The sequence below is a fragment of the Manihot esculenta genome, chromosome 13 (genome assembly GCF_001659605.2).
Source record: "Manihot esculenta cultivar AM560-2 chromosome 13, M.esculenta_v8, whole genome shotgun sequence".
Taxonomy (NCBI): Eukaryota; Viridiplantae; Streptophyta; class Magnoliopsida; order Malpighiales; family Euphorbiaceae; genus Manihot; species Manihot esculenta.
The window spans coordinates 36562555-36699890 of record NC_035173.2 but is presented as its reverse complement, the minus strand read 5'-3'; the positions used below and the strand labels follow the sequence as shown (position 1 = coordinate 36699890).

General features: G+C 37.5%; 21 protein-coding genes, 2 long non-coding RNA genes and 5 other non-coding genes across 40 annotated transcripts in view; 10 read left to right on the top strand and 18 right to left on the bottom strand.

The window, feature by feature from the left end:
* The window catches only part of LOC110629392 (diacylglycerol kinase 5), a 6267-nt gene extending 39 nt beyond the window's left edge, over positions 1-6228 (top strand). The window contains exons 1-13 of one of the 2 annotated variants that reach the window (XM_021776343.2): positions 1-118; positions 912-1127; positions 1194-1313; positions 1421-1549; positions 1864-1949; positions 2326-2449; positions 3212-3260; positions 3732-3814; positions 4102-4169; positions 4872-4946; positions 5065-5152; positions 5246-5362; positions 5767-6228. The exon at positions 1-118 is cut by the window's left edge and continues 39 nt beyond it. In XM_021776343.2, coding sequence (XP_021632035.1) covers positions 44-118; positions 912-1127; positions 1194-1313; positions 1421-1549; positions 1864-1949; positions 2326-2449; positions 3212-3260; positions 3732-3814; positions 4102-4169; positions 4872-4946; positions 5065-5152; positions 5246-5362; positions 5767-6090 — 1554 coding nt within the window. In that variant the 5' untranslated portion in view covers positions 1-43 and the 3' untranslated portion in view covers positions 6091-6228. Of the gene's footprint in view, positions 119-560; positions 750-911; positions 1128-1193; positions 1314-1420; positions 1550-1863; positions 1950-2325; positions 2450-3211; positions 3261-3731; positions 3815-4101; positions 4170-4871; positions 4947-5064; positions 5153-5245; positions 5363-5766 lie in introns of those variants that run through there. The other variant, XM_043949449.1, reaches the window with a different exon arrangement.
* Positions 6229-6361: 133 nt separating this feature from the next.
* On the bottom strand, positions 6362-9063 carry LOC110629393 (protein THYLAKOID FORMATION1, chloroplastic). Its single transcript, XM_021776344.2, has 5 exons — positions 8659-9063; positions 8019-8286; positions 7552-7765; positions 7001-7116; positions 6362-6711 (listed from the first exon to the last, which is right to left on the bottom strand). Exons 1-5 carry the CDS (start codon positions 8858-8860, stop codon positions 6621-6623), a joined length of 891 nt encoding a protein of 296 aa, XP_021632036.1. The 5' UTR covers positions 8861-9063; the 3' UTR covers positions 6362-6620.
* Positions 9064-12200: 3137 nt separating this feature from the next.
* LOC110629471 lies at positions 12201-12833 on the top strand. The gene has a single exon (XM_021776457.2). The coding sequence runs from the start codon at positions 12348-12350 to the stop codon at positions 12624-12626; it is 279 nt and encodes a 92-aa protein (XP_021632149.1). The 5' UTR covers positions 12201-12347; the 3' UTR covers positions 12627-12833.
* Positions 12834-38382: 25549 nt separating this feature from the next.
* On the top strand, positions 38383-39083 carry LOC122721453. The gene has a single exon (XM_043949175.1). The coding sequence runs from the start codon at positions 38638-38640 to the stop codon at positions 38923-38925; it is 288 nt and encodes a 95-aa protein (XP_043805110.1). The 5' UTR covers positions 38383-38637; the 3' UTR covers positions 38926-39083.
* On the bottom strand, positions 39023-40579 carry LOC110629057 (RING-H2 finger protein ATL3). The gene is made up of 3 exons (XM_021775904.2): positions 39999-40579; positions 39849-39922; positions 39023-39710 (listed from the first exon to the last, which is right to left on the bottom strand). Exons 1-3 carry the CDS (start codon positions 40149-40151, stop codon positions 39158-39160), a joined length of 780 nt encoding a protein of 259 aa, XP_021631596.1. The 5' UTR covers positions 40152-40579; the 3' UTR covers positions 39023-39157.
* Positions 40580-44540: 3961 nt separating this feature from the next.
* Positions 44541-50866, bottom strand: LOC110629926 (vacuolar sorting protein 18). 10 transcript variants are annotated; one of them, XR_006348222.1, is made up of 8 exons: positions 50415-50866; positions 50068-50210; positions 48806-48945; positions 47658-47738; positions 46181-46339; positions 45801-45912; positions 45137-45253; positions 44541-44950 (listed from the first exon to the last, which is right to left on the bottom strand). XR_006348222.1 is itself a non-coding variant. In XM_021777140.2 (7 exons), the coding sequence occupies exons 2-6, from the start codon at positions 50138-50140 to the stop codon at positions 45170-45172; spliced, it is 537 nt and encodes a 178-aa protein (XP_021632832.1). In that variant the 5' UTR covers positions 50141-50210; positions 50415-50866; the 3' UTR covers positions 44541-44950; positions 45137-45169. The 10 variants fall into 10 exon arrangements, 6 of the variants coding, with proteins under 6 accessions (XP_021632832.1, XP_021632834.1, XP_043805433.1 ...); XR_006348223.1 differs by having other exon boundaries at positions 45137-45229; XR_002490318.2 differs by having other exon boundaries at positions 45137-45976.
* A 117-nt stretch (positions 50867-50983) lies between these two features.
* On the top strand, positions 50984-52741 carry LOC110629925. Its single transcript, XM_021777139.2, has one exon. It carries the CDS (start codon positions 51185-51187, stop codon positions 52526-52528), a length of 1344 nt encoding a protein of 447 aa, XP_021632831.1. The 5' UTR covers positions 50984-51184; the 3' UTR covers positions 52529-52741.
* A 74-nt stretch (positions 52742-52815) lies between these two features.
* LOC110630467 (external alternative NAD(P)H-ubiquinone oxidoreductase B2, mitochondrial) lies at positions 52816-56487 on the bottom strand. Its single transcript, XM_021777978.2, has 10 exons — positions 56285-56487; positions 55809-56082; positions 55472-55678; positions 55133-55383; positions 54597-54816; positions 54395-54499; positions 53803-54066; positions 53614-53735; positions 53316-53435; positions 52816-53232 (listed from the first exon to the last, which is right to left on the bottom strand). The coding sequence occupies exons 1-10, from the start codon at positions 56371-56373 to the stop codon at positions 53145-53147; spliced, it is 1740 nt and encodes a 579-aa protein (XP_021633670.1). The 5' UTR covers positions 56374-56487; the 3' UTR covers positions 52816-53144.
* A 2541-nt stretch (positions 56488-59028) lies between these two features.
* On the bottom strand, positions 59029-65568 carry LOC110630234 (external alternative NAD(P)H-ubiquinone oxidoreductase B1, mitochondrial). Its single transcript, XM_021777624.2, has 10 exons — positions 65138-65568; positions 64206-64482; positions 63860-64066; positions 62860-63110; positions 61985-62204; positions 61688-61792; positions 60194-60457; positions 59980-60101; positions 59433-59552; positions 59029-59321 (listed from the first exon to the last, which is right to left on the bottom strand). Exons 1-10 carry the CDS (start codon positions 65227-65229, stop codon positions 59234-59236), a joined length of 1746 nt encoding a protein of 581 aa, XP_021633316.1. The 5' UTR covers positions 65230-65568; the 3' UTR covers positions 59029-59233.
* A 1892-nt stretch (positions 65569-67460) lies between these two features.
* LOC110629462 lies at positions 67461-69263 on the bottom strand. The gene is made up of 2 exons (XR_002490210.2): positions 69144-69263; positions 67461-68059 (listed from the first exon to the last, which is right to left on the bottom strand). It is a non-coding gene; the product is annotated as an uncharacterized LOC110629462 (long non-coding RNA).
* LOC122721648 lies at positions 67771-67877 on the bottom strand. Its single transcript, XR_006348352.1, has one exon. It is a non-coding gene; the product is annotated as a small nucleolar RNA snoR97 (small nucleolar RNA).
* On the bottom strand, positions 67973-68090 carry LOC122721639. Its single transcript, XR_006348343.1, has one exon. It is a non-coding gene; the product is annotated as a small nucleolar RNA Z278 (small nucleolar RNA).
* Positions 68331-68420, bottom strand: LOC122721637. Its single transcript, XR_006348341.1, has one exon. It is a non-coding gene; the product is annotated as a small nucleolar RNA Z223 (small nucleolar RNA).
* On the bottom strand, positions 68521-68607 carry LOC122721655. Its single transcript, XR_006348359.1, has one exon. It is a non-coding gene; the product is annotated as a small nucleolar RNA U36a (small nucleolar RNA).
* Positions 68936-69082, bottom strand: LOC122721659. Its single transcript, XR_006348363.1, has one exon. It is a non-coding gene; the product is annotated as a small nucleolar RNA snoR134 (small nucleolar RNA).
* Positions 69264-69776: 513 nt separating the features above from the next.
* Positions 69777-71907, top strand: LOC110630435. Its single transcript, XM_021777942.2, has 2 exons — positions 69777-70169; positions 70902-71907. The coding sequence occupies exons 1-2, from the start codon at positions 69830-69832 to the stop codon at positions 71597-71599; spliced, it is 1038 nt and encodes a 345-aa protein (XP_021633634.1). The 5' UTR covers positions 69777-69829; the 3' UTR covers positions 71600-71907.
* A 243-nt stretch (positions 71908-72150) lies between these two features.
* LOC110630434 (putative F-box/FBD/LRR-repeat protein At3g49040) lies at positions 72151-75030 on the bottom strand. The gene is made up of 3 exons (XM_021777940.2): positions 73659-75030; positions 73387-73575; positions 72151-72820 (listed from the first exon to the last, which is right to left on the bottom strand). The coding sequence occupies exons 1-3, from the start codon at positions 75021-75023 to the stop codon at positions 72635-72637; spliced, it is 1740 nt and encodes a 579-aa protein (XP_021633632.1). The 5' UTR covers positions 75024-75030; the 3' UTR covers positions 72151-72634.
* Positions 75031-77811: 2781 nt separating this feature from the next.
* Positions 77812-80056, top strand: LOC110629342. The gene is made up of 4 exons (XM_021776257.2): positions 77812-78087; positions 78661-78731; positions 79047-79133; positions 79783-80056. The coding sequence occupies exons 1-4, from the start codon at positions 77967-77969 to the stop codon at positions 79804-79806; spliced, it is 303 nt and encodes a 100-aa protein (XP_021631949.1). The 5' UTR covers positions 77812-77966; the 3' UTR covers positions 79807-80056.
* A 349-nt stretch (positions 80057-80405) lies between these two features.
* Positions 80406-83071, bottom strand: LOC110629341 (GRIP and coiled-coil domain-containing protein 2). Its single transcript, XM_021776256.2, has 2 exons — positions 82645-83071; positions 80406-82103 (listed from the first exon to the last, which is right to left on the bottom strand). The coding sequence occupies exons 1-2, from the start codon at positions 82837-82839 to the stop codon at positions 80526-80528; spliced, it is 1773 nt and encodes a 590-aa protein (XP_021631948.1). The 5' UTR covers positions 82840-83071; the 3' UTR covers positions 80406-80525.
* A 535-nt stretch (positions 83072-83606) lies between these two features.
* Positions 83607-87059, top strand: LOC110630034 (formimidoyltransferase-cyclodeaminase). 2 transcript variants are annotated; one of them, XM_021777335.2, is made up of 3 exons: positions 83607-83708; positions 85104-85512; positions 86436-87059. In XM_021777335.2, the coding sequence occupies exons 2-3, from the start codon at positions 85122-85124 to the stop codon at positions 86942-86944; spliced, it is 900 nt and encodes a 299-aa protein (XP_021633027.1). In that variant the 5' UTR covers positions 83607-83708; positions 85104-85121; the 3' UTR covers positions 86945-87059. The 2 variants fall into 2 exon arrangements, with proteins under 2 accessions (XP_021633027.1, XP_021633028.1); XM_021777336.2 differs by having other exon boundaries at positions 83622-84238; positions 85112-85512.
* Positions 87060-93106: 6047 nt separating this feature from the next.
* LOC110630033 (formimidoyltransferase-cyclodeaminase) lies at positions 93107-95612 on the top strand. Its single transcript, XM_021777334.2, has 4 exons — positions 93107-93125; positions 93459-93547; positions 94250-94658; positions 94764-95612. The coding sequence occupies exons 2-4, from the start codon at positions 93524-93526 to the stop codon at positions 95279-95281; spliced, it is 951 nt and encodes a 316-aa protein (XP_021633026.1). The 5' UTR covers positions 93107-93125; positions 93459-93523; the 3' UTR covers positions 95282-95612.
* Positions 95613-95617: 5 nt separating this feature from the next.
* LOC110630032 (beta-glucuronosyltransferase GlcAT14A) lies at positions 95618-99971 on the bottom strand. 2 transcript variants are annotated; one of them, XM_021777330.1, is made up of 4 exons: positions 98475-99971; positions 97151-97226; positions 96930-97045; positions 95618-96277 (listed from the first exon to the last, which is right to left on the bottom strand). In XM_021777330.1, the coding sequence occupies exons 1-4, from the start codon at positions 99103-99105 to the stop codon at positions 95769-95771; spliced, it is 1332 nt and encodes a 443-aa protein (XP_021633022.1). In that variant the 5' UTR covers positions 99106-99971; the 3' UTR covers positions 95618-95768. The 2 variants fall into 2 exon arrangements, with proteins under 2 accessions (XP_021633022.1, XP_021633024.1); XM_021777332.2 differs by lacking the exons at positions 96930-97045; positions 97151-97226.
* Positions 99972-103097: 3126 nt separating this feature from the next.
* Positions 103098-105292, bottom strand: LOC110630439. Its single transcript, XR_006348252.1, has 2 exons — positions 105133-105292; positions 103098-103814 (listed from the first exon to the last, which is right to left on the bottom strand). It is a non-coding gene; the product is annotated as an uncharacterized LOC110630439 (long non-coding RNA).
* A 1946-nt stretch (positions 105293-107238) lies between these two features.
* LOC110629973 (protein ULTRAPETALA 1) lies at positions 107239-111997 on the top strand. The gene is made up of 3 exons (XM_021777222.2): positions 107239-107818; positions 109168-109492; positions 111620-111997. The coding sequence occupies exons 1-3, from the start codon at positions 107617-107619 to the stop codon at positions 111792-111794; spliced, it is 702 nt and encodes a 233-aa protein (XP_021632914.1). The 5' UTR covers positions 107239-107616; the 3' UTR covers positions 111795-111997.
* Positions 111998-114091: 2094 nt separating this feature from the next.
* On the bottom strand, positions 114092-114498 carry LOC122721572. Its single transcript, XM_043949618.1, has one exon. It carries the CDS (start codon positions 114469-114471, stop codon positions 114199-114201), a length of 273 nt encoding a protein of 90 aa, XP_043805553.1. The 5' UTR covers positions 114472-114498; the 3' UTR covers positions 114092-114198.
* A 2641-nt stretch (positions 114499-117139) lies between these two features.
* Positions 117140-119718, top strand: LOC110629908 (pentatricopeptide repeat-containing protein At1g03540). The gene has a single exon (XM_021777115.2). It carries the CDS (start codon positions 117261-117263, stop codon positions 119130-119132), a length of 1872 nt encoding a protein of 623 aa, XP_021632807.1. The 5' UTR covers positions 117140-117260; the 3' UTR covers positions 119133-119718.
* Positions 119719-120162: 444 nt separating this feature from the next.
* Positions 120163-123617, bottom strand: LOC110629907 (pentatricopeptide repeat-containing protein At1g73710). The gene has a single exon (XM_021777113.2). It carries the CDS (start codon positions 123464-123466, stop codon positions 120365-120367), a length of 3102 nt encoding a protein of 1033 aa, XP_021632805.1. The 5' UTR covers positions 123467-123617; the 3' UTR covers positions 120163-120364.
* A 1499-nt stretch (positions 123618-125116) lies between these two features.
* Positions 125117-136643, bottom strand: LOC110630191 (secretory carrier-associated membrane protein 1). Its single transcript, XM_021777553.2, has 13 exons — positions 136279-136643; positions 135619-135681; positions 129351-129452; positions 129183-129245; positions 128719-128752; positions 128504-128626; positions 128099-128161; positions 127878-127971; positions 126354-126399; positions 126206-126273; positions 125831-125879; positions 125554-125619; positions 125117-125458 (listed from the first exon to the last, which is right to left on the bottom strand). Exons 1-13 carry the CDS (start codon positions 136330-136332, stop codon positions 125372-125374), a joined length of 912 nt encoding a protein of 303 aa, XP_021633245.1. The 5' UTR covers positions 136333-136643; the 3' UTR covers positions 125117-125371.
* Between the last annotated feature and the right edge of the window lie 693 nt (positions 136644-137336).

Genomic DNA, 137336 nt, shown 5'->3' with positions numbered 1-137336 from the left:
CTCTTCTTCTTCCTCCTCCAAGACCTCTCTAGAAGTTGGAAGCATGGGTAATAGTGCTCCTTCGAAAAACAAGCATCATCATCGAGAACGGAAATCATGTTGTTTCATGTCAAAGCAGGTAACCATTGTATCTCTCCTTATTCTCCTCATCACCGATTCAATTTCAATTTTGGGTTGCCGACTTTCCGTCGGTTGGATTTTATTTTTTTGCTGCTTGTTTTAATGGAGAGTTCAGTTTTCAAAAGAGTTGAAAATACCAACGACTACCATACATATCTTATATGAAACAGGGGGTTTTCTCATGCCAATTATAAGTTTAATCTTATATTACACTTATAACTTAATATTTTGTGTTTTATAAGAAAATTCGACTTTGGAGATATATTTTCTAGTGCTAGAACAGTCATCAGAATTACTTTTATGCTACACACTTGTCATTATGCTTTGTTTGGGCCTAGCAAAGCCCATGGGCTAACGTAGATAATTGATACTATAAAAATTGGCGGTTGGAATTCAACTCCCGCGAAAAGATAAAACTTCTAACAAAATGACCTTCATAATTATGCCACCGCAGCAAAACAAAATATCTAGCAAGATTCCACAGCGATGGCCATCGTGCCAGTGTGGAATCTACGTCACCACTCCCGTTTTCATTATCTGAAGTGTGAATCATACCAAGAGAATTTTTAATTTAATTTAATTTACTTATGCTTACTGAGCAAAGGCTTGCGTGATTCAGATTCACATTCGTCAGTCAACGGCCACCTTTTCTATCTCCTCCTTTTGATCCTTGAGATCCCTCCTTTTTTTTTTTCTTAAACAAAAAACTATAAGTGTATCCCTTCACTCTATCTTCTTAATCTCTTCCGTTTTTCATTTCAACGTAAATCCTCTCTTCATTGATCTTGCAGATGGAACCAGCGGCGATGGATTCTGTTTCTGAATCCAATTTGAATGAATTTCGCATCCCTTCTTTCATATTCCAGCCTGAATTGCACGTTTCTGATGATGGATCTTCATCTCCTCTTCCTGAATGTCCCGTTTTAGTCTTTATCAACTCCAAGAGTGGTGGTCAGCTGGGCGGTGATCTCCTTCTCACCTATCGTTCCCTTCTAAATGAAAAACAGGTATACGTCGCTTTGCATGTGGACTTCATTTGAGTGCGTTCTATGTTTCACTATTTTGCCTTTTAGGTGTTTGATCTGGGAGAAGAGGCACCCGATAAAGTTTTGCGAAGAATTTACCTCAATCTGGAAGTGCTAAAGTCTCGAAGTAAATTGGCCGTTGAGATTGAGCGGAGGTTAAGAATCATTGTGAGTTTTTTTGTTTTATTCCTTTTAGTTCTATGGACTTATCAATTTTATGTTGCACAATTCAAAATGCAATTTATGTAAAGTTAGTACGTACTTGGATTCCTTAGGTTGCAGGTGGTGATGGAACGGCTGGCTGGCTTCTTGGAGTTGTTTGCGATCTAAAGTTATCGCATCCACCCCCAATCGCTACAGTGCCTCTAGGAACTGGAAACAATCTTCCATTTGCCTTTGGTTGGGTGAGTTGTTGCCTCTCTTTACTGTGCTAAATTTTATTCTCTTTGTTAACTGGCAGATCTGTGTACTACTTTTGGAGTGGAAGGGATATCTTCGTTTTCAATAATTTCTGGTTCTTATGCTTATGCATGGTCATCCTAAATCTCTCTTTATGTGCATCTACGGAAATATACTATTAAATGCATTCTCCCTCTAAAATTCTCTTTTCTTGATTAATCTGCTTTATGGACCATCGATCACCACAGTTTTGGAAATGGATCATAATTAAGTAATTGTAACAAAAGTTGCTGGTAACATGCAAATCTTTGTTTTGCAGGGAAAGAAGAATCCTGGAACAGATCGTAATTCTGTGATGTCTTTCCTGGACCAAGTAAAGAAAGCTAAGGAAATGAAAATAGACAAGTTAGTCAACTTAACTTTTGTTCTCTCCCATGTTTCAGATTTGTTACATTTCCATATTAATGATCTTGAAAATTTTCTTCTCTACTTTATTATCATTTAAAAATTCTACAGTGTCACTGCTTGGCAATACTACTTCTGGTACAAGTCAACTAATTTATTTATTCTCTGTTTTTTATTTTCTGGTTCTTAAGCTAGACCAATCAAGTATATTTTATTTTCCTGAAATGTTTTTCTAGTAGACATATGATCTTTATTTCTTTGGATCTGAAGTATTCATATGGATGGTGTGATCTATTGACATATATTTTGCCTTTATTTAATTCATTTTAGTTTTGCTTTCCCTGTTTGGTTCCTCATTCTGTCTTATATGATTCAGCTGGCATATTCTCATGAGGATGAGGGCTCCCAGAAAAGGTCCCTGTGATCCCATTGCACCTCTTGAGCTACCACATTCTCTTCATGCATTTAAGCGTGTTTCTCCAACTGATGAACTCAACATGGTGAGCAAATTTTTTTTTATTTTTGTATTTTTTTTTAAACATTTGTCTTTTATGGACACTCTAGCACTTTAACTTGTTCTCTTCTTGTAGTGAACCAAGTTGGTGCTACTTTTTTGGAATATATATACTATGTAGCTGTAATTTCAAACACCCAAGATTGTCTTTGAAGCTGGTTTGAACAGAACTTTTTGCCATTAAGTTTGAACTTGTGCCTATAAGTTTGAGCTTATGCCTTTTATATTAAGTGGCGTCACTGTCTTCCCAAATTTGAGTTATCATGCATTACTGTTTAAGCCCCTTTGAACTTTTAGAAATCCTTACCTTCTTCTAAACATAAGTGAGACAACCTAAACCATAATAAAACTCTGGCAAGTGTTTCAGTTACTATATGGCTTACCAGGTGGCATAGGCACTTGCAACCTAGAAATGGCTGTTGATCTTTGTTCCATTGTTCACTGGAGGAACGTTTTGAAGTTCTTATATGCTAAATGTTATGGTTTATATGGCAAATTGTCGTTGAATTATTTGTATAATTATGCTTTTATATAAATTATTATGAATGCGAGTAAAACAAATTCTGTTTATTGCATTAGCAGGATGGACTTGTATTCATGATGGTAGTTAACTCAGTCCTGTCTAGAGGAAAATGAGAAAATCATTGCAAACCTTGTGTTTCTTAACTTTCTCTATATCACATTCTATTTAATAGGATATAATATTTCATTATGTGCTCTTACATACAATATTTTGTTTCCTTTTTAGGAAGGTTACCACACATTTCGGGGGGGATTCTGGAATTACTTCAGCATGGGTAAGAATGCTTCCCTGAACAGACCTATACAAGCATTATTTCCACCAATCAATTTGACCTTATAAAGAGTGTTTGTTTTGTGCAAATGTCTCAAACTTCAGTGTGATTAGTAATACTTCATATTTTGGAATTATAAATTTATTTTCTTTTTATATTTACCATTAGGGTAAGAATATTTGTTTGCTTGTATCCAATTACTGGATCAATTTCACCCACTTTGAGTGGATAATTGAATAATAAATTATAAATTTTAAGAGGAGTACTGATTGAAACATAAAGTTGTAGGGAACAACAAAGTTTAATTTGTCAGCCTTGTTCTGTCCTTTTTAGCTTCTACTATGAAATTGAACCATAATAGATAAATTTATTTAGTTGGATCTTCACTATCCAACTGTTTTCTTGCCTTCTAAAGTTTGATCAACTCAATAAAAATTTGTGACTTAAGAAACACGTGCATTCTGTTGTTGACAGGAATGGATGCTCAAGTATCATATGCGTTTCATTCTGAGCGGAAGTTACATCCAGAGAAATTTAAAAATCAGTTAGTTAACCAGGTATTTTGAATCTTTATGCACTAAGTGTGGGACTACTGTTTAGTTAACTGCTAGTACTAAGAGTAGCTACAAGCATTATTTTCCTGGTATATTGTTGAACATGTTTGTGGGATTACATTTAAACTTATGGTGAAACAATTTTGAACTACAATAATTTATTAATTTTGGTAAATCATGTCTGTTATCTTAGTCTTGCTTATGCATCTCTTACATTATTCACCTAAAGAAATGCTGCTAATGGCTCTTTTTTTACTAGTTTATCCCTCTTTTTTGCTCTTGCAAACCAGAGTACTTATGCAAAGCTTGGATGTACACAAGGGTGGTTTTTTGCTTCTCTTTTTCATCCTACGTCAAAGTGAGTGTAAACCTATTGCTTCATAGATTATGTAGTTACTCTGTTTTTTTTTTTTTTTTATCTTCCAATATATCTTTCTGCTATAAAGAACTTTCCATTTCGAAATTTTCATTTCATCACGAGAATCTTATTATGTTTTCTGTCTTTGCTTTGTTTGGGCAATAGTTGTTTTACTCACCTGAGTAAGAGATTGTTTAAGTACAGAAGTAGAAAGGAGACAGATAAGTAAATAATTTATAAGTTAGTTATACTTTCATGTTTCTTGCATGCTAGGTGGAATTCAATAATTCTATGAGTTCTTATACTTTTGAATTCCAGCTGGCATGCCTAGAAAACATAAAGTATAGTTAACTCATATAATTATGTACTTATCTGACTCCTTTCTTCTTCTGTACTTAACAAAAGAGTGTTTAAGGAACTTTTTAGCTCCAATGTAACTCCACGTTGAGATGAATGCTTGCTACGACTAATTTTTCCAGCATGTGTTCAATTTTTTTAGCATTTTGACATTAGACGGATTTTGCTTATATGGATTTTGGACACATACTGGTCTTTAGTACTTTGACATCAGAATGATTTTGTTTATATGGAATTTGAACACATACTATTTTTTTTCCTAGGACAAATTAATTTTCTTGTTTTTTTTTTTCTCCCTGTATATCTATGTATTATAATGATTTCCCCATTTTTGGGGTAATACAGGAACATAGCGCAGCTTGCAAAGGTTAAAGTCATGAAAAGACATGGTCAATGGCAAGATCTCCATATACCGCGCAGGTAACTTAATGGTCATATGTTGTTGTCTTAATTGGGGTTGAGCTTCTTTTTCTCTATGTTGGCTTCTGGTTAATATGTTAACCACTTCATCTTTCCCTTCCATCATTTGTTTAAACAGCATTAGATCGATAGTATGCCTTAACTTGCCCAGTTTTTCTGGTGGATTGAGTCCTTGGGGAACACCAAATAGCAAGAAACAACGTGATGTCAGTTCACTTGGTCATCTACTTTCAATTCTATACAAACTGATAACACTCAGAAAATAACTAATGAAAAAATTTCTTTGTCTGTATATACAGAGGGACTTGACTCCACCATATGTGGATGATGGACTTCTTGAGGTTGTTGGTTTTAGAGATGCTTGGCATGGGCTTGTTTTGCTGGCTCCAAATGGACATGGGACTCGTCTTGCACAAGTAAGAAATAGAACTGTGTGAATCAACATTAATGGATAATTTTGAAAGTATACCATGTAGTTTTTATCACTATTTCTCAATTGACAATTTTCATTTTCATACCCTATTGTTTAGCACCATGACATGGTCCTTGGATCTGTTAATAGAATGTTGAAGTAGCAATACAGGTTGATGCAGAAGATATTGCACGTCAGTGTTCCATTAATGAATCCAAGGACTTCGTAACGGCACTAAACCATGGAATATGATAAAAATGAAAGTTGTTCCTCGAGTTATAAATGCTATAGTACACTTCTCGAAATTGCCCCCTATTTGATGATACTAAGAGGACTCATAAATTCACTAATGTGAACTGGAAAATCAATATGTAATATCACATTATTTATGGCTTTCTTTGGCACTAGGCACACAAAATCCGTTTTGAGTTCCACAAAGGTTATGCTGACCATACATTTATGAGGATTGATGGAGAACCCTGGAAGCAACCCCTACCTGAAGAAGATGATACTGTAGTTGTGGAAATCTCTCACCTTGGCCAAGTCAATATGCTTGCAACCCACGATTGCAGGTCTAGAAGTGTTAATGATCCCTCATCACCATGCAATCATGATGATGGAGACGATGATAGTAATGAAGATGAATCTGAACATGGAGAAGAGCGGAAGAAATTTGGTGCAGCCGACACATTTAAGATCCCAGATGGGATTGATATTGCACATCTTAGTTAAACCCTTCGAGTAAATATTTCTCCCTTTGATTGGAATTTGTAATGGGAACCGGATGATATCACATGTTTCAGTAATATTTTTATTGGGACCAAAAAAATTCATCAAAATTAAATTGCAATACAATTTCTTTCTGATTTCCTTCTTTTGTATAGTGAAGGCTGAATTTGTTTCGTTTTGTTTAAATGTAAACTGCAAAAAACACTGAAATGGTCAAGAGCTCGTAGTAGAGGAAAGGACCTTAGATGGGCTAATGCACAAGCAACAGCAGATAGGAGTCAAGAAGAAAATGCTACATCTGTGGTATAACAAAAAGAAAGAAAAAGAAATATACAAACATTGGTGAAATTATAATGGTGTATATCTTGGTCACCTTATGCAGAACAAGAGACTTGAAAATGCAAGCCCCACATGCTGATAAAACACTGCAGACACCTGAGGTTCATATTTTACCTCAATAAAGACGATAAAAAAAAATTAATTAGATTCATAGGACTCGATCAGTGTTGTGGGAACCTCAACTGACTGCACCACTAGCTCACATACTGTGGTTCTCCCAGACATTTTTTGACAGCCTCATTAGCCTTTTGTGACTCTGCCCGTTCTTCTCGCTTCTTCTTCTCCCTGAAAACCAAATACATTTTCAGGAACAAGAACCATATACAAGATTAACTAAGCGAGAAGTGCTAAAAGCATCATGCTATATCCAAGAGAAACATCAATCATCACTCTCCGTTCTTGCTATGTAATTAATTTTCCCAATTAACAAGTTGCAACTTAAGCTTACAGCTGAATGCCAGACTGATGAAAGTTATTATGTTTGCAAAACCAGCTGAATTAAGTAAAATACCAAACTGTGCGATGAAGAAAAGAAACTGAATGTAAGCAAGAAGAGTTAATTTTTCCCCTTTACCTGTCCACATACTCCTTGAGCAACTCTTTCGCTTGAACCAGTTTGGAAAGGAGGTTGCGATACACATCAAGGTCCCGATCCACACTTCTTTTGTCTACTTTTAAGGCTGCACAAAGCTGTTCCATTGAAATTAAAAGAAAACTGTTTACCCATTAGTTAAAAAAACCTTTGCTTGTTATGATAATTAAAGTAGGATCCAAGGATTCCAAGCTGGTACCAACGGATAAATCCATGGCCTTCCACATACTAATTTCAAAATGAATATTAAACTACATGCAGCTTGATTATGCCATACCCAAAAATAAAAAATCCATTTTTCCATTCAGAAAGATAACAAATCATGCATCTTCTATCGCGGTGGGACATTTAACTGTAATATTTAGCACATGGAAACTAAAGTTCTAGAGGCTTAGGAAAGCTAACAGCTTATAATTATCATGGGTAACAGAACAAACAGTAAATTCTTTGTACTTTGCACAAAACTAATCTTTTAAAGCAACAGCTAGAATCAATACATTTCAATAATTACATGGAAGTAATGCAAAACAAACCTTTTCCAATATCGTTGGCTCAGTAGCATTTGAAAGCTCAAGCAGACGAAATAGGCCAATGGCAAAGAAACGGCTGTAGCTGAAACTCCCATTCCCAGCCCTTTCTGCAATGTCCTTTAGTGTCCCCTCAACTTCTCCTTCTCTGGATGAAAAGTCAACTAATGAAGTGGCAGTCTGAGATCGAGCCCACTCTTCTAGCCTTTTTGCATCAATCCTGTAGTCCAGAACATGCAAACTTATTGTACTAATGGCAAGCTTTTCCATCTAATTTATTAAAGCTTTAAGAGATTCTTTGGTGTAAATGCATTCCAAAAAATTTACGGGATTCATTTGCAATTCCTCAATATGTTTGAAACCTCAAAAAAGTTCATTTTGCCAGAATTACTTACATTTGCCTCACTGAAAACTAAAAGTTAAACTAGGGGAATGTATTAAAGTAAAGAAAAAAGTCTCCAAATAAGACAAACCTATATTGTTCGGGATCCTCCTTCAATGCGTTAATGTATGCTTGGAAAATGGCATCTCGATCTTCATCACTTGGGTATCCTTCCATTAGTTGATCATACACAGTGACAAAACCAAGGGCAAACACAGGGTCATAGCGGTAAGTCCTCTTGTACCTCATCAAATGTTGCTGAACAATCAGCTCCTGCAGAACGGTATTGTAGATACTTGGAATTGGTTTGTTGTATGCCTTCAGAAAATTGAACTTGGTCTCAGATACGGTGGGCACATCTGAAACCCAATCAATCAGGAGAACAAATCATGACTAAGAAAAGCGTATGCTACCAAACTACATCAACAAGCCTAAGATACAAAGTTAAAACAATGGAGTAGTAACTTTCTAGCTGACAGGCGGGCACCCTGTTCAGCTGCAAATTTAAGAAACTACAATTAAGTTTTATTTGTTGGCTATGACTGTGTGACTAAATCATGCAAGAATCAGCTCCTCCCACAATTTCAGATACGAATCGAAAATCTCTAATGCGATTCCTTATAAACAAGGAAACTAATAGGAGGGATAGGCCAAGCCAAAGCTGTAATCATCACAAAAAGAACAAACCCTAATTAAATTAGGATAGTGAAATACACAATTAAAGAAGTGACCTGTGGCAGTGGACATGCAATGAATAACCATGCGAGAAGTAGAATTTGAAGCTCTAACGCCCGTGTAGTGACAAGAAAAACTCGAACGGAATCTGAAAGTGTCGAAATTGGAAGCAAAAGAACGTATGGAGGAAGCAAAGGCCTTTCTATCATTAGAGGATTGGGCAATTGCAGAGAAGGAGACTGAAGTGACTGCCGCCATTTGTTCTATAGATGAGAAATGGGAAAAGGGGGAGAAAAAAAAATCTGCAGGAAAGGAAAAATTTTCTAAATCATATCGAAAAGGGAGATGAAGTCCAAGTAGAAAATTGCATTAGAATTATGGGCAATGGTGGGGGAAAGGGAGAGAAAGTGAGGTTAAGAAAGAGAGGCTTATCCGATCCGATGTATTGAATCCAAGCTGAAATTTTTAGATTTTCCTGAGGTTATGAAGATAGCCGGTAAGCTCTTGACACGTTGGCATTTGTCGTTGTTATGGTTATTTTCTCTCTCTTGTTTGTGGCTGTGGTCGAGTAGCTTCAAAGACGAAACTATGTCAGGTCTCAATTGGTCTGGCTACTGGTCCGGTTCAAATTGGTTTAGGATTGAAATCGAAATTTCAAGCAATTCATCTCAGAATTGATTTTTATTTTAGGTAAACATTAAAAATATTATAGTACATTAAAAGAGAAAATTGCAAGTGGGAGGCATAGTTATTGTGTCATATGTGGATCTTATCCAACTGAGCTTAGCTTTAACGTGTACATATTATCCATGAATTCACATGGTTATATGCCTAGTGCTCCAATGGCTACGGAATCAACGTGCTTGCAATCTTTCTTAATCTCCTTTAAGCTTCAACAATAATTTTATTATAATGGTCTTCAGGGAGACAAGCAGACATCACATATCTATTATATTCTTGCTTACACGTGTTTGTTAGCCTTAACCAAATTTCATTTGCAAGCCTCCATGCCTCTATCGACCTAGTATTCACTGGCTAGCCTTGCAAACGAAGAATTGGCATTTACAGTGAGAAAAATGGTCAATTCCTTCAATAAGAATAAAAGGGTTCTTTTGTCAAAAGCTCTAAATTGTTTATTTGCTTTACTCAGAGCCATGAGGCTTGATGTTCATCCAAGGAAATGGATTTTGCCAAGTGGTCTCACTAGATTTTCAGTCAATAAATTTGATACTAAGAAAAAAAAAACATAGACTAATAGAATCTACTTTCTCTGAACGTGGTGTTTTTCCAAAGCAGGTAACTGCACAGCAAGACCTTGCACCTTTTTTTCCCCTCTATATATAGATACACTTCTTCATCACTTGCCTCCTGCAAACTAGATCAACAAATAGTATACTGCAATGAACTTGAGATATATAAGCAAGGAATTCCTTCAACCGAGTTCCCAGAAGATGCAAGGAGTTAAAGACAGATCTTCAAAGAGCGATTCCAGGGTGAAATCCCTCCAGGAAGCTGCTACCTCCAAGCAAATGACGAGCTTTCCAGGTAACTTGAGTCTAAAAGACTTGAATAAATCTGGTAAAAACGTAGATGATTACAAGCTTAAGCAGGCAGAAGAGTCACTGCGGACTGTCATGTACTTGAGCTGTTGGGGGCCCTAACTGATGATGATGTATTATTTTAACTGTGAACTACGAGTTGTGTTTGTCTGTGCTACCTGTGGAAATTTGCAAATCATCTTATTTTTCCTTGCTTCTTTTTAGTTCAACTGTTCAACAGAGGTGTTACAAGGTAGTTCACCTTCTGCTATGGTGGTGAATGTACATAATTGTGTTCAGTAAATGGATCTATGACTGTCTCTGTCCATTGAAGAAATCTTCATCTTGGTATTTTCAGTAAATGGGGAAATGGGAAGCAATGAAATTGACCAAAAACAAAACGAAGTCGAAGCATAAACCAACAGATCACAGTGACCCGTTCATTCCATTCTGCACTGCATTTTACATCAAATTGAGATTTAAATTAGTGATGTTTGACAATGAAAAGCCTATTTTATTTGGAAGATGTTATGTTCCTTGTGAAGGATCCCAAGGGAAAAAGTAAGCTTATAAAATCACATATCAAACTGGTCAATGTATGGGATTGAAATTATCTATCAATATTATCTCCATTGGCAAAGGTACCAATTACCAAAGACATCATGTTTGATTAGGAAGTATCAGCTTCCTGTATCTGTCTCACCTCAAAATCTTTTAAAATCCCTTTAGAATTCTGATCTTTGAGCACAACTCAAACCCATCATGTTTCGAGGGATTAAACTTCTGCATAACCAAGTAATCTACAATTTGGTTTAGCTTTTGCAAGTAGGTGCTTCAAGAAATGGACTTTTATGAATAACTGAAAACTAACGACCAAGTAAACATTAGAGTATAAGTACAAATTACAGTACATCAGCTCTCCTAACACATTAGGAATCCCAGAACTTAGTAATTTACCAGAAGTTTTGAAGTACTAGTTAAATAATTTGAGGTCCCCAGCAAACTAGATGCATGATTTTCTCAGCCTTCTCAGCTTGTTTTGCCCTGCTTTTCTCGTCAATCCCAGCTTTCTTTGCTTCTGCTTCCCTTCCTGAAACCCAACTAGCCTCATATTTGTTGGCAGATTCGGGCGGCTGTTTAGGTTGAGAAGGCTTTACTGCAGCGACCATTCCTCTAGAGCTCAGGCTTAGCTTTCTCAGGTGTTGAACAGCCCTTTTGCATAACCCGCTCATGAATTATGATGACAACTACTAATATCTGATTTGCGAGATGCATCCAGGATTTAAAGCTACTTATGAAAATTCTATAGCCTTTTTTCCTTTCTTCGGGTGCCCCCTGATACAAGCTAGGATGTCGACACTTGCCACCAAGAGAAAAATAAACCCGCCCACAGGTTTTTGGCATTGAGCGAAAGTTTGAAACTTTGCTTCACTATAATAATAGCAGATATTCAAGAAAAGGACAAAGCCTGCGTCTTGATTTCTTAACCCACTGCCAATTGGCCATCCCCTTATCCTCACTCTGTATATGTATGTATATTATATTATATATAGTAATAAAATAAGTCACAGCCTTCAGGCTCCAAGGGGAAGCAAAGTCAAGTCTTGAGAGAAATTCATGGAGATATTGAGACATTGAAAGTTCAGAGGTTCTGTATATGGCACCTGCAAATCAAGAACAACCAAAGATCATAACTGTGTGTGTATATATATATATAGATTAAAAAAATATTTTAAAAAATAATTATTAAATTTAATAATTTTAATTAATTTAATGAAATTATAATTGTGTTTAAGTCAAAGAAACAAGTGGCTGAACTTCAAAGTAGAAAGAATTGGAAAAAGTGGGTTTGAGCTCCCATACCTCAGGCGTAGCTTGATTTTCATAAACAAAACCTTGTGCACTTGGGCCATCAAAACCCCATTATGCCCTTACATGGTGAATTTGACGAAGGAGTTATGTCAGGGTAGGATAGTCATTCCACTTGAAGAAAACCATTTGCTTTCCACATTCCAACAGGCCTAAAAACCACTGGCTTCTAATGGTTTCTCCAAAAACCTGAGGCAACAATCTAATCCTCCTCTATAAATATACCCACCAACAAGGAACCAAATCAATCATCAAACTGAAGCTATTTTCTTCGTTGCTCTGTGAATTGTGAGTCTTAAGCTTGTGATCTTTACTAGAAAAAGGAAGGGAATTGAAAGATGGGTTATGCAGTGAAGGCCTGGATGGTTGCAGCCAGCATTGGAGCTGTGGAGGCTTTGAAGGACCAAGGGTTTTGCAGATGGAACTACACTATAAGGTCACTTCACCAACATGCCAAGAATAACCTCAGGACAATATCTCAAGCCAACAAGATCTCTTCTTCTTCTTCTTCTTCTTCTTCTGGTGCTGTAGTCTCTGGTAAAGTGACGGAATCAAGACAGGCAGAGGAATCTTTGAGGACAATCATGTACCTGAGTTGCTGGGGTCCTAACAACTGAGCCCTAGCTTCCTCTTGCCTGTAGAGTCTTGACATGGAAAGCACTTCAAGATTTGGGTCCATGAGCACAGCTAATTCCACTGAGAAGCCATTACTACTTGAAGTGGTTAATTATATTAGGGATAATTTTTGTACATTATATATTGACAGTGTAGTGTGTTATTGTTGAGATAATTACAAGTAATGGGAAAAAATCAATATTAAAATATTTTTATATGTTTTGATTATGAAATTGTTCCAAAACAATTGAATGCCCAACTAAAATCCTAATTGAATATAAAGTTGAATCGGGTGATTTTTCTTTATGAAATAAAAAAACGATTCTAATGAGAAACTAAGATGAGCAAGTAAACACTCAAAACCTTCCGAAAATTAAAGTTTTTAATCTGCAGAGGAATCTTGAATGCTACGAGAGTTTTATCAATCCTTGTGGATATAAACCAGATGCTCTTGGTTTTGGATCCTTTGTCTTTCTTGGTAAAAGATTTTTCTCTAAGGAAACTTTTGTTTTTGTCTATATCTAATTTCCTGCTGGTGCATTTGATTCATCAGATACCTGGGCATCGTAGATAATTATAGTCAATGGTGATGTGGCAATAAAAGAAGGATGGATCTCTAAGGGCAGTCGTTGCAGTAACTTCAAAAACTTTCACTCAAAGATAGTGCAAGTCTCTAAACAATACTTGCGTCTGTCTCCGACCTGAATCCACCGCTTTGAGAAAAAATTTTTTAGGGGAAAAAAAATCGACCGTCCTCCATCTAATTTCCTGATATTGTGCATGACTAGGCTTGATTTACCCATGTTTAATATTCTTGGAGGCCAAATTCGGAGTGTTGGATAAATTAATATTTTTGGAGGCCAAATTCGGAGTGTTGGATTTAGGTTGGTTGGCTAAGGAAGGTATTTGGCTACCGGCTGCTGATCTGGTAGGCCTACGGTTGGATAAGCCAAGATGGTAAGCTTATGGGCGAAACTGGCATCGGTGTGATTTGCGGGCTGAGCGGGCTGAAGGAACATTTGATAGACAAGTGCGGGTAGAACTGCGATTTGCGGGCTGAGCGGGCTGAAGGAACATTTGATAGACAAGTGCGGGTAGAACTGCGGAGCGCTGGTTGTCCAGCGGGACGTAGGGACGCAGTGTGCGCTGAGGCAGGCTGTAACGACCCGAAAATCGGACCGCTACCGGCGCTAGGATCCGGGTCGACTTAAGGCCGCCGGGACCCGTAGCAAGCCTAACATGCATCCTGTGAACCTGTTTAATCCCATACATGATCAACAACATACATAAAAATTAAAACTTTTCTTTCCATATACATCAACCAAACTCAACCTGTGCATATACATCATACATAACATAAACATAACATTGATCCCTCAGTGGGATCTCATCAGTGCCCCCAATGGGTGGCATAGCATATGTTGAGTTGGTTTACATAAACATCATAAAAATCTCTAAGATCATGTAATAAAAGGGATAACAACCATCTATGGTCAAGCACACCTCTAACATCCATAAACATTCTTACATAACTATACTGTACTTTTACATTACAATTTGATCATGTCCATAACTAGCTATTACATAAGCATGACTTCTTTACTCTATCCGGACTCCCGCACTATACTGTACCTGCAAGCCTGGGGGTAAAGGGAGAGGGGTGAGCTAAAAGCCCAGTGAGTAGAACTATAAAACATATTAACACTATGCTTCAATGAAATGCATCATAACACAGACAATTCACATAAGGGTTGGGTGAACTTGTCACCAATTAGTCCAAGCTAACTCTGTGCCAGGCCGTAGCATGGGGTCCTGGTCTTCCTGTCATACATACATTACTTACCATTATCCCAGGGCCTCCTCTGGGCTCCTGGTCTTCGAGTCCCATTACCGTGCCAGGCCGTAGAATGGGGTCCTGGTCTTTCCTTACTCTGTGCCAGGCCGTAGAATGGGGTCCTGGTCTTCCTGTCATGGACTAATTGGGTCATCCAACATTCACCCACATCAACAACAATCGATGCAATGCGGCATATTCGTGAAACTAATGCAATCATCCTATTGCATAATCATGATGCATGAAACATGATAAAACATTTAATTTAAAAGATTAAGTTTAGTTCCACTCACCTCTGGCTGACTCTGACAACACCGAAGCAGCTGAACTCACTGCTGGGGTCCTCGGTTCCTCGGGTCCGAACCTACACAGGTGGACTTAAATGAGGGACCAAACACACCTGAACATAACTATAAACTACTCCCCAAAAACCCCCTAAAACATCATGAAACAACCATACAAAATCATGCAAAGGAGGCCTGGACAGGGCACTTTCGGCGGCAGGTTCGGCGGCCGAAAGTCCCTCCAGAGCCGAAAGTCAGGCAGGTTCGGCGGCACCTTCGGCGGCCGAAACTCCCAGACAGAGACGAAACTCAAGCATGTTCGGCGGCACTTTCGGCGGCCGAAACTGCCAGACAGAGACGAAAGTCTCCTTTCGGGGGCAAGCTTCGGCAGCCGAAAGGCTGCCTCCCCAGCCATGTTCGGCGGCCGAAAATCCTTCGGCTGCCGAACCTGGTTTCTGCCAAAGGGCAGAAACTTGGCTCCCTTTGCACATTTCGCCTCCAAACCTTTCCAACATGCATCAAACCTATTCTACAACACACAAACACAAGCATACATGTTCCTAGGGGTCTCAAACCATCATAAACCCCATCTACAACACATCAAGAATCCACATTGATCATGAACATACATTTATACCCATAAACATAACCATAACCTAAACATGCATTCTACCCCATAGATCTACTTAAAACTTACTTTAAACATGCAATGAGCTTAAGATCGGCTCTTACCTCTTGAAGATCGAGAGAGAGACGACCTAAACTCGAAGTTGGGAGAGCTTGAGTTCTTGAACCTCTAAGCTCCAAAAACCTTGCTCAAATGCTCAAATCTTCAAAATAAAGTAAAAACAAGTGAAAATCTTGAAAGATCTAGAGGAAAGACACCAAAGATGGGTGAGGGGCGGCGGAGACTCACCTTGGCCGAAAATGGGGAAAAAGCTCGCCCGTTTTCGGCTAAGGGACCCTTTTATAGTGGCTGGCCAGACCACGTTCGGGGGCCGAATGTGCCTCCGCATGCATGCCACGTTCGGCGGCCGAACTTGAGGTTCGGCGGCCGAACCTGGACTTCCCTCACTTATGCTTTCGGGGGCCTAAAGCACACCCACAACGCATGCATGTTCGGCGGCCGAACTTGAGGTTCGACGGCCGAACCTGAGTTTTCCTCCAATGCTATTTTCATGCAAAAACTCATTTTCTTTCATGCTAAAAACATAAAACACATTAAAACATTTCATAAAAATATGGTTTTACCCTACTAGAGGTTTCCGACATCCGAGATTCCACCGGACGGTAGGAATTCCGATACCGGAGTCTAGCCGGGTATTACATTCTCCCCCCCTTAAGAACATTCGTCCCCGAATGTTCCTCAACTAGCACATGCAAGGCATACAACATAAAACACATAGAGACTAACCTTAAAAGAGATGGGGATATTGCCGGAGCATAGACTCCCGTGTCTCCCAAGTGCACTTTTCCAGATTGTGGTGGTTCCAAAGGACTTTCACCATCGGGATTTCCTTGTTCCTTAGCTTTCTGATCTGGGTGTCTAGGATCCGTACCGGCTGCTCAACATAGGTGAGATCCTCTTGGATCTCCACATCAGGCTCACTAAGAACCTTGCCCGGATCTGACACAAATTTCCTCAACATTGAAACATGGAAAACCGGATGGATTCTTGCCATAGAAGCAGGCAAATCTAGCTTGTACGACACATTCCCAATCTTCTGCAAGATTTCAAAGGGTCCAATGTATCGTGGGGCTAGTTTACCTTTCTTCCCGAAGCGAACCACTCCCTTCATTGGAGACACCTTAAGCAATACCAGATCCCCCTCCTGAAACTCTACTTGCCTTCTGCGGATGTCTGCATAACTCTTCTGTCTGCTTGCAGCAGTCTTGATTCTTTCTCTGATTAAGGGTACCACCCTGCTGGTGATTTCTACTAGTTCAGGCCCTGCCAAGGCCTTTTCTCCAACTTCTTCCCAGCAAACGGGTGACCTGCACTTCCTTCCATATAAAGCTTCATATGGAGCCATCCCGATGCTAGCATGATGGCTGTTATTGTAGGCAAACTCCACCAAAGGTAGATGCTGCCTCCAAGAACCGCCAAAGTCCAGCACACACATTCTTAGCATATCTTCTATGGTCTGGATGGTCCTCTCTGACTGTCCGTCTGTCTGTGGATGGAAGGCAGTACTGAAATCCAACCTGGTACCCATGGCATCCTGCAGACTCCGCAAAAACCTGGAGGTGAACTGGGGTCCTCTATCCGACACTATAGAAACAGGAACCCCATGCAGTCTGACTATCTCATCAACGTACACCTGCGCCAACTTGTCCACAGAATAGCCACTCCTGACAGGGATGAAGTGAGCAGATTTGGTGAGTCTGTCCACAATCACCCATATGGAGTCCAATCTGTTGGACGTTGCCGGTAACCCCACTACGAAGTCCATAGCTATATTCTCCCATTTCCACTCTGGAATAGGTAGCGGGTTCAGCATTCCAGCCGGCTTCTGATGTTCCAGCTTCACCCTCTGACAAACTTCGTAGGCTGACACAAACTGTGCCACTTCTCTCTTCATGGCTGGCCACCAATAAACTTTCTTCAGATCCTGATACATTTTGGTGTCTTCGGGGTGAATGTTGTATCTTGCATTATGAGCCTCTCTCATAATGTCTCCTTTTAGCCCTATGTCATCTGGTACACATAAACGACTCCCATAGCGGAGGATCCCCTTGTTGTCGAATCTGAACTCACTGTCCTTACCTGACTGAACAGTCCTGGCAATCTTCACTAACTCTGGGTTCTCATGCTGTTTCTGAGCCACCTGCTCCAGAAACACGGGTGTCACTTTCATCTGAGCAACCAAGGCACCTGTACCAGACAACTCCAACTGTAGACCTTCCTCAATGAGCTTGTAAAACTCCTTCACCACTGGTCTCCTCTCTGCCGTGATGTGGGATAGACTGCCTAGTGACTTCCGGCTTAGGGCGTCTGCCACGACATTCGCCTTACCCGGATGATACTGAATCTTGCAATCATAGTCACTCAGCAGCTCTACCCATCTCCTCTGTCTCAAGTTCAAATCTCTTTGACTCAGGATGTACTGCAGGCTTTTATGATCTGTGAAGATCTCACATTTTACCCCATAGAGGTAGTGCCTCCACATCTTGAGTGCAAAGATTACTGCTGCCATCTCAAGGTCATGTGTGGGGTAATTCAACTCATGCTTCTTTAGCTGCCTCGAAGCATAAGCAATCACCCTCTCATTTTGCATCAGTACACAACCCAGTCCCACACGGGACGCATCACAAAAGACTGTAAAGTCCTCATCACTAGATGGCAGAGCTAAAACTGGCGCTGAAGTCAACCTCTTCTTAAGCTCTTCAAAACTCTCTTCGCACTGGTCGGTCCACACAAACTTCTGATTCTTCCTGGTCAGTCTGGTCAGAGGAGCTGCTATTTTCGAGAAGTCCTGAACGAACCTCCTGTAGTAACCTGCCAAACCCAAGAAACTCCTGATCTCCGTCACTGAAGTGGGTCTAGGCCAGTTAGCCACAGTTTCTGTCTTCTTGGGGTCCACCTCTATCCCATTCTCTGACACTACGTGCCCCAAGAACGAAATGCTCCTCAGCCAGAACTCACACTTAGAGAACTTGGCATACAAGCCATGTTCCCTTAAGGTCTGTAGAACTAACCTCAGATGATGGGCATGCTCCTCTGCATTCCTGGAATACACCAAGATATCATCTATGAAGACAATAACGAAGTTATCCAGGTACTGGCTAAACACTCTGTTCATGAGATCCATGAATGCTGCAGGGGCGTTGGTTAACCCGAACGGCATCACAAGGAACTCAAAATGCCCATATCTGGTCCTGAAAGCTGTCTTTGGCACGTCCTCATCTCTGATCCTCAGCTGGTGGTACCCAGATCTCAGATCTATTTTGGAGAAACAGCCCGCTCCTGCTAGCTGGTCGAATAGATCGTCGATCCTTGGCAAAGGGTACTTGTTCTTGGTAGTGACTTTGTTCAACTGTCTGTAGTCGATACAAAGTCTAAGGGATCCATCCTTCTTTCTGACAAATAAGACTGGAGCACCCTAGGGTGAGGTACTCGGTCGGATGAAGCCCTTGTCTACCAGCTCTTGTAACTGCTCCTTCAACTCTTTCAATTCTGCTGGCGCCATCCTGTAGGGAGGGATAGAGATCGGTCGGGTTCCAGACATCAGTTCTATCTCAAACTCTATCTCCCTAGCAGGTGGTAAACCTGGCAGCTCGTCTGGGAACACATCTAAGAACTCCATAACCACTGGCACTGAGGCGGGTTCTCTAACCTGTCTGCTAAGCTCTCTCACATGAGCCAAATACCCCTGACATCCCCTCCTGAGCAACCTACGAGCCTGAAGAGCTGATATCAGACCTCTAGGTGTACCTCTCCTGTCTCCTCTGAAGACAACCTCAGACCCATCCCGACCTCTGAACCTGACTACCTTGTCCCTACAGTCCAAGGTAGCACCATGGGTAGATAACCAGTCCATCCCTAGAATGACGTCAAAATCTGTCAAATCTAGAACCACTAGGTCGGCGGACAAGCATCTTCCCTCAACAAACACAGGACTACACTGGCAGACTGACTCTGCCACCGATGGATCACACTTGGGTCCACTGACCCAGAGAGGACACTTTAACCCAGAAGTCATCAGACCCAACCTCCCCACGGCTCTCGGAGCGATAAAAGAATGAGATGCACCAGGGTCCATCAAGGCATAAACATCTGAACAACCAATGACTAAGTTACCTGCCACCACGGTGTTAGATGCATCTGCCTCCTGCTGTGTCATTGTGAAGATCTGTGCTGGAGCTGATGGACCTTCACCTCTGAAACCCGCTGAAGAAGAGGCTGCCCCTCTCCCTCTGCCTCTGCCACTGGCCTGAGTCATGGCTGGAGCTGCTGGCTGCGCTACCCTGCCTGAGGCTGTCTGCTGGGACTGAGCCATCGGGACTGCTCTTGGACATTCTCGAGCCATATGCCCCTCCTGACCATATCTGAAACAGGCGTTCGTCCCAAACCAACATACTCCCCTGTGTGGCTTACCACACTTCGCACAAACTGCATTATCCGCACCAGAGCTTGAGCCACTTCCAAATCCCAGACTGGACTTGACTTTATTCCAGAACTTATTCTTCTTACCCTTGGGCTTACCCCATCTCTTACTGCCTGAAGCTGCTGCACTCAGGGTAGAAGGATCTAATCTTTCCCCACCCGGAGTTTTAGAACCAGAAGGCTGTGCCACTGTCTGCTTAACTGTCCCCTGAATGATGGCACTGGCCTCCATTTTCCTGGCCATATCTACTATGGCATGGAAGCTCTCCCTGTCCACTGACTGAATCAAGGAGGAATACCTGGAATGGAGTTTCATGACATACCTCCTTGACCTCTTCGAATCTGTATCCAGACTCTGCCCAGCAAAAGGCAACAGCTCCAAGAATCTGTCGGTGTACTCCTCTACACTCATTTCATCCGTCTGCCTCAACTGTTCAAACTCTATCATCTTCAGCTCCCTTGAACTATCGGGAAAAGCCCATCCTGCAAACTCGTTTGCAAACTCTTCCCAAGACATGCTGTCCACTCTCGGGTTCACATAATTCTTGAACCACTCTCATGCCTTTTTGCACTTAAGCGTGAACCCGGCCATCTGAATGGCTCTACTGTCATCAGCCCCAATCTCCTCTGTGATCACTTTAACCCTTTCAAGATACACAAATGGGTCATCCCCTTTTTCATACTGAGGAGCACCCAGTTTCATGTAATCTGTCATCCTGACCTTGCTCCCACTGGCTGAGCTAGGTCTAGAAGGTTGAGTAACTGGGGCTGCTGGTTCTGTAGGTGGTGGAGGTGGTGAAACATTTTCTGAGGTAGGGTTTGCTGGATTTGGATAGTAAGGTGGAGGTGGATACATTGGGTATTGTGAATATGGTGGGTAGTATGGTGGGTATGGCATCTGTGTGGGATAAGGGGTGAAGCTAGGGTAATCCGATGTACCTCCCATCGAATACCCGGGATGTTATGAGAAGTGTGGGTAGTGGGGTGGCTGAACAAATCCCGAGGCCTGAGTGCCTCCTTGGGACTCTCCCATACCTTCCTCTGACATGCTAACTCCCAAACTGCCATCCCTCCTATGCTCTACGTCCATATCCTCCCCCATATCTTCTGACCTTCCTCCCTGAACTGTTCCCCTCACTGATCTGCTCCTACCCAGATCCAGAGACCTTCTAGGGTCTCTTGCTGCTCTATCTCGGTTAGACCTACTAGACATTGCCCTAGGCAATGCTGGAGGACGGGCGCTCATGCCCTCATCCTCAGGTGGTACTCCAGTCAATCTTGCTGATCGACGAGTTCCTCTCATCCTGTTTTCTGAAAAACAGCACACATCACATAAACATTAGCATCATATGGTTCATGTGGGCACACATGAACCCGCATCACATACACCACATATCATAGCATATCATTAATGCACATGCATATCATCATGGCATTTCACATCATTATTCAAGACAGGACTCCACATCCTATCCTAGTGGACATGATCTTTCCTATTGTGCTTGACCTTCTATAACATCTATGAGCCCGACACTCTAGGTCCGACTGTAACGACCCGAAAATTGGACCGCTACCGGCGCTAGGATCCGGGTCGACTTAAGGCCGCCGGGACCCGTAGCAAGCCAAACATACAACCTGTAAACCTGTATAATCCCATACATGATCAACAACATACATAAAAATTTAAAACTTTTCTTTCCATACTCATCAACCAAACTCAACCTGTGCATAAACATAAACATAACTTTGATCCCTCTGTGGGATCTCATCTGTGCCCCCAATGGGTGACATAACATCTGTTGAGTTGGTTTACATAAACATCATAAAAATCTCTAAGGTCATGTATAAAAGGGATACAACAATCTATGGTCAAGCACGCACTAACATCCATAAAACTCATTACATAACTATACTGTACTTTTACATTACAATTTGATCATGTCCTTTGCTAGCTATTACATAAGCATGACTTCTTTACTCTATCCGGACTCCCGCACTATACTGTACCTGCAAGCCTGGGGGTAAAGGGAGAGGGGTGAGCTAAAAGCCCAGTGAGTAGAGCTATTAAAACACATTAACACTATGCTCTATGAAATGCATCATAACACAAACAATTCACATAAGGGTTGGGTGAACTCGTCGCCAATTAGTCCAAGTTAACTCTGTGCCAGGCCTGTAGAATGGGGTCCTGGTCTTTCCTGTCAGAACATACGTTACTTACCATTTTCCCAGGGCCTCCTCTGGCTCCTGGTCTTCAAGTCCCATAACCGTACTAGACCATAGGATGGGACCCTGGTCTTCCCTTACTCTGTGCCAGGCCTGTAGACTGGGGCCTGGTCTTTCTTACTCTGTGCCAGGCCTGTAGCATGGGGCCTGGTCTTCCTGTCATGGACTAACTGGGTCATCCGACATTCACCCACATCAACAATAATTTATGCAATGCGGCATATTCGTGAAAACTAATGCAATCATCCTATTGCATAATCATGATGCATGAAACATGGTAAAGCATTTAATTTAAAAGATTAAGTTTTAGTTCCACTCACCTCTGGCTGACTCTGACAACACCGAAGCAGCTGAACTCACTGCTGGGGTCCTCGGTTCCTCGGGTCCGAACCTACACAGGTGGACTCAAATGAGGGACCAAACATACGTAAATACAACTCTAATATACTCCCCAAAAACCCCCTAAAACATCCTGAAAATATCACATAAAAACATGCAAGAAGTGGCTGAACAGGGCACTTTCGGCGGCAGGTTCGGCGGCCGAAAGTCCCTCCAGAGCCGAAAGTCAGGCAGGTTCGGCGGCACCTTCGGCGGCCGAACCTCCCAGACAGATCCGAAAGTCTTCTTTCGGGGGCAAGCTTCGGCAGCCGAATGCTGCCTCCACAAGGGGGTTCGGCGGCCGAAACTCCCTTCGGCGGCCGAACCTGGTTTCTGCCAGAAGGGCAGAAACTTGGTTCACACGAACCTCTTGCCTCCCAAAACCTCAAATCATGCATAAATCTCAACTAAAACATGCATACAAGTTCCTAGGGGTCTCAAGCAGTCATATACCCCAACTACAACACTTCAAATACACATAATCAACACACATTGCTCAAATCATCAATATAACCCATAAACTCAACATATAACCTAACATGCATTTCTACCCATAGATCTTGCATAAAACTTATTTAAAACACATAAGGAGCTTAAGATCGGCTCTTACCTCTTGAAGATCGAGAGGGAGACGACCTAAACTTGGAGATCCACGAAAATGAGCTCCTGAGTTCCCAAAGCTCCAAAACTTGGTTTAAATGCTCAAAACTTGCAATGTGAGTTTAAAACTCAAGAAAAATGGAAGAGATTTGGAGGAAGAACACAAGAGTTGCAAAGGGAAGGTCGGAAGCTTGCTGTGGCCGAAAATGGGAGAAAACTCACCCATTTCGGCTAAGTGCCCCTTTTATAGGTGGCTGGCCAGGCCACGTTCGGGGGCCGAAAGTGCCTCCGCATTCATGCAATGTTCGGCGGCCGAACTTGACTTTCGGCGGCCGAACCTGAACTTCCCTAACTCATGCCTTCGGGGGCCTAACGTGCCTCCAAAACGCATGCATGTTCGGCGGCCGAACTTGGCTTTCGGCGGCCGAACCTGGGTTTTCCTCCAAGGACTTTTCATGCAAAAACTCATTTAATTTCATACTTAAAACCATTAAAATTCATGAAAACATTTTATAAAACATGTTTCTACCCTTCTAGAGGTCTCCGACATCCGAGATTCCACCGGACGGTAGGAATTCCGATACCGGAGTCTAGCCGGGTATTACACCGACCATATGAACCTAGGGCTCTGATACCATTCTTTAACGACCCGAAAATCGGACCGCTACCGGCGCTAGGATCCGGGTCGACTTAAGGCCGCCGGGACCCGTAGCAAGCCTAACATGCATCCTGTGAACCTGTTTAATCCCATACATGATCAACAACATACATAAAAATTAAAACTTTTCTTTCCATATACATCAACCAAACTCAACCTGTGCATATACATCATACATAACATAAACATAACATTGATCCCTCAGTGGGATCTCATCAGTGCCCCCAATGGGTGGCATAGCATATGTTGAGTTGGTTTACATAAACATCATAAAAATCTCTAAGATCATGTAATAAAAGGGATAACAACCATCTATGGTCAAGCACACCTCTAACATCCATAAACATTCTTACATAACTATACTGTACTTTTACATTACAATTTGATCATGTCCATAACTAGCTATTACATAAGCATGACTTCTTTACTCTATCCGGACTCCCGCACTATACTGTACCTGCAAGCCTGGGGGTAAAGGGAGAGGGGTGAGCTAAAAGCCCAGTGAGTAGAACTATAAAACATATTAACACTATGCTTCAATGAAATGCATCATAACACAGACAATTCACATAAGGGTTGGGTGAACTTGTCACCAATTAGTCCAAGCTAACTCTGTGCCAGGCCGTAGCATGGGGTCCTGGTCTTCCTGTCATACATACATTACTTACCATTATCCCAGGGCCTCCTCTGGGCTCCTGGTCTTCGAGTCCCATTACCGTGCCAGGCCGTAGAATGGGGTCCTGGTCTTTCCTTACTCTGTGCCAGGCCGTAGAATGGGGTCCTGGTCTTCCTGTCATGGACTAATTGGGTCATCCAACATTCACCCACATCAACAACAATCGATGCAATGCGGCATATTCGTGAAACTAATGCAATCATCCTATTGCATAATCATGATGCATGAAACATGATAAAACATTTAATTTAAAAGATTAAGTTTAGTTCCACTCACCTCTGGCTGACTCTGACAACACCGAAGCAGCTGAACTCACTGCTGGGGTCCTCGGTTCCTCGGGTCCGAACCTACACAGGTGGACTTAAATGAGGGACCAAACACACCTGAACATAACTATAAACTACTCCCCAAAAACCCCCTAAAACATCATGAAACAACCATACAAAATCATGCAAAGGAGGCCTGGACAGGGCACTTTCGGCGGCAGGTTCGGCGGCCGAAAGTCCCTCCAGAGCCGAAAGTCAGGCAGGTTCGGCGGCACCTTCGGCGGCCGAAACTCCCAGACAGAGACGAAACTCAAGCATGTTCGGCGGTACTTTCGGCGGCCGAAACTGCCAGACAGAGACGAAAGTCTCCTTTCGGGGGCAAGCTTCGGCAGCCGAAAGGCTGCCTCCCCAGCCATGTTCGGCGGCCGAAAATCCTTCGGCTGCCAAACCTGGTTTCTGCCAAAGGGCAGAAACTTGGCTCCCTTTGCACATTTCGCCTCCAAACCTTTCCAACATGCATCAAACCTATTCTACAACACACAAACACAAGCATACATGTTCCTAGGGGCCTCAAACCATCATAAACCCCATCTACAACACATCAAGAATCCACATTGATCATGAACATACATTTATACCCATAAACATAACCATAACCTAAACATGCATTCTACCCCATAGATCTACTTAAAACTTACTTTAAACATGCAATGAGCTTAAGATCGGCTCTTACCTCTTGAAGATCGAGAGAGAGACGACCTAAACTCGAAGTTGGGAGAGCTTGAGTTTTTGAACCTCCAAGCTCCAAAAACCTTGCTCAAATGCTCAAATCTTCAAAATAAAGTAAAAACAAGTGAAAACCTTGAAAGATCTAGAGGAAAGACACCAAAGATGGGTGAGGGGCGGCGGAGACTCACCTTGGCCGAAAATGGGGAAAAAGCTCGCCCATTTTCGGCTAAGGGACCCTTTTATAGTGGCTGGCCAGACCACGTTCGGGGGCCGAATGTGCCTCCGCATGCATGCCATGTTCGGCGGCCGAACTTGAGGTTCGGCGGCCGAACCTGGACTTCCCTCACTTATGCTTTCGGGGGCCTAAAGCACACCCGCAACGCATGCATGTTCGGCGGCCGAACTTGAGGTTCGGCGGCCAAACCTGAGTTTTCCTCCAATGCTATTTTCATGCAAAAACTCATTTTCTTTCATGCTAAAAACATGAAACACATTAAAACATTTCATAAAAATATGGTTTTACCCTACTAGAGGCTTCCGACATCCGAGATTCCACCGGACGGTAGGAATTCCGATACCGGAGTCTAGCCGGGTATTACACAGGCAGCATGTGGATTGCGGTAGGCCTACTGGAGAAGGCCAAGTGACTCTGCTGCAGACGGGACTGCGGGGCGCGCAGGAGGCGTGCGCGTGTTTCAGGGAGCGCTGGGAAGTACTTAGCGCAGAGCTACGAGGCGCATAGGTCATAGTCCTACAGAGCGTGACTGGCCTACAGAGTTGGTAGGCCTACGAATGAGCCAACTGGTCTTCGGCTGCAGTATGCAAGGATGAGAAACACGCCCGTACACAGTTACACGGTCAAGTGGCGCCACTATGTCGGTGATGGCCGGTGGACGCTGATTGGCCGGCAGGCCTGGCATGACTGGGACACGTGGTAGGCCTACGGATGAAACAACTGGCAGGCGAGTTGGCCAATTGTCTGGAAGCTTTCCAGTGACAGTGCAGAAGTCTCCCAGAGGCGGTGGAAGCTGGTTGGCCAACGAGAATTCTAGAAGGACCGGGGACGCGCTGAAAAGTGCCAGCAGACTCTGGTTGGCCTACGAAGATTTTAGAGGAGTCTAGTTGGCCAACGAAACTTCCAAGAAGGTCTGTGTAACGACCCGGAAACCGGACCGCTACCGGCGCTAGGATTCAGGTCGGCTTAAGGCCGCCGGAACCCGTAGCAAGCCAAACATACATCCTGTGAACCTGTTTAATCCCATACATGAACCAAAACATACATAAAAATTAAAACTTTTCTTTCATTCAAACATTTCTTTACCCAGCCTAGCCTGTGCAAGCATAACCATAACATAAACCCCTCATTGGAGTTCTCAACAAATACTCCAATGGGGTACATAACATATATCAGGCTTGGGTTACATAAACATCATAAAACATTTATCTCATGTATTCAAGGGATTACAACAGACTCTAGTCAAGCACACTATAAAACTTACATTACATTACATAACATACTTTTACATTATGAATAAACCATGTCCACAGCTATGCTATTACATAAACTTCTCTTACTCTTCTGACTTCTCTATCTACACGGTACCTGCAAGACTGGGGTTAGGGGAGAGGGGTGAGCTAAAAAGCCCAGTGAGCAAAAGTAAAAACATGATATTAATTCCTCCCTTTTTAGGTATTTTATTCTTCATTTTATTATTATTTATATTTGATTTAGTTCCACACTTTTTAGGTATATTATTATTCATTTTATTATTAACATTAAATAACATAACTTTTACTTTACATGCTTTCATGAAATGCAACACATCACATTTAATCACATAAAGGATGGTATTGTCACCATTAGTCCTCACATCTCCAAGTGCCAGGGGCGTAGAATGGGCCTCGCTGGTCTTTCTCTTACATAACATACATAACATAACATTCCAAAGTGCCAGGGGCGTAGAATGGGCCTCGCTGGTCTTTCTCTTACATAATGCCAGGGGCGTAGAATGGGCCTCACTGGTCTTCCATAACATATCATCATAACATAACATTAGAGGACTATGGATCACCCAATAACCATCCACATCAACATCAAATTATGCAATGCAACATATTCGTGAATTTCTAATGCAAACATCCTGAACATCACATGGCATTAATGATGCATGAGTATGCTATCAGATTCATTCATTTGTTCATTTATTCATTACTTAAAAACTTAGGGAATAATCCCACTCACCTGGTGACTGAAGCTTTAACGACGGACTCTGAAAGACTATCTCACAACCGGGGGTCACGGGTCCTCGGGTCCGAACCTACACAGGTGGACTCAAATGAGGCACCAAACAACAAGAACATAACTCTAAACATACCCCCAAAAACTTCCTAAAAACACCTCAAAACATCCCTAGAAAACATGCAAGAAAAGGCTGGGAAGGGCACTTTCGGCGGCACCTTCGGCGGCCGAAAGTCCCTCCAGAGCCGAAAGTCAGGCAGGTTCGGCGGCACCTTCGGCGGCCGAAACTCCCAGACAGAGACGAAACTCATGCATGTTCGGCGGCACCTTCGGCGGCCGAAAGTCTCGGACAGAGCCGAAACTCAAACTTTCGGGGGCAGGCTTCGGCAGCCTAAAGCTGCCTCCCAAGCTGGTTCGGCGGCCGAAAGTACCTTCGGCTGCCGAACCTGGTTTCTGCCAAAGGGCAGAAACTTGGTTCCTCTTGCCCAAAACAACCCCCTACACAACCAATCATGCATAAACCTATTCTACAACAAGCATACTCAAGCATACAAACTCCTAGGGGCCTCCAACAAGCTTAAACCCCAACTACAACACACAAGCAAGCCACATTGCACATAAACACACATTAAACCATGGATTTTTCATAAAAACTCATCAAGCCTACTCATGCATTTCTACCCCAAAAACTTGCATAAAACTTACTTAAAACACATATAGAACTAGAGATCGGCTCTTACCTCTTGAAGATCGAGAGAGAAACGATCCTAGCTCGAAGATGGGGAGATTCGAGTTCTTGAACCTCAAAGCTCCAAAACTTGCTTAAACTTTAAAACTCTTCAAAAACAAGATATAACTTGTTAAGATCTAAAGGATTTGAGGGAAAACACTTAAAATGACCATAGGAGGGCTAAAGCTTACCGTCGGCCAAAATGGGAGAGAAAACCTCGCCTGTTTCGGTCACGGGGTCTCTTATAGGACAGGTTCTGCCACCTTTCGGCGGCCTAACGTGCCCCCACATCTCATGCATGTTCGGCGGCCGAACATGAGGTTCGGCGGCCGAACCTTGAGTCTTTCAAACAAGGCTTTCGGAGGCCTAAAGCGCTCCCAAAACCCCACCATGTTCGGCGGCCGAACCTCACTTTCGGCGGCCGAACCTGGCAAAGCCTCCTTTGGTCTTTTTCATTCAAAAACTCAATTTCCTTTTTGTTTAAAACATAAAATACATTAAAAACATTTCATAAAACATGGTTTTACCCTTCTAGAGGTTTCCGACATCCGAGATTCCACCGGACGGTAGGAATTCCGATACCGGAGTCTAGCCGGGTATTACATTCTTCCCCCCTTAAGAACATTCGTCCCCGAATGTTCACCAAACAACACATAACACGGCAAACATATAACATACATACTAAGCACATCAACACATAGGGATCTAACCTTAAAAGAGCTGAGGGTACTGCTGGAGCATAGACTCCCGTGTCTCCCAAGTGCACTCTTCCAAGTTGTGGTGGTTCCACAGGACTTTCACCATCGGGATTTCCTTGTTTCTTAACTTTCTGATCTGCGTGTCTATGATCCGTATTGGCTGTTCGACATAGGTGAGATCCTCTTGGACCTCCACATCAGGCTCACTAAGAACCTTGCTCGGATCTGACACAAACTTCCTCAACATCGAAACATGGAAGACCGGATGGATTCTTGCCATTGAAGCAGGTAAATCTAGCTTGTACGACACATTCCCAATCTTTTGCAAGATTTCAAAGGGTCCGATGTATCGTGGGGCTAGTTTACCTTTCTTCCCGAAGCGAACCACTCCCTTCATTGGAGACACCTTAAGCAATACCAGATCCCCCTCCTGAAATTCTAACTGTCTTCTGCGGATGTCTGCATAACTCCTCTGTCTGCTTGCAGCAGTCTTGATTCTTTCTCTGATTATGGGTACCACCCTGCTGGTAATCTCTACTAGCTCAGGCCCTGCCAAGGCCTTCTCTCCAACTTCCTCCCAGCAAACAGGTGATCTGCACTTCCTTCCGTACAAAGCCTCATATGGAGCCATCCCGATGCTAGCATGATGGCTGTTATTGTAGGCAAACTCCACCAAAGGTAGATGCTGCCTCCAAGAACCGCCAAAGTCCAGCACACACATTCTGAGCATATCCTCGATAGTCTGGATGGTCCTTTCTGACTGTCCATCAGTCTGGGGGTGAAAGGCAGTGCTGAAATCCAATCTAGTACCCATGGCGTTCTGCAGACTCCGCCAAAACCTGGAGGTGAACTGGGGCCCTCTATCTGACACTATCGAAACGGGAACCCCATGCAGCCTGACGATCTCGTCCACATACACCTGCGCCAACTTGTCCACAGAATAGCCGCTCCTGACAGGAATGAAGTGAGCAGATTTGGTGAGTCTGTCCACAATCACCCATATGGAGTCCACTCTGTTGGACGCCGCCGGTAACCCTACTACGAAGTCCATAGCTATATTTTCCCATTTCCATTCTGGAATAGGTAGCGGGTTAAGCATTCCAGCCGGCTTCTGATGTTCCAGCTTCACCCTCTGACACACTTCGCAGGCTGACACGAACTGTGCCACTTCTTTCTTCATTGCTGGCCACCAATAAACTTTCTTTAAATCTTGATACATCTTGGTGGCTCCGGGGTGAATGCTGTATCTTGCATTATGAGCCTCTCTCATAATGTCTCCTTTTAGCCCTATGTCGTCTGGTACACATAATCGACTCCCATAGCGGAGGATCCCTTTACTGTCGAATCTGAACTCACTATCATTGCCTGACTGAACAGTCCTGGCAATCTTTACTAACTCGGGGTCCTCATGCTGTTTCTGAGCAACTTGCTCAAGGAACACGGGTGTCACTTTCATCTGAGCCAACAAGGCACCTGTACCCGACAACTCTAACTGCAGCCCTTCTTCGATGAGCTTGTAGAACTCCTTTACTACTGGTCTTCGTTCTGCCGTGATGTGGGATAGACTGCCGAGTGATTTCCGGCTTAAGGCATCAGCTACTACATTAGCCTTACCCGGATGATACTGGATTTTGCAATCGTAGTCACTGAGCAGTTCTACCCATCTTCTCTGTCTCAAATTCAAATCTCTTTGACTCAGGATGTGCTGCAGGCTCTTATGATCTGTAAAGATCTCACATTTTACCCCATAGAGGTAGTGCCTCCACATCTTGAGTGCAAAGATTACCGCTGCCATCTCAAGGTCATGTGTGGGGTAATTCAACTCATGCTTCTTCAGCTGCCTAGAAGCATAAGCAATCACCCTCTCATTCTGCATCAGTACACAACCCAGTCCCACACGGGATGCATCACAAAAGACTGTAAAGTCCTCATCACCAGATGGCAGAGCTAAAACTGGTGCTGAAGTCAACCTCTTCTTAAGCTCTTCAAAACTCTCTTCGCACTGGTCGGTCCACAGAAATTTCTGATTCTTCCTGGTTAACCTGGTCAGAGGAGCTGCTATCTTTGAGAAGTCCTGAACGAACCTCCTGTAGTAACCAGCCAAACCCAAGAAACTTCTAATCTCTGTCACTGAAGTGGGTCTAGGCCAGTTAGCCACAGTTTCTGTCTTCTTGGGGTCCACCTCAATACCATTCTCTGACACTACATGCCCCAAGAACGAAATACTCCTCAGCCAGAACTCACATTTAGAGAACTTGGCATACAAGCCATGTTCCCTCAAAGTCTGCAAGACCAACCGCAGATGATGGGCATGCTCTTCTGCATTCCTGGAATACACTAAGATATCATCTATGAAGACAATAACGAAGTGATCCAGGTATTGGCTAAATACTCTGTTCATGAGATCCATGAATGCTGCAGGGGCGTTTGTTAACCCGAACGGCATCACTAGGAACTCATAGTGCCCATATCTGGTTCTGAAAGCTGTCTTTGGCACGTCTTCATCTCTTATCCTCAGCTGATGATACCCAGATCTCAGATCTATTTTGGAGAAACAACCTGCTCCTGCTAGCTGGTCGAATAGATCATCGATCCTAGGCAACGGGTACTTGTTCTTGGTAGTGACCTTGTTCAACTGTCTGTAGTCGATACAAAGTCTAAGGGATCCATCCTTCTTTTTCACGAACAACACTGGAGCACCCCAGGGTGAGGTACTCGGTCGGATGAAACCCTTATCTACCAGCTCCTGCAACTGTTCTTTAAGCTCTTTCAGCTCTGCTGGCGCCATCCTGTAGGGAGGAATAGAGATCGGTCTGGTTCCTGGCATCAATTCTATCTCGAACTCTATCTCCCTAGGAGGCGGTAAACCTGGCAGTTCGTCTGGGAAGACATCTAAGAACTCTCTAACCACAGGCACCGAGGCGGGCTCTCTGACATCTCTATCTAGCTCTCTCACATGAGCTAGGTAACCCTGACAACCCCTCCTGAGCAGCCTACGAGCCTGTAGGGCTGATATCAAACCTCTAGGTGTACTCCCCCTGTCTCCTCTAAAGACAACCTCTGACCCATTCTGACATCTGAACTTAACTACCTTGTCTCTGCAATCCAAGGTAGCACCATGGGTAGATAGCCAATCCATCCCTAGAATGACGTCAAAATCTGTCAAGTCTAGAACCACTAGGTCGGCGGATAGGCATCTTCCCTCTATGAAAACTGGACTGTACTGGCAGACTGACTCTGCCACTGACGGGTCACACTTGGGTCCACTGACCCATAGGGGACACTCTAACCCAGAGACCATCAAACCCAACCTCTCGACCGCTCTCGGAGAAACAAAAGAATGGGATGCACCCGGGTCCATTAAGGCATAAGCATCTGAACAACCAATGATGATATTACCTGACACCACGGTGTTGGATGCGTTTGCCTCCTGCTGTGTCATAGTGAAGATCCGTGCTGGAGCTGACGGACCTTCCCCTCTGTAAGCTGATGAAGAAGAGGCTGACCCTCTCCCTCGGCCTCTGCCACTGGCCTGTGTCGCGGCTGAAGCTGCTGGCTGTGCCACACTACCCGAAGTAGTCTGCTGGGGCCGTGCCATAGGAACTGCTCTAGGACACTCCATGGACATGTGTCCCTCCTGCCCACACCTGTAGCAGGCTGTTGTCCCAAAACGGCATACCCCTCTGTGTAGCTTACCACACCGTGCACACACTGCATTATCAGCACCAGAGCTTGAGCCACTTCCTAGTCCCAGACCTGATTTGATCTTGCTCCAGAACTTACTCTTCTTTGGTTTCTTAGTGGTACTGCTCCACTTCTTACTAGCTGAACTCAAGGATGAAGGATCTATCCTTCCCCCACCTGGGGTCTTAGAACCTGAAGGCTGTGTCACTGACTGCTTAACAGTCCCCTCGATGATTGCACTAGCCTCCATTCTCCTGGCCATGTCTACAATGGCATGGAAACTTTCTCTATCAGCTGACTGAACCAAGGAGGAATACCTGGAATGGAGCCTCATGATATACCTCCTCGACTTCTTCGAATCTGTGTCCAGATGTTGCCCAGCAAACGGCAACAACTCTAAGAATCTATCGGTGTACTCATCGACACCCATTTCATCTGTCTGCTTCAGCTGTTCAAACTCAATCATCTTCAGTTCCCTGGAACTGTCAGGGAAAGCCCATCCTGCGAACTCATTCGCAAACTCCTCCCATGAAAGACTGTCCACCCTTGGTTTCACATAGCCCTTGAACCACTCACGGGCCTTTTTGCATTTCAGGGTGAAACCAGCCATCTGAATGGCTCTGCTGTCATCAGCACCTATCTCATCTGTAATTGTTTTGACCTTCTCCAGGTACACAAACGGATCATCACCTGTATCAAACTGGGGAGCACCCAACTTCATGTAGTCGGTCATCTTGGCCTTGCTCCCTCTAGATGAGGTAGGTTGAGGTCTTTGGGTTTCTGGAACTGTGGGTTCTGCTGGTGGTGGTGGTGCGACATCCCCTGGGATAGGGTTTGCTGTGCCTGGATGGAAGGATGGAGGTGGGTACATAGGGTACTGTGGATACTGTGGGTAGAAAGGTGGGTATGGCATGTGAGAAGGGTAAGGATTAAAACTGGGGTAATCCGATGTACTTTCCATCGAATACCCGGGGTATGGTGAAAAAGGTGGGTACTGGGGTGGTGGAACAAACCCCGAGGCCTGAGTGCCTCCCTGTGACTCACCCATGCCCTCTTCTGGCATGTTTACACCAAGGTTACCGTCCCTCCTCTGCTCCACATCCATCTCTTCTTCCCCATCAACTGACATTCTTTCTTGCACTGTACCCCTTACTGATCTGCTTCTACCCAGATCCAAGGACCTTCTAGGGTCCCTCACTGCTCTGTCCCTGTTGGACCTGCTTGACATCGCCCTTGGCAATGCTGGAGGACGGGCGCTCGTGCCCTCATCCTCCGGTGGTACTCTAGTCAATCTAGCTGATCGACGAGTTCCTCGCATTCTGTTTACTGAAAAACAGCACAGATAACAAAACATTAGCATCAAATGGTTCATGTGGAAACACATGAACCCTCATCACATACATATCACATAAACATATCTCATGGCATATCATACTTTCATGCAAGACAGGACTCGACATCCTATCCTAGTGGACATGATTTCCTATTGTGCTTGACCTTTCTATCACATCTATGAGCCCGACACTCTAGGTCCGACCATATGAACCTAGGGCTCTGATACCATTCTGTAACGACCCGGAAACCGGACCGCTACCGGCGCTAGGATTCAGGTCGGCTTAAGGCCGCCGGAACCCGTAGCAAGCCAAACATACATCCTGTGAACCTGTTTAATCCCATACATGAACCAAAACATACATAAAAATTAAAACTTTTCTTTCATTCAAACATTTCTTTACCCAGCCTAGCCTGTGCAAGCATAACCATAACATAAACCCCTCATTGGAGTTCTCAACAAATACTCCAATGGGGTACATAACATATATCAGGCTTGGGTTACATAAACATCATAAAACATTTATCTCATGTATTCAAGGGATTACAACAGACTCTAGTCAAGCACACTATAAAACTTACATTACATTACATAACATACTTTTACATTATGAATAAACCATGTCCACAGCTATGCTATTACATAAACTTCTCTTACTCTTCTGACTTCTCTATCTACACGGTACCTGCAAGACTGGGGTTAGGGGAGAGGGGTGAGCTAAAAAGCCCAGTGAGCAAAAGTAAAAACATGATATTAATTCCTCCCTTTTTAGGTATTTTATTCTTCATTTTATTATTATTTATATTTGATTTAGTTCCACACTTTTTAGGTATATTATTATTCATTTTATTATTAACATTAAATAACATAACTTTTACTTTACATGCTTTCATGAAATGCAACACATCACATTTAATCACATAAAGGATGGTATTGTCACCATTAGTCCTCACATCTCCAAGTGCCAGGGGCGTAGAATGGGCCTCGCTGGTCTTTCTCTTACATAACATACATAACATAACATTCCAAAGTGCCAGGGGCGTAGAATGGGCCTCGCTGGTCTTTCTCTTACATAATGCCAGGGGCGTAGAATGGGCCTCACTGGTCTTCCATAACATATCATCATAACATAACATTAGAGGACTATGGATCACCCAATAACCATCCACATCAACATCAAATTATGCAATGCAACATATTCGTGAATTTCTAATGCAAACATCCTGAACATCACATGGCATTAATGATGCATGAGTATGCTATCAGATTCATTCATTTGTTCATTTATTCATTACTTAAAAACTTAGGGAATAATCCCACTCACCTGGTGACTGAAGCTTTAACGACGGACTCTGAAAGACTATCTCACAACCGGGGGTCACGGGTCCTCGGGTCCGAACCTACACAGGTGGACTCAAATGAGGCACCAAACAACAAGAACATAACTCTAAACATACCCCCAAAAACTTCCTAAAAACACCTCAAAACATCCCTAGAAAACATGCAAGAAAAGGCTGGGAAGGGCACTTTCGGCGGCACCTTCGGCGGCCGAAAGTCCCTCCAGAGCCGAAAGTCAGGCAGGTTCGGCGGCACCTTCGGCGGCCGAAACTCCCAGACAGAGACGAAACTCATGCATGTTCGGCGGCACCTTCGGCGGCCGAAAGTCTCGGACAGAGCCGAAACTCAAACTTTCGGGGGCAGGCTTCGGCAGCCTAAAGCTGCCTCCCAAGCTGGTTCGGCGGCCGAAAGTACCTTCGGCTGCCGAACCTGGTTTCTGCCAAAGGGCAGAAACTTGGTTCCTCTTGCCCAAAACAACCCCCTACACAACCAATCATGCATAAACCTATTCTACAACAAGCATACTCAAGCATACAAACTCCTAGGGGCCTCCAACAAGCTTAAACCCCAACTACAACACACAAGCAAGCCACATTGCACATAAACACACATTAAACCATGGATTTTTCATAAAAACTCATCAAGCCTACTCATGCATTTCTACCCCAAAAACTTGCATAAAACTTACTTAAAACACATATAGAACTAGAGATCGGCTCTTACCTCTTGAAGATCGAGAGAGAAACGATCCTAGCTCGAAGATGGGGAGATTCGAGTTCTTGAACCTCAAAGCTCCAAAACTTGCTTAAACTTTAAAACTCTTCAAAAACAAGATATAACTTGTTAAGATCTAAAGGATTTGAGGGAAAACACTTAAAATGACCATAGGAGGGCTAAAGCTTACCGTCGGCCGAAATGGGAGAGAAAACCTCGCCTGTTTCGGTCACGGGGTCTCTTATAGGACAGGTTCTGCCACCTTTCGGCGGCCTAACGTGCCCCCACATCTCATGCATGTTCGGCGGCCGAACATGAGGTTCGGCGGCCGAACCTTGAGTCTTTCAAACAAGGCTTTCGGAGGCCTAAAGCGCTCCCAAAACCCCACCATGTTCGGCGGCCGAACCTCACTTTCGGCGGCCGAACCTGGCAAAGCCTCCTTTGGTCTTTTTCATTCAAAAACTCAATTTCCTTTTTGTTTAAAACATAAAATACATTAAAAACATTTCATAAAACATGGTTTTACCCTTCTAGAGGTTTCCGACATCCGAGATTCCACCGGACGGTAGGAATTCCGATACCGGAGTCTAGCCGGGTATTACAGTCTGGCTGGCCTATGAAGGATTCAGAGGAGTCCGGTTGGCCTACAAAAAATCTGGAACAAGTTGGAGTCTGTTAGAATGGGCCAGAAGCTTTTAAAGACCTGCAGGGCAGCAGGTCCTCTCTAGGCAGGATGGATCCCACGAACTAGTTGGCCAACAAAATCCAGAATTCTCAGGGGTGTGAAATTACGGTTTAATCCCTAAATATTCTGGAAGGAGAATTCTGGCCACAAATTGGAGAAGCCTTTCTCACCACATGTTGAGAAGGTGGAGTTGCCTATAAATAAGTGATCTCTTGCAGACAGAAGAAGCCCCCTCCCAATTTTGAAGTCTCCCTTCCCTGTTTTGAGAGTCTCTCAGCAGAAAGAAGTGCACAGTAGCTATTCTGCCAGCTAGGGAGCAGAATGTTGCTGGCCAGCCAAGTGGGGAACATCAGTGGCTGGCCAGCCAGCCAAGCAGTAGGCAACAACAATCTAAGTGGGCAGTAGCCACTCCAACAGTAGAGAGTGGTGAGCTACCTATGTACCCCTTTTGTACATGTTGAACTTGAATTGTAATTGTCTTATTGTTTGAGGGAATGAAACTCTTGATTTTCCTTCCATTTTGTGTTTATGTTGTCATTGTTTTGCCACAAATGTTAGACTTTCGCTGTGCCATTCCGAGGACTAAATGTACAGTCCGATATGGAACTGCCAATGGGGTGAAGGACCGATTTAGTCTTGAGGAAGGTTAAGTACCACACGGGTTTTTGGAGATGAGCATAATTTCTAACCCATTGGCAAGAGACATGTAGGGCTGAGCAGTATTCGGTTCAAACCGAAAAAACCGACCGAACCAAATTAATTTTAAAATTCGGTTCGGTTTTTTATTCAATTCGGTTCAGTTTGGCTTTTAATTTTAAAAATTTTGGTTATTTCGGTTCGGTTCGGTTCGGTTTTTAATTTTAAAAATTTTGGTTATTTCGGTTCGGTTCGGTTTTATCAGAAAAAATCGAAAAAACTGAACCGAACTGATTAGTGATATTAATATATTATTTAAATTATATTAAAATTAAAATATTTTAATTAAATTTTAAAATATTAAAAATAAAGTGTAGAAAATAAAAAAATTATTAAAAATTGAAACTGATCAAACTGAATCAGATCGATTCGGTTCCTGACCAAAATCAATTCGCTTTGATTTTTATAAATACTAAAATTTTAATTTTTAATTTATTTAATTCGGTTTGATTTTGAATCGAACCGACCAAATGCTACATGACAATATGCTTGATTTATCTGTTAACATCCGTGACATTAAAAACATAAAAAAAATGGGTTAACATATATGCCTAAAAGAAAACACAAACATTTGGAAATTTGACTAGGATCTTATGGGTTCAAATCCAAAATCAAGATCTATTGGATTTTAGATTGAGATCTTTCTTTTGAAAAAAATATATTTGGCCTTTAAATTCACTCAAAATTTAAATTTAAAATAAAATAGTAAAAAATTGATCAATTTTAATAAAAATCCAACATGAATGAATTGGATGTATAAAGGAAAGGAAGGAAGGCACATGACGGTTTTCTCTGCTCGTCCAAACAAAACAAGGGCGTTTTCCACTCCCATTCTGCTCTCGCGTACTTTGGGCTTTGATTGGACTTTAATATTTACCAAAACCGTGTGCCCATTTGGATTTCTCAATGCATTCACCTTCCCACGCCACTCCCTTCCAAATTTAATACCACAGCCCCAAAACCATCTACGCCTGGTTCTGGCCTCTGGTTTTCCCAAAACTTTTGGCACCCTTTTCTCATATATAAGCCACTACCCCTGCCCATCTGCTTCATCAAACCATCAATTCTTGATATCTTACGTCTTACATTTCTTCTACTATCAACACTCTCCCTTTTGTTTCTCCATTTCTCTTGCAAAATGCGGTCAGCAAGCAAAGCTTGGATGGTAGCAGCGAGCATTGGAGCGGTGGAGGCACTCAAAGACCAAGGCTTTTGTAGGTGGAACAATGCAATAAGGTCTATTCAACAACATGCCAAGAACCATTTCAGGTCAATCTCTCTGGCCAACAACCTCTCTTCCTCTTCTTCTTCTTCTTCTTCTTCTTCTTCTTCCAGGGGTTCAAGCAAACTCCAGGAAGACAGGGCAAAGCAGTCAGAGGAGTCCCTTAGGAAAGTCATGTACTTGAGTTGTTGGGGTCCCAACTGAGGATTCTTTCTTCTATTTTTAATCAAGTTGGAATAGATTTAGAAAATTCATCTAGCTTGTAATTATAATTGATTTTGTCAAATTTCAAGACCAACACTTCTGGATTAATCTTCTATGTACATGTCATTTCCTTTTTATTTTTCATTATCTTTCTTGGACTTCTGGATCCATGTGGAATTGCCATACAAAGAAGAAAAGCAAAGCTTGAGAAATACTGTCAAGGGACATTTAATTACATGATTCCCATTGATCTTAAGATTGAAATCAGATCCACTGGAGATAGATTATTGGGTGGTAAAATAGGGATGTTGTTGTTGTTGTTTGAGGGTCCTGCAGTGCTTCCTCTAATTGGGTCACAGAGTGTAAATCTGCAAACTGGGCACTGCCCATGGCTTTTCACCCATGGCACAATACATTCCTCATGAAACATATGGTTGCATGGGGTTACCATCACCATCTCTTTAGGCTCAAAATCTTCCAAGCAAACTGCACACCTCTTTCCATCCTCTTCTTTCTCCCTTTCCCTCTCGTTCAGAATCTTTGCAGCTTCATCTCTGTAATACAAGCACAGTCTGCTCGAAATTCTCTTGGGGACAGGATTATAGATTTCTTTCTTCAACTTCTTTAATGCTTTCATTTGCTCATCTTGGGTCAATCGGGAGTCTGCTTGTGTGGAACTAGACCCTTGAGAATACCTTTGCTCCATTAGTCCTGGAGGAGACTCCCTTCCAAGGCCATTGTTGAGGAGAAGAAATGGCCTAAGCGAATGTTCTTGCATAGGAAAACTGCAATTTATTCCATTGACATCAAGAGCTAGTTAGAGAGATTGAAAAAACATTTATATATTTCCATAGATCGCCTATGCAAATGATAAGGAGATTATCCAATAAAAAAGAAAAAAGGATGGGAAAAAAAGAAGGTACCCAAGTAAACGGAAAGGGATCAGTGTATCCTCTGCTGGTGGCCATGGATCATAAGGAACACCTCTGCTTCCATCCTAATACAACAAATCAAGTCTTACGGTTCACCGGCTTTTTCTTTGTTGTGAAAGTTTCATGGGTTCGGATACTTACCGGAGAGACCTGGGGAGGAGGGAGCCTAGGAAGCATTGGAAATGATGAGGGGTAACTCCAGTCAGGGTTGTTAGGAGCATGGAAACCATATTCACGTCCAGTTCTCCGATCCCCTGTTGGGGGTGGGTTGAAATTGTTGTAGCTCCTACTCATGGTAATTTCAGGCTGCTGATAGTTGCAAAATTTTCAGTTCTCATTGCTAAAATATTGGCAGCTCATTGTGTTAAGAGGTTTCCTTCTGCTCTTTAGCTATTTATTCCTTTATTTTGTTGAAAATTTTGCATGCGAATATATCCCTTTTTTTTTGCATGTAAAATCGTATTCTTCCACCATTGAAGAGATGCTTGTCTGGTGGCAGAGAATGACCATTGCAAGGGAGAGAGAGAGATTAAAGAATCTGGCAAAAATGATGTAAGAAAAGAATCTCATTCTATTTATTTGGTCTGCAGCATTTCAGTTTGGAAGTCTTGAAGAATCCATGAATGTGTATTTAAGGGATATATTCTGCTGGTAGATTAATTTATACATAGCCAAGGTGGGCTGGTTGCTGCTCATGGACGACCCACATATCTGCCCATGTCCTCTGCACAACTTGGGCCAAGTCGGCCTGTATAAAAGAAATAGAAAAAAAGAAAAGTTTATTCCATAAATATTGAAATATATATACTAGAAGAAGAGGTTTGGAGTGAGGTTATTATAGATGCAAGTGATTTCAATTTCCACACTAGAAGAAGAGTTGAAATAGAAAAACTAGGTGTTGATTGGGATATAGATTAGAATCCTAATTTAGATTTGGGTTGAATTTTTAAAAGGATTAAATCTTGATGAAGTATTTTATTTAGAATGATAGTGATGGTTATGTGTGGCATTCATCATTTAAACTATCCTTTAAATATATGAATTATGAAATGTAATGTTGATTTGGTCCCATAAGAATATTATATTAAAGATTGCAGATTTTGGCACTGTATATCTTTTGATTAGGTTAGATTTTTATGCTCCATTAGTTCTAGTGGAGGGATCATATAATCAGATAGACATAGTCAGATTTTCAGATTATTTTTGAAATTGGGAGATAAGAGGGGCAAGGTTACAATTGAGAGCCATGTGTACAAGAAGAGGCATCAAATGAGAGCAGAGCAATCATGAAGGATGCATAAAATCATATTTTTAGGAAAATAAAATTACTTAATTTTGAATTAAGAGTCGCAAATTAACAATATATTAAAATATCTAATTTAAAACTTGTAAAATGAATGTGATTTTGAGCTAGTTAATTGTGTATGGTATCATTAAAAAAGTATATTGTCTGTCAGCTAATATAAACAAAATTATAAAGAATTAAATTTATATTTGCTATTAGTTTATAGTATGTAAAGTATAAAATTAAATTCTTTTATGCAATTCGACTTGAAGATTAAAATTAAAATGATGGAAAAAGAAAAAATAAAAAGAGGAAAAAGTGAGCCAACTTACACGTCATGCCCAATAGCCAACTCATAGACTATAAGCAAAGCCAATTAAAGTAGAGCCTCATCATAACACGTGTATCCACCTGGACATCCTACCTTAGGAAAAGACAAAATTACCCCATGTGAATGGCATTACAGGACAAAAATATATTACCTAGAAGAAGGAAAAAAGAGACATAAGTGGTGGACCCAGTTATTAGCGCAAATTTAAAGCAAAAGGACAGAGCTGCTTCCTCACCATTGGCCAGCGGCAGATGAGTCATTATCATCCCTTGGATAAGTTCGCCATCTGTTTCCTTGTTACCTCAGTGCCAGAAATTGAGATACTCACGAATTATCGTGACTTTACATTACCCGCGATATTTAACAGCTCTATTTACATTACTAGTACTAGATGTAGACCCCGCTAGGGTTGGTTCAGCTCTTAACTGGTTTGGTTGGGACTAACCTGAGTTAAACCTATTGGTCCAAGTCAATGGTTTGAAGGCTTCAGCAACTGAAAGCTACACCTAAATAAATTACCACATCGAGCTTGATTAATTAATTCTATTATAACAAATTTAAATAATAAAATGATTCAGTTTATAATAAATTTATGTTTATGAAATAACATATGTTTATAATAAATTAATATTTTTTTTAATATTATTGATTTCAATGAAATTTAAATTCATAATATTCAAATATAACCCACAATTGTAATATATTCAAGTTTGATTCATAATTTCGTTATACAGTTGAGTATAAAATATTATCATTATAATATTTATAATTTTAATATTATATTTTAAATCCATTTCAAAAAAATTATATTTTAAATAAATATAATTTTAAATATTTTATAAAAAATATAAAATATTATTATTATATATAAAATTAAAAAAACTTATTTAATTTTTAAATATTACTATTATTAATAAGTCGGTTACTATTATTAACAAGTCGGTTGATCAATTTTAAAAAATTTATTAAAATATTTTTTTTATTTTTTATTTATTTTTATCATTAAAAATATAATAAAAAATAAATTTATTTTTTATTTTTATTTTATTTAAAGGAGGAAAAAAATGGCTGTTTTATTTATAGAGAAGAAAAATTTATCAACTGACTCATTAATAATTGAAAGAAAAGAAAGAGATGAAAGAATAATTATTTCATGGACAAACAGGAAAAATAAAAGTATTTTAATAGATTTTTAAAATTATAAAAAATAAATTATTAATAATTGTAATACTAAAAAAAAATTTAATAAGAGAGTTTATTAAAAGAAAATTTAAATATTAAAAAATTTCTTTTTTATTTTTATTTATTTTTAATATAATAGAAAACGAAAAGATTATTTTATTGATAAAAAAATTATTTTAATAAAATTTTAAAAATAGAAGAATTAATTTGTTAATGATCATAATATTTAAAAATTAAATAATAAATATTTTTAAAATTAATGAATGTAAATACATTTAAATAATAATAAACATTTTAATGAATTTTTTTCAATGACCTTATCCCTTATTTTATGAGAAGAGATAAGGTCATTGAAATTGAATGTGGGCTTTGCTTATCTTTTCCTTCTAAATTTGTTTTGAAAACGTAGAAACTAATTTTAATTTTCAAAAATTAAAAGTTAAATCTTCATGAATTTAAGTATATTTAAATAATAATAAACAATGTAAATATTTTTAAAATAAATCTAAAAATTAATTTTATTAATTAAATCTCAAGTATACCTATGATATTGTTTGAGGTAGCTTATCCATTATTTTATGAGAAGAGATAAGGTCATTAAAATTGGATGTGGGCTTTGCATGTCTTTTCCTTCTAAATTTCTCAACTTCAACATCATGATAGGTACACAACCTATTAATTCGATAAGAGATAATAATTTATTCGTGTTTTTTTTAATAAAATCATTATCAAATTCTTTTAAAAATTAAATTAATTATAGTCATAAATGTTGTATACCATATAATATAATTTTTAGTATACCAATAGAATACCAAAATGATTTTTAAAAAATTATATAAATTAATACAATATTAGCTTTTGAGTCATTAGCGATATCTCACGAGAAGTCCATTTCTCTCGAGAGATTCCTGATTAGATCACTTCTGAAAACAATCAATAAATCCAAAGATCGAGAAAAGGCCCTCCTCAATTATCATCCCAAAACCACTTGTTGTTTCCTGTTTCCTGTTTTATAAAACCGCTGTTCCCTTCTATAAGAGAACCCTCTTCTCTTTCTCCCGATACCCAATAGCAAGTTACTCTCTATCATCGGAAAATGAGTTACCTGAATCGTGTTTGCATGGCAGCCAGTGTGGCCGTTGTTCAAGGCCATCCAGACCAAGGCCCTAAATGGAGATCCAGCTTGAAGTCTCTGCAGCACGGCAAGAGCAGGCTGTTCTCCACCGGAGCATTGTCGGAGCTCCGGCCACTTGCTGGAGCAGTTGGATCAGAACGCGACGGAGTTCCCGGAAGTCCTCGATTGGACGAAGGAGTAAGGGAAAAAGATGAGTCTTTCCGACAAGTGATGTACCTAAATTGCTGGGGCCAGGGGTGAGCTCAGTCTCAGTCCCGGCATGTGCTCGGATCTTAAGAATTGCACACAGTTGAAAGAGTTTGACTCGGATGCGGGTTGTGAATCGGAGGGAGGTTGCATCGGCGTTGACCGAGTGAGCAGACGAGTTGGGATTTGCAATTGCAAACGCTCGCTTCTTTTGTAAAAAGGGAAAAATGTAAATTTTGTACAGGAGATTGAAAAGGAATGAAGAACGGTTGTGAAAGCTTTGCTCTTGCATATTAAGCTCAAAATTTAACCAATATCAAGCTATTGAAATTATTAAATATTTCTGTGTTGATCACACGATTATTTTCATTTCTGATATGGGGTTGGTCCCAAAGAGAATTGAATCGCAAAACCAGCTATTTTTTCTGCAGGGGGGGGGCAAATACCGTTATGCTGGAACTGAAATTTGTAGTTTTTTTTTTTCTTCCAAATGTCAGTGTGTCCCAGTCCGCATAGCTGATGAAATAGCTTACCTTGACGCAGAAGCTTCTGGGATTTTACCCAAGTGATAAAAGTTCATATATTTGCTTGTGCTTTCAGAAATCTTGAACAATCAGAAGGGATAAATCATGATTATTGAGAACTAATGGTGCTGCCTAAGAAGAACTTAAAAGGTTTACAAGGAAATGGGGATGCTCTCCTTCATAACCCAATTCAAAACGAGACGGTGAGAGAGCCACATTACAGGCATCGAAGCTCCCCACACGCACACTGGCTTTTGAAATCACACACAGGTAATATTATTACACCTATAAATAGGGCGTCCTCTGGTTTCCCAGGTTATGTGGTTTTATCCCATGAACCTACCAACCGTGCTTCCCCAGGGAGAGTAGTGGCAAGGAGAACATTTTGATCATCAACTCACCGTGAAATGGGCAATTGCTGGCTATTTGCATCATCAACTGTGAGCCGAGCTGCAAATTCCAACGGGATTTAAAATACACACCAGAGAAGAGATGAGGCTCAGACAAACTACAAAAGACGTAATAAACTGCCACTGTAGTTAATGTACAGCAATGCAGGAAATTTTTTCCTCGAGTTATAACAAACTACTCCATATTACCATAATAGATTTTGCTTCAGAAGAACATAGAACTGACCTTATCTACAGGGGTTTTGCTAGCAATGGAATCTTACGTTATTCCACCATTCAAGTCTTTCCTAGTTCCCTCACCCAGTAAAGTAAGTTGCTTCTGCAGATCCAGTATATAATCAGCCTGCATCATCCATTCAAATACCCGAAGGAAGAAAATTTGATTGGTGGTAAGAGTTTCCAGAATTGGAGTTCATTCTAAAAGATGGCGCAGAGATATGTTTCATTGATATAAAGCAGAGTAAGAAGCTGTGCAGGATAGTTTTATGATAAGCTAAATACAAAACCCAACTCAGTTAGAGATGACAATAAAAAAAACTTAAACAAAAGTCATCGTAAATCTTAGGCCACGCAAATGTGCTTGTACTAAGCTTGCAGTTCAATTTATTGTTTCATTATTTAGTTATGCCCTTCATGGGATTTCTTATGGTGCATATACCAGAAGATTGCAGAACATGAGAGCATAGTCGTACAATAATTGAAGTACAATGTTGACTGCAGCAGGCTGCTGCATATTTCATGCTGTTTTTTTCTCATAAAGAATTGCAGAAATTAGTCAGTTCAAATATGAACTGTACTTGGTTGGGCCAATAAACTGTATTTAGTTTTGCTCAACAATTATTGCCCAATTACATATTCGAATCCCGTAGAGCTGAAGAAATTTGTCTTAGATGTTTGGGCCCCGAACTATCATAGGCATACTGTTTTTGTTTTTCATCCATCTTCACAGAAAAGCAATGTTATTGAACTTCACCATACTGGCAGTTTGTCAGAAAAATCTCTCTGGAAGTCACATTTCCAAGTGTCAGATTCTGAATTTGCAAGTGTCATGGATACTATATGTTGCCTTCTCAGATTAAATAAAAGACAGCTTAGTTAACAAATCTTTATAACAAGATGACAAAACTATTTCAACAAGTTGGGTGTTTATTTTGACTCTCAAACTGGATCAGTCCAAGAAATGTAAACTAAACTGGAAAAAGCCATTTCAGCCAGAGTGTTTTCACATGCATAGTTAATATAGTGCCGTGCAAGAAATAGCACAAATTACCTGAGTTTTGTTGGTATGACTTGTCAAATGGGCAATCAAGCATTGTTCATGGAAGGCATGCCACATGGAAATACATAGAAGGGAGCCCATTGGTCCTCTTAAGTACAGGCATGAGATGTGGTAGTCCATACCCACAATTAAGATTTTGCACTTACAAACCTGAGATTGAAAATTAGAAAGCATAGTGCTTTATTTCAAAACTTGAGAAAAGCAAGTTGAAATATAAATGATGTCATCTAAAAGAGACCACATTATAAAATAAGTGCATTATGTCACACCCCCACAGTTTTCCCCGGAAATATCCATATTCTTTTGGAAGGAGTTGGCGCTAATCTTGGTGCCGAGTAGGCGGCATAAGGATGGGCTAAGTCATCTCGGAGAAACTAGCTATCGAGTGATATTTTGATAGGCCTACGGAGTATTAACGGGAGCCAACAGGCCTACGGGTGAATTTGAGAGATGGTAGGATGACTGAGACTTTTAGCAATTGACGCTGGTGAGGCAACCTGCTGAGCAAGCGAGCGAAGTCTGCGAGGAAACACTCGGAACTTCGGCAGAGCTAGGTGGGGCCAGAGGATGCCCGGATGGTCGCAAGGCTAGTAAAAGCCCAGATGCTCGGGAGGGCTGGTGAATGCCCAGGAGCTCGGAAGGGCCGGTGAACACCCAGACACTTGGAAGGGCTGGTGAACGCCCCTAAACTCGGAAGGCTAGAAACACTCGGAAACCCTCCAGGATGGTACTGTCGCCCGAGTCTTTGAGAGCAAACTTAGCCAAGCGTTGGATGAGTATTTTGGTCGGGCTGGTCTGCGGAGCGCACGAGAGGAAAGCAAATCAGCGCGCGGCTAGCCCGAGTAAAAGCTGGACTTTGCGAGGATTATCTAGAAGCTGTTGGGGGAGTCTAGCGCCAAAGCTGGAGGTGCGAAAGCAGCTTCTGGAGGAGAAGTTTGGTGGGGACCACAGCTTTCCAGAGTTGTCTCATATTTCATATGGCTTCTATTTCTTTGTATTTTTCTATTATTTTAGGAGATTCTAGAACTTCTCTATACAAACCATAAAAACCTATCTTATATTCATTTGTATAGTTAGAGACAAAGGATAGAATAGAGAGCTAGCCAATACTCTTGTAAAGTACTCTTGTAAATCATTTCGTTGTCATTAATACAAGACACTTCTGCCTTCCATATTTCTTAGTTCTGTTATTTCTCTCAATTCTCTCCATCTTTAGCTTCCGCTAGTAATTGCTTTTGGATAGTTATGTGTGTTGAACTATTGGGCGAGGCTGACTTGATTCGAGGGATTGTACTGAGTGCCGCATGGTTCCACAGCATTCTGGGGCTGTTAGTGTGACCAACAGTTAAGGACCGTGACAAGTATGATGGATATGCGATATGAATAGTTTAGACTTCCAGAGAATTAGAGGGAGCAATTCCAAAGGCAAAATAATTCCATTACAAATGTGCAGATAAAGAAAGAAAACCTTGTCCAAGTATAGTTCAGTTGCCCACACTGAAGTCACTGTTGACTGGCACTTATCATCCTTTGCAAGATTATCTAGTTTCTGCAATAGGAAAGTTCTCAAAGCATTCTGCAGGTAAGCAAAGTGAGCCACATGCAAGCTAGAAATGTGCACACGAGTATATGCAAATTCCAACCAAAAGCATTTCAGTTAATATACATCTATGCATATCTCAATCCCCCTTCCCAAACACTCCCATAGATTATGGTCATCAATTTATAATGAGAATTAAGATTACAAAAGTTTAACATGCATCAACCTTTTGTCAACTTCTAATATATATTACAAGAGTTTTCAATAGCTAACCAAAGTTAAAACCCAAAAACAAACAGATAATTTTGTTTATGATTTGTAAAAATGCATAACAATTTGAAAAGAAAAAGAAAACTAGGGGACTATTAAACAAAACATGAATAATGCTGCACTTACCTGTTCACTTGCACTAATAAACTTCAAATGATTTCCTTAAATGATAATATATAATGATACCAAATTGAGGATGTCGACATGCAAAAGTGAGGAAAAGGAGAGGATTGAGTTTAGCATGTATACCAGAAGAAAACCATGTATTCGGAGATAATTCATCAAGTTACAAGCACAAAAATTCAAAGATGACATATAAACACATCAAAATACGATGACATAATGGAAAAAAGATGTGAAGAACTAAAATTAAGAAACTAGGAACTACTTTTGCATAGAAAGATGCTGCTCTCAAACAAAATCCCTGGAGTAACACAATTCCAGAAACAAGAAAAGTTCTGGAAAGCTTCTTCTAATAGATGTCTGAACTTTATGCAGGCATGCTTTTGAAAATTTTTTGTTAAGAAACTAATGAAGCTTTAGTCAACGTTAAAAATAAAACAGCCTGTAATTTTCTTTCCATGAGGTTCTCTTCAAGTCACCTGCGACAAATATATTTAGTATCCCTGTAGTGGGTCACATCAATTTGCTAAAGCTGCAGCATATTCCTTTATGTTTAGATACACCTTCCTTCTCATTAATAGACATCTATATTATTTCTCAATTCAGAAACATGAAAAAAAATTAAATTCTCTTCCAACAAGAAAACAAAAACAGAAAAGATGAAGTTACCATTAGATACAAACCTGAAATGTAGAATTTTGATCGTATGCATAGAACAAGCCAGCTGTGGCATCAGCACATAATCCAATAATATCTCTTGAAACTGATTCAGATATTTGATCCAACTGAAGTTCCTGTATAATTTGCTCACTAATGTCACAACCTATAAAAAAAATACAAAAGAAATTTACAGAAAGACAGCGAAATTGCTAATACAGAAAATCCAGGGGAAAGTATAAGCCAATTGGAACCATGACTATCAAATAATAAACAATCAAATAAAATTCCTTCTCTGCAGGCCTAAAGTAGAGAAACAAAATTGGCATCATCGAGGATAAAAGATCATAAATGATCTTACAATACAACTTTGTTTCCAATAAGAAGCAAGAAATGACATTCAGGAACTGCCATAGAAAACAGTTCAACTGCATCAGCACCTTCGCATAGTTTTTAGTAGTCCAGAAGACCCTTGTTCCCAACAAAATTTTCATCTCCATTTGGGATAATTACTGAAGAATTTTCCCATAAACAATTGTAACAGAAGATTTTATAACAAAATTACATTTGACACTGAGGACTGAATTAAAACAGTGAAGGAAAGAAAAGTTGAAACTTAAAGGAATCTGAAGAACAAATGATTATGTGGATATAAAGGAAGAAATGAGTCAATATGTCATCCCTTACCTATGCTGTGCTCCAAAATTTAGGCCAACATAGTAGTTACCTGCCCCAGAAAGCCATGCAAAAAGCACAGCTCTTCTTTGCTTTATAAAGAAATGTGGTTCACTGAAAGTTCATCAAAATGGCAGGAAATTTCCAATAAACAGATGTCAGAAATTTCACGAGAAACTAGAAAATAATTTCCAGCCACCTTCTAACCACAGCTTACTTATTAAATAAATTAGTCCCTTTATAACCCAGCTTCTCTAAGTCTAAGCTTCCTTTTCAGATAGCTTGCAGCCATTTTAATGTGAAGAAAAACACTTGCCTATTTGGTATTTCACCAGGCAGTTTCATAAAACACACTGCAGGATCTAAATAACCGGCAAAGGCCATCCAGGTATGCAAAGCAACATAAGTAGCATTATGACAACCATTATAAAAAAAAAAGGGGATTAAAAATTTTAAACAAGTAAAATTTGATCCGTTGAAATTGGGTATTGGAGAATGCTGTAAACTTTGAAGGCATGGAGAATTCTGTTCAAACCTACGTAATTAGCTGTTTCAACAGGTTAATTTCAGTTCAAAGCCTCAGTATATGTACAGGTATTAGAAAGAAACATACCTCTAGATTCCAATTCCAGTAAATGAATCAAGTCGTGTAGGAGTAACAACCACCAAATGCTATCTTGTTGCATTGCTCAAGTACATCTTCACGCATAATAACAACTTCTTAGTTTGAGTTGCACAATTTCATCCAAGAGGCAACTGTCCAGAAGCAACCAGATTATTTATTTTTATCAAAAAGAAGCAACTATTTTAATTTGAAAATAAGGGAAAGAAAAATTTTTAATCTTCAACTTTTCTATATTATCTATAATAATGAGAATCAGGCACTAATCCATGAAATTCACTAGCCAAGAGCCCAAACCAATCAGATACAATGCACAAGAAACATACTACAAATTTTACCTTTACGAAGTAGAATTTTGGGTTGCCTCCTAAATGCAGTATGAAATATATAATGATGAAAAGGAAGAAGCAGCAGCATCCAGAAATTCAATTAATTGAAAACTTCATATACTTCTCCCTCTTATCCTCCTCATCAACAGAAATCGCATGAAGTTGGCCGTCGTCTCTGCCTAGAATAAACTCTTTCGGTGGAAGCTGCATTAAAGCAGATAATTAAACCATAAGCAAATCAATGCCTCCAATCTTTTCAGCTACCGAAAAGAATCGCCCCATCGGAGTTGAGCAGATCGCCGGGAAAGTGGGCAAAGGCGTAACACAGAGTTACTAGTGTGGCGTTACGATGTCGTTTTTCTCTGTGATCTGGGATTAAAACGCACCGTTTCCAACTCCACCTAGACGCTCCAAATGGACCCTAAGCAAGACATTTTTCCTTTAACCAAAGAAACTTTAAATCAAATCGGAGCGTCTATAGAAGCCGTTTGTCATCCAACGGCTTATATTTCAGCACCATCCCCCTTCCCTTCTCCAACGTTAAATCTCCAATATTCTCCATTCGCCTCCCCCTCCAACGGTCAAAAATCTTCAAACACGAATTTCCCTCATTAAAGACATAATCTTTCTCTCTCTCCCTCAATCAGTCTTTATACATTTCCCTATCTGTGATTTGGTGATCTCTCAACAAAAACCCTTCAAGATCAACTCACAATATAAGCACAGGAAGAAAAAACCAATCTTGATCACTGTCAAGAAACACCACTTTCGAAAAAGTAATGAGTATTCTTCACTACCCTGATGAGATTAATGCACCAGAGCTACAGGTGTGGAATAATGCGGCATTTGACAATGGCGAATCAGAGGACTCGCTGCGGATCAAATCTTCTTGGTGGACTCAATCTCTTGAATCCAGTTGCAGCAAGGAGAATCTGAGCCCTGTTTTAGAGAAATCCCCTGTTTCTCTCAGATCTTCGGTATCTTCAATGCCCGTCAAGCCCCTTAACGCCAACAGCCTCATTGCTAACGCGCAAGGGAATCCGTTGAAGCTTGTTTCGAAACCGGGTTCGGTGTCCAAGAATGTGATTCTGGAAGAAGAGAAAAATCGTGATGAGAGAAAGATAGACAAGGAGATAGAAGATATCGAGAAGGAAATTAACCGCTTATCGTCAAGACTCGAAGCGCTTAGGCTGGAAAAGGCGGAGAGGAGTCTGAAAATAGAAAGGAGAGGTAGAATTGTGCCGGCAAAATTCATGGAGCCAAAACAGACGGTCAAAATTGAAGAGCCATTGATTTCTAGTTCGAAAACAACAAAGATTAATCGAAGAGGAGTCAGCTTGGGGCCATCGGAGATATTTTCTGGAGCTAAGTCTCGGTTATTGGGTAAGCAAGAAATAACCCCTGTTCCTACACAGAATCGCAGGAAATCTTGTTTCTGGAAGCTTGAAGAGACCCCCGAGTTGAAAGCAACTAAAGAAAGAGGAAAGAGTTTAAGTCCAAGATCGCGCAAAACTGTTTCCAAGATTCAAGCTCCGAAGATGGCTGCTACTACAGTAGGATCTAAAAAGTTAGCGAAGAAAGAAGATGGTTTTCTTGCATTAATCCAGCCAAAGACATTGTTCAAAGATGGAGAAAAATCAGCGACAAATAAGAAGCCAGTGAAACCCGGAAGGGTTGTGCCAAGTAGGTATAATCAATTTGTCACTAATCTCTCTAATGGGAGTTTAACTTCAAGTGAGGTTCGAAAAAGGTCTCTTCCTGAAAGTGATAAGGAAGATGGCAACAAAAAGCGTGCTTCTCGAGGCAGTGGCGTGAATCAGAGAATCGACAGTATCAAACTGAAGAAGAAGTGGGAGATACCGAGAGAAGTAGTGATGTTCAAAAGCGAAGTTGTGGTGGAGGAATCAGTGCCATCTTTTGCGGTGATGGGCGATGTTTTGCCGAAGATAAAGACTTCCCGATGTGTGAATGAGACTCCAAGGGACTCGGGAGCTGCAAAAAGGGTGGCTGATTTGGTTGGGAAGAAATCGTTCTTTTGCACTGATGAAGAGGAAACAGCAGGGGACTCTGTTTGTCAGGCTCTGAGCTTTGAAGAAGAGGATATGAAGTTTAGTCCACCTTGAATTGCTTTACTGATTAATATTGAAAAGCCATAATTCTTGTTATGGGCTTGCTTGTCTAAATGGGTTATAAGTTTTCTTTCCCCCAAGTTATTTGATTTCTGCTATGCAATAATGGGATAAGCTTGTCTCTTGCTTTTGTTGATGATAACTATGTTTCAACCTTCATGCCTATGTGCTGTTAAATATTGCAATGATATCATATTCTGCGTTCAATTTTTGTGGTTTCGAGTTTTTTTTGTGGAGCTTGCTTCTATAAATCTTTAACAGAAATTAATTGGTGGGTTCTGTTAAAAGCTACATTCATCAAAAGAGAATATTAAAAACAGTAAAGCAATGCTATATTTGATAGATTCCTCAATTCTAAGCATATTCTAAACAAGGATGAAGTTTTAAAAAAAATGTTACGAGAGATGGTGACATAAGAATAAGAAAAGGCTTGTCTTGAAAAGAATTCAGTGCCCTTGAAAAGAATAATATCAAGGTTAGAAATTCATGGGAATGATCTTGTTGAAACTGCAGCCAATGCAGAACGGAATAAATAAAGAATGCAAAGGGAATTTAGAGCATTAAAGTAAAGAAGGAATTAAATCTTCCATGATTTGCTCCCAGCCTCCCCTCAGATTTTGCTAGAGTCCCTTCCAAATGTGAACCTTCTGAACCAGTCAGTTATCACCAATATCCTTGTTCGCCAGCTTACTAGCTTACTGCAAGTTCAAGTGAAACATCAGATGATCACATTAAACAATCCTATAGACCTGTAAATTGAAAATCTGAGCATGAGTGTCACCTTGCATAAACTGAGTACCAGAGCCACTGAGTGCTTTGACCAATGGAAACCCAATCTCCTGGAAGTTGAGCTGCAGTTTGCTCTCCTCCCAGCGGAGCAAATTGTCCGAAGTGTTTATACCTTACATTAAATAATCAACAGATGAATCAGTGGTTCCATGTTTACCAGTTCAGCAACTTTGCATTTATAACTGACTGGCAGGTGACTGAAGCATCAGGAAAAAGCATCTGCAAATAAAGCTGGTCCTTGGAGGGCCATTGCATATGATTTGTCAGATAGTTGGAAGAACATTTTGTACCTGAAGGGACGAAATCGATGGCGGCCTGTTCCCCTGAATCTGATAGGACCTTCGGGACTCTCTTCACATTGCTCCATGCGATTGAAACAATTTGCAAGGTATTCACCTTGTTGAGCAGCAACCTATATAAACCAGAATAAAAACCAGTACAGGTTGAAAGGTGTCAAAGAAAGAAACAATTAATTTCACCTGAGCTGTTGCAGGAAGATTTTTCATTTGAGAGTCCACTTCAGATAGAGCCTTCTTAAACATTTCAATGTCTATCTTTTTTTTGTCATTCCCTTGAGCACCCTTCAGCAAGTCATTAAAATTTTTCAGTTTCTTCCTTTTCAAATAAATATTCACTTGGGGGTACCTCTCACAGATGTGCTCAACAACTTCTTTAAAATCGTGCACATCTAAAACACCGCTATTGTTCTTGTCTGCCTTACTAAATATTGCTGCAATATCTTCCTGATAAAGAATAGGCAAGACAAATACAAACAATCTTATTAGCAGGGACACTGTGATTGCATATTGATTATGCACCCTCCCAAGAAATATAGTGTGCCATAGTCATATCTGTGATTGGCGTTACAAGGATCAAGAATATGAACATTACCATTCAGGCAATTACATTCAATTATCAAGTTCTTTCCAGTAAAAAATCATTCATAATTGCAGTTCACTAGGTAAGAAAGCTATCTTTTGGAGGAAATATGACAAGACATGCGAATCATTATGCCACAAGCTAAACAATAACAATGGTTTATTAGATGTAAATGACTCATTTTTCACATACCAATATGCTCCGTTGAACTATTGTGGCACAGTCACCAAGAGCATATATATCATCACATCCTTCAACCCTCAGCCATTCATCAGTTGCTAAAACACGCCTGTTGCCCTGAGCTTAAATGTAGATGAATCGTCAATTTAAATACTTACATGCTAATCCATGATTAGTAAGATTTTGGAACTGAAGCACAAATGCTAATACAAACCTGACCAACTTGCTTCATAAATTCCCTAATGACAGGACGAGTAGCAACACCAGTTGACCAAAGAACCATTCCACATGGTATAGAACTAGTTTGGCCAGTTTTTCCATCTTTGGTAGAAATCTCCTTCTCAGAAACTTTTATGACCATTGACCCTGTCTTTACATCAATACCATCTCTAGAGAACTTCTCTGTGGCAAACTTGGTGATTCTTGCATCAAACCTGCAAGAACAAGCAATTGTAAGCCCCCTGTTATGAGCGAGTTGTCTAAGCAGTTCAGCACACTCCTCAGTCACAGCTTTTACTTGGACATGGTAAAGGGTACATTACGAATTCACAAATGGGGCTCGATATAAATAATTTACGTGAGGCAACATTGAGAAAGCAATGTAAAAACGTGATTACTATTTTAATGATTTCTAACATAAGAGGCAAAAAAAAAAAAAAGATTCCTCATAACAAGTAGCAGCACAGAAAGAAGAACAATCACACGTTGGAGCCTGAAAAGCTAATTTCTAAAAGAAGCCATCTGTCTTACATGTTCAAAATGTGATCACCTGCCTCAATAAGTGTAATTTTTAGATAGTCTTTGAGAGAAGGGTATAGCCGAGCTAAATCTTCAACTGCGAAGTCATGAAGCTCTGCAGCATATTCAACACCCGTTGGACCTCCACCAACGACTACAAAGTGCATGATCCGTTTCTTCTCTTCGTCACTTATAGTGGGAAGACTTGCCCGCTCATAGCAATCTATTATGGACCTACGGATCTTCTGAGCATCTTCAATTTCCTGCATGATTAATTCAGCAGCTTTACTATTGGCATAACCTTCAGAACTTAATCATTTCACTCAACAAGCAACATCATTATTGAGGTACCTTCAAGAAGTAGGCATATTCCAGAACACCAGGGGTGTTGAAAGTATTTGAACAAGCTCCCATGGCAACCACCAACAGGTCATAATCCATTGTGAATTCCTCAATCCCACCCAAATTCTTGGCATGCCCAGATCGACAATGAATTTTCTTGTTCACTGGATCAATCTTGTAACACTCAGCCTCCTTAAAATCAACTTTGAAAGTTTTCTGCCACGACAAAAAATGACAAATTAAGTACTACATTACACGTGAAGCCAAAAGGGAGGCAAGTTTTTTGTATAACATGGAATGTCAATATGAAGAACAAGTAGAGTGCATCTTCATATGCATGTCCTACCTTCCTCACGATGTTGCGAATTGGTTCAACAACGCTGCGAGCTTCCACTGTTCCATTTGTAACACTCGGTAACAATGGGGTAAACGCAAAATAGTTGCGAGGCGATACAATGTGAACATCATATGATGAACTTTTCAAGTTCTTCAGAAAACTTGTGCCAGCCCAACCAGTTCCAAGAACCACCACCTTCTTTTTCTTGCTTTCTCCTTCAGCAGAGTCAGAAATTAAATTTTGGGATTGACTGTTATCAGCAAATGCAATCAGACCTCCACCACTGCAAAAATTATGCCAGTCAAAAATTTGAGGGGTATGAATAAAAAACCAGAAATTATATAATGTCATTGCCCTTCTTTGATTTGCATAATAGAAAACAAATTAATAACGAATAATTAATGACCAAACAAATCAGAAATCTAGCAGCTCTTATGAAAACTGAAAAAAAAATCAAATAAAATGGGTAAAAAAGTGATAAAAACCTGACACTGGAGAGAACAACGAGCTTAGATAATGTTGGGTGGTCATGAAAAGCTCTAAGTATTCTCTCATAAAACGTAAATCCTCTCATTTTGTAAAACCTATTTTCTCTTTTATCTTCAATTATTTTTTTTCAAAAAATCGAATTCTCGTTCTCTTTAGGCAGAACAACCAGTTGTACAAAAAGAGGTAGTTCTGGTTGTTAGTTGAGAGATCCAAGAAAATGGGAGGGCAGTGCGTGAAACTAGTAGACTGTGTGACTTAGTAGTACGTATATACATCCACAGTTTGGTGATCACAATATAGGCAGTCCAATCTCAATCTTCCTTTGACTTGGACTTTACGTTAAATCACATGAAAGTTATAGAATTTTGCAAAATTATGGATGATTTAGATTCATAAACTATACTTAGATGAAGAATTTCCTCAAACTCCTTCCTACCTATCCCTCAATGCTCAATATTGAGAAACGAGTCAATAAAATAAAATAAAAAAATCATGAGTTGATAAAATAAGAAAAAATTATCATGGTCTACTAAAGATATGCTCCATACTCGAATTAGATTTAAAAAGTTTTTATGGTGAAATATCCATTAAAAATGTAAAAAAAAAAAAAAAAAGAAAGAAAAGAGAGAAGGGGAGGAGGCCCAGATAAGTATTGAGTGTGCTGGAAAAAGAAAAGGAGAGGAGCCCCTTCCAAAGGTTGGAAGAAGAAGAAAAAAAAAAAAAGTCTCTTCTCTTGTCATATCAAATATTTTTTACTTATTAATAAAATAATATTATATTTTTTTATATGTTATAAAATGCAAATAAAATAATATTATATTTTTTATATGTTATAAGATGTGGTTACTCCATAGTGTTATCAGTTGAATTCGAACAAAAATAGGTTTTACAAAATGAGATTATTTTAGGTTTTAGATTTTACAAAATATTTTAGGTTTGTAATGACTTGTATTTTAGGTTTTACATATATATTTTAGGTTTTACAAAATATTTTAATGACTTGTAATGACTTGAAATAGTTGGTTTTTTTTTTTTTTTTTTTTTTGTACGGGTTTTTTTACTCTAATTTGCCTTTTGAATTTTTTTAGCCTTAAATCATTATTTGGACACTTAGACCTTTGTTCAATCGGACATTTAGGCCTTGTCTCGTCCGGACACTTTGGCCTGAGTACTTAAATCTTATTTTTTATTGGGCACTTAAGCCTGAGCACTTAAAGCCTTATTTTTTATTGGACACTTAAGCCTTAAGCACTTTGGTCTTGTTTTCGATCGGACACTTTGCGCAGAATGAATTTTCATTCCACTTGAATTGTTATAAATCTCTAACTTTTTTTTCACACAAACTTTTAGATTTTTATGTGATTTTCAATGGGTGAGTTTAAAAACTTTAAAAATAGTAAAATCTATTTATTTTTCATAAACGACGCCATTTTGATAAAAAGAAATTTTTTTCATTCTTTATATGGATCCCTTAATATTCAATCTTGAAAAGGGGTCTTTACAAAATAGAGAGAGTCTATCGAGAATGCGTTTTTTCTGATATTCAATTTAGATTTAAGAAATTTTTAAGGTGAAGTACCCATTAAAAATATGGAGAAAAGAATGAAGTATCCATTAGAAATGTAGAGAAGAAAAAAGAGAAAAAGGGGAAGAGAGAAGGGGAGGAGGCCCCGGATAAATAGTGAGTGTGCTTGGAAAAAGAAAAGGAGAAGAGCCCTTTCCTAAAGTCTGGTGGAAAAAAGGAAAAAAGAAGCTACTCCATCAGTCCATCTTGCACTATCCGTTACATTTAATCAAAATATACAATAATACTCCTTAATATACTTTGAGGTGTGACTCATTCTTTAAATAAAATAATATTATAATTTTTACATGTTATCCATATTTTAACGGGTATATATTGTAAGAGATTTTATTTTTTTTCATTTTTAACCCACTGATCATGTGATTTTACATTTTCCCTTAAAGAAACAAGTGCTTGCTTTCATAATGTTAACACTGAGAATTACTATTAATTTCTTGAATTTAAAAAATTTATTAGTAATTCCTTTAATTCTTAAGTCTAATTAATACGTAACGCTTCATTATTATATTAGTATTTTTATTAGCTAAAAAAATAAATAATTTATAATAATGAAACGCGAAAAATTTTATAATAATTTATTTAAATATCAATAATTAAATTTAAAAGATATTTGTGACATTTATCAAATACCTAATGAATTCTGTCATTGCATTTAAAAATAATAATAAACCTTTTAATTGAGTTTATAATTATTAAATTTCGTAAAAACTCATAGTACTAACAGTAATTTCTCTAATAACTTTTGATTTAAGTAATTCTTATACGGTATATAATCAACCAATAAATAAATAACATAATAGTTTAAAATCACGCTAAGCCATACAATTAAATTTAAATAAAAAAATTTCTCTCTATATATGTATATATAAAATAAGAAATTTTTATTTAATTTTAAGGTCAATCTTTAAATGTGTTATTTTAGGAGAAATCACGTCCTTGATTTTTCGAGAAATAACGAAAAAAAATCAACTAAACAGAAATTATTTTTATATTTACTGAAATTTTCAAATTTTCTAGCTGACTTATCCCCATTAAATAAACCGAAAAAACAAGAAACTTGTCTAGCATAAGAAAAGTTTATTACGTTTGATGTGACAGAAATGAGAGATGCTTGTTCTCTTGTTGTCTCTCAAAGTTGTGATAGTTACTGCAGAATGATAAAAATCTGTTCTTGCGCATTCATAAATCAGCTGGTAAATCAAAAACACATCATGTTTATTAGCAATAAAGACCGTATGCTCTGAATTTAAAAGGAAAAAAAAACATACATAATGACAGAGATACAGACACCCACTGGGTGCTAACCATCCAACTGATTAGCAAAACTCGAGATATTTACAAGAGTCACCAATTTAATGCCTCAAATACGGCTTGAATCTCTTCCAAAAACGAATCTCCGAGTCCAATCAGAGACCACCAACACCCTTGTGCGCCAGCTAACTTGCTTGCTGAACCAGAGAAATAGTTACAGTAAATCAAATTCATGGATACAGATATCAAGTTCTCACTCAATCAGCTATTGTAAAATTTTAAAATGCTTTTTAAGCATGGATGCTCACCTTGCATATACAGAATACCAGAGCCACTGAGTGCTGTGACCCATGGAAACCCAATCTCCAGGCAGTTCTGCTGCAGCCTGCTCCCCTCCCAAAGGGGCAAATTGTCCAAAATGTTTGTACCTTCCAGTTTCCAGGAACTCAAATGTCAGAATGGGCCGAAAAAATGTGATAATTTGACAAAATCAGAATATCAGTTAAAATCCCTGATCATGGAGATGGAAATTTTCAAATCTCTGATGATGGAGATGGAAAATTTCCTCTTTGTGATGAAAGGTTTTCTTCATCTCTTTGGCAAAAGGCAAAAAGAGAAATTCTGAAAATTTTTTTCTTTTGCTAATTATCAGTTAAAGCTGTATTTTTAGCACAAGACTGAACTACAAGTTGCTGATACTGATGGATAAAAACCATTTTTAAAAAGAGTATATAAAGACAGAAACATAGCTTGCAAAAGAATGGTAAAAAAAAAATATATCAAATGCCCTTCTGAAAAGAACACACTGCATTTAATAGAGAAGAAGAGATAAGCACTCCAAAGCACATCACATACTCAAAGGGACGGAACTGGTGACGCCCAGAACCTCTAAAACGTCGAGGACCTTCAGGATTATCTTTGCATCTCTCCATATGGTTGAAGCACCTAGAAAGATAGGTACCTTGTTGAGCAGCAACCTTAAAACAAAAAGGTAAGGTTTAATACATCTATAGTGACATATGTGATGAAAAAGCAACATACTCCAATTAGGAGAAGAAAAGGCAAACACCTGTGCAGTTGCAGGCAAGCTTTTCGTTAGTGAATCCACATGAGAAAGGGCTAGCTTGAACCCTTCAATATCCACTTCCTTTCTGTCATTCCCCTCAGGATCCTTCAACAAATCTGCTACATCTATTAGATGCTGGTTTCTTAAATAGAGTCCCACTTGAGGGTACCTTATAAGAATGTCATCAATTATGTCTCGGAATTCTTGAACCGTCAAGGTACCAGAGTTGTCTTTGTCTGCAGCTTTAAATATGGCCCCAATATCTTCCTGAAGAACAATAGCATTCCAGATATATTCAAAATTTTACATCCCAAAAATAAGAGTATCTTTAGAAAACTAAGATGTTGATTGAACTACCAAATGATATTGATTGGGATGGAAAAGTAGAGTTCAATGTGAATCTGTCTTTTATTCTTTTTCTAAATCTATTTAGTTAAGTGGCACAAACGATGTTTGAAACATTTTTGTCCCTTTTCAACAAAATGATCACCACAAAGATATTGGCAAACTTCAACAGTAAAGTTACATCAGCATTTCAATGAGACAGGTACATGCATTCTTTTTCAGTTCTTTTTTAATCTTATTTCCAAAGCTTAATCCAGATGTTGCTGTCAATTAGGTTTTCACAAGGTATACTCCAAAAAATTTAAGGGAGATTTACTATTTAATTCATGGATATTGCCATTATTAAATATTGTCATTATTAACAAGTCAGTCCTTATATTTTTTAGAAACCTATTAAAACATCTTTATCTTTTCTCCCGTCAACAAAATAGTCTTTCCGTCTATTTTTATCTATTTTTGCCATTAAAAACATATCAAAAGACTAAATTGCTCCCTTCTTCTTCAATTCTTCTTCTTCGGTTCTTCTTCTTCGGTTCTTCTTCTTCGGTTCCTTTTCTTCGTAAAAAAACTGAGTTTTAAGGATTGAGTTATTGAAGAAGGAGAAGAACAAGAAAAAGAAGAAAAAAAATTGAGTTTTAAAAATTGGGTTACTGAGGAAGAAGAGGAACAAGTAAAAAAAAAAAATTAAATTTTAACAATTGGGTTATGAGGAAGAAGAAGAAGAAGAAGAAGTAAAAAATTAGGTTATTGAGGAAGGAGAAGAAGTAACAAAATTGAGTTATTGAGGAGGAGGAAGAAGAAGAAATTGGGTTATTGAGGAAGAAGAAGAAGAAGCAGGAGGGGGTTATTGAGGGTAAAATTGAATTTTAATAGAGAGAAGAGATAAGGGCGTTTTAATAGATTTTTGAAAATGTAGGACTAACTTGTTAACAATGACAATACTCAAGACTAAATAGTAAATCTCCCAAACTTTATTAAGGATTCCCATTATTTCAACAAGACATGCATATACCGAATGCAAGTTAACTTAATGCTACCTTGGCCAAGTTTCTTACAACTTATCAAAGTCCTGATCAAGTACACCCAACAGCAATAAATCCACCACTTAAGGGCTATGCTAAAACCAAATTACCAGCTGTAAGCTTCACATACCATGATCTTTCGTTGATCTATTGTCGCACAGTCTCCAAGTGCATACACATTTTCGCATCCCTTTATTCGCAGCCATTCATCAGTTGCAAGTACACGTCTATTAGCCTGAACATAAAACAAAACTTTCAGCGGAAGAGGTTGACCATGCATTCTGATAATTATGATTAACTAAAAAACTCTAAAGCATAAACTTCTAAATGTGCAAGATAAGGATTATAAGATTTTTGTGAAAGAAACCATCATTCATTAGTGAACTTTGAAAATATTAAGTGTTATAGTACACAACCAGCAATTAACCTGCCCAATTTGCTCCATGAAATCCGTCACCACTGGGCGAGTGTTAATACCAGTAGACCATAAAACCAACCCGTGTGGTATGGAGCAAACTTCTCCCTTGGATTTGAACTTCATGGTGATTTCTTTATCAGATACACTAAGAACTCGGCATCCTGTTTGAACTTCAATACCATCCCTTTGGAACTTCTGTTCAGCAAATGAACTGATTCTCTCATCAAACCTACAGAGATAAGAGTATTAACATCTTGCTAAGGCCTTAATCTGTCACATCAGTCTCCCTATATATTCAAATGCAGAAATGATTGAATAAACAAAACTGAAAGTTTTAGTATATGTTATACACCAAGAGTCATTCATTAAAACCAGAATCAGCAAATGGAGTATAAGCAATTATGAGGATATTATTAATGGTACTTTATAATATAAGCAATTATGAGTATAAGCAATTTGAAATCATTAATATGATATTTCTTAAGGTACTAAAAAGATGCCCTACATTCTAGGTCTTTTTCTCTACAGTGAGATAATCAGACAACCATTCTGATGAATATCCAACATTACATAGCATGATATGCTACAAAATTCAAGGTGCATTAGTAAGACAGGACAGAAAAATTATCCCAACCATCTGAGGTATATTCATTTCCTCTATTCTAGTGTCTTTTCCCCCTGAAATGCAAGCGGAAATATAGAGCATGCTGGCAGTTTTTGTTATTGTCACTTTAGGTGCATAAAGCAAATAATACATCCACCTCAAAAGCACAGATGTTAAAAGTGCGAATGCCAAAAAAAAAATCTCACATGCAAAGCTAAAGCATTCAATTGACTTCTGTTCAAAAGCATTATGAAAATAAAAGTGAAAGCTACATGCTTACATGTTCAAAATGTGATCTCCAGATTGGACCACGGTTATTTTCAGTAGATCTTTAACCATTGGATAAATATTGACCATATCTTCTTGGATAAAGTCATGCAGCTCCGCAGCAAACTCCACACCAGTAGGACCTCCTCCAACAACTACAAAATGAAGATTTATTCTACGCTCTTCTTCAGTTAGGTTAGGAAGAACAGCCTTTTCAAAACAATCAATCACACTCCTTCGAAGCTTTTGAGCATCTTCCAAGTCCTACATAAAATGTGCGAGTGTTAGATTCATAACAACTTACAACCAGCAACTCATGAACATATTTAAAAACTCTCGCACAAAGTACCAGAATACAATTAAATCCTTAGAATTGCACTTCTCTTAAAAGGTAATACCGTTGAGGAAATATCAACACAAAACAACTTATAGGATTGCACAAACTATACCAATCAAACTGCATAGGAGTGAACAGTGTCAATACCGGTAACATGAATAGTATCCATGAACAATACCAAGCCCTAAAGAATTGGAAGCTCTAATACTATGTTAAAGTTAGAATAATAAAAGAGAGAAAAAAAGAATATTTATGTGGTTTGGCCACAAAATCTCAAAGGGTTACATATTTTTTGAATTGGATTCTTTTCCGATAATACAAGACTTCCCTATGTATAATGGAGGATCAAGGCATATATGGTATGATACTACAAATTAAGGATTCTCCAACTATAATAAGAATGTATCAAATCCTATATTAAATAGGATAACTTTCCCTAACACTCCCCTTTAATTGTAGGGTAGAATCTATCAATTCTAACAAACAATAGCAGATAACAAAACTCACTCCTCAAGCAGGACTGCTGTTAGCAATTTAAATAAATGAAAGAAGAGTTTCAATGCGAAGAAGCAAATTTAAATAACAAATACATGAAATATTAACCAGCAGTTTCCCCATTATTATAGGCACAGGAAATACTGCAAGTCTCCACAATGGGAAACCCAGTTGACCCCACCTTAAGAAAATGGCAGTTCTCCACAACACCAGGGGTGTTGAAAGTGTTTACTTGTGCTCCCACTGCAATAACTAAATAGTCATATTCCAGAGAAAATTCTCCCGTCCCAACCACACTGTTCTCAAAATTAGACTTGCAGAAAACTTTGTTGTTTGCCGCATCAATCTTGATACATTCCGCCTCAAAAAATTTAATTTCTCCATTTCTCTGCAGTTATAAAAAGGATATCTGTAAGAAGAGAAACACGAAAAATAGAAAATCCATTTGTTTTCATACTGTCTCCAGAATGCTTCACATATCAAACCAACACACAAATAAAATTGTGGCTTTTGCCTTTTTCATCTACCTTCTTTATGATATTTCTAACTGGCTCTGCAATGCTTCGAGCTTCAACTGTTCCACAGGTGACACTGGGTAACAGTGGGGTGAATGCAAAATAATTACGGGGCGAAACAACCTGAACATCATATGAAGAAACATCCAGATTTTTAAGGAAACTAACACCAGCCCATCCTGTTCCCAGCACCACTATTCTCTTCTTTTTGTACTTATGTTCATTAACTTCAGCAGGGGGCGTGTTGATTTCTGATTGTGACTCTGAATACGCCACTATACCTCCACTACTGCAATATGGCTCATATAATATACGTAATGATAATCAGTCATTGATACGAAAGTTTCAGAACATGAACTAAAGAATAAAAGATATTTTTCACGTTTCACAAAAATGATTCTCCCTAAATAATCTGATTAAATAAGGCTAGAAAAATGTGCAGAACAGAAAAAGCTAGACAAAAGTATGCGTGTAGAAATGCTCTAAAAAGAGAAAAGCAATGTTGAACTATCACTACAGATCACGCATCAAAAAGGAAAAAAGAAATTCAGGAATTTCAAGTCATAAGTAGCGAAAATAAAAAGAGAAAATCAAAGCTAAGCAAACAATGAGAACAAAAAGAAACAAAATTAAAATGATTTTGAATCTAAAAAAGAATCCCTTTAACAGAATTGTCTCGAAATTAACCAAAGTTCTGTCTTTTTTGAGAATTCTTAAATAAACGTTATTTTTTTAATAATTAATCATTCTAATCCTATCTTGTCTTCTTTCTCATGTGCGGAAAGCCTTCCTGAAAGCTGATCCAAATAGCTGTAAAAGCCAAAATTCGACACAACCTATGAGTTATGGCAACCTTAATTACCAGAACATGAAAATTAGTGGAGAAATTTAAATCATATGCATTTGTTTAAGAAATAGAATGGAAGGAAAATGTCAGAGCGAACCTAACAGTAGTGAAGAGAATGAGAAACTTAGAATAAGAAGAGCAGCCATGGAAAGTTTGCGAAGCTCTCTTGAACAAGGAAATTATCGTCATTGGGAAACAAGAGTTGATCTCCAAATCCGATGTAATAGGAAGTTTACTTCTCTTCACAGAGAAAGCAATCTCTGAGACTGTGAGCAGAGGAGAATGAGATGTTCTTCTACCCCGTTGACCGCTAGCTGAAGCCTCGTAAGAACTCACCCTTTTGGTTGAGAAATTATACAGACAAATAGTAAATCATCCATCTTTCAGAAAAAAAATAGAAAATCATGTACAAAATTTTTCCTTTCGTTTTGCTGAATTTGAATCTGTTATTACAATCTTTCAGTGACACGTGTCTATGTTTTCCCCCATTCACAGACTGTTCTTGCAGGTGGAGAGAATCCTGTGTATATGCGGTGTATTGACGTGTTTGTCGGTTTGGTCAAGTTCTGATTTCAATTGAATGATTCAACGAGATTTGGATTAAACTGTAAGATTTTTCCAGTTTTATTTTTATTTTTATTTTTATTTTTACTTTTATTTTAAAAGAATTTGCTCTTTAACTTAAATCCTGTTTCCATTTCAAAAAAAATAAAAATAAAAATAAATCCTCTTTATATATATATATATATATATATATATATATATATATATATATATATATATATATATAAAATTTATTCATTTCATCAAAAATATTTTTTTAAAAACATATTTTTTAAATTTTTTAATATTTTAAATATTTAAAAATTTTAATTAATAAAACATATTTTTTATAAAAAAATAATTTTTTACATTTTCAAATTATTGTTAATACCTTAAAATATAAATTTATTACTTCCACTCATAATTTTCTTTTACTTTACTTTTTTACACATATTAAAAAATATAATTTTTTATTAATTTTTCAATCATACTTATTTTAAATATATTTAATTTTATTAAATATTAAAAAATATTTTAAATAATTTCTTAAAAATAAAATTCAATAAAATTGTAATAATCAAGTTATATATTTCTATAATTTTAAAAAATATAACAATTTTAAATAATAAAAAATATAAATTGAATTAAGGGAGTAATAAATTTTATTTTTTAAATTAATACTAAATAATAAAAAAATAACTTATTTCATTGAAAAATGAAAATATTTTTTTAAAAAAATATTTTTAAAATACAACTTATTTTCTGCAAATAAACTATACAATTTAAATGTTATCTAAAAGATTCTTAAATTATTATAACATTTTATGTTTGTTTGTCACTCAAAAAATTTAGTCAAAAAAAATATTTTTAAATATTTTAAACTTATCACATTTTATGTAATTTAGCCACATAAAAAATTTAATAAAAAAAATTTAAATTAAAAAAAATTAAATTATTTTAAGAAAAATTATTTTCTACTCTTTAAAATTTTATTAAAATCTCTATATATAAATTTATTAATATATTTAATTTTTTATATTAAAATTAAATAATAAAAAATAATTTTTTAAATATAAATAATTTTTTACAGATAAATGGAATGTTAATAAAAAATTTATAAATTATAAATAATTAATATTTTTAAGTTATTGACTTTAACTTCGAGGAAATTACATTTAAATATGTTGCGAGATATTTTCAAAATTCAAAAGCTTTTATAGTTTTAAGAGTACAAATATTTGATATTTATAAAAGCTTACATTAATTTTTCATATTTTAATATAATAATCTATATTTGGATTTCTCAATCTAGTAGAGTTTAGATAAAAGAAATCCGTGATTTATTTAATATTATTATTGAAATATATTACTATAGATTATTAATTATTTATTTTAATATTTTAATTAAATAAATATATTTCAACCTTGTTATCATTATTGCTTTCAAAAAAATAAACCCTTGTTATCATTGCATAATTCATAATTTATCCCACCAGAAGTGATACCATAACTCATAAATATGAAAATTTTTATACACTAAACATATATCCGTTACAAAATCTCCCACTTCCATCACTATCCTCAGCTCAGTATAAATGATTTTACATGAAAAAAAATTAAATTAAAAAGAAATAATGTTAACTAAATAAATATGTTTACATACCAACTCATAAACTTATAAAATTAAACTTTTAAATTGATAAATTTTTAAAATTTTAAAGATTTAAATATATAAAATTTAAAAATATAACTAAATTATATAAAATTAAATTTTAAAAAATATAAATTTAATCCATAAATACAGAATTTGAATTTATTTTTCATGTGATAATAATCTAATAATCTCTCACTTAACAGCCAAACTGACGAATCTTTAATAATTAAGTGGAGTTCAATCAAATTTTTTATTTAATTCAATTTCGACTAGTTCACAAAAGATTAGACTTGTTTACAAACAAATAATGTAAATTCTTGATTAGGTTAAGAAATAATATAGTACAGCCCATAATGTGTATTTACAACTTTATCATTTACAACTATTTCCATCTAAATTACAGCACATGATGCGTTTATCTCAATCATGAACCTGCAATCAAATTCATAAACAACAATCAACATAAATTAAGGAGGTATCAAAGATAATCAAATAACATAAACAAAAACAGATTTAAATAAATCAAAGGGACCAAATTTAGTGCTGTTATTTAACTCCAATCTCGTAGGTTATGGGAGACGAAGCTGATGACAACACAACCAATTTCTGAGTTTTTCAGACCCTAACTCCATTGCAAAGGATATAAGGGTATAGTTAAACTCAGCAGAATGAAGAACAAGACAAAATTCACGTTTGAAATAATTACAAAAACAATCAACTTGAAAAATTCAATTTGCTTCAGCGTTATCCATTAATGTCATTGTAATGTAGCTTCCACCAAGTAGGTTCTCCCTTACAAGCAGGGACTTGGCTCCACTACACCTACAACAAGGTGGATTATATCATCATCAGCAACTTCATTCAACAATGGCAATTTAAAACAAAAATTGTAAATTCAAGGTAATGACTGATCAACAGGACTCAAAGATTTCCAGTAATTTCATAACTGATGCACTGACCCCAAGTAGGTTCTCCCTTGATACAGGGACTTCGAGGCCAACTACATCTCAACAACATAGATATCTTATCCTTGCCGACTATTGTAAGCCATTCAACAAAACATAAATTAAAAAAAGAATAGGATTTGCAAATCCAAAGGCTCAGACTAATAACATCACCTATCGATCAAGAGTTTTCTGAAGCAGAACTGACATAAAGTGAATATTAATCCTCATAGCCAGTATATAACAAAACTTAACAAGAACTCATGAATTAGCAAACAAATAAACATAAAAAAAAAAAAAACAGAAGTATCAAGTATATTTGCTTAAGATATAGATTATTGGCTCATATCAAGAAATTCAACCATAATCGTTTTACTGCTTCATCGATTTCTCTCAGAAGCGCGGATAAATATTTAATCATTGCCAATAAATTATTTGAAAACAACATTATCATAATAATGAGCCAAATAATTCAAGAAAAGGAAAAAACTTTCGAATCGTTAGCATAAATACTAAATCTAATAACAAACCAGGGTGAAAGATCAGGAAAATAAATTTAAAAAAGGACTGTAGCAGATGTTTTTAGAGGCAAAACTATTAAAGAAGACATACCCCCACGTTGACACTGCCAAAAAAATCACTATTTGCCTCCATGACTAGCCTTATTTCCATACAAATAACTCGAAAACAAGCTAAAGGTGTGGAGAGGCACAATAAACAACAAAAATGGATTGTTAAGACGAAGACAAATACAAGATGTAGCCGTTGATTTGACACAGATCAGCCGGAGAAAGGAGAAAAAGGCTAAACTGCAACACTAAACGGCGGAGCTTTAGCACGTGCATTGGGGCATTCACCGTCACTAGATGAACTTCAGAGAAGCCCGGGAGGCAACGTGCAGAGAGGCTTACTAATCACATAACCAAAAGCCTAAGCGAAGAGAGAAATTCACATATCTTTACCTTACACATATCCTTCTGAGAAAGAATGATGCACCAAAAACTGCAAGCGATGAAGTGAAGGGAACTCGTGGGGTTATATATAGCTGAATAAAGCTCTGAAACCCTAGTTCAAGAGCTGCTGATATTGGGTCGGAGTCCGAGAATTTTTCGGATTTTTTTTTTTTTTTGGAATAATTAAATGGGCCAATAGATCCATAATGGAAGCCCAAGTTTCATTATAAAAATACTTTCAATTTAGTTTTTCCAAAACTTAATTTATTTTGGTTATTTAATTTCAAAAATGGGAATACATATAATAAAATGGTGATATATAGAGAGATAAAAAAATAAAAATGAGAAATAAATATCGATATTTAATTTTATTTAATGGTAAAAATAATTTTAAATAATTTTAAATAATTTATAAATGAATAAAAATTTAGGATTACAAACATTAGATTTTAAAAAATATAAAAACCAATTAATATATTTTGATATAAGTATATATATAGAAGGCCTTGGACCAAGAAAAGTAAAGCCCAGGTGAGAACTGAGAACTGGATTTCGGGCATGGACGAAATCGGGTCAAATGGCCCAATGGATATGACCCGCCCATATTGATTTCTGATCTTCTCTTTGGCTTAAACCCACACTCATGCCTCCACTTTCTTTACTGGTGATGGCAAAACCTCTCTAATGCCATAGCCATGTCGATGCCTATCGCCACGCTCTCTTCTCCCGCCTTCAAAATTCCATCTCTTCATCGCCTCAATTATCGATTTCGTAACCAAACTGTTTCATTTCGCTCTTCGTCGATCAAAACCCTTCCCTTTAATCCCCAACCCACCAGGAAAAGATTTGGCCTTTTCTACTCTAGAAATTTAGGTTTTTGCCTGAATGCTTCAGAGAATGGACAAGGAGAGAGGAAGACCAGCGTTGATGATGATGCTGAAAGGTTGGCTCGTGGGGAGAGTACGATGCCTGATAGGTTCAGGCATTTGACCAAAGAAGCGCCTGATCCTCCTGTTAGATGGCCATGGTTTGTGGGTATGTTTTAATTAACTATTTACAGATTAACTGCCTCCAATTTGAAGTTATAAATTGCTGATATTGTAAGTTCTTATTGTTGCTGAGACTGAAGCCTCAAAATTGACTGGACGAGAGAATTCTTGATTGCTAAATATTTTATAGGTGCATAGGACTGAGCGAAAACTGATGTGGTTTAAGATTAGATGTCAACTATTGTTTTACTTGAGATAAGCTATAGATGTGGCATAGTATGTAGATGATGGCGTTTCTGCATTTCTAACTTTCTGGGGGAATCGCATTTGCTGAGCTAAGAAGATATTGATTCTTGGTACGGTAGAGTTGTGTATTTACTGTAGCAATAGTGCACATTAACACCTTTTATTTGTTATGTATTAGTTATTCTGTTTAAGACAATTTGTGGAATAGAGAAAATACATATGCTGATAGAGAGAGGGGAAGTTTGGGTGAAACTATGACCAGTGAGAAATTTTTTATTGCAAAAAGACATATGATGTTGTTGTCCACCAGCAAAATAATGTAGAACCAAGAAAATGCTTGTGTATTCATGTTTAAGTCATTTCGTAGCTGACTAAATCAATTATTTTATTTTCATCATCAGGAAATTTATCAAGATGTGTTGTTTTGAGATGGATAACATGACCTTTTTTAATTCACTATTTTCATTCTGTCACAGACTACAACACTAGAATGTTGCCAACTAAATCGTTTCCATTTCCAATTAATATGCAGCTCTGGGTTTCCTCGTCTATGCATGGAGGGCAGTGTTATTTGAACTAGGCAACTGGAAAAAGGGGGCACTTGCAGTTGTTAGTTTTGTGGGATACCTTCTGAAACTTTTGTTGGCTGTCATCTTCCATTTCATTGGGGATCCAGTCACTTCTATGATCGGATGCATAGAGACTTTAATATATATAGTTCGGGCTTTCTATTCTGGGATAGTTGCTTATGCTCCTATCCCAGAATTGACTATGATTATTGTTCTTGCATCTGCAGTTCTTGCCATTGCCGAAGCTGCTGCTCCAGACTCTATAGTTAGCCAACCATATCTTCTTACAATGTCTGGCTTGGTTGGCTATGCAGCTGTAAGGAACTACATTTCTGAGCCATTCTTCTGGACACTCCTACTGGGTTTTTATGGTTTCTCTCGATTAGTTAAAAAGAGAGATCATGTTACATCTGCTTTGCCTGCCGCTGCTGTACTGGCTGCCATTGGAGAACCCTGGGTTAGAGTTTTAGTGATGCTTTCCTATCTGGCTCTAGCTATTTCTCACCATTCAAGGAAGCTTTCCAAAGAAAAGGAAGAAGTTGAAGTTGTGGCAACAGGTCAAAGGGTTCCAGTACCACTGTTATGTGCAGCCTTAGCCATTGGAATTCGTCTTGCTGCTAAGTGGGCTGGGTACCGGCACTTGACATGGATGATAGTATAAGGGTTGGGAATTGTATGGAAATGATAAGATATTACAATTGGCTCAATGTGCAATACCTGTGGCGGTCTTCTGGTTTATGCTTGGTAACTTTTGGTAGATTTTCCTGTCCAGGTGTTGCACGTGTTTTGAATAAGTGTAACAATTGCAAAAGCTCAGGGGATAAAGATAGTATTGTGTATTCCAAAAAATGGTAAATTAGGTTGAAGCTCTTAGAATATTTTGTTTATTGTTTGTTGAGCTAGCTAGCTTCACAGCAACATAAATTCTTTGTTCAGAATTATGCTATAAAATGTTTAGCAATTCGATTATTGTGGCATGCTTATGTAATTCTTCTTTAATCATCTTATTTAAATAAAAGAATTCAATTCTTCTTGATTTTAATGAATTTTATTTTAAAAGGAATTAAAATTTACATAAACAAATCAATTAGATGCAGAAATTATCGTTTTCAAAGCGAGGGTCAAAGATCACAAATGATAAAGCGTCGAAGTCAAAAAAAAAGTTACGAGCAAAGACGCAAAAACACAGAAATCTATGAAAAGAATGCACTGGTGAAATTACAGGCGCTGAGGCGACATCTATAGAACTAATCAGCTAGGTAGTTACAAGGATAATGTGGTTGTCAAAGCAACCTAATGATCTAAACAAGACAAGAGAAACCTCCCTGTGTACCAATATTTCATGGCTTTTTAACATTTTTAACCACCATAATTCCGTTCTAATATCTCCGAAAAGCCACATCATGTATACATCAATTTGAGCAACCTTTTATTTTATCTCATTAGCAAGGTAACCAATAATCTAAAAGACTTTTATGGGCTACTGGGTGTTCATTACTAGCATTCTCAGCAATAATAACAAAAAATAATCACAGTAGCAAATCATCTGTGCTCTTATCTATTCCCAACTGTAATCCTGGAGACTAATTGAACCTTAACTGAATCACCAATAAGAGAAATTAAATCTGCTCCTAAAAAACATAAATTGATCATCAGAAACTTCATTGCAAACCAAAGCTTCCTTATTTTGTAGGCATTACTGGTCGTAGGTTGCCTCCAATCGCATCGCATTTTTGGTTATGTACTTCAGCACACTGTTCCTTTCACTAGTCTCAAAGTTTTCCATTGTAAGTTCTTTCAAGTAATGGCGCCAGCACTTTATAGGCATTGTCTGGCAGCAAAATTGATTTTCATCAGGAATCAATCGCACAGAATATTGCAACTGCAAAACAAAAAGAGGTCCCACAAATTAGTGTAAGATATGCATGGTGAACAATATAGAAGGCAAGCATCCTCTTTTAAATCACTCGTAATAGTTTACTTATAGGAACTCAACCTCATAAAATAAGTTTAACAATCATAAGATCAGATATTTGCATCTAGACTTGGGTATTTACTGTGCACACTTTAATTAATCTTGCATAAAAATTTCAATATAAATTTTTAGGCTATTAGTTATTAAGCTCGTTTTTGAGTTTATATTAGATGCACCCAGAGTTAAATGGTAGCTCAAAAACAAGACTTGGGTTACTATTATGGGGTAACAATTAATGTTTTAAAACTTACAATTGTTTCTAATGGAACTGTGAGCTAAAACAGATCTTTTTGTCCTATTAATTATTAATTGTAACTTCAAAATGAAGGTAAATGATTATTCACAACTATTTTAGCTTTCTTAGAAATATAATCCAAATGATGAACTTACAACTGACTTTTTACTATATTGGAATTGAGAGTGTTCATGATTTCTGATTTGATGGTAACTTCAGAAATAGGAAAACTACATACCTTCAGGATTTTTTCTCTGGAATCCAAAAGAATGGATATAAAGTTTGGATGAGGAGCAAGCCAAAGCAAACTACTTATCAAGTCCACGAGTTGCCCTTTTGGCTTATTGATGATTTCCACTTTCAGACGTTTCAGATCATACAATGGAGAAAGTAAACTTTCCCTTAAATCTTCAGGAACCATCAGAAGCTAGAACAAAATTAAAAACAGAAGAATTTAATAGGCAATAATAACAATAATAAAAAAGACGAGTGAGCTTGAGTAAGTGATACCTTCTCAGAACTGCAGATGAGCTTGAGTTCTCTGCAATGGCCCATGGATGCAAGAACATCTCTCAATCTCAAAAACCAATTAGTGGTGGCATCTGTACTTTCCAAGAAAAGCTTAACATCTGCTTGTGGGGAATGAAGCGCTAGACGTTTAGGCTGCAATGCTCCAACACTACACACTAATGAAATTAGATTTCTTGCGTCGATTTCAGCTTCTTCCACTTGACAATAGAGTAGCTGAAAGCTTTTCAGCTTCTCATGACAAATCTTAAAATCTCCTCGGATGTTGCAGTCAAATAACTTCACATCTTCGAGCAAAGCCAATTCATCAGAGACAGTACTTTCAATCCATTGGTTTGTTATCTCAACTTTCTCCAATGCTATCTTCCTAAGAAGTTTGCAAGCTTCAATTTTGATGATGCATTTCTTGTATTCCCCAGTGTTGCACACAAACGATTCAAGGTTAGGGGCAACGACCTCAAGCTTTTTTACGCTCAAACACCTTTCTACCGCTATTGTCTTAAGTTGAGGGCTGTGAAGGGACAAGTTTTCCAGCGAGTAACATTGCCGGAGTTTCAAGGTCTCAAGCATAAGAAGCCTTGAAACTCCGCACATAAGACATGCATCTGAAATCTGAGTATTCTCTAATGACAAATGCTTGAGTGATTTGCATGCAGAAAAAGTGATCTCAGAAAACCCTAATTCCCCATCAAACGAGAAAGACAACATATTTGGAGCAGCCACATCTATGTTCTCAAGCCCATTACAAGATTTAATATTCATATGCATGAGTTTATCGCATGAAAGCTGGAGGGTTTTCATCCCGCTGCATCTCTCAATAGTCAAATCCTCCATGAAACTGCTGGTCAATATCAAATCCTGGGGCTCTAATAAGAACCCTTTCAACTTCAAAAGAGCGATTGATTTGGCAGAAAACACAGCCGACGGCAAACGATAATAAGATATATAATGAGGATCATCTCCAACAACATCAAGATCAAGTTCTTTGACATGATTCTCTAACGCATAACCAATAGCCGAATCAATGCGGTGGTCTGATTTTTCATGAAATTCAGAATCTAAACCAACACGAAACGTAAATCGCTCTAAAGCAACATTGGGTTCACGAAGACGGAGAAAATCATGCACATACCTCAAGAAAATATCTATTCTCTTAGACCTTTTGTGGAGTCTGTGCATACCTGTCTGGCGGCTCTCATTGAAGCAGATGAAAGGGAAGGAATACCATAGCGACCTAAATTTTGAAGACAAGATGGTGGTTTTGGTGGCGTCAGTGAGAGGCAAGAAGGAAATGATGTGATGGATGATAGATTCAGGCAACTCTGTTAAACGGTCGACCTTTTCCATACTTGTGTTTCTCTTTGTCGCCCCCATGGATTTGTAATATGCATGTACGCAAGAATATATATATATATATATATATATATATAACACAGAAGCTTTGTGTGATCTGAAAATTCCTTTTCCTACTCTAAGTTGGAGAAATATAGTTTAAATCACCTAATCTTTTAGTGTTAAATACCTTTTTTTTTTTCAAGTATTATTTATAATTTACATTAGGCTTCCTATTTTAGATATTTATTATTATTATATCTTAATAAGGTAACTTAATTAATATTATATATATATGCATTTATAGTAAAAATAAATTTAGATAACTACTATTATAATTTGTATAATAAGATAAATTAAAGTATTTGAAAATTTAAAATTTAAAAATACTTTTGATATATATATATATAAATATAGAGTTAGTTTTAAACTGAAATTAGGAATAATTAAATAGATTACTATTAAAAAAATTACTTGTATTTACCCATTATTATATAAATGACAGAATTTAAGAGTAACGGACTAATCCGACGGAAAATGATAAGTATAAATTAATATATTTAATTTAATGTGTATTTATGATTAAAAACGTTTGGAACCGTTTAGGATCAATATCACGTCGTTAGGTAATGAATTAAAAGAAAAAAAAACGATGATAAAATTTCAGATTGCATATTTTATAAAAAAAATCACTAATCCTTTTATTTTATAATTTTTATTATTTTTATATTATAATAATATTCTATATTTGGTGGTAAATCCCTGGGATGGAATGGAAACAAATAACATTCAATATTATGTCTCTTATAGAAAAATAGACCTACCACTTTTAAATACAATAATTATGTCTAAATAATAAAATAATACACACAAAAATAGATTTCCTAATTAAGAAAGTCCTTTCCATAAAAGGAGTCATAATACTAATTAAAATACCAACCCACCCCTTTGAGAGATAATAAAATATTTCAAATCTCTTAGTAAAGGTAAAGCTAAACGGATACATTCTTGAGAATTATTAAAAAATAAACAAAAAAATTTGAAGAAAAGGAAAAGAAAGAAAATCCATTGTTATAAATATCTAAATATAATTTATTTGAAATTCCATTGATATAAACATTTACGGTAAATTTTTTTAGTTGATTAAAGACTTAAATTAAAACTTTAAATTTTAGTATTAAATTTCTCTTTCGATAAACTTTAATATTAAAAATAAAATAGGTATTTTGATTATGATGACAACTAGTCTTATCTTCTCTTGGAATGAGATCTGGTTCTAGAGTATGATACGGATCTAAAATCCATCAAGCCGTATGCAAGTAGATCGGTCTAATATCAAGGGAAGAGGTCTGGTTCTAAAGTAGGATACGAGTCTAAAATCCATCAAGCCGTATGCAAATAGGTTGGCCTAATATCGCGTGACCTAGCCTATGATGAGAAGTGGACTGAATTGACTATGTACGCAAGTCTATTCACGAAAAGTTTAGTCCAGTGATCTGACAAAAAGTAAGAGAATCGAATCCGGTCATTTCGCAGTCTAGCCAATATGCGCACCGAGAAAATTAAATGATCGTTTAGCATGGAAAAATGTTTTGATATGTCCGTATATATAGTTTGAGTGGCAGAAACAAATGATATTATAGTAAGGAGACAGTTATACGTCACTAGAGAATAAAAGGAAACGATAAAAAGAAGAATAGAAGGAAAATAACAAAGGGAAGGGATATGATTTTTTCTGGTCAATAAGTAAAATTCTGTTTTCTATTTTGAGAATATCAAATTAGATTGAAGCATTGGCTATTTGTAGTTATATAATGTTATCAATATATTAAATATGATTAATATTTATAATTTTATTTTTTTAAAAGAGTTTATTTGATAAGAAAATAATGTAAGAATAGAAGTCCAAAATACAATTAATTTGCAAAACTAAACTAAGGCGAAACCACAGAACTGGGCCTAACAACGGAAGTTCAAACAAACAAGCTCAGCCAAGAAAAAGTTCAGCCCGCCCAAGGACTATCAGACCACTTTTCAGAACCACGCTCCAAGACTCGGACAAAGACACATACGAGGTAAAAAGAAAACCTAGATCTATCATTTTCCACTAAGAGGGAAGGAGCAGCTGCAATAGAGGAAAATGACGACAAACGAAGCTTGTAACATCCCCCAATCTCAAAACCAAAGACTAGCGCTTACACAGGAAAGCAGATCCCAAATCCTGCTCTAGCAAACCAGATGCCCAGAGCCATCAACGAAGAGAAAAATTGTGCATGCAAGCACTCTCCCCAACAACTATTGAAGTTGAAAACTAAAACCTCAATCAAAGGAGAGACTAAAGCATAAAAAATGGCTAAACGAAAAATAAAAATAAAAAAATTGAAACTAAAAGGGTGAGATCCGGGAGAGGTCAACTGCCAAAAGGCCAGATCGTCCCCGGAAAGAGGGATTTGTTTTTAGAGAGAAGTGAGAGAATTTTGGGCAGAGAGAGAAAAGGTCGTTTTAATATTAATAAATTATTAATTGTTAATAATTAATTTGATATATATATTTCTTTGTATTACGTTGTATTAGGATTATAAAATTATTTTATTTTGATTTTTAAATAATTTAAATGTATTCCATTTCAAAAAAAATAATTTAAATGTATTATAAATCGTTTTAAAAATTCAAAGTGGTGTAAATTTTTTTTTAATAAAACGTGGTGTGAAAATATACGTATGGCCTTTATTTAGACGGTAAATTTATTAATATCTTACGAAATTATTATATTAAAAAAACAATCTCTGGTATCCAGTCTGACACAAGGAATTCATACGACGTCGCTTGGGTCCATTGTTCAATTTACCGCTACCAAGGCTAAAGCTATACGATCTCTCTCTAACTCATTGCCGTTGCCATCGCCATCGCCGTCGCCGTCGCCATCATCATCATCTGCCTCTGTCAAAGCTCTCCGATATGGCCACTTTAGCGGCGGCTGTAGCTCGTCAAGCAGCTACTCTTTCTCGTCTTTCCTCTCCCAAAACATCCGCTCAAGCTGCCTCCCTCATCCACCGCCGTGGCCTAGCCGGCGCTGCTGGTAATCTACACACACTCGCATATATGTAACCATGTCTTCTAAAAGTTCCGCAGTTTGTATATATTTATATATATTTAAAGGGTAGGAATGTTTTTTTTTTGGTTCTTCGAATCCCAATTCCTATAGCTGTAGATCGGAGATCGAAGTCCTTTTCTTAAATTTTTTAGATGAAAATTTATGCTTGTCGCCTCATTTGGATACCGATAAGTTTCAGATGAAATCCTCATGCTTTCTGCAATTTAAAGTTTTTTTTTTTATATATATATAAAAAAAAACTCATCTTCAATTAAGCTCAAGGAAATCTTCATTTACCGTTCAAGTGTTTTTTGTACGCTTTTTTTTTTTTGTTCTCTTTTCAAATTTCTGTGTCGATCCATAAATCATGTTTTTTCTCGGAAGGGACATTTTTTTTATTCAAAAAAAATGTCGTAGTTAAATTTAATGTATGAGTTTCATGCCACTACTTATTTGTCAATTGGTTTTTGGTGTACTCTTCGGTAATTACAGTGTCCTATCTTGTTTCATATTCCTGTTCCTCGATTTAATCCTTGATTTGTTCGATGGTTATCGCAGATCATCATGGCCCTCCAAAAGTAAACTGTTGGCAAGACCCTATGAACCCAGCTAAGTGGAAGGAAGAGCATGTGAGTCTTTCATTTTTTTTCCTGTTCTTTTTAAGGTGCTAATGTTACAAAAAGCTTATGTTGTAAATTTTTATGGAATTTGAATTGGACATTTGAAATTTTCTCCTGTTAGGCATTCTGGTTCTCTTTTTGTTTTTTTTTCAGTATAGATAATATATGCTGGTGTTAAGCCTTTCCTTTTCTATGAGTTTCTTAGCAAGTCTTTGTTTTTTCCTCACCAATGCAACATATATCAGTCTTTAAACAAATGTAATAGAAGACATGGATACATGGGAAACTCTCTTGACAGCTTACTGGATGTTTCTGCTTTTGCAGTTTGTAATTGTCTCTTTATCTGGCTGGGGTCTACTATTCTTTGGTGGATACAAGTTCTTTACAAAAGGCAAAGGCAAGAAGGAAGAGGTATTTTTCCTTTACAATCTTGTAGTTTTGTATAATCGGGCCTTGTCATCTGATATTAAGTATCTGTCCTTTTGGCTGGTGGAAATGGATTGGAGTGACTGGGCTCCTTATCTCATCATCTATTAAACATTAGATTCATGTTCTGGTTGTTTTTACCTCATGATTTGTGAGCTTACTTTTTGTCTAGGCTTGTAACTATGTTTTAGTCCAGCATATTGATTGAGTTTGTTGTGATGGAAAATTTGATTTCAATGCATAACATAGATAGAACTTTACTGCATTTCCATATGCCCACCAAACAAAGGGGCAATGGTTTTCTTCAATGTTTTTCTATATGACTTACTGTCTTTAGCTCTTCTGCAACCTCATTTCTCAAAAAATGCTTGTTACCTCACATTAATCAAGCAACACCACCATGAGGGTAGTTCTCTTATTGAACATGAGTTCTTATATGGAGTTTATAACTTGGGTGGAGAAACTATTGTGACTATGGAAGGAATGTTATTGGAAATAAAAGGCAATTGCTCTCTTGTCAACCTTATTATGTGACTTGCAGCCCAGCCAATCCAATTGGCTGATGTTTTTAGATTCTTGTTGTTGACATTGTGACATCGTAGCTTTTCTCTGACATTTCATTGCCTGTTTTCAGACTCTGCTAGAAGCGTCACACTGAGGTTTGGAGCTTTCAGTCATCCGTCAACATTCCTGGTAGTAATGTGTATTGGAATTTAATTGTATTGTTCGCAGATTGTTCTGCCAACCAGTTTGTGATCTATTTTATTGGAGAATGATGCCCAGTTGGAGTTAACTACATGCTTTTTTGGAAGAATAAACCCTTTTCATCTGCTTGTCCTTCGAGTGTTTGTTCTTTTCATTTTGACCTTTACCTTTTATACTCTAATAAAAGGACTTTTTTGAATGTTTATCAATTCTAAAGGACGAAAGGGATTTATGTTTATCAATGCAACGATATATAAGCAAACCTTGTGGAAAACAAAGAGCAATGCAGCTGTAGAACTCTCTATCCAATTCATTGGGCCAGCACGACCTGTAAGCCGTAGTAGCATAATTAATTTAGTTGAAAAGTATGTTAGAAGCCAAGTATGGGTGTGATTGCTATTCAATTAATGATAGTTCTTGTGCCTCACTTTCTCCTTTAATGGGCTAGGGGAAATTACATAGAACCGCCTGCATGGATGTGTAGCTTTTAGTTTTTCCCTGTAAGGATTCCATTTCGATTAGTAGTCTCATAGACGTTTATTGTTCATCTACTTGGGATAGATAGTGTTTCATATCAGTTTCAGTCATAAAAGCAAGTGCATCTGCTCACTGTTCTAATATGCATGCAAGTATTTACCAACAAGCAAAATAGCATAAAACTTTTCTAGTTGGCTAGAATTCAGATTCATCTGTTTCCTCTTTGTACTCTCTTTTATCTTCGTCGAAATCTGAGTCCGATTCTTTATAAAAATCTCCAGTGCCTGCACCTGGCTGACGGTCGATTTCTGGAGTCACCATCTCTCCTGTCCTTTCATGGCTGAGGGCAGCATTAATTGTTTCAGCACCGTTTTGCATGCTCATGTTCCTGTTGTTTCTGCTTTCCTCAATGCCACTAATTTCTTGGCCTTCATATTGTTGGACTTCATCCAATCTCTCTTTCTTGTCTTTGCTTCTGATGTCACGGGCATTCTTGTGAAAGCTTTCATTTGTCAACAATTGCCCACCCTGAGTTACATGGGGCCTTTTCCACATCCCATGCACTTTCTCTAGCTGGTCATTTGGATCATCTATAACAGGTTTGACATTCAGGTTCTCAGACTCTTCAAACTTGCGAGGCTCCAGCAATTTGGCATTAGAAAGATCGTCTGCTTTTATCACTTCCAATAGGTTATTTCTGCTCATTACTCTCTCGCTGTCTGTTCTTCCCTCATTTGAAGCTGTTGCCTGTGTGTCTAGCTGTCCTCCCTGATCATGATGAGAAAATCGTCTTGTTGTCTGGCTCTGATCTTCATTTCTTTCATAATTTCTGTTGTTCTCCAACTTCCTGTTCCTAGCAAGCATTCTCCATCGCTTTCCCTTTGCATGTTTGCCCTTCGCCCTAGAGCTGGAACTTCTGGTGTTATCTGTCAATTCCAACTTCACTCCACCCTTAAAGGTCCCTTGATCCCGGTCCTCTTCTTGTTGAGAACTCTTGAGTCCGAGCTGCTCATCTCTGGCAACTTTATGCTTTTCCTCATCTGCCAATTTCATGTCATTATCAGTGTTTTCAACTTGTGAAACTTTCCCAACTAAGCTGGCAATTCCTTCAGTTGCATTTGCAATATTATTTTCCTGTCCCGCAACAGAAACACCGTTATCTTGAGAATTTCCCTTGCTGTTTCCATGACTAACATCAACTGCACCTTCATTTCTGAGACCTTCAGCTGAATTTTCCACCGTCGTCAGCTGTTCTATGGACTCTTCCCTCCTATCAACAATGACGGCCTTGCTTTCAATTCTATTTTCAAGCCTGGCAGTATTCTCACTGTTTACTAGAGTGGTGGATGTGTCATCACTTCTATTGCCTGTTAATGAATTCTCACCATTGCTATAATTTGGGGTCACATTTAAATTTGTCTGTGGGTTTGATGGGTCATCTGTACTTACTGACAATATCTTAGTTGGATTTTCATAACGGCGCTTCAAATCCTCAATCTCAGTTTCCTTTTGCTTCAGACTTTCCATCAGAGCTATCATTTGTTGATTCTCTTTTTCTGGATCTATGTTTGTCTCTCTCTGCAGTTTGATCTCCTTCTGCTTCTCTTCAAGTGCAGACTCCATGATTTTCTGTTCGTCTTTTAGAGAATCAATTGTGGACTGCATCTCCACAATTCTTCTGTTACTCTCCATTGCTTGGGCTGAGAGAGAGTACATCTTCGCTTTCATCTCTTCAGTCTTCCTTTTCATTTCTTTGTTGTACTCGCGTTCCTTCTGTGCAAGTGAAAATGATTCACAGTGTCAGTATTTAGAAATCTAATTAAGCATACATACTATTTTAGATTAAACACTGGCAACATGCATCACTCGATCCCTATTACACTAGCTGGTTGATCAGCTTAAGATGGGGAGCAAGAGATTGATAGTGAGCTAATACCATAGGAAAAGCCAAGTGATTCTCCATGTGACATGTTCCAAATAGATGCAGTTAACTTTGTCTTTGTTGTCTTTGAATGAAGGGCACTGCCCCGAAAATGAGGCTATGTACCATCAAAATTTAAAGATTCTAGAAAAATAGGACATTGAAAAGAAGATCACTTTTGGGCTGGTGGTAAAATTGAAGAATTGTTAGTTTTATGTGATGAGAAGATAAAAGCCTACATCAGAATTGAAAATGATGAAAGAAACTTCCTTCTTTTCTGGCATACCGAAATTAAGCATAAAGACGATGCATGCAAGATTCATAGTCGTCAAGCAAAGATAAAGACACGTAGAAAGCAGCACACATGCAGGAGAGAGAGAGAGAGAGAGAGACCTGTAGGAGAAGCTGAAGAGAAAGGAGCTCACGGTCCTTCTCTTTGACAAGGAGATTGAAGATACGTCTCTCTCTAAGCTTGTGGATAACCATGACTCCAAGCAGAGCAGCTCCAAATGCCAAAAGCAACATCAACCCGTAAGGCTTCCCTCTGTTACCACCGGTGTTTCCCTTGTGGGATCCTCCCATAGCCATCTTCTCTCTCTCTCAGCACTCTCACTCTCACTCTCTGAGGCTAAGTTGAAAAGAGGAGAGGAAAAAAGAAAATGGGGTTGCTTGTCCTGATCTGAGAGATTTATATCTCATGAAGAAACTTGAATTGTGGTTGCTTGTCATGTAAAAAGAACCACGCATCTACTTCTTTCCAGAGCGGAGTTAAGTATGGTGAAGAAGCATGCGAGCTGTTTCCTGGCGCTGATTCAGGGGACCTCTTGTCATTGTTTTCGAGTTCCCATGCTCTTTACGCTGCTTTACCTATACTACCCCTTTCTTTCTTTAAGCCTTGTTCTCACTTAATAGATCTCCATTTATTACCCAACTAATTAATTCTAGTTGACTTCTCATTCAAAATTCCATTCCATTCAAAAAAAAAAAAAACTCTTAATTTTTTGCTCTACATTATATACTAAAGGAAAGTATTTTTTAAAATTCTTAATAAGCATATAAATTAAAAAATTAAAAAAAATCTGACATTACAACTGTGCACGTTAGGGATGCAAGAAATGAAATTTGCTTGCAAATTACAATTTGATTGAAGTTGACTTTAGAATTCCATTCCATTATCTAGGCTACAAGGCATCTGTTAGTCAATGCCATTACTTCACACAGACACATGTTTTTTTCATCAATATTTTATAATAAAAATATTTCTTTAATTTTTTTTTAAACATTTGATTTCATATAATAAATAAAAGTAATTTTGGGCTTGAAGCTATAAGCCCACTGAAGAAGACTCTGTTCTGGGCTAAATCCATTGAAACGAAAGCCATTATCACCTATGAATCAACTACCGCCATTGGTACTGTCTCTGCTGCGATTTCTGCGCCCCTTCCAAGTTCAAGCAGGTACCCGCCCATCAATCTCTATAATAAATTCGTCATATCAATTGTACTTTTCAAGTCATCAAACTATTTCAATTTTTGTTTTATAATCTTTCCTTCGCTCCACGAAAGAGGCAAAATTTTTCCATGGAGTCTCATTCTCAGTCCCAGTCTAACTCCATCCAAGATATATTCGAATCCTCGCTAAATCTTGAGGATACCCATTACAAAGAAGGCTACGATGAAGGCTATAGTCATGGTCTACTTGCAGGAAAAGAGGAAGCTCGACAAGTGGGCCTCAAGACTGGTTTCGAGGTCGGCGAGGAACTCGGCTTCTATCGGGGCTGTGTCGATGTTTGGAACTCTGCGATTCGGATTGACCCGACTGCATTCTCGACCCGGGTTCAGAAATCCATCAAGCAAATGGAAGAGTTGATTGAGAAATACCCGCGGTTGGATCCGGAGGATGAGAGTGTGGAGGAGATTATGGATAGTTTGAGGTTGAAATTTCGGGTTATAAGAGCTGGTCTGGGTGTGAAATTGGAATACGATGGGTACCCCAAACCCAAAGCGGTTGAGTTTTGAGTTTTCCTGTAACCATAGTGTTTAGGAATTTGGGTATTGTGGAATTTGCATTTCACGCTAACTTGTCCTCCTCTTCCTGTTTTAGTTAGCTGAAGCGATTGAACTATGAAATCTCTGTTATTTTTAGGTCTTATTTGATAACAGTTTAATTTAGCACCTACATGCTAAATTATCTTGAGTTCAACAACGGGTTAAGTATATGCAAGAAATTATGGTAATTTTATGTTCAATTTTAGAAGTGTTTCGGTTAAGTTTGGTTTACTTGTGGAATATTTGGTGATGGAAAGATATTCTTCTGCATGGTAGCTAATGACTGTGTAAACTTGAGTTGGTTTTGGGGATGGCAAATGTACTGAATATCGTGTAACATAATTTGTTAAGGACTATGAAATTCACGTATACACCTGGTTGCGATAATGTTTGTGACATAGAAAGACATCTTGCTGTTGGATCTTTCATTATTCTGGACCTAGGATGTCAAATGGTCACAAGCTGATCGCAACTATTGGCTGGTTGAAAATTGATGTGGAGAGTTATGATGATTACAGTTCATTTGTAGGAAAAGTTTATCTATAGGTTTTGAAACAATGTAACATATATCTTTACATTGCAAAGTTTCCAGACGTAATTTTATTGTCAAGTTTCCAATTGTTATGTTCTTTATTTCCATTTCTCCTATGATTAAAGTTTTTAGGTCTGTCGCTGTATTTGTAGTCACATATGATCATTTCTACTAAAGGCTGCTTGAAGATTTCACTTTTGCAATTTGATTAACTGTCTCCCCTGGAATCATTATCATTTTTATCTTAGTTATCTACTTGCAACTTGTAAAAGGGGTGAAGGAGGGAAGACATGTTGAAGTGGACGCTTGCTTGCTGCAAGGTTTACATATCTGAAAGCCGAAATAAGGCTGCATTGGAGTCAATTGAACATGCTGCAAAGCTATTCCCTCAAGCACCCATCGTTAACAAGTTTGAGGATGCAACCTATAATAGGGTTGGATATACTCTTGTCTCAAGTTTGACTCCAAAGCCGTCTTTAGATTCATGTCCATTGAAGAGTGCTGTGCTTGCCATGGTTAAATCTGCTTTTGAAGCTATTGACCTTGAGGCACATTGTGGAAGTCACCCTCGGCTTGGTGTTGTTGACCATATTTGTTTTCATCCTTTAGAACATGCATCTTTAAACCAAGCGGCAGGGATTGCAAAGTCCTTGGCAGCAGATGTTGGCTCTAGTCTTCAAGGTTTGATCTCTTTGAAATGATTTTAGTTACCAGTCTTAGTAAATTGATCGGTCTGATCACAAGCTAGATAACATTATGGCAAGTCTAGATTCTGGTCATCCAAGAGGCTGATTCCTCTAATCTTCTGTGATTATAACTATCAGATGTAAAAGTAGCAGTTGATTACACATCTCTTTGTCTTTTGGTTTTTCTTATTTGGCTTCTCTTGGATTTTGGATACTAGTGAAAGTGATGGCTGTTTCAGCCAAAAGTGCATTGAATCTATTTATTGGGTCTGCTATAACATCAAGCACTATCATTCAGATATCATTAGCTGAAAGTAGAAACTGAAATGCATAGTTAATGTATTTGAACTGCTTATTTCATACTATAGTCTTTTAACTTGGCATAGAATCCTTTCAACTAGAGTTATATTCTTGGTTCATTTGTCTAGTCATTCTAGAACTGGTTCATGTGGATTAATAGCTTAATACTCATACCAGTGAATTTTGCGTACAAAATTGATAGGTGTTGTGTGTATATATCTCTTGATGTGTCTTTGGGTTTATGAAGACCAAACGTAGTCGAGAATTTCCTTCATTTGGCTTAGCTTGTTTTATTATTATTGTTATTATTTTTGTCCTGTGTTCATACCTTGAATGCAAAACCTTTTCTATTAGACATAGAAAATAGATTGATTTTGCATTAGATTTTAAGTGGGTCAGTGGTATGGTTTGGATTGCAGCCTTGTTTCTTTGGTCCAAAGTGGAGGTTATATCAATAGACTGAATTTTTATTTGACCAGGTGATTAAGATAATACTCATTTTTTATACTACCATTTTTGTGTGATTAGGGTTCTATTTCATGAGTTCCTATTTCTATTGGATTGTATGAGAATGTGTTTTACTTCTCCATTGTTAATGATGTCAAGTATAGCTTGCAGTCCCTACCTTCCTATATGGAGCTGCCAATGAACAAGGAAGGACACTGGATTCAATCAGAAGAGAACTGGGTTATTTCAAGCCGAATTATGGACACCAATGGACAGGGGGACCAAAATCAGAGTTGTTGCCTATGAAGCCAGATGAAGGTCCAGCGCAAGTCACTCGAGCAAAAGGTGTAGTTGTAATTGGAGCAACCCAATGGGTTGACAACTACAATGTCCCAGTCTTATCTACTGATATTGCCGCTGTTCGTAAAATTGCAAAAAAAGTCAGTGGGAGGGGAGGTGGTCTTAGTTCAGTACAAACCATGGCTCTTGCACATGGTGATGATGTAATTGAGGTTGCTTGCAACTTGTTGGAACCAAGTAAAGTGGGAGGAGAGAGAGTTCAGCAAGAAGTTGAGAGGCTTGCAGAGGAAGAGGGAATAGCTGTGGGGAAGGGATATTTCACTGATTTCTCGCAGGAAAAAATAATTGAAAGTTACTTGAAGTTGAGTTCCCAATTGTAACCACAAGATTAAAATATTGTGCGAGTGAAGATACTGTTCTTTCAAGGAAAATTAATTCAAGAATGTTATAATAGAAGTTATTGTTCCAATGAATGCAATTCGAGTGATTGTCCACACATTTGGCTGTTGTTTACATCGTTACTTGAGGGTCTTTGAGCAGATAAATGAGGGTCTTGTTAGTACGTAGTATTAATAAGATTATAGTGTATTGAAGAAGGTTTTCGTGGATTGATGATCAGTAGATTTTAGGCTCTAGGCATTCTATAAATAGGTGTCCGGTGTCCTGTATATACTGTATATGTATTTCTTCATGATACGGTATATAATATAAGTCAAGTATTTTTTCATTAAAAATAAAATGGTATCAAAGCAAGTTATCTGTCTTTAGTCTCTAATTTTTTTTTCTCTTGTCTCGAAAAATCTCTCTAAGTTAAGAAATGGCAGAGAGCAGCTCTGCTAGATTACAGAGTCAATCGGCGATCTAGCAGAGTCAATCGGCTTCGACGAGAGACGTCTCCAAAACAATTACCGATGACACTTTGACGCTGCAAAATTCAGATAATTCGGCGATAGTTTTCGTCTCCGTTCAATTAAATGACATCAATTACAGAGGCTGAAATTGAGCTATGAAAATCGCTCTCAATGCCAATAACAAGCTTGCATTCGTGGAAGGGAAACTCATTGTGCCTGAGGATGGATCTGAAGATTATAAGAAGTAGAGACAATGTGATTACATGGTAATGTTTACATGGTAACGTCGTGGATCCTCAACTCTATTCCAAGCGATCTGGTTGGAAGTTTCCTTTATGCCACCACCGCTCGAGAACTTTGGCTTGAATTAGGAGAAAGATATGGTGAGAGCAACGGATCTATAATTTATCAAATCAAGCGAAGAATAGCGTTGATCTCCCAAGAGAATCCCTCGATGACAACGTACTATAGCAAATTGAAGCAACTGTGAGACGAATTGGCCAACATTATGACGATACCCCCATGCAGTGGTGGATCAGAGAAGCTCGCAACAGAAATTCACAACGTCGATCACCTAATGCAATTTCTGATGGGCTCAACGACACCTTTGATCAAGTTCGCAGTCAAGTATTGCTTCTGGATCCATTACCGACAGTGAACAAAGCCTTCTTGATAGTTCTGTGGGTAGAATCTCAAAAGGAAGTCTAAACCAACCTCACAAAACATACTAAGGTTACTGCTTTAGCTGTCCGATCTCAAGTTAATAGGTGAGATTATAGGAAGTATGATGCGAGGAAGGGCCACTATGATACTATAATTTGGATGGATATACATGAGCGGGATGCTTCAAGCTTATCGATTATCCAGAATGGTTCAAGAATAAAAACAAGCACTTCACCAATCCAGGGGCGCTCAAACCAAGATACACAGCTCACATGTCACATACTGAAGGTCACAATATAGAATCAATCCTAGAAACACCATTGGCAGGTGTTGAATCGATCGCCACCACTTAGTTAAACAAAATGGAAGAAGTAAATGCAAAGCTCGAACTACTGAGTAAGAGATGAGCAGGTTGATCAAAGGTAAAGCGGTTGCTACGATAAATACAGTTAATTCGCATTCAGCCTACTCTTACTGTCCAACCGATTATTCTGGTAAAAACCTCAGCCCTTGCCATTTCAATCATAAAGTTTCTTCAGTTTTTGCTTGTTGTGCTATGATAATTGAAACAGAGGTATGGATTATTGACACCGGTGCATCAGATCATGTCACATCGTATAAGTATCATATGATATCTATATGTTATGCTTCTGCACCAATAACTATATATGCATTTGCCGAATGGCTCTTCCACTCAAGTCTCACACACTGAAAATGTTTCATGACACACACACATGAAATTAATTGATGTTCTTCTTATTCCTGATTTTAATATGAATCTTTTGTCTGTGTCCAAATAGCTTAAACTTACCAACTTGACAGTGCAATTTTATTCATCATGTTGCTTCTTTCAAGACAAAAAGACTAGGTCTATTATAATTGTTGGATGAATAATCAGTGGCTTATACATTTTAGACAATAATAGTTTTTTTTACTTCCAATATTCAATTCCGTATTAACTCTGTTTATAATAAAGTTGCTTCAAATCTCACTGTAAATGCTGCTGAGTTTCATAATTGCAATAAAGAAACTGCATCTTTTGCAAATTCCATAATAAAAGTTCCTTTTTTCTGTTCTTCATGCTAGATTAGGACATTCTTCTTGTTATAAAATGTCTCATATACATATTTTTAAGCAAATTGTTGATACTAATGACACATGTGCCTTATGTCCTCTAACTAAAATGTTTAGGTTACCCTTTCGTAACAGTAATATTATTACTGTCAACCCTTTTGACCTTGTGCATATGGATTTATGGGGACCTTTTTCTATGCATTTTATCACTCAGGCCAAATTTTTTTTTTTAACCATTGCTGATGATAAAAATTAGAGCAACCTGAACCTATATGCTTAGATTTAAAGATTAAACATATTCTGTTTTGACATCTTATACAATTTGGAACAAAAGTTAAAAATATAACATCTAACAATGGTGGAGTAATAAAAGGTGCACTTCTTTGTTTTCCTCTCACTTGTCCATCAAACTACTTGCCCTTATATACCTCAATAAAATGGTACAATAGAAATTCAACATAAGCATATTTTCAACATAGCTAGGGCCATCCAATTCCAAACTCAATTTTAAAAAACTTATTGGTCTGGATGTATATTGGCTGCTACCTACATCATTAACAGAATACTAGTTAAAACCTTAGGTCGGTTAACTCCCTTTGAAGCTTTGTTTCATGAACCACCTAATTATGATCACCTAATAACTATTGGTTGTCTGTGCTTTACCATCAACCACAGTTCTCAAAAAGATAAATTTAATCTTAGATCTACCAAATGCATTCTCCTTAGATACTCCAATACTCAAAAGGGATATAAATTACAAAACTTAGACACAAAACAAATCTTTGTCAATAGAGATGTTTTTTTTTTCATGAATCTATTTTCCCTTTCCAACATCATCCTTCTCAGGAGTCTTCTGTTTTAGATCCCAATCTCTCTGTGAGTTTGCCTGATGATGCATCAAGTTCTTCTAATTTTCATCAGGTTCCCACACAGTTTGATTGTGTTTCCCAAGAATAGGTTATTTGTGTTCCCCTACCTTTAAGAAAGAGCACTAGAATTCATAATAAACCATCTTGGATGCAAGATTTTACTGTGAATCATTTATCCACTATTTCTAATTTTGATTTGTTTATTCACTTTACACATTCACATCACACTTACCTTAACACAATTTCTCACATTCATGAACCTTGCACTTACACAAGCTTTAAATGACTCTAATTGGGTTGATGTCATGCATCATGAGCTTTTAGCTCTTGAAAATAATAGAACATGGATACTTACTGATCTTCCAAAAGGTAAAAAGGCCATTTGTTTTAAATGGGTGCACAAGGTTAAGACCAAACTCAATGGAGAATTTGATAGATATAAAGCTAGTGTAGTGGCTAAGGGGTATAATCAAGTGGAGGGATTATATTTTAAAGATCATTTTTCTCCTGTAGCCAAAATTGTTACCATTTGAATTTTTATTTCCTTAGCTACTTCTAAATACTGACCTATCTTTTAGTTTGACATTAACAATGCCTTTTTACATGATTTCTTAAAAGAAGAAATGTGCATGCAGCCCCCTGCAGGTTATTCTAAAGCTAGTTAAGGGCAAGTTTATTTATTGAAAATGTTACTTTATGGTTTAAGGCAGATTTCTCGACAATGGAACTTAGAATTCACATCCTTCCTGCAGTCCTTGGACTTTGTTCAATCAGTACATGATAATTGTCTTTTCCCAAGGGATGCCCATAGTACATTTACTGTTATACTTATCTATGTAGATGATGTGATCATAACTGATAATTCTATTTCTGTCATTGATCAGACCAAATGTGGTTTACATTGTAAATTTACTATTAAAGATCTTAGACATTGTAATATTTTCTTGGTTTAGAAATCGCCAGATCTGCTTTTGGTACCCTTATCAGTCAGAGGAAATTTATCTTTGATATTTTAGGTGATACTAGTACGTTATATGCTAAAAATGCCTCTACTCCTTTACCCAAAGGTTTGAATCTTGATCCTTCTATTGGTGATTTACTTCTTGAATCTGATAAATATAGGTAGCTAGTTGGCAGATTGCTATATATTAACATTATTAAGCCTAACATTAGCTTTGCGGTCCATTATCTGTTACTGAATTTTGTCTAGTCCTAGAAAGCCCATTGGGATATCGCTTGCCATGTCTTACGATATCTTAAGACATATCCAGCTAGTGGATTTTTCTAACACATCCAACTTGTCTAATCTTTCAGCTTATTGTGATGCAAATTGTACCACTTGATCCTTTTCTAAGTAATCTGTTACTGAATTTTGTGTTTTATTAAAAGATCAAGAAATAGAAAACAGTCTCTAAATCTTTTGCCGAAACTGAATATAGAAGCATGGGAGCTATTGTGTGTGAGCTTTTATGGATTTCATATGTATTAAAAGACTTGCGAGTTAATGTGCAATTTTCTGATTTTTTGCAGTGTAATAACAAAACAGCTATTCATATAATTAACAATTTTGTTTTTCATGAGAGAACCAAACGTCTTGACATTGATTGTCACTTGGTTAGGGAACAACTCCAAAAGGGTTTTATTGCTCCTATTCACGTGTGATTCACTTCTCAGCTTGCAATATCTTCACTAAGCAGTTGATCACTCCACAACACCAAATTTTTGTTTTCAAGTTGCATTTAGTTGCTTTGCCTCCTATCCAACATAAGGGGATGTTAGTATGTAGTATTAATAAAATTCTAGTGTATTGAAGAAGGTTCTAGTGTATTCTTGATTTGTAGATTCTCGGCTCTAAACATTTTATAAATAGGTACCCTATATATACTGCACATGTACTTTTCATGATATGATATACAACACGTCAAAGTATTTTTCCATCAAAAGTAAGAGTTCTTCCAGATGCTTTTGGTGCCTTCGCCTGCTGTCTAATCAAACAAAACTACATGTTATGATTGAGGGGCCATCTGAAACTCATATTTGAATTCTTTATCAATGCTTAGGTTCATGATCAATTTGTCACATATCATTTCTCTATTATTTTAATCCTAAGCTGTTACAAAATCAGACGGCCTTAAGCTGAAGATTAGTTTTAAAAAGAAGCAATTTGGCGAGAGTTAAAAGCAAAGCCAATCAGAAAATGCAAGGAATAGTATTTCTGCTCAAGCAAGTAGCATCTAGTGGCCGATCCACTTCTAAGAAAAAATTGCTAAAGCAGTAGTCTTTTTTTTTTAGCAGATCAGAAAAGAGATGAGGATGGTACTAAGGAACCTGAATGCTCCTTGTCCCTGCCACTTTTGGCTTCAGCTATAATTAGAAAATGGAAAATTGCTCTCTGACCTTAACTACAAGGAAATCCCTGGGTCTAAGAACCTTAAGTTTGCATATTTGGTAGGCAACGATTGAGAGAGAGCATGAGATATAATTTAGAGCCTGCAATCATCAGAAATGGAGACCAAGGTACAGAACCTGCCTCTTTCGTCTGTTAAAACTTAAAAGAATAGTCTTCATGCCTAGACTACATGACATGTTCAGTTCAATTCCAGCTTGTTCTGTTAGATGTGGAGGTGGATTCTTAAAAGAACTAATAGTAAAGTTGTAAGAAGATAAGGTTCAGCTTATAGTGATTTCATATATTTTTCAGCCAATCATTCTCTGCAAGTCTGCTTCATGTCAGCATCAGTGTTGACTCAGCAAATTCATAGTATATGTGCTAATATGTCGATTGTTGGTTGAAGACGAGTAGAGAGTTAATTAAAGGGGCCACAAATAATTGTTTCAAAGCCATATATTATATGTGTATGTGCATAAAAAAGAAAATAAAAACAAGCATTTAAATCAAGGGTTGGGTTGGATTTAAAAATCATATCTTTAATTATCTAGAAACTCAGATGAAATCTCAACCTCATGTTAAAGATTCACGTGTACGCCTACTCAAGCCAAGCACGTGAACTTTCCAACCAAATATAAACTGATCCTATGGCTTTAGTTTCCCATTTTTGCACGTTGGAAGAAACATATTGATAAAAGAACAGGCAAAAGGAAAGGTGATCCTTGCTGTTTTAGTTAACTCTGCTTTGGGGAACTTTTCTTCAATAAGAAGAGACGTAATCAGATCCTGCTAGCATTGTTTTGTTTATTATGAAACGGAAAGCTTGCTTAGCTTGAATTTGCTTGTCTTCAATAAAATATGGAGTCATTACGATACCATGTGAATGGTGCTTCGGACAAATAAGCCTCTCCTTATCTAAATCTGTGGATTTTCAGGGTCCACAAGTGGGGACACTGGATTTAATGGGAGCTGTCCATTGCTGACCCCACGAGCTTGTGTTTAGATATTAATACATTAATGGCTTGCACTTATGCTCTTATATTTATAGGTACTCTGTAAGCAGCTCCTCCATGAAGACTCAAACTGAAGGCAAACCAGACCAGAGAAGAAGCTATGGATTTTAACTCCAGTTGCAAGGTAACCACCATACCAACTCTGCAACAGCAAACTATTTTTAGTTCTTGTTCTTTGCCCTGTGCTTTTGCTGTTCTCTTTCGATTTTAGTCCAAGTTGGGGTCCTTATCATTTGCTTGTACATAATGTTCATTAATTTTCATTAATACCCACTTCAAAACTGGAGAATTGGCTCAAAACTTTGGTCTTAAAAAGGAAAATCTTCGTGTCATTGTAGGTTTTCTTTTATGAACACCCTCTACTCTCTTGGTAGAAAGCTCCTGTGCAATCAACTCATTTGAGGGTTTTTTTTTTTCATATTATATCAAATTGGAATAAATTTTTACATTTTTCTCCATTTCTTGTCCCCGAGGTGCCTTGTCTTTGTTTTCTTGTGCGAGTGATCAATCAAACAATTTAAGTTTTTTTTTTGTGAGCTGTTAATTGGGAAGTAGTTGAAGCTATCGCCTTTATAAGCAACCAAAAAAACCTTAGATCATAATGTATCTTCCACTTACGTGTCCGTTGATCTTGTTTTGGAAGAACCATGATCGAATGGAAGGATAAGAAAATTTCAGCATATAAATTGGTTGGTCCACGAAAATGTTAGTGGGTCCAGCTGCCCTCATCATTAGGCCATATTTTAAGAAAATCCAAACTAAAATAAATGCCAAATAGCTAATTTTTCCCCCCCTTTTTCTTTGTCACATTCTTGGATCACAATAGAACAAGAAAACTGCAAATCAGTCCATGCTGCTATGTTGCAAGCTCTTCATATCAGAATCACGTAATCACGCAGCGCTTGACTCGATTGAAAGAGCTGCGAGGCTCGACCCAGAAACTGTGGTAGTGAACAAATTTGAGGACAGAGCTTATAACAGGATAAGGTACACTCTTGTGTCATATGTTGTTCTTGATACCACAGGAAACGCCATTTACAGCCCATTGCAGCAAACTGTGCTGGCCATGGCTGAGGCAGCTTATGGAGCCATAAACCTTGAGTCCCACAGTGGGGCACACCCTCGGCTTGGTGTTGTGGATGACATTGTTTTCCATCCTTTAGCTCGAGCTTCCCTGGACGAAGCAGCTTGGCTCGCTAAAGCTGTGGCAGCTGATATTGGCAGCAGATTTCAAGGTTAAGCTTTAACAATTCAATACTTCCTATACTCTTATTCAAATCATTTTTGAAGCGAACAAAATAGTGTGTTAAATTTCGTTTCTTGATGAATCGTATTTGCAGTTCCAGTATTTCTTTATGCTGCAGCACACCCAACAGGAAAGGCCCTGGACACCATCAGGCGTGAGCTGGGTTACTACAGACCCAATTCCATGGGGTACCAATGGGCAGGATGGAACATGCCTGAAATTCTCCCTGAAAAGCCCAATGAAGGCCCGCAGCATGTGTCTCGTGCCAGAGGCATCTCAATGATTGGAGCACGACCCTGGGTAGGATTGTACAATGTGCCTATCCTGTCAACAGATGTCTCTGCTACTCGACGGATTGCAAAGATGGTGAGCGCTCGTGGCGGTGGGCTGCCAACAGTGCAAACACTGGGCCTAGTTCATGGGGAGGATTCCACTGAGATAGCTTGCATGCTGTTAGAGCCCAATCAGATTGGAGCAGACAGGGTCCAGTCCAGGGTTGAGATGCTAGCAGCTGAAGAAGGATTGGATGTAGAAAAGGGATACTTCACTGACTTTTCACCCGAAATGATTATTGAAAAGTACATGAATCTAACCTCTGCTAACAGAGATTGATCAAGGATTTGTTTGAACATTTATCTGTATCTTTAGATCGTCAAGTTCTAGCTGACATTGCCTGATTAAGATGCAAGAACTTCAAGCTTTGGATGATTGAAAGAAAAATCAGGAATAATGTTTTTCTCCCAGTTGTTGATTTCCATGATGAGACATGCACCTACGAGCAACATTGATATTGGTGGGTCACTAACATGGAATCAGATTAGCTACTTCCAAGCTTTCTTGAAAGCCCTGGCTTACATGTACAATATATGACATACAAACAAAGAGAGACCTCAGATCTTCATGCATAAATTAGACATAATAAACAAAGTAAAGGAATAGGATTGGAACTGTGCCAACAAAACTTTTCTTTTTTACCTTTTCCAGTTTAATGTTCCATTGATATAGGAAGAAGAGAAAAAGATTTTCCACCATTCTACATCTGCTGTAAAATCTATAGATACACCAATGTACACTTGGAGATTTCAAAATTTCACTTCTATCATGAACACTGCTTTTTTCTAAAATCATCAGATAACAATGTCTGAAACAGCTGTTGCAACCTCTCAGCACCTGGACCTGGCCTAAACACAGAATAATTTCCATGCACAGAGCATGGATCAGCACCATCATCTGAGCTGCCAATACACCATGCTCCAGGTGCAAACCGGCTTGTGCGACCTAGAAGCTCTTTGTCAATCTTGTCTAAAACCGGATCATCCCTAGCAAACTTACGAGCAAATGGAGCCTTGCTTTTAACCATTTTGTCGAAGTCTTTCATGGTCAAAGAGATGGGGTGCTGCTTTGGAGGAGTGTCCCAAGCAATGTAGTGAAGATCATGACCTATTGCTGTGTTTCGGAATTCTTCTGTGTTGCAAATAAGAGTATGGAAGTATCCTTCAGGAGAGGAGATGAAATTTGTGTAGTACATTAAGAGAGTTCGTGGGAGATTATTCCATCCCATTATAGAGTATTCTACGAAAGATCGGCTTAGCATTAGCCACGCTGAACCTGTACACCAAAAGCAATAAAAAGAAAAAGTGCACAAGTATCTTGAGAACGCAAAATGAAAAGGAAAAAAAAAAACAGCATAAATTTTGGGTGGACAAACATCCTCTCGTCCGCATACAGCTCTCATACAGAAAGAACATCCATACCATATATACACTTCAGGTCTAAAGTAAAGAAAGACGCTTTCACCCACCAGACACCCTCTGAATAATAATTGAGCATACAACTAAATGTGCAACATGTAATACCCTCAGAACATGATAAAAGCAAAAGATGCAATTCTGGCACATCAGATTCATCCTATCATGCCATCCTCGCAAGGTGGTGAGAGTCCAGGATGCCAAACCATGGGCATGGAAAGTCAGTCAATGGGATTTGCGAGTAGCATCAATGTGACAATTGGTGTAGCCTCCTGAATGGATTAGCTGTTGATGTTCATTTCGGAAACACACAAAAGGCAAACAAGAGGAGATTGGGTAGCATGTGAATTTGCATTTTGTGCCACAGAGATTTCCTAGCTTATATGAACAAAAGCATGCAATTCCATGAAGAAGCAAACATTGGCCTAAACTTTCATGATTGCTTAGAAACTATGGGATTACCATATGGTGAGTGCTCAAAGAAGCAATGGAATCTAGATAGATAAGCATACCAGTAAACAACTTGAAAGATGTGGGAAGTGAACGGCGTTGAGAAGTTAAAGCAAGATCAGATTTCTTTGATAAGTAAAGGCCCGGATCAATGATAATAGGTTTTGCCCTTTGGTTCCTGCAGTAATTTGGAAAAAAACATTATGCCCAAATTCATTTTTTCCTCATTAAATATATGGATATCTTCTAGAGAGTTATATATGAGTTTCTATTTTTCACTTACAGTTTCCATCCAGTAATCTTCATATGTTCAATGAAGTTAAGATTTCTAGACAAATTCGAGAACACGTGAAGTAAATCTGTAAATCAAAATACATTCAGATTTTAGCCTACAAATATAGGTAAACTCTATTATCTAGAACGAGTACAGGTAATCAAAATACAGGCAAATAGAACACAAGGGAGAAAGATGTTCACATCCCATACAGATCAAAGACATTTGCTGAGGCAATATGAGAAAACAGATCTTCTTCAACAGCATGAAAAAGATCAACCAACAAATGCTAACTTGGCCAGTTCATCAAAAACCTTGCAACTCACCAATAATGCATAAGCAAGCTCAGAACAAAATGCAGACAAAACCCTTTGGAAAGTAGCTCATCTATCACATAAAGCTTGGCCGTGGATAACTGACAGGCATAAACAATTCAAGAATCCTACACTATTTATCAAATTTTACCGATAAGCATTTTAACCATGCTATAATTTGACCATTGCTGCAGCATATGGTAAGGAACTTTAACAGTCAGGCGGTATTCTGAGACAGTAGATAGCTTAGACAAACAGGCAAGGTCTTGGGATCAATTTTCTGATTTTGCCATACCACCTTGAATCCATTAAATTTTACAGGAAGGCTCTAAGAAAACTATGGGCAATCAGAAACAATTATCCTGTTGCAGAATCAGGAAGTAGTAGTGATGTAGAACCAAGAGACTAATTCTCCAAGCTTTTATTGATTCTCAATATTATTATAATCATAATAAACTCTATAAAACATCTAGAAGACAGGTCATTATTGTAGGATTTGTAATCCTGCTAGTATAAGTATGTGGATTCCTTAACAAGAAATATTAATTAGGTAACCTAACCAGCATACTTCCTAAATATATAAAACTCTACATCCTATATTTTTCCTAAGGTAAGCTGAATTAAAATCCCTTAAATTCTTGCAAAATCCCTTAAATTCTTGCATCAAGTAGACTTACATTCTGATGAAAAAGTCTCCACTGATGATATGATAAAGGACCTAATACCATTATGTTAACCAGTTCCAGATTAAACCTTATAGAACATGTCTTTGGCAGGACATGTGCCACCTCTAAAACGAGAAGCACAAGAACAAAAATTTGTTCTTGTAAATAAATAATAGACAAGAGTAAATTGGATCACAAATTAATAACCAATAGGTGAAAGCAAATTGAGGCAAAAATCCTCCAGAATTTAACCAGTCACAATGAGCAGGTTAAGATGCATTCCAAAGATCAAACATCATGAACTATAAAAGAAGAACACAATAACAGAATACTAAAGTAGCATTCAATACTAACCATCTTGTGTCATAAGAGGATAATCTGAAGCACTGAGGTTAATGAACCAATCCCACTCCAAGCTCTCCCTCAACATAATTGCAATTGCTTGAAGTGTACATGCTATCATAGTTGGCCCCTTGTAAGTAACCAAATTGGACTGCGCCATTACACGTACATTCCCAACTTCTAGAAATGCAGGATCATTTTTCACAGATATTCCCAACTCCAACCTTTCACGAGGCGGTGCCTCAAGATCCAAATGCAAAATATACTGATTTCTTGGATGATACACTGCTTGCAAAGTCCTCATCATTCTACGACTATCACCCTTTGTCCCTGAAATGAGATAAGCTAATCTAGGGGCCTCCAATTTTGAGTACCCACTTGTGTTAAACGATGACTTGTTTAAATCGGATTCTACGAAATACCCACTGGCGTCCTCTGATCTTGAAAATGAAATAATGTCGAATGGCAACTGATCTCCAACATAAGGAGATGTAAATAACCCAAAAATAGCCGACAGAAACAGAGTCAAAGATACAAGGAGGCTAGCAAAAAATGGAAAAAGCCATTTTCTATCACTAAACACCCTTCCTGAGTGGGAGTTGGCATTCTTTCTCATATTCATTAATCGGTTTTTCATTGACATCAATTCCCTATAGCACAAAACTCAAAGCTGTACGAACTAGCTCAGTGAACCGAAAACTCTAGCAAGCAAAGCGGAACCCAGCAATCTAGTTAAGAGAAGAGGCAAAGAGAAGCAAGGAGGTTCTGTAACAGAACCAAAGCCTCCTTTTTAGATATACGAACAACATCCAAGCTAAGACTTTTAAGCAAAGATGCGTAAATAGGGAATAGAGCACATACCAATAACCAAAACCCAAGAGCTGAAACGACCCCAGTAACAAATCAAAGAAAAAAAAAAGATTTCGTCTTTAATCTGCTAATGGATGAGAGTTTTTAGAATAAGAAGCAACTGAAAATAGCTAGCTCAGTAAACGAAAGACATTTAATAAAAGCATATAAATTTGACTTCAAAATTTTTAAACTTTTGAAAGCCTATAAGCATAGAGGATTAGAACAAAAATAAAGAGAAAGAGGGTTTTGCTCTAAAAATCCCCAGATCTAAAGCTAATTGAAAGAGCAGATGAAGAGAAAGAGAAAAGGTAGAGAAAGGAAAAAATTTGTATGCTTAGAGTGGAAGTTTCAGATACTTGAAAAAGAAGAGAGTTTTACTAATGGAAATCAATAATAAATGAATAATATTTAAAATTAGGAAATGGAATTGAAAACTTGAAATGCTTAGTTGAGAGAGAAAAAGGTGGGTCTTTGGCAAATTGCATCAATAGATATTCAAAGGATGAAACTGAATCAATCAGGTGATCTTATTCCTTGTGGGGAGAGAGAGAGAAAAATATAGAGAAAAAGATGAGTCAGAAAATGGGATTGTACAGGAAAATTAGTTGAAGATTTTGATTTTAAGAGCAACAAAGGCTTCACCTCACTGCAACTACAGCTCTTCTGTTTCTTGTTGGATGGAAAACAATACTACAAGGAATCGATGGAGTTTCCCACGCGAATAATTGGCGCGTGGTTGTTTGCTTCACGCCGTAACGTTCACTTCTAATTCGTTAGGCTCGAGGTTTACCATGGTTTTTGGGCTTGGCCTTTCAAGCCCCACCAAGCCCACTTCATTTATAATAAATTGTATATGAGAAAATAAATAAATTAAATTCTCATATAATTATTATTATTGACAGAACTTTTATTTTCTAAAATAAAATATTTATTAAAATTAAAAAAGGGTTAAATTAATTAGAGAATGATCATTTTGGACCGAAAATTTTAACTTGGTTTATTTTATTCTTTTGGACAAAATAATATTCTTTTCATACACAAATAATTTTGAAAATGAAAATAAATTAAATCATATAATTTTTTATATTTTTTTATATCAATATTTTTTAAATATATTTAAAAATTATAATTATTTATTAATAATTTAATACTATAAAATATTATTTTAATACTGATTAAACTATAAATTAAAATTAAATAAGTAAACATAAGTATTTTTTTTCCCTAATATATATATTATTTTCCTTTTTATATACTAATATATTTCATTGACCAGACTGGCCGTAGCCTTAGATAATCGGGCAGAGCCACGCGCCTTTGCAAGTGGGGAATTGCTGGGGAGGGATAAACAACGAGACAAGAATGGAAAAGCTAACCGTCGAAAACAAAGTGCGCGTCTCGAAGTTACAAGTTGGAGCTAAGGCTCGTTTGGCGCCCGAAACTCTCTTGCTAAAAAATTTAATTATATAATTATTTACGTTATGGATATAAAATGATTCAAATTTTATGTCACATAGAAATTTTAATTTTTAATATTATTAATATAAATAAGTGATAAGTAATTATATTTAATAAATCTTAAAAATTATAATTTTCTACTCATAAAATAAATTAATAAAAAGTTATTTTCTTTATCTCATAGGCTTACTTTGTAAATTATAATTTTAAGTATTTATTTATTTACTAACTAATATGATATGTTTAATATTATCTAAACAACAAAATTTATAAACTGAAAATAATTTAATAAGATATAATAAAATATATATTAGAAATTATTAAAAGTAAAATGGAATTTAAACTTAATTTTTAATAATATTTATACATATTATATTCGGAACCGTGTTATGTCGGTCACGCGCCTTTGCAAACAAATCCAAGAAAAACATGTCAATGTCCAAACTACAAACTAGATGATGTCGGTAGTAACCACTTTTTCTTTTTTCTTTTGTGAAGATGTGAAGTTTATGAGAAACGTAATGAGAGGCAGCTAAGTACATAATCAACCCCAAGCTCACTCTTGTTGAGGAGAGATTTTTTCTATTTGGTGAAAGTTGGTTGTAGTCCGAATCAGTAGGCCTCTTAAATGTCGGATGTGGGCAGGATGGTTCCCTCACCTCACTCGTAGTGGATTTCTCCTCCTTCCCATTCCAAATAAGAGTGTAAATAAATTTTGTGGACCTTACTGATCGAACAAATCATTCTTATGGTGTTGAGGTGTTGAAATACATATTTTTCTACTTTATTGTAATCATGTATTTGTGTTTTGTTCTTTTTTTATTTTTTCAGATTGAAAGCGCACCAAATCTATACATGCAAGTGGAGATTTAAGATGAAGTAGTCGAGGACCTTAATCACAAATCTTGAACAAGCTATCGATTGAATTTCATTTTCCTTCTTGTTTTATTTTCTAGTGAAAAAGTTTCGATTTCGATTGAGGAAGACATCTCTTCCCTTCTTTGGCGTCAAGTTTCCATAATCTCCAATCTGATTTTGCCATGCATGTTTCTTTTTGTATTATTGTTCACTCACTTCGATTATCAGTATGTTTAGCAAGACTGCCCTTGTCTATTTCAAGGAGAATCTCCATCATTATAAGTGAAAGCTCCGGTGTCTATGGAGAATATGAGATTATTCTTATTTTATTTTCCAGTGAAAAAGTTCCTATTTCAATTGAGGAAGATATCTCTTTCCTTTTTTGGCGTCAAGTTTCCATAATCTTCGGTCTGATTTTGCCATGCATGTTTCTTTTTTTTCGCTCACCATTCTTCTAAAGACATTGGTTAGGCTGTCGTGGTTTTCTCCTTCGATTGTCAGTATGTTTAACAAGGCTGCCCTTGTCTATTTCAAGGAGAATCTCCTCCATTATAAGTGAAAGCTCCGGTGTCTATGGAGAAGATGAGATTATTCTTATTTTATTTTCTAGTGAAAAAGTTCCGATTTCGATTGAGGAAGACATCTCTTTCCTTTTTTGGCTTCAAGTTTCTATAATCTCCGGTCCGATTTTGCCATGCATGTTTCTTTTTGTATTGTTGTTCGCTCACCATTATTCTAAAGACACTGGTTAGGTTTGATTGATTCGGTTCGATTTAATTGATAATATTCTATTCGGTTCGGTTTGATTGATTTAAATTTTTAATAAATTTTTTATTTTTTACACTTTATTTTTAATATTTTAAAATTTAATTAAAATATTTTAATTTTAATATGATCTAATCTCTTTATATTATTAAAAATAATATATCATCGGTTCAATTTGATTTTTTTAGTTTTTTCTGATCAAAACTGAACCGAACCGAAATAACCGAAAATTTTAAAATTAAAAATCAAACTGAACCGAAATGAATAAAAAATCGAATTGAATTTTCAAATTAATTCAGTTCGATTGATTTTTTCGATTTGAACTGAATATTGCTTCCTTCAAATCACAAAAGCCTCTGTGCTGTTTGCTTCCTTTCTGGAGGCTCTGGTCTTGTTTTGAATTTGTGTTTAGTATCAAATTTCCTTCCAACCCCACTGATTAATCAAATTACACTATTAATCCCAAAGAGTAGCATCTCCGAAAATTAACTAAGCCAACAAAATTATACATCCCCAATATAAAAATGGATCACTAATGTTTTGGTAATCATAAAAATTTTAAAACAATCAAATAACTTTTTTCAAACTTCAAGTGGAATATATATTAATTGACTGTGGCTATTATAAGCTCAACAGTTCATTTATATTTAACAACTTAAAGTAATAAATTATGAACATTTACAACTATTCAATAGTGGAATGGAATGGTGATAAAAACTAAAAAAGCCTTCACCTAGGCTTTTATCATGACTTGAAAAAGCATGTTTATTATAAAAACCAGACAAATATAAAGGCATGATACAAGTATTTCAAGTGCTGCCAAAAGCTGATACATGCAGTACCTCTGGAGGGGAGATCAGATCAGATCAGATCAGATTTCAGCAATTCACATATATTGGCAATCGTGCAGGCTCAGGTTCAGGTTCAGGGTCAGGTTCAGGCTCAGGCTGAGGAGACGCTTCTGCAAACAACACCCCAATCCTGTACTCTGCAAGTTGACACTACCCACCATTTTGCAGCACATGAACTAACTGTTCCCATCTTTTTCTTTTTTCTTTTTTTTTTTTTTTTTATTTTTCCTTTTATCACTGAACCTTCTCCATCTCTGTTGGCCCTGACCCTTCAGGTGTTTCATCACTTGCTATATGATCCAACTCTTCACTCTTCACCCCTCTTTTTCCCTGGAAACCTACTTCTCCATTAATATCCCTCCAATCAAGAAAATTAAACAGATCATTGTCTGTGTTTGTTGGTTAGGGTATTTGAACTTTCAACTTGGTTAGTGTGGTTAAACTTACTTTTCAAGAAATTTCCTTGCTCATGTCTTCATCTCACCTAATTCTACCAAACTATAAGGCTACGTGGGTGGCCACCCAATGAGCTAGTTGTATAAAATTAGTGAAGGAAGAGATCTGCAAGCTGTACGATCATTGGACAGTGGTCTAGTGGTTAAGTGTGTAGCTTACAGTGCATAAGGTTAAAATTTTAGATTGAATTCAAAGATTGGTAAGCTTTTGAAATGAGGTGGTCCTCACATGGAGAATCCTATGAGGTCCTCATATTAATAGAGGGAGCTTTTTGTTTAGGGTCACAAGCAAAAAAGTTGAGGACACTGGATCAAAAAGTGAAAGATGGGACTCATATTATGCAATTGAAGTAGCAATCATTGCAATCATCAATCATATTTAATATAAAAAATGGATAGCTATAAATTAACACCGTAGGTGGGAGCTGAAGATGCCTCCTTGCAACCTTGGATGGAGCCTTTAATAGATTTATCTATGTACAAAATCATATAATTACTTGTATAGAAATAATGCAACAGAAAGATTAGTGCTCAACTGGGTAGTGTAAAAAGGTTGAATTGAACAAGCCATTGTGAGGATTCCAATAAATTGATTGGCTAATCACAATGGGTTAGGAGTTTTTCCCTGATTAAGTACAGCTAGGGAATCATGTGTCGGTATAATGTAACCCATAGGGAGCCACTACTGGAAAGAAAGATGAAAAAAGAGAACTGAGAGATTTCTTTGTTTGCATCTGCTTATAATATTTATATTAAATGTCTAACCTTTCTTTTCTTGAATTGATAATTCATGGAACAAAAACAAGGAAACAAGGTAGTGAAAATTTTTGAAGCCAGCACCGAACCAGCTGCAGATCATACATATAATATATATATATACACCCTGCCATTGAATAAACCCTTTTCTTTGAGTTGATAATGAGAAATTTCTACAGCTTAAAGCAGAGAAGAAAAAAAAAAAAAGGCTCAATAGCCCAAATGGTCAACCTAGAGAATAAAACCCTTTACTTGGCATGCATATGTTCTTATTCTGTGGAATATTAATTATTATTTACTAAGATCAAAATTATTCTCTAAGGGTCTAGAGATCTGGGGTCATTACAATGGAAAGTTATGGCATGTTTTGTGAAGTTTATTAATCTAACATATACATACATGCCATTCTTCAGACAGAAACATTAGGCATTGGATATTCCTGGTTCATAACTTCTTTAACTGACCAAGAAAAGCAGAACAAATGGGGTAAAGTCAGCATAAATTGCCCCGATCCAATTCCCATAAAAGATTATTTCAGTTTCTAATTAGTAAAAGATTATTTTAATTTTTAATTAGCTTAATAGTTTAGAACCGTACCGATTGAATATTCTGCTGTGATCAGCGAGTAAAAGATTAGAAAGAGAAAAGGAAAGCTAAGTGGATGGTATATCTTACCAGTATTAGGAACTTGTAATTATGAAAGCAGCAAAGTTTGATGCAGTAGGTGAAGGAGATGTAATTAGAAAATGATATGGCCAAATGAAGGAGTGCTCCATGTACAAATGATAACCCATTTGTGGATGCTAAAGTTTGAACCAAAATAATGCAGGTAGGCACATCTGCCTGTCTACAACTGGAAGGTCCTTTTAGAAGCACATATAATATAGTTTGGCAATGCAACCAACCAAAGACAAGAAGATAGTGTGGGGGCAACTTTCATCCTTTGCTTGAAATTTGCAATCATTCATTCCATGATGCAATAAAAAGAATACCATGCACACTTTGCAACAGTTTGAGTGGAGAATAACTTAAAATCAATACTAAAAGTTGCTTCTTTTTTTTTTTTTAAAATACCCACCCCTCAAAGAAGATTGCCACACCCACTACCCATTTAAAAGTTCATCATGCCCACACACACATATATTTATGCATCCCTCTTCACAAATCATTTCAATTTTACTATGCATGTGAATATTAATATATATTATAAAATGATTTGATTATTGTCTTTTATAAGACATATGCAAAAATTATTGCATTTTGTCCTAGTTAAGGACCATATAAAGCTAACTTTGATATAAAGCAAGAGCTTTTCTTCGTTGCCTCTTCTTCTCAATAATGTATATTAAAGCTATCCATTATTCCTTAATGTTAATTATTGTATGAATAACTTTCTGCTTAATAGTCGGTTTTTTCGGCCTGTGTAATTTAGTATTGATTCAATCAATTGAATTTTGGTGTCATGTAGTGTCTTATAAAATGCTATTTTTTTTATTTAAATATAATTAAACAAGTGATTTTAATTTAATTCAATTTAAAATTTATACGATTTAAGTCGAATCTGATTTTTCAGTTATGAATTTAATTAGATTAGACTTTATTTATATTTTAATATTTAATTATACTTATTGTTATAGAAATTAAGTATTTAACGGTGGATGCTATATTTAATCAAATTTGAAACTTATTCAAGAGAAATCATAGCGAAAAACCAAAAAATGAAGAAATACGGCGGATTGTTTTTACTGATTTTGATGGGTGTTTGCTTTGTTTTGAAACTCCATGAAATTATTGAATATTGGAATTAATGATGGCACCATTTTCAAACCACCAAACTCCTTTTGCCATTATTGTAGAACTGTTGGTTTATACAAATTCATTGCCAAGATGGCTACGGCAACCCATGCTTGTCTCCAACTCATCACTTCTTTTCCCTTATTTTCCTGGCAACTCTCATCTGAACTAACTTTGAGGAAAACCAAGGAAGGAAATAAACAATATTCATACATTGGACACACCATTCAATCTTCAATTATAATACACAAAAAAAAAAAAAAAACAAATGGGTTTGCTTGCATTCATACATAAAAACAATACCCATAACAATATTATTTTACTGAGAAAGTAGTAGTAGTAATACACCACAAGCAATCTAGTTTGAGTCTTTTGACTTTTCTTAAACAATTTGGTCACTCACCTAACACATAGACCAGTAAATCAAGCTATTTTTTCTTTTTTTTTTTACTTTTTTACCTATTTATATATATATATTTTTTGGTTAATAGTCGAAAAGTGCATCTATTATAAGATGTAACTTGCATAAAAATAAATATTAGATACATGCTTGAACAGAATCATCCCACCACAGCTGTTGACAGTGAGTAGTCTCTACCACCATGGTTACCATTTTACAGTTACTGTGACCATTAGGGTTAACTGAGTGAGATGGACTATTATTTTGCTCGCAGATAGAATTTCACAGCTAGCAGTAAAAGAAAGAGGCATTTTTCTGCGGAAACAGTGCAAAGCCACCAAAACAAGCAAAACAATAATAAATAAAAATAAGCAAAGGAGAGTGAACGCTTTTCAATATCAAGTGGATGTGAGTTATTTTATATAAAAATAAAACCTCGTCTCCTTCCTATGAGAGCATAAGCCAATAGCCCTGACCCCAAAGCACATCTCTTTCTCTCTCTTCTCTCTTCTCTCTCTTCTCTCTCGTGTCATATCATGCAGCAACTAGCAAAGTATAGCATTAGAACCCCAACATAAAAAGGCTTTTAACCCCTTCCTTCTCTCTCTCTCTCGCACCCCACGACCTTTGATTTCTCTCAGCCAGCTCACTCTCTCTCTCTCTCTCATCCCGAAACGCCAACCCTTTCTCGCTATCTATATCTCTCTCTTAAACAATACCCTTCTCTATTCGTCTATCTAGTGATACTTTCGACGTTTTCTCTAGTAGATCTCTACGAGATGCGGGCTTCATGAGAGATTCTCTTTTTCTCTCATTCTAATCCTGTTTGGTTTTCTGGGTTTTTTCTCTTATAGAATACCCATAAACCAAAATCCTTTCTTTTTATTGTTTCGTTTCGATTGCTTTTGTTGCTTTTGGGTCGAAGATCTCGCCTTTTTTTGGGTGTTTGATAGTGAGTAAGCTCGATGGCGAATGGGATAGAGAGAGAGTTATTGTTTAGCGATGAAGAGTTGAGGGAGATGAGTGGTGTCAAGAGAGGTGGAGATTACATAGAGGTGACGTGTGGTTGTACCAGCCATAGATATGGTGATGCTGTTGGTAGGCTTAGGGTTTTTGTCAATGGTGACCTTGAAATTACCTGTGAATGCACCCCTGGTTGCAATGAAGGTCTCTCTCTTTCGGCCTCTCTCTTGGTTTCTCTCATCTGTTTTCCGTTTTTTAATAAATGGGTTTTGATTTTTATGCATGTTGAATGTGTCTTATGTATCTTGACGTTGATGGGTGTCGCTTTCTTTTGTTTAATCAAGTGATGGGGAGCTCTGCCAGTTGTTTCGTTGAATTTGATTCCTATACAGTCTAAGTGTATGTTGATTTGTCTCAGAGACTCAGCTCTGCTTGCCTTCTCGCCAGAAGATAATGCACTTTTATCTCTGTGAACTTCTCTAACTTGATATCTTCTGGTTCAGATATTGAACTTTTCAGCTTGTGGGTTCATTAGAGAAGTGATGTTTGAGCGGACTTTTTTAGAATAAAACTGCATTATTGTTATTATCTGTGATTGCAATATATTTCTTGCTTTATCAAGATTGGCTTTTGACACTAGACTTTTATTATTCCTGTTAGGCAGAGTAAGCCTTTTTCTAGCATCATCTAGCACTCTATCTGTGAAGTGTATAGCACCCTCTCAAGTCCTCTATCTATATGGCAGCCTCTCGTCTCTCATTGTCCTTACATTGTATCATGTAAAAAAAGTTCATGCTTTACTGCATGAAAGAACTATAACTTTAAGCCAAGAACGTTCACTGGCTGGGATCAAAATATAGTGTTGAGTTCTAATGGATCAACATGCACATTGATCCTTAAGTCGAGGTTCGTTATTTGTTCTCATTTCTTTTTTCGCGTGTATGTCTGGCTACGTGGAGCTGGGCTTTAGCTTGAAGTTTCATAGGATACATCTTCTGACAACCCAGGTTCCTTTCTCCTTCATATTGTTATATATTTTTATTTTGCAACAGTGCAACTAGTTTGGCCGACTCACGAACGTCTGAACTATTGAAGATTGCTTCAAACTGCTAATGCTATATAACAATAATTTCGTGTTCATTTCTCAAAGTGAAACTTCATCTGCCTGATCCTCCTGGGAACTTTTTGACTCATGTTTTATGTAACTGCTCCTGATACTCCCCATTATGTGCTTCTTGCAAATTATGTGATATATTTCTACCAGGATCTTCCAGTTAGAAGTTTGTAACAGTTCCCAGCAAAGGGTGGCTGTTGCCCTTTTAACGTGCAATTTTTTCTCTTACGATATAATGTTTTCGTACTCTGCCTCAAAGATATAGAACTTTTGTATGTTCTGTTCTTGTGATTATAGCATATTAGCATGCTGCAGGATCATTTTTGTTCTTAACTTCTTATATTCTATGCTGGTGATTTAGATCAAATATTTCTTTATTAGTTGAAAATTTTCAAGCGGTCTCCAATTTAAATTATGTAATGCCGATTTTGATGACTAGACAAGCTGACTCCAGCTGCATTTGAGAAGCATTCTGGAAGAGAGACAGCAAGAAAATGGAAGAACAATGTCTGGGTCATAGTTAATGGCGAGAAGGTTCCATTGTCAAAAACTGTGTTACTCAAATACTACAGCCAAGCATCTAAAAATGCCAATGGCTCCCACAGATCCCATAATGGACGAGTTTGTCATCGCGATGAGTTTGTTCGCTGTAGTAAGTGCGCCAAGGAAAGGAGGTTCCGGTTACGGACCAAAGAAGAGTGTCGAATTCACCATGATGCTTTGGCCGATGCAAACTGGAAGTGTGCTGATCTCCCATTTGACAAGTATGTTTCTCCTTGTGCTGAACCAAAATTAACTAAATGATTGTGTATTATTTGTCAGGTTTTGATTTACTAAGGAAATTTCATTTGCCATCCTATTGCATGCTTCTGATTTATTTTTTTGGTACCTCTCTCTTTTTTTTTTTAATTGCAAAGCAGATTCTAGAATCTAGCAATGTATTGATGAGCATTGTCAGATTGTGCTTACTAAACTTATATTTATACAAAATGAAAGAAAATATAGTTATTTAGAAAACATAAATGCATGTTATTCTCTCTTCTTACTTTTTTTTTTTTTTGGCTCTTAAACCTTAGAACTAATGCTCCCCTCGTTTTAGATAGTGAAAGAAGCTATCTCACTTTTTTCTCCACGATACATTAGATGAACTATGTTTCTATATGTTCCTTCTTCACTTGTATCATATGCTAACAAGCTTTTTTCCCCCCCAACTTGTTATGCACTAAAGCTCTTCAATAAAGCAAATAACATGTAGCATTGGATCATTTGGATGTGTAAATATACCATACCTTGTATTGTAACTCCGTCACTCCATTTGCTTAGACCTTTGAATAAAATGTTCGTATTCAGACTTATATAGAACTACCAACTGCTTAACAGTTAACAGTTGTATGTTTATTTCATGTTTGTGTGGAAATGAACTCTGCCAGTAATGAAAAAGAATTCTCTTGGCTAATTGTTTTTGCAGTTTGCATTATGATAGGATGGTCTAGGAGCATGTATTAAATCTAAAAATTGAACTTCTTTGGATGGAAGAATATAAAAAAGATAGATGTTATAGAAACAAAAAGCTTATAGTGTTGACTGTTCTGCTATTGAAGTGATTTATATTCTGAAGTTTTAATAGAGAGTGTTGATGCCTTGTCAATATGCAAAGAACCTATTGTGCATTCTGAGTTTTTGACTAAAATTCCAATTCTTTTCCCTTTTCACTTTTTCTAATTCTTTTGGTTCATTGCTTTTATAAGATGGAACTGATGGGAGTATATTTTTTTAAGTGTGTTGCAAACTTGCAATATCATGGAATGGATCGATTGAACAAGTTGCAGTTGTTCTCAACATATCTTTATATTATTCCTTGAGAACCTTTCTTTTCATAATGCAAGTGATATTTTTTATAATGCAATTGAATGATTACAACTGAGGAGGGTTGACCAAGAGAATCCTTTTTGCTGAATGTTTATCAGCTGTATTAGTCAGGAGATAAAAGTAAGTGTACCCTTAATAATTCAACTTTTTTAGTTGGTAATCATATGGAATATCGTGCACAGCAACTTTTGACAAATCATATGGGTTCTTCATTGCAGTGGTGTAGAATGATTTGTCTAGAAAAAGGTAAAATATTTAACCTTTGATGGAGTATAGCCTGAAGGTAAATACCAAAAAGCTTAAATGAAATGTGTAACAATCTTCTGATTTGTGGACAATTCTTGATCTGGTCTAAATTCTTTTGTATGAAAGGGATGCTTTCATATTTACTTCCTTGGGTCTATAGATTTTTCTTTTATTTCACTTGTTGCTTATCTATCTTGTTCTGTTATGAAGAATATATTTTGGTTCACCACAATCTGCCTTATGGTTGATTTGATGACTGGCATAACCGAGTATAATCAGTTAATGTCAACAAGAATTATCCAATATAATAGATTTACCCATCAATACTGGTTCGTAATCAATAATTATCAATACTCAATCACATAAAAGAAAAACACTGGATAGTTCTCTGCTGGATGTTTCCGTTAAATTAAAATGGTTACAGTGCATTATATTTTCAGATTTTGTATGATTTCATTGATCCATTTTATAATTATGGTACATTATCCTTCTTCTGTTCCTCTTTTTATGGCCTTTAAGGAAATGTTAATGTTCCTCCAGTTTCTCTGTGGAGTTGCTGATCGTCTTCCTTCCCTCATCTTTATTTGTTTTTCACTGTTACAGAACGTTTGAATAAATTGCTTGAGTTATGAAATTACTGATAGTTTGGAGGAAGAGACAAATGCAACAATACTCTATAGTGGTTGCATGTGTTTTAAAAGGTTACTATGTGGTGATTACTTGCATTTTTAAGTTCAACAATGAGTAATGCAAATTCGTTTGGTTTAAAATTTCAGAATAACGTGCGAAGATGATGAAGAACGGGCAAGTAGGAGGGTCTACAGAGGCTGCACCCGATCCCCAACTTGCAAAGGTTGCACTTCCTGTGTGTGCTTTGGGTGTGAAATCTGTCGTTTTTCAGATTGCAGCTGCCAGACTTGCATCGACTTCACAAGAAATTCCAAAGCTTGACTCTGATGATGCTTTTAGCACTCATGAAGATATTACCCCTTTTTTTCTGGTGGCTTTTTTATGGTCTTAACTTTCATCTGATCACATTTAAGATAGCCTCCAGTGACATTCTCTTCTGTTAAACTTGAAAAATTCTGGCCTCTGGGTTCAGCATTCATCCCATTGGCTGCTATATAACATTAAAATTACTTATTTATCCTCAATTAATTTTTTGCATTGTATATATCCATACTTATTTGCCTTTTTATTGGTTTACCATTTACAAGTTCATTAATTATTTTGAACTACCTCAAAGGAGACCACATTGTCTTTTAATTATTACAGTACTTCACCTGCAACGGGTGAAACTTAACTTCATGGTTAAATTTATGAGTTTATGATTTTTATAAAATATGAGTAAATGTAATTGCATTTATTTCACTGCTTGATAAATCAAAATATTATTATGGGTTAATAACGTCCATGTAGCATTAAATGCTATAAGTGTATGTAACCCCCCATCCCCCCTCCCCTGTTCTACTTAGAAGGCCTATTAAAAAAAAAGGCAATTTATTTGTTTTTATTATTTCATAATTATTTTAATATACTTTATTAAAAGCCTAGACTAAGTTGCACTGCCAATTCCAAAAGCCTAGACTAAGTTGCATTCACATAGACCTGATACAGCTAATAAACATTTTGAAGACTGCACTGCCAACCTCTCCCATAGGTAAACGGTTTCCTTCCACGGATAGGAAAGGTGCCCAACTTAAATGGCTGAGGTGGTGGAACACTGTCAGGAATACCACCAGGTGGTTCAAAATTTAGTCCACTGGACATAATTTGTTGGCTGAGCAGGTTGAACTTGGAGGCCCATCCCAACATCCTTTGATCAAATAGATACAAGCCAAGGTGAAGGTCCAGCATAAAGATTCACCTGGTACCACACTGTTAAGAAGTGACCTTTGACTAGGAATCAACTGTTGCAGAAATGGCAGCTGGCAAGGACCCCCTGGTTGATTTTCAGCTGAGAATTCAACAGGATTGACTGTATTCTGCGATTGCTGAGAAGGCGACCCATTTAACCAGACTCCATATGAAAACACCAGATGGTGGTGCTATGGTGAAAATGGTGATGGAAAAAAGCTACTTCCATTATGAAAATCCTGTCCTTTGGTAGAAGATTTATTATGCTGGTTCCGATTTGGTGATAACTGACCCACACCCACCAATGTTTGCTGTCCACAAGGTGTATTATTCTTCCAATTGCCCTTCCTACTATTTAGTTATTAATATTATTTGTTATAGGTCATTAAATATTTCAGCTACAGAACCAGACTGTCCTGCAAGGAAGTTAATGAAATAATTTATAGTTTTGCTCTTAAAATGTCATCCCCTTCCTCCTCTTCCTCATCAAATTTCGCATCAAACCATTCAACCATTTTCTTTCTATTAACATCCTTCTTCAACCTCACCCTCCTCTACATCTCTATACAGGTGCACTCTGACTTCCATCCTCGCCCTCGTCACTGCTGCTGCTGCTACTATCAGAAGATTAACCACTTTCACTATTCACTGTTCTCCCATCTAGAACTATTATTATTGGCTTACACACAAGTATATATACAGAGAGGTTTTGAAGTGCATTGAAGAAAATAAATGAGGAGAAGCTACCCAGCTGCAGAAATAAGGGAAGCTGCTTCATTACAGCACACAGGTTTTTTTTATGTCAGCTGTAGTCCTTCTCCTCAGATCACCCACATCAGCAGGCTCAGTACAGACCCTTATTTAAGCAAGAGTGAATTCTTTCTACCATCATTACATTTATAAACCATTTCAGGTCTCTAACTTTACAGCTTTGTCTTATTATTTGTCTTTTCTTTTGACTCCCAATTCGGAAATGTTTAGTCCCATGATATTATTATATTACTTTTTCATATGTTCTTATGATATGGTCCCCACTCTCAACAATCATTCCTCTATTTCAAATAAATAATTTGTAAGAAAAATTATATAATACTTTTATTATGGTCCCATCCCATGATAGTTCAATATCAGGATGCCGTTTCATAAGCCTTTGCCTCTGCCATAAAGATCTATGAATGTTTCAATATAACTCCAATAGTTGCGTCCCATACCACTTTTCTCAGCAGCCTCTTTTTTTTATTATTATTATTTTGTTTTTTCAGTTCACTACGGATGCATTCATCAAAATGGGTCATCTAAGTTCTTTTAAAATAATTGTTATACTTATATCAAAGCTTAAATTTACATGAAAATGAGCCTAGCAATTTTCTAATTGAAATAACAAGTATATCTGATATAAGAGTTGTTATGCTAAACTAAAACTTATATTATTCTCATTATTTACAAACTAAACTTCCAGTTTCTTCTCAAAAGAGACCTGGAAAAAAAAAGATGCAATTTAACGGTAAGATCGAAGAATGGCTCCACAGAAAGTGCATATAATGGCTCTCCAAGACTTACAGTAAAATGGTACACAACAAAATCTGGTACTAGTTTTCATGTCGGCTACGCTGGCTCCACCGCCGCACCGTGAGCAAGTCCCTGCCGCCGGCTTGCTTCTCCGCACTTTCCGGGTCTGATCAACGAGAAAGCAGAAGCATACCATGCTGTAATGTAAAAATCTGTCTCCTTGGGTTGAGAGTTGCTTGGACGTAGGAGCATATTTATACATGCATTAAGAGACGTTACGTTAAAGGTCGAACAAGTTCTTTGGGTTTTGAAGCGTTGGATTTGAAAGGTGTTCTCAGAATCGGAGGGTTGCAGGTGGAGAGTCGTACGCTATTGGTTCAATAAAAGTGTTGGTGTAGTGTCCATACGTTTGGAAATACAGTTAGGCAGTAACATGATGAGAGTATGGAGGGGTGGCATCTGGGCCGTACACGTGGATTAAGAAGTTGGGGGTGGCGGGCAGTTACCGCCTAAAGCGTGTACCCCGTATCGTTGTGGATGACAGTTGTTTGGTATGGTAATGAAAAAAGCTCTGAATTCTTGTTCAAGAGTCAAATAGCTGAATTAATTTTTTCTTTTAGCCATTTAAGTTTATATATTTTTATTAAAGGTTAAATAAATTTTGATTTAATATAATATTTTTTTTAATTTAAAATATAAAAAATTTATATTTCAATTAAAATAAATTTTAAAAATAAAATAGAAGTAGTAACTAATTTTTTACATTAAAAAATGAAATTTTATTATAAAAAAATAATATTATATTAAATTAGTATTTATTTAATTCTTAATAAAAATTTAGGAGGTTTAATTGATTGAAAATTTGAATTGGATTTATTTAATTTTTTAGTGAAAATATATAAATTTAATTAGTCTATTATTTAAATATGAATAAAAGAAAAAGGAAAAAATAATGATAAAAAATAAAAGAAATTTTTTGTTTTATATTATTTAAAAAGAGTGAGGAAAATGAAAAGAGAGAAAAATAACATTTATTTTCTCTACATAAAAAATAATAAAAATAGAAAAATTTTGAGAGGAGAGAGAAAAGAGAGAAAGGGAAGAGAAGAAGGAAGGCCGGTTGGTTTTGAGCCTTGGAATAAAGAAAATGTTTTTTTGTTGTAGTTTCTAACTTTTTGGATGAGGAATGGTGTTAATAACTTTGTTTGAGAGTGTTTCGGTCATACGTCTAAAAAGATTTCTATTTGTTGTGATGTTGCACTCTCAAGATCATCGATTCATCTAATGACTTCCATTTTCATAAATTGTAGATTTATCTATTAAGTTTTATGGTGTAATCTCTTTCTGAGACGATTTTGACAAATCAAAACTTTGTTTTTAGTGTTGAGAGGGTATTGGGGTTGTTTGTTCTATGCTTTTGTTATTTGTATGTGTTGGTCTTCTTAATTTTATATATTCTTGGGTTTATTATTTTTGGTTCGCATACTGTCCTTCACCATTCAAACAGTTAACCACTATGACGGTGTTTCGGTTTTCTAAATAGCGTGGCATTGGATAGGGTTTAGCTTGTTGCTTGTGGTTTGATTTATTTAATTTGCTTTTATTTGGATGCCTATATTAAGTTTGATTTTAATTTTTTGTGTCTTGATTTTTTTTTAGTCTTTAGTACTATGTAATTCTCTGTTGTAATTTATAGATCTTAATAAATATAATATATATTTATATTAAATATTTTTATTTTAAAAAGTGTGAAATTATTTTTTCATCCATCCTTTACTTATATAAACATTTAAGAAAAAATAAATATATTTTTCCTTAATTTTTTTTCTTTCACTTTTTTTAAAACAAAATTATTAATTATATTAATAAAATTCTATTAAATAAAAAAAATATCATTCTAAACAGTAAGACGATTATATCTGATAAATTATTTAGGTAAAATATGAGCAGTTAGAGTAGTATTACGACAAACTCATCTAACAGAACTAATTATTAGTTATAGAGTTTGACAAAGATTTACAATAATTGAAAATTAAATTTCAGTATAAGATAATTTGGCAAAAGTACTTCTCATTTTTTTTCATTTCTCGAGTATAAATTATTAAAATCTTCCGAACAAAGTTACGGAAGAGAACTTTTACGAGATAAGGCACGAATAAGATTCCAAATGATGTTATCATTGCGATTTCAAAAACTCATAATAACTAGTAAACCTCTATTGAATATTACATTCCGAAACAACCGAATCAATAAAATTTGAATAAAAACCAACCACAGAAACAGACCCATGACTCTTCCACATTAACTAAAAGTCTCCTTCCAATCCTTGTCAACCGATAACCAACTATCAAAACGTAAAAAATTACGAAAAAAATTCATATGATAATTAAAAGTTTTTATTTCCATCAAAAATAAAATGTCCGGCTTGTAACTAGAAATCAAAACCTTTAATACAATAACTGTCCGAGAATTGTCATCATAAATCTGTCAAAGAGATCTGTATATTATGAAAATTAACTGAATTGTATGTGAGAAATATACCCACCATATAGAAATTATAAGTGATAATTGAAATATTTTGGAATTTCTTAATAGGGACAATATTTTTTTTTGTTGATAATTAATTAATACAAATCGTATTTTATGAAAAAGAGCAAAGAATAAATTAAATTAAAAAAAAAGTAAGAAAATCGAACTAGAAGGGAACACCAAATGGATTTTTTCTTTTTCGTTTTTCTTTCTCTCTTAAAAGTTATTCAAACAAAGCGATACAATAAATTATATAATAGCACTGTAATATTTTTTTTTTCTAATCAGTAACTGTGATATCATGGTGATATATGAGTTGGTATAATAAATCAATAAAATAAAAATATTTATATAAATAATTATATTTAAAAAAAAATAATTTGGTGTACAAAATAAATCAAATAAATTATTTCAAGCGGCCTGGCCATTTCTGTACGCGAGAAGGCGGCCTCTAAACCATATTACTTCGTAGCGCCGAAACTTTTCAAAAATTAGTCGACACTTCTTCTCCTCTACATTTTCATGAAGCTCTTCTTCTCAATTAAGCGCCATTGCAGCTCTTGCACTATCAAAACCACCCAAATTGCACAAACTAAAGAATTCAGAATCCTTCAATACTGTAAATCTGGTGCGCTATTTGATGCACTTCACCTTCTGAACTCGCTTGACTTTAAGAATCTTTCTAACAAACCATTTTTTTATGCGTCTCTTTTACAAACTTGTACCAAAGTTGTCTCTTTCAACCATGGCCTCCAAATCCACGCCCATTTAGTCAAATCTGGTCTTGAGACCGATAGATTTGTTGGCAATAGCTTACTTGCACTTTATTTCAAGTTGGGTCGTAATTTCTTTGAGACAAGAAGAGTTTTTGACGGCCTCTACTTTAGGGATGTAATTTCTTGGACTTCAATGATAACGGGTTATATTAGACTAGAAAAACCCAAGAACGCGCTTAAATTGTTTTGGGAAATGCTGGATTTTGGGGTTGAGCCAAATGCCTTCACTTTATCTGCTATGATAAAGGCTTGTTCGGATCTTGGGGACTTGAAGCTTGGTAAATGCTTTCATGGGGTGGTTATGATTCGTGGGTTTGACTCCAATCATGTTATTGCCAGTGCTTTGATTGATATGTATGGGCGGAACTATGGGCAGGATGATGCACGCACGTTGTTTGATGAGTTGCTTGAACCAGATGCTATTTGCTGGACATCTGTCATTTCTGCGTTTACAAGGAATGATATGTATGAAAAAGCATTGGGATTCTTTTATTTGATGCAAAGGAAAATTGGATTAACACCAGATGGGTTCACTTTTGGGACGGTGTTGACTGCTTGTGGTAATTTAGGGAGGTTGAAGCAAGGCAAGGAAGTGCATGCTAAGGTCATTACATCTGGATTTAGTGGAAATGTGGTTGTTGAGAGTAGTCTTGTTGATATGTATGGGAAATGTGGATTGGTCAATGAATCTCAACGTGTATTTGACAGAATGAGTATAAAGAATTCAGTTTCCTGGTCTGCATTGCTTGGGGGATATTGTCAAAATGAGGACTTTGAATCTGTTATTAGGATTTTTAGGGAAATGGAAGAGGTTGATCTCTACAGTTTCGGAACCATTCTTCGTGCTTGTGCAGGCTTGGCAGCGATAAAGCAAGGGAAAGAGGTCCACTGTCAATACGTTAGAAAGGGTGGTTGGAGAGATGTTATTGTGGAATCAGCTTTAGTTGATCTTTATGCAAAATGTGGATGTATCCATTTTGCACGTAGAATTTTCACAAAGATGCCTGTTAGGAATTTGATAAGTTGGAACTCAATGATTGGTGGGTTTGCTCAAAATGGAAGAGGGGGAGAAGCTCTTCAAATATTTGATGAGATGATTAAGGAGGGGATTAAACCTGATTATATTACTTTCATTGGGCTGCTTTTTGCTTGTAGTCATGCAGGATTGGTTGATGAAGGGAAAAAATATTTTATGTCAATGACCAAGGAATATGGAATTAAACCTGGAATTGAGCATTATAATTGTATGGTTGATCTTCTAGCTCGTGCTGGGTTACTAGAAGAGGCTGAAAATTTGATAGAGAATGCAGATTGTAGAGATGATTCATCTCTTTGGGCAGTTCTTCTTGGTGCTTGTGCAACCTGCACGGACTCTGTCAGTGGAGAGCGTATTGCAAAGAAAACTATGCAATTGGAACCTGGCTACCACTTGAGTTATGTTTATCTTGCTAACATCTATAGAGCAGTGGGCCGTTGGGATGATGCTGTTAAGATTAGGAGATTAATGAAAATTAGGGGAGTTAAGAAGATGCCTGGTAGAAGTTGGATTGAGACTAACAATAACATGCATTCTTATCTAAATACAGATAATTTCAGTATGTCTAAAGACAATGATTGAGCACTTGAGATGGATCTTGTGCAATGATGAAAAGAAGCATAAATGGATGAATTGCCGTAACCATTAACCAACTGGAAGACACGAGAAAAGTTAAAATCTTGGAGCTTCTTGGGTCACTGTCGAAATCCTTGGTCATTCAGAATGACTGAAGAATACTGTTTACTGAACTCGAGCTAGGAAGGCAGAAAAGCCATGAATCCCTGAGTTTCTTGTCGCTGAATTCCATGACCATCAAGGTTTCCATATTGAGTGATCGATAGAGAATTTTTTTCTCCTAGCATCATCAGATGCAGACCTCTTCTATCTCTTCACTGATTAATTGATCTACGAGGAATACAATCTCCATAGTTTCTCATGTACTGTCCATTTTGGGGTCTCCTACCAAAAGAAAAGAGTTTTCATACAATAATTTGCAAGACCAGCGATTTTGGGATGGAATAATGGCGTCTGTTTCCTGATGAACATTGTTAAAGTATATTCCTTGTCCTCATGCCACCAATTTTTGCCTGCGTTTGAATTTTGTGTAGTATAATCATATTTTCATATTGCAAAATGATCCATATAAGGAATTTTATTTCATTCCCCTTGCATTATTCTAAATCTGAGGTTGTCGAGTTTATTCTTGGACAAAGTTGCATATGTTAAATGAAAATTTTCTCATCTACTGATCTTTGGGCTGCTAACTTCACTCCGTTTATTCAGGGCCAGAACTAGCTTAAATTTTGTTTCCCTCCTATCTCCACCGATAGTTTATACAGTTGAGGTAGCTTTTCCCCCACAAGGCCGCTGCCCGATTCCAAAATGACTTTGGGACATAAAATCCGTGAATACAAAATCTATTTTAGTTCTCCTTGGTCCAACTTGGATATCTATAATTGTGTGCAGATTAAAAATAAATCCAAAGACAATCTCCCACTGAGAGCTTCTATCCAAGAATTGCGGATAAAAATGATCACTAAGAGGAATTTGTGGCCATTGAATGCATCCCATTCATCAAAAGCCAAGACAAATTAAGGACACAAGGCCAAAATGGGTAAAGGGTACTGGCATACAATATAAATTAACAGAGCAACTCCATGCTTGCATTTACAGTGTTCCACTCAAACATAAACTATTTCAATTCCGCTATAGCTTCATACATTACACACACAAAAGATCCTCAATGCTGAAGCAAAATGTTGTTCCTGTACAATTTACACAATATGGACCAATTATAGCCTAAAGTACAAAATTTATGGACTCTCTATTCCTATTGCATCAGACCCATCTTCAGCTTCAGACTCAAAAGAATATTGTTGAGAATCAGAATCATAATCAGAAAATTGTTGAGAATCAAAACCAAACCTCAGCTCTTGGTTTACCAATTCAGCGAGGTCAGGCCTATTGGCATTTTTGTAGGCATCTACAACAGCCTTGAATAAAGAATCGTTTGGCTTGATCTCTCCATATTTTATTTGGCCATATATCCTCTTCACACCTTCAACCATACCAGCTTTTCCATAACAACGAACCAGATTGATACAAGTAACAAGATCTGGTTCAAGGCCCTCATCCTGCATTTTCATGAACATGTTTAAAGCCCTGTCGATTTCCCCGGATGAGCCATAAGCATATATTGCAACATTATAGGCAAAGGAATCAAGAGCTACGTCAGCTTTTGTGAAGATCTCACAGGACTGGAGTCCTAAAGCATGTAAACCCACTATGGAAAAAACAGAAGTAATGACAGCTTGTCTAGCATAAGGTCTTCCTTCCTGATAGGAAGACTCCAACTGCATTACAGCTTCAGTTGGAAGACCCCCTTTCTTCAATACAGTAAATAATATTTTGAAGGTTCCATCATCAGGCAACAGTTTCTGGCCAATCATCTCATGCAACAACTTACCACACTCAAGCAGCTGACCATTGGAGGCATAACATGCCATTACCTGATTATATGACATTGGGTCCCTTAGCAAATCTGACTCTTTCATCTCCTCTGCAACATCAATAGCTTCATCAAGCATGCCCATGCTTTTATACAGATACATCATGGTTGCATAGGAAACCCCATCTGCTGAACCCTTTTCTCTCAAATTATTGAAAACCAATTCAGCCTCAGATATCATCCCAAGTTCTGCATAAAGACTGATCATGCTATTTGATGCAATAACATCTGGACCACCCTCCAAATCCATCATCTTTTGATACAATTGTTTTGCACTGTCAAAGCATCCCAGCTTGCTATAAACCTTAATCAGGGAAGTCAGAACTATTTGATTTGCTGAAATCCCACATTCTTCCATCTTGTAGAAATATTCAAGAGCTTTTTCAACTTTTCCAGCCTCTGCATATCCATTAATCATAGCACCATACACAACTTCATTGGGTTTTACCCCTTCATTTACCATTTCTTGATAGACATCAACTGCATCAGAAAGCTGTCCCAGACGGGCATAGCAAGCAACAATGGAAGAGAATGTTAGACATTGTGGTTTAAATCCTGCTCCTTTCATTTCACCCAATAGGTCCCTTGCTTGATCCACCAAATCAGCACCAGAGAACATTTGGATGAGAGAATTATATGTGCACTCGTCTGGCCAAGTCCCATGATTCCTCATACTCTTAAACAGAGAAAAGGCTTTCTCATAAAGCTTTCCCTTACCATAAGCTTTGATCATGACATTATACTCCAAAATGTCCCTCCTTTGTCCCCTCATCCTGTGAAATAGGGCCTCAGCTTCAGTCCAAAGCCCCTTTTCAGCAAAAGCATCTAGAATTGCTGCACGTGTCCTTGACGACAATCCACTCTCAAACTGGCACTTATCTAAAAGGCTCTTTGCCCTATCAAGTAATCCTTTGTTAATATACATCTTTATTATACCAGGCAAAGAATGTTCATCAATAGGCTGCGAAGACTTGTCCATTTCTTCAATTATAGCCTCTGCTTCTTTCACCATAGTCCTCCCACATAATTCATGAAGCATAGCTCGGTGAGTTATAGTATCAGGGAAAAGACCCACCTCCCTAATCTTCCGGTAACACTTGATGGCTGCATCTATGTTGCCTACACTTGCATATAAAGATAGAAAGATGTTGTAAGTTCTGGTATCAGGCGTTATTCCTCTTTCTTCCATCTTATCAAGCAAAGACTCTGCTTCTGACAAATGCCCATGACTGCCACAAGTAAAGATCATGGTATTAAACGTTATGGTATCCATCGCCACCCCAGATTTCAACATACCTGCAAAAACATCAGCTGCATCACCAAGACGGCCTGCCTTACCATACAAATCTATCAATGTATTATAAGTAGAAGTCAGACGGGGCTTCCTAACCAGACTTTCTGCACGCGGTGACCCTATAATTCTCCCACCAATCTTGAAAAGTTCAGTAGACAAAAAGTGCTTAAAGCTAACAGGCACAGAATCAGACCCATTTTTGAAATCACATGTATCATCAAATTCAAGGTCCTCCAACTCAATGCGCCCAACACACCAGTCTTTATAAAACCTATGTGCCCTATCAAACTCCCCTGCATCTTTCAAAACCCTGACAACTGTATTCATTGTAACCTCATCAGGGAAAAGCCCTCTAAGTCTCATATGCTTAATCCACAAAAGCGCTTCAGTAACAAGACCAGCCTTTCCATACACATCAACAAGCATTCCATACGTATTATTGGTAGGTAAAACACCATTTTTTGCCATTTCAATCCAATAACGCCTTAATTCATCCCATCTTTGAGCTCTACCGTGTGCTCTGAGCACAATATTATAGTGAATAACATTTGGTACATAATTTTTCTGCAACTTAAAGAACTCAAAAACCCGAACTAATCTCCCCAAATTTCTCTGCTCCTTGAGAATCACAGTCTGTTCTTTCGGATTCAAGCTCTCACAAAATGAAGTAAGGGTTTTCTCAATATCATTATCTGACTCCAAAGATCGTAAAATTGAAGGCAGAACACCTCCATACCTCTTCTTTTTACCACTGAGAGAAGTACTCTTCGTGTCAGAAGAACTCTTCGTGTGCGAAGCTAGAGATTTTGAGTGACACTGAAGCTTAAACCCAAGAGAAACTCTACGTCCTTTAAGGTTTTGCTTATGAGGATATGAGCAACCGACTCTTGTACGAAGGGTTGGCTCAACAGGGTAGTCAGTGGGCAATGAGTAATATTGAGTTCCGGGAAAGATGCGGTGATGAAGGTGATTAAACCCTAGAAAAACCCTTGGTCCAGAAGGAGAATGAAGAGAAAGAAGCTTACTTGAAGAAGAGATGTGATGGTAGAGAATTTCACGGCTCAATTCTCTAGAACTGTTACTCTGAGTGCAACTACAACCGGAGAGAAGCATCTTTGGGTCAGAATCTAGGGTTTTGGGGTTCAATAATTTTTGGCGGCTAATCAGGTCAGGCTGGTGCTCTTGCCAAGCAGCTCTTCTTTCACTGTGCCTTCGCGAGAAGACTAACGAGCATAATTGGTAGATATTTTCCCAGCCCCTTTAATTATTATTTAATTTTATTATATATTTTTACAAAAAAGTCCATTTCAGTAATGTTCATGAACAAATATTAATACGAATATCAAATAAATATAATTTTACTGTTTAAATGAAAAGCCTGTGATACGAAACGTGAATATTTAGATAAAAGAAGAAAGAGAGAGAAAAGAAGAAAGCGACGACGATTGATGAGGATTTTTATTCTGTTGAGGTTATTGACGGTATTTTCGTTTCTATTTTGCTAGCCTCCTTCACGATCTGATTTGTGTTTCTGTCCGAAAGCTTTGTTTTTCTTTATTTTATTTTAGTTTAGTTTATTGCTGTTCGTCTGGTTTCCTATGTTTTAGTGGTTTGTTGTGTGTTTTGTATATTTCAGTGTTTCCCTGAGAAGGTGTTGTTCTGAATCTCTTACAAGTGTTTCGATTAGCTTCCGAAATCAATTTTTTTACATGTCTGGTGTCGGTAATTTAAAATTGCATCGCTACGCTTGTTGATTAATGCCCTTATAAAAAATTCTTGATGGTGTTTCAGTGCTGTTTTGCCGTGAATTTCCTTCTCTATTTTGAATTCTTTGAGTTTCTTTAATTTTATATTTTTATTTTTGCTCTTTGACATCTTTTGTTTATATTTATATTCCGCCAGATAATTTTAGTTTCTATTTGCCATCGATGATATGTACTTAACAATTCTAACAGTGGTTCTGTGTTAATGTGCAATGTGATTGATTTGTTTCTATCGATTTTATTTCAATTGGTTCGAGTTAATTTAATTTTAAATTTGATTTCTTTCTAATTATACTGTATGTAAAAAAAAGAAAAAGAAAAGCATGTTATATTATATTATACTCTTCAGAATTTGCAGATTGAATAATTAATTTCATTTAGACCTTCCAATGCGTATAATTCGATAACCCGATGAGACTGAAAATCTATCATACTCAAAATTTCACATATAAATGGGAATGAATAAAACATGTTCATTGTTGTCCTCATTCCCATCTCATTAACATCAAGTAGAAGAAAAAAAAAAAAATAGACACGAGTGTGTAATTAATTTGTATTCTGAAGGACAAACTTTGATATGGGTTTGACAAAGTGCTGAGGGTGAGAGATAAATCACATAGCAATTGATTTTAAAAATTGATAGTCACAATCAAATATTTAAAGCCCTTTTTAAATTTAATGAGCCTGAGTTTTAACAAGATAATACTGGAGTTTATTTCCAATGCATTTTGCAAACAGTGGGTTCTTAGAACGACTTCTTTTTCTTTGAAAGGGATTTGCTATTAGCATTGCAGTATTGCACCTAATTGCGATGATGACAAGTTGAGATGTGAAAAATGCTAATGACGCTAACCTTTCACTAACTAGCAGTTGCCAAATGATCGACTACACCAACACACAATTTAACTCCATGCATTGCATTAACATACCTTCGAGTTGCTGCCTCTGTTGGAACTTATTATATTTAAAAGAATAAACATAATGATATAGAAACTGTGAATTAGGAAACAAGTCAAGATAATAAAACCTTGAAATTTATCAGTCACAACTCACAAGCTCACTACAAAACCCTAGAATGAATCTTTTCGACTTTTCTAATGTCTAAAAGATTCTTCACCTCAGAATGTACGTAGGCACCAGATAAAAAGGTTTTGTATCCTAAAGCAAGCCAAGAAGGTATACAAGGAAAAGTGAGTGAAGTATTTTGTTTTGGCTCTGTCCATTAAAAAAGTATCTCTACTCCATAGTAGTGGCATTAAAGTGCAGCCATCATAGTCCTTGTTGCAGCTTCCCGCTTGATTTCTGCTGCTTTCCCACTGCCTCGGAAATACATATAAACTTGCTGCAAATTGGAATCAAGGAAACAAGGGAATATAAGAACCACAATGAAATAGCACATCAGCTAAGCATTTGCAGGTTGCAGAAGGATTATTAAACCTGAATAACCCAGATACTGAGCAAGGATTCAACGCAGAAAAATCCAAATCCAATAAAGTAGAATATCTGCAGATTAAAAAAAAATGTTAACTAGCTTAAACCATTTTGGCCACTTGGTTTAAAACATTCTTGGATCAATCCATTTCAACTATCAATTTTAATATTCTGCTAAGCTATTCTTCTTTGAAAATCATAATTCTACAACTGTCTTACAACTCTTATCACATAGCTCAAAACATAATTGAAAGCGCAGAGCAGTTAAGAGATGAAGACTTACCCCAACTAAAGCGCTATTGCCAAGAAGATCTATAGCAGGCAAAATACCTCTGTCCACAAGATCACAAAAAAATGTTGAGAGGAATAAGGAAAACACCATCACATATGTAAAAAGGCTCCCTAAAACCGTTCTTTAGAGGACACTTCAATTATATTTAATATTTTCCTCCTCATCAACAAAAAGTGAGGAAGACTTGCGTAGTTAACCACTAAAGAAGCAGCATAACTATTGACATCTTCAGTACATTAAAGAAAATACAATCCAATGAAAAATGATAATATAAGACTACTACAGTTGTTCCATTTCTTACAAGCAATAAAATAATTGTTATTAGCAGACAAAATCCTTTAAAATACGACATTAAATAGAACTTACGCAAGAGACTTCCCCTTGAAAATAATTGGAGGAGCAACAGCAGCAAAGATGCAAAAGCCAATGTGTATCTAAACAAGGGAGTAAATAAGGGATTTGCAGCATGTATTCCAAGTGGAAAAAGACATAATAAGAATAGGAATAAGCATACCAGGTAAGACAAGAAAAACCACCCAAATTTCAGAGCACTGTCAGTCCTGTAAAAGGAGTTGCACAACATATTGATATTACTATAAAAACATCATATGTTAGGAAAGCAGAAAAAGTAAAATTTAGGCAAGCATGACTAAACCCATTACATTATGTTTTTTGTTTAATAAAAATTACAGCAATTCGGAAACTACATCTGGCATTTATCGTTAGCCTAATTCCAACTTCTTATCAAAAGAAATATAGCAGTGGTACAATGGTCATAATTCTGGAAAATAGACCAAAGCATTCTACATCCATTTCATGCACATCACCTAAGAAAGACAATGCTGATATACTTATGAATAAACTGTGGCAGAAAAACGTCCATGGGATATGGACATGGATATATGCAGCAGAAGTGCTTGCTATTTTATAAGAATATGTCAACTTAACTCATCAATAACAATTTCCTCCATGAAGTATATGAATGGAGACCAAAAAAGTATTTTTCAGCATTGACAGAAAAATTTCTCAATTTCTAAAATTTTCTTTACATTGTTTCCTTGAACAGTTAAAATAAGTAATGCCCCCTGGTAGTACGCATATAGACCTGTCAAATAAAATCATGTAATATATCTCCCATACAAAAAGAGAATTGCAAATGCTCTTTACTCTTACTTCCTCCCTCCAAAGGTATCTAATTCTGGAAAATAGATCAAAGCATTCTACATCCACTTCATGCACAAGAAATCAATGACGTGCAACATATTAAGCTATCACCTAAGAAAGACAATGGTGATATACATGTGAATAAACTGTGGCATAAAACGTCCATGGGATATGGACATGGATATATGCAGAAGTGCTTGCAATTTTATCAGAATATGTCAACTTAACTCATCAATAACAATTTCCTCCATGAAGTATGTAATCTATACTATGTATTTTTTTACATCCCTGCTGACTACGTGAAAGGAGACCAAACAAGTATTTTTCAGCACTGACAGCAAAAATTTCTCAATTTCTAAACTTCTTTACATTGCTTCCTTGTACAGTTAAAAGAAGTAATGCGCCCAGGTAGTAGGCATATGGACCTGTCAAAAAAAATCAGATAATATATCTCCCATACAAAAAAAGAATTGCAAGTGCTCTTTACTCTTACTTCCTCCAAAAGGGTAACCCATTCTTCCAACATTTTCACCAAAAAACACAATTATGCATTCTTCCTTTACATGGTGCTGTATCATATATCAAATATCCAAAAGGACTCTAGATTTCAGGAATACAATTTTGACTATGTAACAGATCAGGTTCTTGCATCAGTAAAGAAGTATCTAACATTGTAGAATATACACATCACACTTGTATAATCATCAATGGATATAAATTCCCAGAGTTTTCATAGAATAAGAAATCATTTTATGGGTCAGATCCCATCCAGCACAAGTACACAATATTCAATGGTGAAATTTTCAAATACCTCCTATACCAAGTGTTAATACAAGAGAACAACATCAAACAACAAATGGCCAAGTATTAGTACCTCATTGCACGATACAGAGGACGATACCACATAAAATAGGCCCCAGGAACCCCTGATATGAAGTAGATGATAGCAAGAAACCAAATTGTTGGACCTGAGAGAAGAGAGAGATTAGTGTAAAATCAGATTGTTGGATCTACAAAAAAAAATTATATATTTATATATATCAAAACAAGCTGGTGCAAGATGAGGATAACTATACTAAATTGATTCAAACCAACCTTCGCCTTTGATCCATGCAGTGGTAACTGCCACAATATTCCACAACAGGCACACAAATAATCCTGCACTTCCACACAAATTTAAGTTATTGCACATCTGGATTCACCGTATAAACATATCTCCAAAAAAAGGGGGTAAAAAAAAGGCAAAATGAACAAAATAGAGTTCTCAAGTCAAAAACAAAAAGGAGTCCTCAATTCTTAACAATCTTTTCAGTATTGCTTCAACATATTTAAACCAATAATTGAAAACTCAGAAATAATTGAGGCAGTATGTGAATCCCATGCCCCATGCAAGTAGCACCCATGGATTTAAAATACTGAACCATAATTAAAGAAATGGGATTAACATAAAAGCAACAGTGGATTTAAATTACTGAACCATAATTACAGAAAAGGATTTACCCAACAATGTTGTAAATGCAACATATTGCATCCTTTGCAGATGGATTGGGATTTCAGTTGAAATGTCATGATGAATAATAGGAAAATATGGGGGCCAGTTTTTCTCCTCTATTACAATTCCAGCTGCAGAAACAAAACAAAGAACATTATGATTTATGTCCCACAATGGAAATATCAACGTTTCATCAATATAAAGTATAAACATAATATATTACCCCGTGAAATTGCATCTTCCCTCCGTTTTAGTTCCTGAAGAACACCAAGCAAGCAGGCTTCAAGTTAGTAGAGGAAAATTTACATCCAAACACGCAATAATTTGCAAAAGAAATTTAAGGGGTACATTGGTTACAAACTATAGATTCCAGAAGTTTGACATGAATATTTGAAAAATAAAGATGAGTAACAATGTTTAGCAAAATGGACCATTCCAAATATTCTTTAAATTATAAATATTTTAATATCATATTGTCCTAAGAGTATAGCAAACAGTCACTACTACTAATAGCTCTGCTTAACATGTATTTTGGTAACCAGCAAAGACATCCCTTAATATCAACCAGAAAAATTAAAATAAATCACAAACATCAAGATCAAGTGCAATTGATGTTTGTTTAATAAAGCAATATATTTTTACATATAAGGCAACCATGTTCAGAACCTACATAAGACAAGCAATCACCTGTTCCCTCTTCTTAAGCTCAGCCTCTTTAGCTTGGAGCTCCTTCTCCTTTGCTCTCATATCCTGGAGTAAACAACAAGTAAATAGAAACAAAAATCTTTGCAAGTAAAGGACTTGACGTTATGTAGACATACAATGCAAAATAAACATTTAAAGTCTTTAGAATACCTTTCCGCTGTCAAGGGGAATATCAACCGTTGCACCCCGATCATAGGGTTCAGGAGGAAGGGGTGAGAGCCTTGAGGTTGCAGGAGGAACACTTCCAGGATTCTAGAGAATATAACAAGAGAAAACACAAGATATTTAGTCAATAATAGAAACCAACCCCAAAAAGAACATACAAGTGGACGATAACACATATACGCAAGTAAACCTGTCACTGCAGATACTATTAGGACTCATGAACAGCATTCTACATCAATCAAGAAAAAGGGCCAGGAGGCATGCTGGCCAAGCAAGATTAATACTTTTTTGAAAAAAACAAATTTAAGAGAATGATTACACATACACAGAGTTGTATAGCAGCATCCACTACAAAAGAATAATTTTCTTTTGGCCTTTGTAATAGTCATTAATGAGCTGAGATCCAGTAAAGGTAGAGGGTAGGATTAGGGTATGTGTGAGTGAACTTAGTCTGAATAATTCATGCCCACTTCCTTTATTATTTTTCCCTTTTGTCTTCTAGTGACGTGTAACTGCCACCCTGCTACAGTACCACATATCATTATCATGCAGAGCCATACGTATGGACGCACTGTCCTTTTCTCTATCGTCAGGTGGCTATTTAATTTCCTCCGGTACCTGTGTTGACATGATCCTGCATGTGTAGGGATCTATTCCCCAGACCTATCAAGTCAGTTGAGCTGGATCCATCTCCATTGATCCCAAGCCCTGCTCTGCCCGGCCTGCCTGAGCGTGGCCTGGGGTGCGTGCTAGAGGACAAACGTGCATATTGGGCTTTGATGGAGTTACAGCTTGACCCTCCAACGTGGGCTCGACTGCGGCCCAGGTATCAGAGGCCCAACAGTTATCAAATGCCCCTTTACCTGCTCAATAATTATTCCATGATCAATGAGAGAGTAAATCCCGAAACCCCAATTATGACCGCTCAGCTTTAGAAATGCTTTTATCAAAACATCTTATTTCCGTCTTTACCCATTTCAAATTCATACTTTTGATTCTACTCTCGGTTCTTCTTCTTGCGCTGCTTATGCTAACTTACTCTCCTCCTCTGTAATCTCTGCTTCCCCCGACTCGAGATATGTCTCACTTTTCTCATGACTTTCGTTAGAATCCCTGATATCGCGGATTTGGTATCTTCTGTCCCCCCTTTTTCCCTCTTTAATTTCTTCTCCCGCGAGTACACCGACACCACCATCTACATGATTAGGGCTCCCCTTCCTAATGAGAGGATTGTCCTTTCCAATCCACCTCTGGCGGGCTTGGTAAACGCCTAGCAAGGACATAGCTTAGTTTTCTTTGTTAAACAATGCGATTTCAAGCTGACATTCCCTTTCACCCCTTTCTTCATTGAGGACTTTCGTCATTTTGGAGTGACCCCCCGCATGTTATCCTCCAACTCCATCATTTTCATGTGCTGCTTCGACTCTGCCTGTCTTTGTTGGGGTTTTGCCCCCTCTGTGGCGTTGTTCTCTACCTTCTTTTGCATTGTCAAATTCAATCATGGATTTTATTATTTTGGTCCCCGAGGAGGGTTGTCCATTTTTGCCAGATATAAAGATTCAACAAAAGGCTGGGCTGAGGCCTTTGTAGTTGTCGAGCTGAAAGAGAGCTCGGAGATCAACTGGGATATTGATCTCTCTTGAGGAAGTACCTCAGGGTTGTAACGACTTCCCCAGACTGACCCTGTTGGATTAAGTTTGCCTTCTTCGACTGACCTCTGTACAGAAGAAGTACGATGCCGAGAAGTGCATGTTCATGTCCAACCTTCGAGACTACCAGAAAACTGGTATTATTATTTTTATGCCTTTCTTGTTGTATTTTCTTTTGTTATTTTGAAGTTTAACCGGATTGACACATCTTTTTCAGCTTCTGTTGTACCTATGGATAACATCAAGCTTCCGAAGAACTTCTCCATATCCCGGGAAAACATGAAAGCCACGCTGGACACCTTCAAGGCTGGCAAGATAGTGGCGGATGTGACCTGGGAGGTCTTTCAAGTTGTGGCCCCTGCGACAGCAAATCGAACTATTGCCTCTGCCCCGACTTTGGCGTTGGTACCTGCTGCCAGGGGTTCTCGATTTGCAGCTTTGAGGGCCTCCATCCCTACTAAGGCGCCAGCTTCATCCAAATCTCCGGTGGCTCCTAAGATGGCCTCTAGGGAGCCTATTGCTATCAGCGAGTCTGTCGAGAGAGATTCGAGGGAGGGTGCTGGGGTTGCTCCTTTGGATGTCCCACCACTCCAAGCTATGGGGGCCATCATGATTGGGGGAGCGGCTAGCAAGTGAGCTCGGACCTTAGAGCCTGCTACTGAAACTAGGGTTGCCAAGCGAGCTCGTATTACGGAGCCTACGAAGACAGCACCTCCCCCCTTTGCTGACAAAGGGAAAAAAAGCTGTGGAGCAATTGTCCTCGGCTCCTGACAACGAGCTCCTAAATACTGCTGAAATGACTCCTATGTCTATACCAGCTTCGGTAGTTGAGATGCTCTGCAATAAGATGTTTGGAGGGACCCCGGATGGATCCTTGTTTCCTTGTCCTCGTCAGCCACCTTGCTTGCTCCACCAAGCAACAAGCTGCATTCAACACTCGATCCTTGGACAATCTCGAAGACAACTTGAGGGAAATGTTCCTCATAGTAAGTCGTCTGCTCTTCTTAAGGACATTCTTGAATTCTTTAACTTTCTTAACTTTGTTTTTCTTTTTCCATGGCAGGCCTTCGGGATGTTCCTCGAGATTGACGTCGGGAACCGATCTTTTTAGAATTCAGTGGAGCAATGCATAGCTAAGGAGCACCTGGACGAGAACATCATTACCACCAGTGATGCTCGTGGACAGCTCATTGCCTCCCATGGAGTCATTGAAGACCTCACCAAGCAACTGGGAGGCATGAGGGAGGAGGTTGCCTAGCGTGTTACCGCGGCCGAGTCTCAGCGGGATGAGGCCTTGTCACGGTTGTCCTTTTTGGAGGAGTCTTGCTGTCAACGTGACGAGGCCAGGGCCGAGCGTGATGAGGCCTTAGCTCACATTGTTGTCCTCCCACAAGAGCTCAACAAGCATATTGAGGACCTGAAAGGCATGGGCTTAGCGGCAGAGGAATCTCGTCTTCAATAACAACAACTCCATCAAGAGGTCACTGCTCTGGAGGAGAGATGTTTCGCCCTACTGAGAGACGCCAGGGCTGCCGAGGATAGGGTTCAGCAAGCTTGTGAGGAGCGCTTGCAGGAGTACAAGGACTGCAGAACTGAAAGCCAAGATCCAACAGGCCTGCGAAGCGTGACTTGAGGTGTAACGACCCAGAAATCGGACCGCTACCGGCGCTAGGATCCAGGTCGGCTTAAGGCCGCCGGAACCCGTAGCAAGCCTAACCTGAACTCTGTGTACCTGATAAATCCCATACATGATCAAACATAAACATAAAAACAAACTGATATACTTCCTTTCCTAACCAAGCTTGACCTGCATGCACTATGTTTGAAAACATAGAACCCACTCTCATAGGGTCAGCATAGCACACGTCAACCTTGGTTCAACACATTTCTCATCAAGAAACATAAAACAGGATCCATGTACAAAGGGATTATCCATACGCTAGGGCCAAGCACAACTCTATCCATTACATGACATTACATATCTATACATTACATTACATACTAATCCTTTAATTTACATCATGTCCGCTACTCTAGTACATAGCCAAAACCTTTACCCTTGACGCCTTCCTGGGCTACCTCTGACCTGCAAAACTAGGGTGAGGGGAGAGGGATGAGCTAAAAAGCCCAGTGAGTAGAAACAATTAAAACAGTTCATTACGTACATGCTTTTATGAAATGCGTCACTGCACAAACATTTCACATCTCGGATTGGACATGACCTCAAAACTCCCTCTGTCAGCGCCCGGCCCCCAAAGGGACTCACACAGGTCTTTCCTTAAACCTCCATAAAACCTTCATAAAACATCAAAGAAGCTAAGGATCTACACTTACCTCTTGAAGAACAAGGGTTGATGTGATCCAAAACTAGAAACCAATCAAAGGAAACAAAACCTACCTTTTGACCCAAAAACAGGGAGCTCAAGACCCTCCATGTCCGGTCAAAGGGCTTTTATAGGTGGCCAACCGCCTCTCCTTCGGCGGCCAAAACTGCATGCAAAACCATGCAATGTTCGGAGGCCGAACTTCACTTTCGGCGGTCGAACCTGGCATTTGTCTCCTTGGTCTTTTCTCTTCAAACCTCAATTCCTTTCTTATTCAAAACCTTAAAACACTTAAAAACATTTGAGAAAACCTTTCTGTTACCCTTCTAGGAACCTCCGACATCCTCGCATTCCGACATCCTGCCGGACAATAAGAATTCCGATGCCGGCGTCTAGCCGGGTATTACATGAGGAGTACAAGGCCTCCAAGGAGATGAAAGAAAGAATATATAGAGAGGCCTTCCGCATGTTCGCTTCGGGCTACAATCAAGGCCTTAAGGCAGCTAGGGATGTCCCCTCCACTCCATTGGTAAACCTGCGAGCTCCAAGTAGCTTGTTTTCCTTTTTGCCGGGACCCCAGCGATGAACCTGCTGATAAACACACCGACTAGGTCTATTAAGCTTTTGATGCTTCCTGCTTTTAGACTATTGAACCATGCTCGAGCCGGTCCGGTGAGGGTAGTGGGAAAGACTTTGCACATCAAGGCGTCTGAATGGGTCTGAAGCTCCATAAACGTCTTGTAGTTCAAGACATGCTCCCGGGGGTTCCCTGTACCATCGTACGCGGCCATTGGCAGTATCCTAAACTTTTTGGGGATAGTTTCTTGCTACACCCATCTTACGAACGGGGATGAGGTTGGTAACAAGGGGTGCTGTTATCTCGTGCCCCCAACTCTACCCGGAGCTGATCCTTTAGCCTCTCTAACTTTTGATCTACATCTACCTCTTCTCTTCTTGGCCTTTTCTCCAGGCGGTAGCTTCTCTCCCACTCTTTGTTTTCTGACCTTTCTGTCTGTTCGGAAGAGTAGCTTTCGACCCCGTCATTCTCGATGAGCTCCTTTACCAACTGGCCTCTTACTCTGGCCACAGGCTCGTTTCTCCTGCTAGCCTCTGCGCCTCCCTCACCCATTTTCTGCTACTTTGTTGAGGGGTTTGATGGTTCAGTGTGGGTTGAGACTCATTAATAGTGGATCCTTCAGTTACTGGGGGTATGTTCAATAGGATGTTGAGTCCCTTTTGCTGTGGCATTTGCCCCAGCCAATGGACAATGTTTTAGAGTTGGAGAGTCATATTTTGTAGCTCCTGGTCAGATAGGGTAGTTCGGAGCATGGTCTTATCTGAACTTAGCGAGGGGTTAAACAACACAGGTGGTTGATTTAATGGGGCTGTAGGACTGAAAAATAAAAACTGTGGTCCCTCTTAAGCAGAGCTTAGGTTGTTTGGGGTATTTCCGGTATGGTTTTTGCCATGATTGGCCATGTGGATCTTAGTAGGTGTGATGAGGATTAGAACTCCGGTGATAAAAAAGATCACCTTCGTCTCCACAGATGGCGCCAATTGATGAGCTGAGATCCAGTAGAGGGTAGAGGGTAGGATTAGAGTATGTGTGAGTGAACTTAGTCTGAATGTTTTATGCCCTCTTCCTTTATTCTTTTTCCCTTTTATCCTCTGGTGACATATAACCGCCACCCTGCTGCAGTACCACGTGTTGTTATCATGTAGAGTCATACGTATGGACGTACTACCCTTTTCTTCATCGTTAGGCGGCTATTTAATTCTCTCTGGTACTTGTGTTGACATGATTCCGGATGTGTAGGTGTTCCCCCACTGACCCATCAAGTCAGTTGAGCTGGATCCCTCTCCGTTGGGCCCGAGCCATGCTCTTTCCGGCCTGCCCGAGCATAGCCTGGGCTGCGTGCCAGAGAGCAGACCTGTGTATTGAGCTTTAATGGGGTTACAGTCTGGCCCTCCAACGTGGGCGAGACTACGGCCCGGATATCATAGGCCTAGCGGTTATCGATCATTATTGAAGCACAATTTCATTTCTCGTGCTCAGTTCAATGCACACAAGAAACAAACAATTAAAAATGAATTGTAGAAGTAGGTCTAAAATCCTGCATATTTATAAATCTGAATCAAATACAACCTAAAAGCACCTTAAGTATACAGGAAAATTCTTAATACACAAAGTGCATTAACAAGGTAGCAGCATCCGGAAAATTGATTCCACTTAGAAAAGTAAAGGCAGACAGGATATTAAACGGAAAAAAGCAAGCTTACGGTCATATAAAAGGAACCTCCTCCATAATTTGATTGCCCTGATCCTTTCTTTGTTGCTTGATCCTTACAACAGCAAACAATACAATTTTAAAATAAAATAATCAAATAAACAACAAAGCAGTAAATGATTCTCTATCATAGACAATATGATCTGGTAATCCATAATGATAAGATGTATCACATGTGATGTAAATTATTGTTCGTAGAAACAATATAAGTTTTCAAAAACGTCTTATCGATAAGAAAAACACATTCCATTAGTTAATCTACCTGGGTACTAGGCATGATCATATGCAGCTGATACTCGATTATGAAATGAATCACAAAAATCAATTTATCCCTTTTCCTAGCAGAAAATGAGAAAAATAATAATAATAAAAGAAACTCCACATAAGATCCAAATTGTTCAATTTTCTTTCAGTTCCTTTGCTTTTCTCAGCAGTCAAATAGAGCATTGTAATTCCAATACATACAGCAACACAATAATACAATATGAAATATCAGTAGATGTGCAACTCACATCTAAGATCTCAAGTTACCTTACACTGTAATCAAGCATTTACAAACAGATCTAACAAATCCAACACAATAAAATTACTATCGAACTGAACAAATTATCCGTCTCCACCATCGCATTATCAGAGAATGTGAGCAACATACCGCGAAAGGATTGACCTCTTCTTCGTCGAACGGGTTAGAATCGTAACGACTCATTAGACCAAATCAGAAGATCTAAAGTCGAAGTAAAAAAGCAGAGAAGTAGACAAAATTCTAAAATTAAGTACACAAAAATCTAAAATGGAGGTACACTGTGGGAGACAGATGGGAAATTGGAGGTTCTAAAGAGTGGCTCGAATGAAGCGTTGAAAATAAGGTAGGTGATGGTTGAACTTGAAAGGGTTTTGAAATGGAAGGATTTCGGTGCAAAGGCTGATTGTTTCGCAGGAAAATTGAGATTGGAGGGTGAGAGATACAAGGAGGGAGAGAAACGGGGAAAGCTTATATACTTCAGTATATCGAACTGGGCAGTTAGTGGATGCCTAAGAAATATATAAATAATATAAAATTAATTAACATTTTTTGGAAAAACTTTTACTCTATTTTGCATAAAAATTTTTTTTCTTATTTTCCAAGTTGGTAAATGAAGTATATTATGTCACATAAAAAGAAATTGATGTAAGTTTAAATTAATGAGTTACCGTAAGAAATTGTTTTTAAGATATTTTAATTTTAATACAAAACAATGTTATGTATTTTTAATCTATTTAATTTTTTATACAGCTCAACCTCTCTCTAATATAAAAAAATTATAGAGCAAGCATTAGAGAAACTCTCCTTCCTTCTCCCCTATTTTTTGACCTTTTAGGATTCATTTCCTTCTCACCATTTTTTTCCTTTTAGGATTCATTTTTACTGGTCGTCCGCTTCCCTGTCCTCGAGGGCAAGGGAGATTTACTCCTCCGTCCGATGTGAATTCTACCCCTTTTTGTATATAATTTTAATTTTTTTTTCAAAAATTTATGCTATAAGTGAGATATATTTATTTAGTACTTGCAATATTATTTACATTTTTTTATGTTAAAATTTTTTTTTTCGATTTAATTATAGCATAAAATGCAGTTCCTGGAAATCACAGGTTCCAAGACAGTTTTTTGGGTTCATGGTATCTGCGTTGTGGGTTTGTGGAATGGGATCTTGTGATCGGATTGGAGTTTTGA

Bases quoted from the DNA above. Each gene is read 5' to 3' on its own strand.
- LOC110629393 (XM_021776344.2), bottom strand. From the start codon at position 8,860: ATGGCGGCAGTCACTTCAGTCTCCTTCTCTGCAATTGCCCAATCCTCT. The intron at 8,287-8,658 runs GTCACTTCTTTA...ATTGGGTTTCAG, and splicing joins TTGCATGTCCACTGCCACAG to ATGTGCCCACCGTATCTGAG. The intron at 7,117-7,551 runs GTTTGTTTTGCA...TCAATGGAACAG, and splicing joins AGCCAACGATATTGGAAAAG to CTTTGTGCAGCCTTAAAAGT.
- LOC110629471 (XM_021776457.2), top strand. From the start codon at position 12,348: ATGGGTTATGCAGTGAAGGCCTGGATGGTTGCAGCCAGCATTGGAGCT.
- LOC122721453 (XM_043949175.1), top strand. From the start codon at position 38,638: ATGCGGTCAGCAAGCAAAGCTTGGATGGTAGCAGCGAGCATTGGAGCG.
- LOC110629057 (XM_021775904.2), bottom strand. From the start codon at position 40,151: ATGAGTAGGAGCTACAACAATTTCAACCCACCCCCAACAGGGGATCGG. The intron at 39,923-39,998 runs GTAAGTATCCGA...TTGTTGTATTAG, and splicing joins CTCCTCCCCAGGTCTCTCCG to GATGGAAGCAGAGGTGTTCC. The intron at 39,711-39,848 runs GTACCTTCTTTT...AATAAATTGCAG, and splicing joins ATCCCTTTCCGTTTACTTGG to TTTTCCTATGCAAGAACATT.
- LOC110629926 (XM_021777140.2), bottom strand. From the start codon at position 50,140: ATGCAACAAGATAGCATTTGGTGGTTGTTACTCCTACACGACTTGATT. The intron at 48,946-50,067 runs GTATGTTTCTTT...TTTTTTTTATAG, and splicing joins ACTGGAATTGGAATCTAGAG to GTTGTGACATTAGTGAGCAA. The intron at 45,254-46,180 runs GTAATTTGTGCT...TGGATGATGCAG, and splicing joins GTCATACCAACAAAACTCAG to GCTGATTATATACTGGATCT.
- LOC110629925 (XM_021777139.2), top strand. From the start codon at position 51,185: ATGAGTATTCTTCACTACCCTGATGAGATTAATGCACCAGAGCTACAG.
- LOC110630467 (XM_021777978.2), bottom strand. From the start codon at position 56,373: ATGAGAGGATTTACGTTTTATGAGAGAATACTTAGAGCTTTTCATGAC. The intron at 53,436-53,613 runs GTACAAAATGTT...ATTTAATGTAAG, and splicing joins CATCGATTTCGTCCCTTCAG to GTATAAACACTTCGGACAAT. The intron at 53,233-53,315 runs GTGACACTCATG...TTGAACTTGCAG, and splicing joins TGGTACTCAGTTTATGCAAG to TAAGCTAGTAAGCTGGCGAA.
- LOC110630234 (XM_021777624.2), bottom strand. From the start codon at position 65,229: ATGACGATAATTTCCTTGTTCAAGAGAGCTTCGCAAACTTTCCATGGC. The intron at 64,067-64,205 runs GTAGATGAAAAA...TTATAACTGCAG, and splicing joins TTAGAAATATCATAAAGAAG to AGAAATGGAGAAATTAAATT. The intron at 59,553-59,979 runs GTATGTGATGTG...GGAAACTGGAAG, and splicing joins CACCAGTTCCGTCCCTTTGA to GTACAAACATTTTGGACAAT.
- LOC110630435 (XM_021777942.2), top strand. From the start codon at position 69,830: ATGTCGATGCCTATCGCCACGCTCTCTTCTCCCGCCTTCAAAATTCCA. The intron at 70,170-70,901 runs GTATGTTTTAAT...ATTAATATGCAG, and splicing joins TAGATGGCCATGGTTTGTGG to CTCTGGGTTTCCTCGTCTAT.
- LOC110630434 (XM_021777940.2), bottom strand. From the start codon at position 75,023: ATGGAAAAGGTCGACCGTTTAACAGAGTTGCCTGAATCTATCATCCAT. The intron at 73,576-73,658 runs GTATCACTTACT...ATTTTGTTCTAG, and splicing joins TCATCTGCAGTTCTGAGAAG to CTTCTGATGGTTCCTGAAGA. The intron at 72,821-73,386 runs GTATGTAGTTTT...TTTGTTTTGCAG, and splicing joins CCAGAGAAAAAATCCTGAAG to TTGCAATATTCTGTGCGATT.
- LOC110629342 (XM_021776257.2), top strand. From the start codon at position 77,967: ATGGCCACTTTAGCGGCGGCTGTAGCTCGTCAAGCAGCTACTCTTTCT. The intron at 78,088-78,660 runs GTAATCTACACA...TGGTTATCGCAG, and splicing joins TGGCCTAGCCGGCGCTGCTG to ATCATCATGGCCCTCCAAAA. The intron at 79,134-79,782 runs GTATTTTTCCTT...GCCTGTTTTCAG, and splicing joins GCAAAGGCAAGAAGGAAGAG to ACTCTGCTAGAAGCGTCACA.
- LOC110629341 (XM_021776256.2), bottom strand. From the start codon at position 82,839: ATGGCTATGGGAGGATCCCACAAGGGAAACACCGGTGGTAACAGAGGG. The intron at 82,104-82,644 runs GTCTCTCTCTCT...TCACTTGCACAG, and splicing joins CTCTTCAGCTTCTCCTACAG to AAGGAACGCGAGTACAACAA.
- LOC110630034 (XM_021777336.2), top strand. From the start codon at position 83,832: ATGGAGTCTCATTCTCAGTCCCAGTCTAACTCCATCCAAGATATATTC. The intron at 84,239-85,111 runs GTACCCCAAACC...AAAGGGGTGAAG, and splicing joins GTGAAATTGGAATACGATGG to GAGGGAAGACATGTTGAAGT. The intron at 85,513-86,435 runs GTTTGATCTCTT...TATAGCTTGCAG, and splicing joins TGTTGGCTCTAGTCTTCAAG to TCCCTACCTTCCTATATGGA.
- LOC110630033 (XM_021777334.2), top strand. From the start codon at position 93,524: ATGGATTTTAACTCCAGTTGCAAG. The intron at 93,548-94,249 runs GTAACCACCATA...GGATCACAATAG, and splicing joins ATTTTAACTCCAGTTGCAAG to AACAAGAAAACTGCAAATCA. The intron at 94,659-94,763 runs GTTAAGCTTTAA...TCGTATTTGCAG, and splicing joins TATTGGCAGCAGATTTCAAG to TTCCAGTATTTCTTTATGCT.
- LOC110630032 (XM_021777330.1), bottom strand. From the start codon at position 99,105: ATGTCAATGAAAAACCGATTAATGAATATGAGAAAGAATGCCAACTCC. The intron at 97,227-98,474 runs GTTAGTATTGAA...TTTGATTTACAG, and splicing joins TCCTCTTATGACACAAGATG to ATTTACTTCACGTGTTCTCG. The intron at 97,046-97,150 runs GTAAGTGAAAAA...AAATTACTGCAG, and splicing joins AAGATTACTGGATGGAAACT to GAACCAAAGGGCAAAACCTA.
- LOC110629973 (XM_021777222.2), top strand. From the start codon at position 107,617: ATGGCGAATGGGATAGAGAGAGAGTTATTGTTTAGCGATGAAGAGTTG. The intron at 107,819-109,167 runs GTCTCTCTCTTT...TTTGATGACTAG, and splicing joins CACCCCTGGTTGCAATGAAG to ACAAGCTGACTCCAGCTGCA. The intron at 109,493-111,619 runs GTATGTTTCTCC...TTAAAATTTCAG, and splicing joins GCTGATCTCCCATTTGACAA to AATAACGTGCGAAGATGATG.
- LOC122721572 (XM_043949618.1), bottom strand. From the start codon at position 114,471: ATGTATAAATATGCTCCTACGTCCAAGCAACTCTCAACCCAAGGAGAC.
- LOC110629908 (XM_021777115.2), top strand. From the start codon at position 117,261: ATGAAGCTCTTCTTCTCAATTAAGCGCCATTGCAGCTCTTGCACTATC.
- LOC110629907 (XM_021777113.2), bottom strand. From the start codon at position 123,466: ATGCTTCTCTCCGGTTGTAGTTGCACTCAGAGTAACAGTTCTAGAGAA.
- LOC110630191 (XM_021777553.2), bottom strand. From the start codon at position 136,332: ATGAGTCGTTACGATTCTAACCCGTTCGACGAAGAAGAGGTCAATCCT. The intron at 128,753-129,182 runs GTGATTGCTTGT...GGTGTTCTTCAG, and splicing joins AGCTTAAGAAGAGGGAACAG to GAACTAAAACGGAGGGAAGA. The intron at 125,620-125,830 runs GTAAGTCTTCAT...TTTAATCTGCAG, and splicing joins GCAATAGCGCTTTAGTTGGG to ATATTCTACTTTATTGGATT.